The sequence below is a fragment of the Eubalaena glacialis genome, chromosome 7 (assembly GCF_028564815.1).
Source record: "Eubalaena glacialis isolate mEubGla1 chromosome 7, mEubGla1.1.hap2.+ XY, whole genome shotgun sequence".
Lineage (NCBI taxonomy): Eukaryota > Metazoa > Chordata > Mammalia > Artiodactyla > Balaenidae > Eubalaena > Eubalaena glacialis.
The window spans coordinates 60,194,036-60,295,234 of record NC_083722.1 but is presented as its reverse complement, the minus strand read 5'-3'; the positions used below and the strand labels follow the sequence as shown (position 1 = coordinate 60,295,234).

The 101,199-nt window shown below is 43.9% G+C and overlaps 1 protein-coding gene across 1 annotated transcript; it reads right to left on the bottom strand.

The window, feature by feature from the left end:
• Positions 1–9,772: 9,772 nt before the first annotated feature.
• Positions 9,773–100,082, bottom strand: CMTM8 (CKLF like MARVEL transmembrane domain containing 8). The gene is made up of 4 exons (XM_061195225.1): positions 99,555–100,082; positions 15,507–15,680; positions 11,617–11,733; positions 9,773–10,172 (listed from the first exon to the last, which is right to left on the bottom strand). Exons 1-4 carry the CDS (start codon positions 99,699–99,701, stop codon positions 10,089–10,091), a joined length of 522 nt encoding a protein of 173 aa, XP_061051208.1. The 5' UTR covers positions 99,702–100,082; the 3' UTR covers positions 9,773–10,088.
• Positions 100,083–101,199: the final 1,117 nt, after the last annotated feature.

Genomic DNA, 101,199 nt, shown 5'->3' with positions numbered 1-101,199 from the left:
ACCAGGGAAGCCCCCGGGTTACTTTTAAAATGAGCAAGCAGGACTACAGAAATGAAATGTTATCAGTGTCCTCTCTGAGCAGAGTGTCCCTGTGGCCACACTTGATATATCTCCAAATGTTTTGAAATAACACAAAAAATCTACCTCATGACATCATTGGATGCCAGTGCTGTCCTGTCATCAGAAGACTGTCAATGTGGCAAAGTCTTGATAATTCTAGAATGTCGAGATACTCATGCAATCTCTGTTTTGACAAGTCTCCCAGGTGATTCTGATGACCACTCAAGTTGAGCACCATCATTGCCAAAGCTGAGGCATTTCAGGAATCGTAATACCATGTTCTCTACTTGTGTGTACATTTGAAAGTCCTCATGACCAAAAATAATTGCCTCTAATATCTGTTTTCTGTTTAGATAATAGTCACAGTGCCTTCCATTTCGTTCTCTATAAAACAAAGATAATTGCATCTCGGGGCTGCTGTGACAATGTGATAGCCGTGCAGTTGCTCTGTGACAGCTCCAGATGCATGTCGTTTTCCATACAGATTTACATCATCACTTTTGTACTTTTCCAAGGCTTCGGACCCCATCATGGAGATGACAGGGGGTCTTTGTTGAAGTGAAGGCTTCAGGGAAGCAGAAAAACCCAGCAGTGGATAATTTCCCCTCCTTCCAGGGGCCTTCATCCAATTCTCCAGCAATCTTCTAAATCAGTGATTTTCAATGTATGGTCCCCAGACCAGCAGCACCAGCATCACCCCGGAACTGGTGAGAAATGCAAATTCTTAGCCCCACACCCCCCATCCGCCCCAGACCTGCTGAATCAGAACCTCTTGGGGTGAGGCTCAGCAATCTGTGTTTTGGCAAGGTCGGCCCTCCACCTCCCACGTGATTCAGATACATGCCGGAGTTTGAGAACCACTGGCGTTTCCGGAGTCCACTGGAGCTGAGACTTGGCTGGGTTTCTCGGACTGCCGTTGGCCCACGTGCCACCCAGCTTAGATCAGAAATAATCACTAGTGGTGGCCACTCTGTGTTAATCACTTTATCACAATCACTTAAAAGCCCGAGCGAGAGGCTTGGCAGCACAAGAGCTGCGTGCTGGTCGGGAGTGCAAGAAGAGGCTCCACAGACCAGACCTGCGGCCAAGTACACAGAGGTGTCTACACGGGGTGATGACTTCTTGGTGGGAAGGGCTGCCCCCTGGGGAGGAAGGGCTTTGGTGGGTGCAGGGCTGGGTGCACTCAAAAGAGGGGGCCCACCCACCTTTGCCATCTTGTCTTGCCACCTCTCCAGCCACATCTAGCAGCTTCCACTCCTTTGGACCCCATGCTCAAGCCTGAATGAACGTCACTCACTCTGCTATATCATGCCTCTGAGTGTTTGTCTGAACTCCCTTCTCCACCCACTGACGGCTGGTTAACAGCTCTTTATCCTTCAGTGTGTGGATGAGATGGCCCCTCCTCCTCCAGGAAGCCTTCCCTGACTTCCCACCACTTCCCAGTAAGGGTAAGGTGACCCTGGTGGGCTCCCATCATTTGATTAGGAAGTTGCATGGTGATACTGTCAAGTCATCTTTGGAAAATACCACCTGCCATGACTCCTATGAGGATTAGATAAATTAAGGCCTGGAAAGTCCTCAGCAAAGTGCCTGGCACATAGCAAGTCCTCAACAGTGTGCAGGCTCTTCTGGGCCTTTATCCTGACATCCATGGCACCAATCACAATGCCTGGAACACAACGGTGCATCTTTATTACTTTTCAATTTGATAGTGGAAGAACCATTTATTTATGCTTAATTGCCATGAAGCCCAAGAATAATCGTTACTATCAGATGTGACTAACAGGTCACATCAATTTCACTGGTCTATTAAATTAAAACTAAGTCTGAACATGAATGCTCACTCTGCATTATTTGTTGTGCATAAGGAATAATCTTCTACTTGAAAATGGGGGGAAACCTATCTGGAGATTCAAGAAAAGGGTAGCGTGGAAAAAGCACTGGATTCAGAGTTCGAAGACCTGGCTGGGAATCCAGGTGCCTCGGAGCAGGAATCTCCAGATCTGCAAAGCAGGGGGCGGCGCTGCTTACTCACAGGGCTGCTGTGAGGAGTGAATGAGATTACACGTGTTCAGGCATTCGGTACACGTTAGTGGACCCTGAAATAGGCTGGGACGGAGGATGGCTGTGTCTGGCAGGTTGGGGCACTGGCAGACGGGCAAACAGCATTCTGAGCCAGGACCTAGCAAAAAACAAGCAAGCAAACAACAAAGCAAAGACCTCTGGGCTGCCCTTGGTTCAGATCTACCCTTTTTGTTCATAAACCTTGACCAGCTTACGTGCCTTATACCATGTCCCTCCGATACCCCCAAGAAACGGCTGTAAACAACTGAGGGACACGAAACATTGCTAACGCTTGCTGCCCGGCTCAGAATGTTTGTACTTGGTTCCTGCCTACACTTGAGAATTTGGCGCTGACTCACACAGGTGGTCCCCGAATTACCCCCACCCCCGCCCAATGTGTCTCTGGAAAGCCCACCCTATGGTGGATGTCACGTTGCAGACTGATGTCTGGCAGTGGTTGATGAGAGCGTGGTGACATTGGATGGGTCAGCAGTGAAGCTGGCCTTGGACAATTTTCTCTCATTTTCTGATAATTTCCTGTGTGTTGCCATGACTTCTCAAGTAGACTGTAGGTAGGCTCCCTGTAGACCATCTGCTTTGTGAATGTTCTCCACTGGCTGTGACTTGCTATGCTTTGGGGCTGTACATTTGAAGAGTGGGGCAATGGAGGACCCCTAACTCCTTTAGCAGTGGGACAGTCTGCATAAAGGTCCTGGTTTTATTTGCTTGACCTTTGGAATGAGGAGATGGGACTTTGGTTGCTGGTCTGCCCACAAGTGGTTATCTGGACCTCAGTGTTCCTATTTGTGAAATAGGCTGATAGCGCTCATTTTTGAGGTTCAAACAGAAATGAATCTGAAAATGTTAAGAAAGGTAACAAAGCAACATACAAATGTAAGGAATAATTAGCTTTTTGTGCTAACGTTTTCTATCAGCATCAGTATTCCTATGAAGTTATCAGGACAGGGGAGGGAAGGAAGGGGAGAGGGAGGAGAGGAGAGGAGGCTCTTTTTCCTTCTTCATCCATGAACTCTTTCATAAATGAAATAAATGATGACCAAAGATGACTACACTTCCCTTCAAAAGGAGACCAAGGAATGGGCATAGTCCCCTGAATGGTTTTTATGCAATTGCTCTGGTCACCTGCCCACCTTTATAAGAGAACTTGAAGATGTTAATTTTTCCACAAATAATAAGGATCTTTTTTTTTTTTTTTGACCTGCTGAAGCCACTGCCTTCTCTTGTCTTTTATTTAAAAATATTTATTTCCTGATGATGAAGGTATTTCCTGCTCATTGTAGAAAATTGGGGGAAATTCAGAAAAAACAAAGAAAATTGAAATCACCCCATGATCCCACCACCCTTTAGTTTGGTTTGCTCTGCCTTTTGTAAACTCCAAGTTATACCACAAACATTTCCTGTTAAAAATTACTCACAAAGGGTTTTTAGTGGCAGCATTGATTTTTTGTGTGTGTACAATTTATTTTTCTCCATTATATATTTTTAGGAAGACAGCAGTTTAACAACTGATCTTTGTTTTAATAACCAATCTAGCAACCACAGTTCAAGCACGGCTTGAAAAATGTGTTAAAAATACAAAGTTAAATCATTAATGATGGTGTTAACCAATTCTGACTCTGAATAAACTTAGGTTGCAGTGCATTCATTTCTAAAGTCTCATTCAATGGATTTAATTAATTATTGAATAATTCTCCTCCTGTTAGGGTTTTAGGCTAATTTAGTTCTTTTTCCCCCCTATTATACATAAGACCAGGATTAGCATCTTTGTGCATGAATCTTAGACTCCTAAGAGAAACATCCCCAAGTTCAGGGAATGGATAATTTTTAAGGCTCTTCATATGTACAGTGAAATAGATTTCTGGAAATGTACCACTTCATCCCTACAGCCTATGTAGTTTTCACCTGGTTCCTTTCCTCACAGTACAGATGTTCTCCATCCACTAGGCTGGAGGAGCTGGAAGTTCAATGATGTCATCACAAAGAAGTTTCTTTCCTCCTCCATCTCTCTTCCAGTCACCTTCATCCCGCGACTGGCTTCTCCTTGTGGTCGCAAGGTATTTGCCAACAACTTCCTGCCTACGCATTTCCTCAGAACTCCTTTCCCAGAACTCCCCAGCAAGCCTGGTCACATGCCCCTGCCTGAACCAGTCGCTGTGGCTGAGGTGGGACTGGCTTAGGCCATTCCTAGAGCACAGTGGAGCTGGCTTTCCCCGAAGTTGCTGGGGTGTAAGTGGGTGGTATGGATGTGCAATAAAAACTAGGGTAGTCGGATAACAAGAGGCGGGGAGAAGGGATGCTGAGGCAGCAACAAGGTCGGCTACATCCTGGATGAGTTATTCCGAATATTCTGGAAAAAAGTCTGCCATTGACACACAAGTTTTCTCAAAACACACCTTCCAAATGGAATGTCTCTTCAACTTTCTTGCCACTCACCTTCCTAAGTTTCTGAAAAATCATCACCTCTAGGTTGCCAAGCACTTTCCCCCAAAACTGATCCTCTTAGACACCGAACACCTAAGTTTACTAAGTTTACTTGTAGCAACACATACTCTAATCTTCCCCATTATCCTAGGTCATCAGCACTGGAACAGGTACCTCACCTTCCTTTACAGCTGTCTGCTTACAACTGGCAGCAAGAACGTAGCCAGAACATTTATGTAAGGCCAAGTTAGGAAATACTTCTCAGGTTGCCCTTTTTCAGTGGAAGTGTGCACACGTCTGCCCCAGGCTTCGATGGGCTTTCCTCGGAAATATGGCGGGTCTGGTCCCAGACCACCACGATAATGCGAGTCACAAAAATTTTTTGGTTTCCCGGCGCATATAAAAGTTCTGTTTACACTATACTGTAGTCTATGAAGTGTGCAGTAGCATTATGTCTAAAAAACAATGTACATACTTGATTTAAAAATATTTTACTGCTAAAAAATGCTAACCATCACCTGAGCCTTCAGGAGTCCTAATCTTTTTGCTGGTGGAGGGTCTTGCCTGGATGTTGATGGCTGCTGATCAGGCGGTTGCTGAAGGTCAGGGCGTCTGTGGCAGTTTCTTAAAATAGGACAAACAGTGAAGTCTGCTTCATCAATTGACTCTGCCTTTCACAAATGACTTCTCTGCAGCCTGCAGTGCTGTTTGATAGCATCTGACCCAGAGATCTTTCCAAACTGGAGTCAATCCTCTCAAACCCTGCCACTGTTTTATCAACTAAGTTTATGGAACAGTCTGAACCCTCGGTTGTCATTTCAACAATCTTCACAGCATCTTCACCAGGAGCAGATTCCATCTCAAGAAACCACTGTCTTTGCTCATCCATAAGAAGCAAACTCTCTTCTGTTCAAGTTTTATCAGGAGATGCAGCAATTCAGTCCCATCTTCAGGCTCCACATTTAATTCTAGTTCTCTTGCTATTTCCACCTCATCTGCACTGACTTCCTCCACTAAAGTCTGAGGGCTGGAATCAACTTCTTCCAAACTCCTGTCAATGTTGATATTTTTTACCTCTTCTCATAAATCAAGAATGTTCTTAATGGTATCTAGAACAGTCAATCCTTTCCAGAAGATTTTCAATTGACTTTGCCCAGATCCATCAGAGTAATCACTACCTATGGCAGTCAAAGTCTTATGAAAAATGTTATTTCTTAAATAATAAGCTGAAATGACTCCTTTATCCATGGGCTGCAGAATGGATGTCGTGTTAGCAGGCATGACAACATTATCTCATTGTACATCTCCATCAGCATTCTTGGGTGATCTGGTGCCTTGTCAATGAGCAGTAATATTTGGAAAGGAATCTTTTTCTGGGCAGTAAGTCTCAACAGTGGGCTTAAAACAGTCAGTAAACCATGTTGTCAACAGATGTGCTGTCATCCAGGCTTTGCTGTTCCACTTACAGAGCACAGGCAGGGTGGACTTAGCCTAACCCTTAAGGTCCCTAGGATTTTCAGAATGGTAAATGAGCACTAGATTCAACTTAAAATCACCAGCTGCATTAGCCCCTAACAACAGAGTCAGCCTGTCCCTTGAAGCTTTGAAGCCAGGCACTGACTCCTCCTCTCTAGCTATGAAAGTCCTAGATGGCACCTTTTTCCAGTAGAAGCCTGTTTTGTCTACACTGAAAATCTGTTTTTTAGTGTAGCCACCTTCATGAATTATCTAATCTTCTGCACAACTTGCTGCAGCTTCTACATCAGCACTTGCTGCTTCACCTCGCACTTTTATGTTAAGGAGATGGCTTTTTTCTTTAAACCTCATGAACCAACCTCTGCTAGCTTTAAACTTCTCTTCTGCACCTTCCTCATCTCCCTTAGCCATCACAGAATTGAGGAGATTTAGGACCTGGCTCTAGGTTAGGCTTTTTTTTTTTTTTTTGGCTTAAGGGAATGTTGAGGCTGGTTTGATCTTCTTTTTATCCAGACCCCTAAAACTTTCTACATATCAGCAGTGAGTCTGTTTTGCTTTCTTATCATTCGTGTATTCGCTGAAGGAGCACTTTTAATTTCCTCCAAGAACTTTTCCTTTGCATTCACAGCTTGGCTGTTTGGCACAAGAGGCCGAGCTTTCAGCCTGTCTGGGCTTTTGACATGCCTTCTTCACTAAGTTTAATCATTTCTAGCTTTTGATTTAAACTGAGAGACATGTGAGTCTTCCTTTCACTTGAACACTTAGAGGTCACTGTAGGGTTATTAACTGGCCTAATTTCAATATTGTTGTGTCTCAGGGAATAGGGAGGCCTGAGGAGAGGGAGAGAGACGGGGAATGGCTGGTCAGTGGAGCAGTCAGAACACACACATTTACTGATTAAGTTTGTCATCTTATATGGGCATGGCTTGTGGTGCCCCCAAACAATGAGCAATAGTAACATCAAAGATCACTGATCGCGGATCACCATAAGAAACATGAGAAAGTTTGAAATATTGGGAGAATTACCAAAATGTGACACAGAGGTATGACACGAGGAAATGCTGCTGGAAAAATGGCACCGATAGACTTGCTCCGCATAGGGTTGCCAGAAACCTTCAATTTGTATAAAACACAGTATCTGTGAAGTGCAGTAAGGTGAAGTGCAAGAAAACGAGGTCTGCCTGTATGCATGGATTGTTTTTTTCTGCGAAAAATCTCTCTTTTCAATTTAATAATTGTCTAGGGAACAGAAATACAGACTTTTAAATTGATTTTCTACCCAGGGCTGCATCTTCAGTTAGTGATTTTAAATGTCTGTCCTCTACGCAGAGATATTTTATGTATTTAAAATCTTTTGTGTGCTGATACCCTGAAGGGATTTTCCCATGAAGGGAGCAATTTTAAAATGTACAAAAGCAACTGACACTGAACATTCTTGTCTCTAGATTTTCTTATAGTTTTAAAATATTGGCTAAATATTTACCTTTTGGGGCTATGAGTTGGAAATAGCAATGGAGAGAGATTAAATGCCTAAAGCATTTCATTGATTTGCCATGAGTGCGGAAATACATCAAATTAAAACCCACCCGGCTCTATCAAAGAGAATGTGATGGTTCTGGAAGGGCTGAGAGGTGAATGCAGACAGCGAGCACAGACAGCAGAGTGTAAGCACACTCTATACTATCCCTGTAACAACATTTTTCAACCCCAGAAACCTATTCTTCTTGCTATGCTGGCTGTGTTGCATGTGGCTTTGCTTTTGTTTTTTTCTTCTTTCTCGAGAGAAAAATTAAACCCAGTTCAAAACTTATAGCTTTAGCTGAATAATAGAGAATCATTTTGTTGTCTAAAATCCCACACTTAAAAATTATTCATGAACAAAGTCTCTCAGCATTCAAAAGAAGAAATAATTTCCTTTCAGCCAAAAATAAATGTTTTTTGGTTTTTTGGGGTGAACTTTTAAGGCAACACAAAGGGTCATGCTCTTGAAAAGCCACATATAAAGACATGACAGCAAGTCCCCTCCGCATGGATGCAAATGAATCATTGATCTCTTGAAATAGATCTCTTTGGCGCTACCGGTTCAGGAAAGGCCTACAGCTGGTTGTGGTCTATTTGGAAGACATTTCAAAGTGGCTTATGAAACCTTTTACTCCGCAAGTTACTTCCTATGTATGTGTCCGTGATTATAGAAATCACACTCTCACACACACACATATGCACACAAACATAAAAGCAGGCTTCTTTCTTTATGACTGTTTCCAGAAACAGAGACCTCTTAGGTTACAGTTTTTCTGCCTCTTATGGAGACTTGATTGCAATATAAAGTACTTTAAAAATCTACCAGGTAATGAAAGAGAATGTAAAAAAGAATATATGTGTGTATATATATATATATATATATATATATATATATATATATATATATAACTAAATCACTTTGCTGTACACCTGAAACTAACACAACATTGTAAATCAACTATATTTCAATTAAAAAAAAAATCCACCAGGTACATGCAAGGTGAACATGCTTCTGGGAGTGTGAGAGGGAGAGATGGACAGAGAAGCAGCACACACAAACCCTGACTAGTTATTTCAGCTCTTCTTGCAAAATCAGTGAGTCGGAGGCTGTCCGGGTGATGACTGGGAACGCAGCTCCAGAAAGATTGCAGACCCGGTCACCTGCAGGTCTGCATCACTGAAGCTGAAGCTTCATGGCTACATGCGGGACCCAAAGAGGCCTCTCGTGTTCCCCACGCCCACCCACTCCCACCCTCCACCCCACCTCTCCCTCTTGGTGTCCCCTCCCCCCTACCTTTTTGGACACACAACCCAAGAACATTCTTCATTGTTCCTTTCAAAGGTCTGGGGTGGGTGTCATTAGACACTGAAGAAATCCCAATTCTCCTTTATAGGGGGAAACAGAGCTTGGCTAAGGAATTAGATGAACAGGAAAACCAATGCAAACAACACACAACAGAAGGAAAACAGCACTGCCACACGAGCAGAAGAGAGGAGGCCACAGGGCCATGTCCACAGAGTGCACGGCTGAACCCTCTCCCTACCATCAACTATACTAACGTTTCTGTGGTTTTTTGTTTTGCAGTTTGAAAAATCACCCAAGATACACTGCCATTCCAGCAAGAACCACCTTGCCTAAAAACACTTCCTCTAAGTGCACATCTGCCTCCAGAACGGGGTTCTTCCCACTGTCTCATAATATCTAATAACAATGTTACAAAATATTAGGGCTTGGAGATTTGGAGCCTTTTGGTCCGATATGTTCCACCAAATATGGTACCTGTGTCTCTGTGGTCAGCAAGATGGTTTTTAAGGTACATGCAAGTATTTATCCTTTTAATGGTTATGAGCTTATTTTAATCTGTATTAGAAAAAAATACCACCAGCACATCAGCCACTGTGCTCAGAGCACCACTTAAGGCGAGCTCATTACTAAGTTTTAAGGCTAGTGTCTCATTAGATGCTTTCTGGGCCAACCGGTTGGCATGTGAGACTCATGCCGCCGGCGATCCCCAGACTTGGGGAGATGGGTCTCTCCGACCACGCTGGCCTGGGGGCTGTGGACAGTGTCTCCTGGCAATACCACCCCTGGCAACACCATAAGGATGAAGAATTCCCCCCAGCCCCCAGCCTCAGGCTTCAGCAATAGGTCTCCTTTCTTGAGTCAGACGTCACAGTACCCTGGATTGTGAAACATTTAATGAAAAAAGAATCTGGCATTTTTAAAAGTTAGGTTTACAAACTTGATGCATTCTTAATATTAGCAATTTATCTATTTCTAATACATTGCCTAAGAAAATAAGGTCTATCAAGACATCAACAAGACATCAAAGATTCATTATAAGCTACAGCACTTTGCAAATAAGTATCCAGTTTAATTATAACAAACCACTGTGAGCAAATTTAACTAAGTATATAAAAACATTAGTTAAATACAATTCTCTGGAAATATACATTATACCTACAGCTGTTTTTACAGTGAGAGTCTTCCTTTTTTTTTCCCTTTTAATTCTCAAAATGGCGAATCACTGTACGGTCCTGGATCTCCAAGCTATAAAACTGAAATATGTGTTTCCAGCATAGCAGATGGTGACCAGGAAGGCGAAGAACTGGAGAAAACAAAGCATAATAGAAAGGGGGTTTAGGGCACATCCTAATTAGCAAAAGTTATCATTTCACCTCTACTGAATAATGCACTTATGGCATCCCTTGACTCCAAGCTTTCTCAACTAAACCTGCTTTATTGGTTCAATTACCTTCCTTCTGAAACAATTTCAGGCTAGGCTGTTTTTCTTTTTTGAAACCTATCTGGAAAGCCTGTAGTCTTACTCCAATAAGCCCACGGTGTTCACGTGGGGATGAAAATGGCGGTGTGCATCTGAGAAAAGCCCGTGTATTTCTAATTTAGTATCGGTGATTTTAGACCAAGGCTTAACCTCAGATTGTCACAGGCTCAGTTTACACAAACAAGCTGAGTGGGTGGAAGGAAGCCAGGGGCCCCCATGGGGTGTGAGTGCAGAGCCGGGAAAACGCCGGGCCCTCTCCTGGGGCAACCACAGCCCAGTTCCACCTGATTCTTCATTTTTTTAAAAATTTTATTGACGTCCAGTTGATTTACAATGTTGTGCTAATTTCTGCTGTATAGCAAAGTGACTCAGTTATACATATATATACGTTCCTTTTCATGTTCTTTTCCATGATGGTTTATCGCAGGATATTGAATATAGTTCCCAGTGCTATACAGTAGGACCTTGTTGTTTATCCATCCTATACATACTAGTTTGCATCTGCCCAGCTGACTCGTGCTGTGTGCTAACTTGAGCCCTGTGACTTTTAATCTCACGTGGACCCACGCTCTTTACCCTTAAATAGAGATTTTGAAATATAGGTCAAGAATACGATGAACACCCATGGATCACCCACCAGCTTTAACATCATACTGCCGGTCTTCCTGTCTAACTGCCCGCCTCCCGCCCCCATCACTTCTACTGCGGATGAAATATTATAAGGCCCATCTCAGAGAAACTTTTAAAATTAGTTTTTTAAATTTGAAAAATACACACTTATGGTTTAAAAATGCAAGCAGTACAGAAGCACATAAATTAAAAAGTAGAAGCCCCTCATCCCACACTCCTCATGGCCCATCACAGTCCCTGGAAGGAACCTCTGCTGGTGTCTATCTTCCCAGGGATCCTTAGAGCATAAACAAACATTTCTACTTCAACACACAGAATCCTAGTGTGCTCATTTTCTGCCTCTCTCTCCCACGGACACTGTAGGCAGAATTATTCTTAGAATCCCTCAAACGTTTTTTCTCCCTCAAACATTTATTTTGTTCTAGCATTTGGCTTTCACTCGAGCGGACTCTTTCAGCCTCTTTGTGCTCCAGGCCAATGGGAGGCCCCATGATGCTCAAACCAGGAAGTTCATTGCCAAGGTGTCCCTCCCGCAGGTGATGCTTTTCCCTGCAGGTTAACTTTGTCCTCCTCGCCCAGATCCTCAGCCGGCCTTGGGGAGGGAGGAGGAGACCGTGGGGATGAAGTGCTCACTCACCGACGAGGCTGCCCAGCTGTTGAAGTTGTGACTGTCCCTCTCCGGGGAGACAGAAGACGCATCCACAATAGCGGCTGAGAGGTATAAGACGAAGGCACTGCCATTAAAGCACAGACCCTGGGAGACAGAGGCGCAGAGTGTTTAGGGAGCCTGGGAAGGTCTGGGCACACCTGGACCTCAGAAGCGGCCAGAGGCACACCCCGGCTGTGGCAAGGGGCCCACTTGGACTCGTGAGGGGGGCAGGGGACAAGGGCGATGAGAAGGCAGCTCCTCGGCGCCTTGGGGGTACTCGGTGCACGCTGCTTCCTCGCTTACCAACGCTTTGAGGGGTTGCAAAGGGGCTCCTCAGTTGGAGCAGCAAAATATCCCAACCAGAAGGCAGACGCGTCTGACGTTTAGCATCTGCCAGCAGCGAGTAAAATTTTCAAAATTTCGCTGTAAACATCTTAAAACTGGGGGAGTTTACACAGAAACCCAGATTTCTGGATTCTCTTAGGAAAGGGGAAAAAAAAACAACAGAAGATCTAACGATCCTGGGAACACATTTCCAGCTTATTTCTCTGTGAAGAATATCCTGCGGTTGTTTAAGTCAGTGCATCTGGGTGGCAAGGATTCAACAGGGTTTACGCTCACTTGCATGACTTTCTGGTCTCTTCACACGTGTGAGTGTGGAACCCCAACGTGGAGGGGTCTCCTGACTGCTGGCCAGGGTTCTAATCGTTACTCAGGCAGAGGAGCACCCGGAGCAGGATGACATCAGAAAAAACTGCTGGATGGAAGTCGAGAGACATGGGCCCAATTGTGCGTGAACCCGTGCAAAGTCAGGAGGCTCCAAACCTCAGTTTCCTTAGCTATAAAATGGGGACACACCTCACGATGATAAATTCTGAAAATGCAAATCAGAGCATTTTCAAACCAGGGAGTTTCAGAAGGGAGCAGTGTTAAACAAGAAAAAAAAAAAAGTAACATTAAAGGCGACATTTTAAGTTCTTAATGTAATAAATCAATGAAGGAGGCTTAGGCTTGGAGGAGAGACAGACTAATAGATGCTCTAGGCCAGAGGTCAGCAAAATAAGAACCCCGACCAGCAGTCAGGAGACTAAGACTTTGAGTCCCTTCAGAACTGTCACAAAATAGCTAAAAATATGGAAGTGGCTTTGGCACTGGCTAATAAAGAGCGGCTGGAGAGTTCTGAGGCACATGCTAGAAACATGGATGTTTAAGGAGATTCTGGTGAGGTCTCAGATGGAAATGAGGAATATATGTTATCAGAAACTGGAGGAAAGGTGATCCTTGCTATAAAGTGGCAAAGAACTTGTCTGAAAGGTGTTCTGGTGTTTTGTGGAAGGGAGAACTTCAAGCAATGACATCGAACATTTAGCTGAGGAAATTTTTTTAGCAAAGTGCCGAAGGAGTGGCCTGGTTCCCCCGACAGCTTGGAGGAAAATGCAAAAGGAGAGAGATGAATTGAAGAAGAAATCATTAAGCAAAAAAGAACCAGAACCGGGACTTCCCTGGCAGTCCAGTGGTTAAGACTCCGCACTTCCAATGCAGGGGGTGCGGGTTCGATTCCTGCTCAGGGAACTAAGATACCCCATGCCGCACAGCGCAGCCAAAAAAACAAAAAAACAAAACAAAAAAGAAGGTTTTGACAAATTCTCAGCTCAGCCATATTGCGAAAAATGAGAAAGCTCTTTCAGAAGAGAACACTCAGGGTGTGGCCGAACAGCCTTTTGATAAAGAGATTACAGGTACAAACCACAGATCTAATCGACCATTTTAGCAGAAGCCAGGAATAGGTAAGGGATTATACCAGTAGAAACATTACCAGTTTGAACTGAAGGGGATGCAGATGGGCCAAAATGAAGGAGGGCTGTGGAACTTCTTGGATTCTATGGGACAGAACCATAGAACTATTTGACTGCAAAATAGCTTTATCTTTCACGAAAAGAATGAATCACCCGAAGGTGATTCAGAGATCATCAGGGCTGCCACTCCCATCGAGGGCCCAGTGGGCAGGCTGGTTCCTCCTCAGTTTCAAAGGGTGGGATTTCTGTGAGTCAGGATATTCCTACCCAGTGCCCCAGGGGCAGGGCCACCCTGCAGAGACACCAGGGTGACAATGCTATCCCAATGCACCGGGAAGGCAGAGCATTGAACCAAAAAAAGGATTGTTCTGGAGCCTTAAGATCAGATGGAATTTGCCTTGTAACTTTTGGGCTTGCTGGGGACCTGTCACCCCTTCCTTCTTTCCTATTTCTCCCTTTTGAAATGGGAATGTCTATCTGTACCTGTCTCACCGCTGTATTTTGGAAGCACTCAATTTGTCTGGTTTCACAGGTTCATAGCTGGAGAGGAATTTTGCCTCGGGATGAACTGTACCTCAAGCCCCACCCATATCTGACATAGATGGTATTTAAAGGAGACTTTGGATCAAGACTTTAGTTGATGCTGGAATGAGTTTGGGGGATGTTGAGATGGAACGAATGTATTTGCATGTGAGATGGTCATGATTAGGGGGCAGAATTTTTTTTAATATATTATTATTTTTATTGATATTAGTATTTTTTCATAAATTTATTCATTTTTATTTACTTATTATTTTTGACTGTGTTGGGTCTTCGTTGCTGCACGCAGGCTTTCTCTAGTTGAGGCTAGTGGGGGCTACTCTTCATTGCGGTGCGCAGGCTTCTCATTGCAGTGGCTTCTCTTGTTGCGGAGCATAGGCTCTAGAGCACGTGGGCTTCAGTAGATGCGGCACGTGGGCTCAGTAGTTGTGGCTCGTGGGCTCTAGAGCGCAGGCTCAGTAGTTGTGGCGCACGGGCTTAGTTGCTCCGTGGCAGGTGGGATCTTCCCGGACCAGGGCTCGAACCAGTGTCCCCAGCATTGACAGGTGGATTCTTAACCACTGCGCCACCAGGGAGGCCCAGGGCAGAATATTATGGACTGAATGTGTCCCCCCAAATTCATATGTTGAAGCCCTAACCCTCAACGTGATAGTATTTGGATACGGGGCCTTTGAGGTAATTAGGGTTAGAGGAGCTCATGAGAGTGGGGTCCCCCTGAGAGGGTTAGCACCCTTCTAAGAAGAGACAAAAGGGAGCTCACATCCTCTCTTTCTCTCTCTGCCATGTGAGGACACAGCAAGATCAGCAGGCACCTGCAAGCCAGGAGGAGAGCTTGCACCAGAAACCAACTATACTGACACCTGATCTTAGACTTCTAGCCTCTAGAACTGCGAGAAATTTCTGTCATTGAAGCTTCCTGTCTAGGGTATTCTGTTTTGGCACCCAAGCAGACAAAGATAGGTTCTGTAATCTACACATTTTCTTATCTATTCCCCCTGCCCTGCCCCCAGGCTGTGTCTCCCTTTGTAATCATGCATCCAGCATGGAGTCAGGACAAGAATCCAGGCACTCTTGACTACTCCTGCTCCCCAGTGTGAGGTCACCTAGTTGTTCTAACAGTGACTTTCATTTTTCATTCTAACTCTTCACCTTTCAACATCAAAGAACTCTGGTACACAAAGGGTTAAAGCCACGGCCCCAGGATGGGTTTGGAGGACAGAAGATCTGCAGAGGCTATGCCTTGACACACCTGTTCCTAGATGACACTGTTTATAGGGAACTAATAAAACAAGAGTGTATGCAGAGAACAGAGCTTCTCTTGATTCAGTCTTCTGAGGACCGGTTTGCTACTTTGCCTAAAAGGAATTCCTGGACCTTCCAACAATGCTGTTTCACACTCAGGTGTAAAACACCTGTGCTGGGTTCTCCCTGGCTTTGCCCTCTGCTTTGTTGGCAGAGACAATCCTGAATTGTCTGGAGAAGGACTAAATTCCGTCCTACCTAATGGGCAGTGAACAGGAAGAACACCCATGGTTTCCTTACCACTGTGGTCCAGGGCACCTGGGGAATCCTGGTGTAGGTCATCGTTATGTAGATGATGAGGAAGAAGACGGTGAGGACCCAGTAAAACACAGCTACAAACATGACCCAGCCAAACGCAGGGACCCGGAAGTACTCAGTTCCAGCGATCAGTGTCCATACCAGCAGTCCCAGAACCTGTGAAACAGGACAGGCCATGGAAAAGAAAAGGGAGGTGGAAGAGAAAATGGAGAAGGAGGAGGAAGTGGGGACAGAGAAAAAAGTAATTATACAAAGTGTCAATCACAATTTTTACTCATATATATGGGTACATGTACCAAATGTGATCTGGCCGCAAGCTCACATTCTTGCAAATGCCAGGAAGGTAAAATGAATGAACAGAACAGGCAGGGCAGAGACCAGGACAAACAAGAAACCCATGCCTTGTTTCTGGGGGAAGTCTCTGCCCAGCTCCGGCCAGTTGTGGCCTGGTTTTCTCCATCCTTCTCCCACCCCCACCCCCAGGAGAACACAGAAACTCAAGTTTGTACATGATGACCTCAATTTTTAAATGTCAGCACTAATAAAGAGGGGCAAAACAACACACATCTGTGGCTGGAATCTGCTCCCAATACCTGTCAAGGGAACAAGACATAAGTTATGCATTTATTCCAGCAACAGTCACCCGACTTCACTGCTGCTACAGAGCAAGACCAGCCCGAAGCCCCACCACATCACCACTGAGTGAAGGAAGGATGCTGGTCTACGCTGTGTGAGTCTCTGGTCCTCAAGGAGGGAGGCCACGGCGAGGTGTGCCTTCCAGGGCCCAGGAGGACTTTATTCCTAACTCATAGGAAGGCAAGTTGGCATCTAAACCCTATTCCCAGGAGACAGCATCAGGCATGTGGGACGGACTCTGGCAGCAGATCTGGCTGCTGTGTAACTTGGGGAAAGCGATTTCCTTCCTGTCTCAGCTCTCTCCATGGGACGTGGGACAAGACATGAAAGTGACTCTGATCACAAAGCTGGTCATTCGGCGTTGACACCTGAGCACCTGCCCTGAGCACATGCCACAGGCCAGGCTTCCTGCTCCGCGGGCCCCGAGGGTAGAGCAGGGCAGAAACCAAACAGACCTGCTCATGCACGACTTAGAGTCTCATGGGGGGAAATATCTGAATAGTTACAGTTGGGAAAATGCTCTGAAGGAAATAAAGGGTGTGACAAGGGTCTGTGACAGGTGCTGTGACCTTTTTGGCAGGAACAACAAATGTCAGAGGGGGCTGTGCTGAGGAAGAGCCTGAAGACCCTCTGGGAGCTAGTAAGACGGGCAAAAGACACCGTCCCAGGCAGAGAGCACGGCATGGGCAGAGGGCTGCAGGGGAAGGGCCTTCTAGAACCTGTAGGAGAGTGGAGGACGTTAGGACATGGGTACAAGATGTTAGAGGGCTTGGGGAGGGTCAGATTACGTGGGCCCAGGACACCTAAGGATTTTGTACTTTATCCTAAGAGCTACAGGAGGATTCTGAGCAAGACAATGATAAGATCGGGTTAAGTTTTTGCAAGATCACTCTGACTGCATGGTGAGAACAGGCAAGCAGAGTGGGGGTAGGGGTAGGGAAACAGTTCGGAGACTGCTGTAATAATCCAAGTGGAAGAAGATGATGAGCCCAAGACCAAGATGCTGGTGAATACTGGGAAGTGAGTGATTCAAGGCAAATTTCAGAAGGAGACAGGACCTTCACAGATTTGATAGATCAGATTAGGATAAAGTGGAATTACCCCCAGGTTTCTGGAAAGACTCCCCAGTGGATTAGGGTGTCACTTGCTCAGCTGGAAAGATGAAACAGGAACAGGTTAAAGGGCTGACCTGGGCTCAGTTTACAACCAATCCAGTCTAGGGGAGCCAGAGACCTCAGGATGGGGTTAGAAGTGGACAGTCCAGGGGGAAGAGTTCAGGCCCCTCTTTAGGAAAGAAGACTTCCTGTTAGGATCACTTAGCCCTCAGACAGGCTTCCAGGGGACCTTTTAAACTGTTCACTGAGACAAGCCCACCTCCCTGGCGAGGTCTGGACGTCTGTGCTGGGGAGCAGGGAACAGACTCTAAGTGCTGCTGCTTCCCCTCCCTAGAGCTGAAAGTTGATGTTCTTTTATCTGCTTGATGTCGTATATGAATTCCGAAGAAACATTTAATGGAGATGTATTTTTGTGTTTACATCTGTGGCAACGGAATTTATTGAACGTGAAGAAGCACAAAACAGGATAAAATCCCAGAAAGTGCCGAGCCTCAACACCCATGGGGTTTTGGTCCGGAATTCATCACAACTGACAGGTCATCTACACACACAGGTGTGCTATTCCGCTGGATCAGTAAGACAGTTAACACACCTCATCACACTCATGCCTCAGCATGGCAGGGTCTGAAACAACAACAAGGGCTTCTTGATTCAAACTGAAGGGGTCAGAAGGGCCCTCTGTTGATTCACACAGGAAACAACCACAGGAAGAGGCACTGCAACGTGGCAGCTGTCTCTCCAGGAGTGTGCAAGAGTTTAAGAGTTGCCAGCGTAAGCTTGTGCCAGCTAAACAGGCTCGGCTAACAGCTCTTGGCTCTGAACGTGAAAATGGTTTTCATTATTAAAGCAAGTGGAGTCCACTATCCAGAGACGCTCTGTCTAATGTGCTAGCGGCGGTCATCTTTTACAGAGATAATATCGCTAACTGAGCTGTCTCTCAAAACACAGGAATCCTTGACCCAAGATCTCACCAGCAAACACAGAAAAAGAACTGTCAAGAAAAGAATTACTCTACCCAAGTGAATTTCCTAGGTAAGTGAAATATATCCAGAAGCACACTTTTTGTCTCTCACTATAACCAATACTGATGAAAAGCACTCTACAAAAATAGCTCCGTGTGTGTGTGTGTGTGTGTGTGTGTGTGTAACTAGATCTTTATTTGTTTAGACTACAAAAGTACTGTTTGTTTTTTCACTGATAAACATTATTTTAAGCCAACCCTTTTTTTTGAATGGTAAATCTAAGACTTAAAAAGGTTTAAGAAAGTGATAAGTGCAGATAAAAATAAGCACAGCAGTATAAAAACTATATATAAAACACACAAAGGGGCTTCCCTGGTGGCGCAGTGGTTGAGAATCTGCCTGCCGATGCAGGGGACACGGGTTCGAGCCCTGGTCTGGGAAGATCCCACATGCCGCGGAGCAGCTGGGCCCGTGAGCCACAGTTACTGAGCCTGCGTGTCTGGAGCCTGTGCTCCGCAACAAGAGAGGCCGTGATGTCTAGAGGCCCGCGCACCGCGATGAAGAGTGGCCCCCGCTTGCCACAACTAGAGAAAGCCCTCGCACAAAAACAAAGACCCAACACAGCCATAAATAAATAAATAAAAATTTAAAAAAATAAAATAAAATAAAACACACAAAGAAGTCACAAACACCAGTTGTAAATTCTCGAGAAACCAATATAAAAATTTTACATCCAGCCTTCCTAACTTCTTTTGCTTGCATTTATAACTACCACCTGCAAATCCTTTTCCTTCTCCTTTAAAAATACGGATCACTCAGTATATGGTGCCTATAACTTGTTTCTTTCAGTCAGCCATGCCACCGAGGACCTCTTTCCAGATCTATGTCGATTTTAACAGCTGCCCAGTTTTCCATAATTCATGTAACCAGTTCCCTATGGAGAAAAATTTAAGTTGTCTCCTTTATGTTTGTATAAAAAATACCCAGGGAACATTCTTATATAATGTATACCTCTGCAAACCTGAATTCCAGGATAGATTTCTAGAAGTGGAATTTCTAGAATATTTTAAGCTTTAGAGGTACTCTCAAATTACTCATCAAAAACTTGTGCTGGGGCTTCCCTGGTGGCGCAGTGGTTGAGAATCTGCCTGCCAATGCAGGGGACACGGGTTCGTGCCCTGGTCTGGGAAGATCCCACATGCCGCGGAGCAACTGGGCCCGTGAGCCGCAATTGCTGAGCCTGCGCGTCTGGAGCCTGTGCTCCGCAACAAGAGAGGCCGCGATAGTGAGAGGCCCGCGCACCGCGATGAAGAGTGGCCCCCGCTTGCCACAACTAGAGAAAGCCCTCGCACAGAAACGAAGACCCAACACAGCCATATATAAATAAAAATAAAAATAAAAATTATAAAAAGAAAAACAAAAAACAAACAAAAAAAACTTGTGCTGATTCATCCTCTCATCTGAGTATGCCTGCTCTTCCCTTCCAACCTCATTAAATGCCCAGGTTTTAAATGATTAAAAACCTGACTAAAAAACAAAAGAGATCTCATGTTTTGCCCTTCACTGCTTGACTGAAGTACAGCACAGAGAAAAGTGTACAAATCCTAAGTGAACAGCTCAATGAATTTTCACAAACTGGACCAACTTGTGTCACCAGCATCCACTCAAGAAAGAGAACACGTCTAGCACCGCTGCGGCGGAGGGGGGGCTCCATCACGCCTAGTTACTCCTTCCCTCCTCCGAGGGTCCCAACTCCCCTGGTTTCTGTCATCCTGTTTTGGAACTTCACAGAGATGGAATCCTATCGTCCATGCTCTCATGTTTGATTTCTCTTACTCAACATTGTGAGTTTCATCCACGACACTGAACGTCATTTGTTCACTCTCTCAGCTGCCCAGCGATGGTTCTCAAACGTCAGAATCAACTGAAGGGCTTGTTAACCTACAGGTGGATGGGCTTCCCCCCAGAGTTTGTGATTAGTAGTAGGTCTAGGAAGGGATCTGAGAATCTGCATTTCTAAGTTCCCAGGGGATGCTGCTGGTTCAGGGACCACACACTAAGAACAGATGTGCTGTATCCTTCTTGTTTATTTTAGTTTGCATTTTCCTGATCAGTCGTGAGGATGGAAGAGCATCTTTTCAAATGCTTATTAGCCACTTCTAGTTCTGATTTATTGATGTTTTAAAAAAATCACTTTCTTACTGATCTGTAGAAATCTTTACATAACAGGGATGGTAACAAACTACATATGTGGCAATATTTTCCCATCCAGCTTTTTAAAATTCAGTCTTTAGTCACATGGGAGTTTAAAATTTTTACACAGTTAACTGGTAGCTCTTTGAGCCTTCTTCTATTCCTATGTGCTTAGGAAGGGCTTCCTCAGCAAAGATTATAAAAATATTCTCCTACATTTTCTGATAGTTTTGTGTGTATACTTAAATCTTTAAACAAACTAGTATTGAATTCTATATACAGGGTGAAGAAAGTCCAACTTTATTTTTTTTCTAGCAGATGGTCAGGTGATCTGTTATCACTTACTGGTGACTTCTCACATTTTGGGTCAGTTTCTGGAATCTTTATTCCACTCATCTGTGTTGACTGCTGTGCCAGCACCAATTCCTGTAGCTTCAGCATGTATTTTAGGCTTTTGGGTAAAGATGTCAAAATGGACACATGAATCTAACTTTGTTCCTTCCCCAAACCCTTCTAAAATTATCATCAGAATGAGATGAATAGGAAAGGAGACAAAAGTGACACATTTTTGGAAGGGGCTCCCTTGAGTACCCAGCATAATGGATGAAAACAGACCCAACCGAGGTTCAGCAATCTCAGAACCTCAGGTGCAAAGAGAAGATGTTTTGAACAATCAAAGAACCACCAAGGATCAGAAAACAGAAAGGCTTTTAACCTTTTCCAGAAGCAGACAGAATGTTAGAAAATAATGGCAAATGCTTTCAAATTGGAAAGTGGTTTCTAACCCAGAAATTACCCAGGAAAATAATCAATGAAGAGCAAGAGGCAAACTTGTTTTGTTTCAGATATGCAACATCTAAAAAAAAATCCACCTTCCACACCTTCTCTCTCAGTAATCTACTGAAGGATATGACCCAACAAAATGAGGGTATAAACTCTAAAAGAGGAACTATTGAGTAAACCAACAGAACTCTGTGGGAGAAAGGTGAGGGTAATCCCCAGAAGGAGGGGAAATCCAGGCATGACAAACGCCCCAGGCACAGAAGGTAACCAGGTCAGATCAGAGCCAAGTGACTCAAAAGACAGGGACTTCCCTGGTGGTCCAGTGGTTAAGACTTCACACTCCCAATGCAGCGGCCCCGGTTCCATCCCTGGTCAGGGAAGATCCCCCATGTCGCAACTAAAAGATCCTGCGTGCCGCAACTAAGACCCAGCACAGCCAAATAAATAAATAAATATTTTAAAAAAACAAAAACAAAAGACAGGCATGGTGAAGGCCATCACCACCGTGCCTTTGTCACTTTACCTTCTTCTTAACCTGGTGAGTCTATTAGGGAATCTGCTCCACCCCAAGTGAGGGAGGAAGCCAAGAAAGAGGAAGATAACGGATCCAGGAAACTAGAAAGTCAGCCCAACAGAAAGGTAAAGGGAATTCCAAGGCGAAGGGAGATCCCCAGGAGAAATGCATCCAAGATAAGAATGAGAACTCTGATTATCTGATGGGAATGGCTTGTGGGAAACTTTACTGAAAGGCTATTAGAAAAATGCGAGGTGGGGCTTCCCTGGTGGCGCAGTGGTTGAGAGTCTGCCTGCCAATGCAGGGGACGCAGGTTCGAGCCCTGGTCTGGGATCCCACATGCCGCAGAGCAACTGGGCCCGTGAGCCACAACTACTGAGCCTGCGCGTCTGGATCCTGTGCTCCGCAACAAGAGAGGCCACGATAGTGAGAGGCCCGCGCACCGCGATGAAGAGTGGCCCCCGCTTGCCGCAACTAGAGAAAGCCCTTGCACAGAAACGAAGACCCAACACAGCTAAAAATAATAAAATAAATAAATAAATAATTTAAAAATTTAAAGGAATTCCTTAAAAAAAAAAAAAAGAAAAATGCGAGGTGAATTAGCTACAAAGAAAAGTGACCAAATTCTTAAAAAATATGTACGTTATTAACGTCACTAAATACCAAAAGAAACTATTAGCAGCTGTTTGTAGTTAAGTGTTCACTGTAACACTTGACTCTAATATTTACACAGAGATAATAAATATTGAATATTGACCTGAACAAATGATAACAAGGAGAGGAAAGCAATAGGGATGATGCAATGGACTGAATATTTCAATTACCTGCCTTGTGGAATGAGATTGACTGCCCCACCCACCCCACTTCCTGAATGGTACCAGATATCTGTGTTTTTTCTATGAAGAAAGTTTTTTAAAACTGAAAACCTTCAACATCTTGACCTCTTGAGACTGTCAGTGAGCTGATTCCAACAGCCCTGCTGGACCCTCCGCATGCACATGCCCCCCACGCAGCTTCCTTATTCTAGGGTCCTGTGGACCAATGAAACAGATGCCTTAGATTTTTAAAAATCACACTGAAAGACACACTGCGTTTGTCTGTGAGTTCTCTCCTGCCTCTGAAGCCTCTGAACTTTGTGACAGCTGTTCTGCTGCTCAGAGGAGTTTAAAGGGTCTCATTTATTCAAATGTACACTGAGCATCTCTTATGAGCCAGGGCTTTTTCGAGGCACTACGGGTTGGCTGATTTCTTTCTGACTTTAGCCTGGAACCGGGATGGGCACCATCTGTCCTTCAGCCTTGAAAACAGACAGGTGACTTCTGACAATAAACTAGGCTACCCTGGGAGCAACGCATCAGCTGTTTCCGGCTGGCTTTGCCCCGGGGAGCTGTGTTGATCCAGCTGTGAGCTCAGCACACCTCCAAGATATCTCAATGGGCTTTAGATCATTGACCATATTAATTCCTTGCAATAAAGTGGTGTTAGAAACTGGCTACTGTAGACTTACTCTTATGTGTCCTGCAAGGAGAGAACCAAAGAATATGACCATGCCAGGCTGTCTCCTCCTGCCATGTTTAATACTACACACACGTGACAACATTCAATCATTCAAAAACCTCACTGAGGGCTTCCCTGGTGGCACAGTGGTTAAGAATCCTCCTGCCAACTCAGGGGACAAGAGGTTCAAGCCCTAGTCCAGGAAGATACCACATGCCGCGGAGCAACTAAGCCCGTGCGCCACAACTACTGAGACTGCGTTCTAGAGCCCGCAAGCCACAACTACTGAGCCCGTGTGCCACAACTACTGAAGCCCGCGCACCTAGAGCCCGTGCTCTGCAACAAGAGAAACCACCGCAATGAGAGGCCTGCGCACCACAACGAAGAGTAGCCCCCGCTCGCTGCAACTAAAAAGAAAGCCCACGCGCAGCAACGAAGACCCAATGCAGCCAAAAATAAATAAATAATTTATTTTTTTAAAAAACTCACTGAGTGTGCACTGGAGGTGCAATGATGTGGGAAAACAGCCATGGTCTCTGACTCTGGAAAAGGTCGGTCAATGGATATTCGACTATGAACTGTGGTTAAGTCCTATGAAAGGAAACTAGGCTGATACAAGAATGTAAAGCACAAGGACCCAACCACATCTGGATGGCCAGAGGCAGTTTAAGATTAAGTAGGTGAATGGGAGTTAGCCAGGCAACATTTGGGTGATGGAGGGAAAGCCAAGACTCTGAGATCTCAAAGACATCTCATCTGATGACGTGAGTCTCCCACAGGCTCCGACTCAATACACAAAGGTCAGATGGAAGTTCAGTTCCAGAGGAGACTGACCCATGGCTTGGCATCGGATGTCAGTCTCCAGGCAGCACCTTTTCTCAAAGTCAAGACTCATTCCATAGTGGTTTGAGGGCCAAAGAATGTGAATGCTGGAAGAGAAGTTCAGGAGATGTTTGGGATCAACAAGCTTAGAGCTAGTTAGTGGTCAGAGCAGAACCAAACGTCTAGTCTGATGTTATTTTAATTTGTAGCATCGGGTCTTGATGTCTTCTTCCCCTTCTCCACTTCCCCGTTCTCTGGCTGGGGTGATGCTAGCACTCGTGGTTATGTCAGACTGAGAAGCAGAGCTGGCTCAGTGGGGAAATCAGGTACTCCAGATTCAGCCTGTCCTTGGCCAAGTTACCAACCTGAGCCTGTTTCCTTATCTGTAAAATGGGGATACAGAAACTTTCCTCATAGGGTTGTTGGAAGACAAAGTGAGTTAATATATGCACAGCAGTGCTTGGGATCAGCTGGGTGCTGGGTCAGTTATTACTATTATGCTAGTATTATTAACAGGGTTGACAATGACTCTCAGGAGTCCGTCCCCTCCTCCTTTCCCAGGATCCTTTTCTCTATTGTTCAAGGTTTTTACACCTGTATGGAGCCAAGGAGTCTTACCTATGTCCAGCTCCCTGACATATGGACTGAACTTGAGGCCTCTCCTATAGGCAAGATGCCCAACAAGATGCCAGGCTAAGTGAACCAGGAGCATCTGACCCTTCAGCTCTGTCCTCTCTGCCTGTGTGGACACCCTCAATATCATGGTTACCATGTCCTCCGTTCCTATTTGGTTAAATGGTACAATGCCAAGGCCATCTGGCCTGGTAGAAAGATTCAATCTTTGAATTCTTACCAGCTGTGTGACTGGGCAAATAACATTTATCTCTTTAAACAATATTTTTTGAGCACTTACTATGTGCCCAGGCCCCAGGTAATAATAATAGCATATTATGTCCTAGAGAGTAAGGAAGAGCTTTACATGCCTCACCTCACTTTAACCCACACAGCTGCCCTCTGAATAACTTTCATCAGGACCGTTTTACAAATGGAGAAACAGACACTAACTATGTGTTACATAACTTAGTCCAGACTTTTAACTATGGTGCCACATAATATCAATAACATGCCCCAAATCAGTTAATTTCTCCATGCCTCAGTTTCTTCATCTGTACCCAGGGATAAAATGTATCTTCTAGAATTCACATGAGACAAGATGCTCTATAAATGATAACTACTATTGTGATTAATAATGGCAAAAACAGAGCGTTTGGCAGACCACAAACCTGCCCTGAGGGCCAGCCACATGCAAGGCTGAAGAGGCCAGCACCTGCTCTGTTTTCTTGCTGTGCTGGTTCAGAGCATCACCTAGAATGCCACCAGCCAATCCCTCCCAAGCGCAAGTCTCTGGGCAGAAATAAGCTCTGGTAAAATGAGCAGATGCCTTGATGCAAACCCATGCCTGGTTCTGCAAAAGAAAATTCCCCAGAGCTGCCCACTGATGCTAGGCCACCAGGCAGTGCTCGAGCTCATCGTTACAAAGCCTATTATCTGCTGGCCTCTCCCGTGGCACCTTGGTTCATTTAAAATAGAGACAAATAGAAAGAAAACAGGGATGGCTGCAAATCCTATCTGCTCTGATGCTTCAGAGAGTTGTTGGTTTTTTTTTTTTTTAATTTTTTAAAAATTAATTTATTAATTTATTTATTTTTAGCTGTGTTGGGTCTTCGTTTCTGTGCGAGGACTTTCTCTAGTTGCAGCGAGCGGGGGCCACTCTTCATCGCGGTGCGCGGGCCTCTCACTATCGCGGCCTCTCTTGTTGCAGAGCACAGGCTCCAAACGCGCAGGCTCAGTAGTTGTGGCTCATGGGCCCAGTTGCTCCGCGGCATGTGGGATCTTCCCAGACCAGGGCTCGAACCCGTGTCCCCTGCATTGGCAGGCAGATTCTCAACCAGTGCGCCACGAGGGAAGCCCGAGAGTTGCTGTTTTTAACTCAGTGAAGACCAAGAAATCCTGGGAGAAAGCTGATATATTGCAGAGGCTGACATCAGAGCCATCTCAGGTCAGCAATCACGCCGTGAGCACCTGCTACAAGCCAGACACAGTGCTGGGTGCTCAGGGTCCAAAGGTGAGCAGGGCACGAGTCCCCACCCCTGAGGACTCTACCACCTCGTGTGAGAGATGAACACGATCCAGCTCCTTCTTTTTCATAGGGGTTGACAACTGTGGGCCATGGTCACCCGCAGCCCTCTGCCTGTTATGTACAATCCACAAACACGGCCAATGCCCATCCATTTAAGCGTTATCTAAGGCTGTTTTCATGCTACAACAGCAGAGTGCATGGCCTTTGGCTGCAAAGCCTAAAGTATCTACTATCTGGACCTTTACAGAAAAAATTTAGCCAATCCTGTTAACTGTCACACTTACTCTTTGCATCAGGAAATATACACACGTGCACATATAGTTGTTATATTTTTGTTTCCTGCATTGTTTCAAATAAACCAGATTATTAATACATTGAGCCAGAGGAGATGATAGGGAAAAAGCGTGCACCCTTTCCCTGCACCATCGAGGAACTGTATCATACTCAAGATGACAGCTCCCTACACCTGCTGAATGCTTTCGAGTCACCTCCACGCCGCTTCCAGATCAGCAGTGCTTCTGTTCAGCAAGCATGGCGAACTTTTCCATTTACCCACTAGAGGGTGACCAAACACTGCTTATGAAAGATTTAGGAGCTACGGTCCCTCTTCGGTGGGACGAGATCAGAGTTTACCATCTGTCTGGATAAGTTCCTACACTTGAAGCACATTCCACAGAGGTGGCAGGATGTGGAAGAATAAACTCGGTCTGGGACCCACCCATTAGACCCAGACGTTGCCTGGAAACAGATCTGACAAGAAATGTACTCGGCTGGCTTGTGATAAGGATTAATTAATACAAAGACTTGGAAGGGCAAATTTAATCCATGCGCCCCGACTAAGCTTTATTGAAGTATGCTTAATACCTGCTGCTTTCTTCAACAAGAAACTGTGCCTCTTCGGGCCTCTGCTTCCCAATCTGGGAAATGGGGAAGAAAGAGTTAGGAAAGCAGTTTTCAAATGGGAGTGGGGGGACCAGCACCTGGGAGATGCATATGTGAACCACCCTGGGGTATTTCAAACCACTTTCTTCTTGGTCGTCTTCCCACTCTCACACACCATGAGGGTGGGTGTCTCCCTCTGGCCCTGCTTGACAGCTCCCCAAGTACCATTATAGGAGACCCTTGGGTGCTGCAGAGCAGAACAAAGCTTGAGGCCTACGTGATGCTAGTAGTTTGTGACTTAACCTTACTCTTGCTTGGAACTTTAGTGTGACATCTATGATCAATTAAAGGCCTGCTCTGAGGGAAACCACAGAACCTCAATAGTCCCAGCAGGCAACAGAATGGAAATCTGCATACGGGGCTGGTTTTCAAATATATTTACAAATTCTTTGACACACCTCTTGAATACAGGCTCCTCTCAAATGTTTCTGTTGAACGGAGTATGGCAGAAATGATGCTATGTGATTTGGGAGGCTAGGTCATAAAAAGGATCCAGCTTCTCCTGGTCTCTGGGGAAGTTGGCAGCCACGTTGTGAGGACACTCAAGCAGTCTTGTGGGGAGGCCCACACAGAGAGAGGCAGAGCCGTCCCACCAACTTGCCAGCCAGGCGAGGGACTGCCTTGGTGAAGTGGATCTCCAGGCTCAGTCAAGCCTTAACTGACTGCAGCCCCAGAAGACACCTGACTGAGCCCCAGGAAAATGCCTGACCCAGAACTGCCCAGTTAAGTTGATCTTGAATTCCTGATCCACAGACACTGCGAGTGATAATACATATTTACTGCTGTTTAAAACTGTTACGCTTGGGGGTAATCTGTTACGCAGTAATAGATGACTAATACACGAAGTTCATCCAATGTGGGCTTGTGTCCAAGAGGCAGAGTGGTAGGGAGGGAGGACCGAAGACCTAAGTTCGTCACTAACTTTCTGGCCCCTCTAAGCCTCAGTCTGTGCCTCCATGAGATGGGCATGGCACCATCTAGGTTGCTGCAGGGTCTGAAGGTGTTTTGTGACCTGCAAAGAGCTACATAAACAGCAGTGATCACTGGTCTCATGCTTTTCTCCTCTAGGAGACATGATGCAATGCTTAGCAGAGCTGGCATCTTGGCAGTAAGGGTCCTAGAGTATTCAGCCAGTGAAATAAAGTGGGGTCTATTCCTGTAGTTAGAAATATGGGGCTCAGGGCATTAAGGATGTGCTAGAGGACACGCTGGCACACTTTTCCTGTGAAGGGCCACATGGTAAATATTTCGGGCTTTCTGGGCCATATGGTCTCCATCACAACTATGCAATTCTGCCACTGTGGCATGAAAGCAGCCACAGACAATATGCAAAAGGATGGGAGTAACCGTGTTCCACGAAAACTAGTTACAAAAACAGGTGGCAGGCTGGACTGGCTGGCAGGCTATCATCTGCCAACCTCTGCCCTCGAGCCTTGCTTCTCCAAGTGTGTGGTCCCCAGAGCAAGTCACACCTCCCAGGAGCTTGTTAGAAATGCAGGCTCTGGGACTTCCCTGATGGCCCAGAGGCTTAGACTCTGCGCTCCCAATGCAGGGGGCCCGGGCTCGATCCCTGGTCAGGGAACTAGATCCCACATGCCGCAACTAAGAGTTCGCATGCTGCAACTAAAGATCCCGCATGTCGCAACTAAGACCCAGCGCAGCCAAACAAATATTTTTAAAAAGAAGAAGGAGAAATGCAGATTCTCAGGCCACCCAGCACTGAATCAGCATCCCTGGCGGAGGGGTCCAGCCACGTGTTCTGAAAGCCTCCAGCAGCTCAGCTCTGAGAAGGCCTGCCTGCCTTCCCTCCTTTCCCCCGAGCCCCATACACCAGGGGCTTATGAGGGATCTTGGGTGACAATGACCTGATCAAAGATCTCAGGCCTCACAAAGGACACACATCACCTCAATATTCTCCATGAATCAGTGAACAACACTGGATTCATGGTCCTGGGTCACCAGTAAGCAAAGGAGCAGTCAGTCCTGGTCAAAGAGCTTAGAGTCTTCAAGAAAACAGAACAAACTGTGTGGTAGCAGCACTCACAGGGTGAAGGGATTGGGTTCAGTGACACCCAAAGGCCTCCTCAGTCCCTGAGGCTGAGGGAGCCCTTTGTGGTCAGACGCCGGCACGGCTCCCGGCGCTGCTTGCTTCTTTCAGCAAAGTTCTTTGAATGCTGGTTTCCTTCCGTTTTGGTGAAGCGCTGGGGTATAAAAGGCAAAGGGCGGAAGGAAAAGGGATACCTTTTAAGGAACAGAAGAGAGATGAAAGGTTTATAGGGAAGAAGCAATAGGAAGGAGGAGAAGAAAGGAATTATGGGAAGTGGGGATCACTACAAAGCAGCACCTTCCTCTCTGACCTGGGGGGACCCTCCATCCCACCACGATGATAACTGTCTTGCCTCTCATCAGCATCAGTGTCTGCCTATGGTATTGCCAGTTACATCACTCATCTCATTCAGCCACACACAGCCGTGTGGTGTAGAGGATCATGATCCCCAGTGTAAGGTCAGGTCCAAATCCACAGTCTACAAAGCCGGGTCTGAGGACTCCTTTCTGCTATGGAACCTCCCAGCACCGCCCACAGGAGCACAGCTCTGCTTGAGGTCAAGGAAGCATCTCACACGAACGAGCCTTCCTGTGTGCTGACTCTACTGCATCGCAGGTCCCCTGTGGGCATGTCCCCTCAGGGGTGGAGCTCCACCTCTGTCCTCCGCCCTTGAGGCACCAGGAGAAGGAGGAGATCAGACAAAGCAGTTCAGACACTGTAAACAGTACAGTATCAGAAGTCACACGGCTGCTCTTTAATGTCAACCTTAAAAGCACTGTAATAAAAACCAAGCAAGGAGGATTATGAACTGCTTTCCTCCACCAAAGATGCCGAGCGCTCGACCCACAGCTGCGGTGTGAAAAGCCAAACCCTCACATTGAGGAAGCCAGATCAATGTGCTGGACGTGGGGGGCTCTGCAGGTCTCTTGTCCAGGCTCCTGTTCTCTGCAGTCTGTTCTTCCCTCGGTCCACGCACCCTTTGGGTGTCTAACTGACTCTGAGTGCAGGAAATAAGGTTGTGCTTCCTCTTTAGCCGAGGGCTCGGATCCCTCAGCAGTCAGGTCTTGCTTCCACGGAGCTGGAAAGGCCCCGGCGACGTGCTCCCCTGATGGTCCAGCAGTTAAGAATCTGTCTTGCAGGGACTTCCCTGGTGGCGCAGTGGTTGAGAATCCGCCTGCTAATGCAGGGGACATGGGTTCGAGCCCTGGCCCAGGAAGATCCCACATCCCGCAGAGCAACTAAGCCTGTGCGCCACAACTACGGAGCCTGCGCTCTAGAGCCCGCGAGCCACAACTACTGAGCCCTCGTGCCACAACTGCTGAAGCCCATGTGCCTAGAGCCCGTGCTCCGCAACAAGAGAAGCCACCGCAATGAGAAGCCTGTGCACCACAATGAAGAGTAGCCCCCACTCGCCGCAACTAAAGAAAGCCCGTGCACAGCAATGAAGACCCAACACAGCCATAAATAAATAAATAAATAAATAAATAAATAAATAAAATAAACGTATGTATGTATGTTCCCTTAAAAAAAAGAATGGGCCTCGGGCCTGGAACACAGCATTACCAAGCGATAAAGAACCCAGCGATAAAGATAAAGAGTATCTTTCCCTGTTTCAAGTGCAATAGAGTGTTCCTTTGTTCTGCTTTAGTATGTACACAATGGCCCTCAGGCATGTCCCCAGCTTTCACACTCCACAGGGGAAGCATTGGGGCCTTTCTGCTGTGGCTTAAGAAGGGTGCTCACAGGCCAACTGCCCTGTGTTGGCCACCAGGGGCACTGCCTAGTGAGGAGGGACTGATGTCTACTATTGAAACTGATGTCTCTTCTCCACGTAGGTAAAGCGATGTCCCATCCAGTTGTGTTTTTCTTGGTAACTCCAATTCCAAGGTGCAGTGGCAGAAGTGTTTGAAGTGCTGCCTGAGATTGGTGATCAGTACAAGACGTTCTGCTCCCTTGGGATTGAAAACTAGTGATGGTACTCAGCTTGACATCTGTCTTTATGTCATTTCCATACTGTTTTGATTACTGCAACTTTATAATACGTTTTTGAAATCAGGAAGTGTGAGGCCTCTAGCTTTACTTTTCTTTCTCAAGATTTTTTGGATGTTCATGATCCTTTGAAATTCTGTTATGAATTTTAAAAATTTTCTGTGCTTTGGTGCTGGGAAAACTGGACAGCTACATGTAAAAAAACGAAATTAGAACACTCCCTAACACCATACACAAAAATAAACTCAAAATGGATTAAAGACCTAAATGTAAGGCCAGACACTATAAAACTCTTAGAGAAAAACATAGGCAGAACACGCTATGACATAAATCACAGCAAGATCCTTTTAGACCCACCTCCTAGGGAAATGGAAATAAAAACAAAAATAAACAAATGGGACCTAATGAAACTTAAAAGCTTTTGCACAGCAAAGGAAACCATAAACAAGACCAAAAGACAACCCTCAGAATGAGAGAAAACATTTGCAAATGAAGCAACTGACAAAGGATTAATCTCCAAAATTTACAAGCAGCTCATGCAGCTCAGTATCAAAAAAACAAACAACCCAATCCAAAAACGGGCAGAAGACCTAAACAGACATTTCTCCAAAGAAGATATACAGATTGCCAACAAACACATGAAAGAATGCTCAACATCATTAATCATTAGAGAAATGCAAATCAAAACTACAATAAGGTATCACCTCACACCAGTCAGAATGGCCGTCATCAAAACATCTACAAACAATAAATGCTGGAGAGGGTGTGGAGAAAAGGGAACCCTTTTGCACTGTTGGTGGGAATGTAAATTGATATAGCCACTATGGAGAACAGTATGGAGGTTCCTTAAAATACTAAAAATAGAACTACCATATGACCCATCAATCCCACTACTGGGCATATACCTTGAGAAAACCATAATTCAAAAATACACATGCACCCCAATGTTCATTGCAGCTCTATTTACAATAGCCAGGACATGGAAGCAACCTAAGTGTCCATCGACAGATGAATGGATAAAGAAGATGTGGCACATATATACAATGGAATATTACTCAGCCATAAAAAGAAACGAAATTGAGTTATTTGTAGTGACGTGGATGGACCTAGAGTCTGTCATACAGAGTGAAGTAAGTCAGAAAGAGAAAATCAAATACCGTATGCTAACACATATATATGGAATCTAAAAAAAAAAAAAAAAGGTTCTGGAGAACCTAGGGGCAGAACAGGAATAAAGACGCAGACGTAGAGAATGGACTTGAGGGAAGGGTAAGCTGGGACGAAGTGAGAGTGGCATGAACTTATATATACTACCAAATGTAAAATAGATAGCTAGTGGGAAGCAGCCGCATAGCACAGGGAGATCAGCTCGGTGCTCTGAGACCACCTAGAGGGGTGGGATAGGGTGGAGGTGAGGGAGGGAGACATAAGAGGGAGGAGATATGGGGATATACGTATATGTATAGCTGATTCACTTTGTTATAAAGCAGAAACTAATACACCATTTTAAAGCAGTTATACTCCAATAAAGATGTTACTAAAAAATTTATTTTTCTGTGCTTTTACAAAAAATGCCATTGGAATTTTGATAGGATTGCGTTGAATCTGTAGACTGCTCTGTGTAGTACGGACATTTTAACAACACGAAGTCTTCCAATCCACAAACACAGATGTCTTTCCATTTATTTGTCTTCTTTAATTTCTTTCAGAAGTGCTTTGTAGTTTTCACTGTACAAGTCTTTTGCCTCCTTGATTAAGTTTATTCCAAAGTATTTTATTCTTTTTGATGCTATTGTAAATGGGATTGTTTCTTAAATTTCCTTTTTGGATTATTCACTGCCAGTGTATAGAAATGCAACTAATTTTGTGTGTGGATTTTGTATCCTGCAACTTTGTTAAATTCATTACTTGTTCTAACAGGTGTTTTGTTTGGTGAAATATTTAGGGTTTTCTATATACAAGATCATATCATCTGGGAAGAGAGCGAATTTTACTTCTTCATTTCCTATCTGCATGACTTTTACTTCTTTTTCTTGCCTACTTAATTTGGTTAGGACTTCCAGTACTATGTTGAAAGAAGTGGTGAGAGTGGACATCCTTGCCTTTTTCCTCATCTCAGAGGGAAAGCTTTCAGTTTTTCACCATTGAGTACATTGTTAACTATGGGCTTTCATATATAGCCTTAGTTATGTTGAGTTTGTTCCTAGTTTGTTGAGCATTTTTATCTTGAAAGGGTGTAGAATTTTGTCACATGCTTTTTCTGCATCAATTGAAAGGATCATGCAGCTTTTGTCCTTCATTGTGTTAATGTGGTGTGTTATACATTAACCTTCATATGGTGAACCATCCTTGCATTCCAGTAATAAATTCCACCTGATCATGATGTATAATCTTTTTAATGTGTTGTTGAATTGGGTTTCTTAGTATTTTGTTGAGGATTTTTTCATCTACATTCATTAGGGATATTGGTCTGCAGGTTTCTTATAGTATCTTTGTCTCATTTTGGTATCAGGGTAATGCTCACCTCATAGAATAAGTCTGGTAGTGTTCCCTCCTCTTCAATTTCTGGGAAGTCTGAGAGGACTGGTGTTAATTCTCCTTTAATGTTTGGTAGAATTCTCCAGTGAAGCCATCTTGTCCTTGGTTCTTCTTTTTTGGGAGGTTTTTGATTACTGATTTAATCTCTAAGTTATAGGTCTGTTCAAGTTTTTAATTTCTTCACAATTCAGTCTTAGAAGATTATATGTTCCTAGAAATTTATCTGTTTCTTCTGGATTGCCCAATCTGTTGATGTATAATTGTTTGCAATAGTCTCTTGTGAGCATTTTTATTTCTGTGGCATCAGTTGTAATGTTTCCTCTTTCATTTCTTATTTTGTTTCAGTCTTTTTTCTCTTTTCTTAGGTAGCCTACCTAAGGATTTGTCAATTTTGTTGATCTTTTCAAAAAACCAATTAAGTGTTTCTTTCTTGATGGTGAGGATCACATACCTCTATAGCACACATATAGGTATACATTCATGGGTTTTAATATTCACTGATTGAAGGTTCACCTATTACCGCAACAGAAAAGAATCCACGGAGAAGGAGGCCAATTTGCCATATTACTGAAGACTGTCCAGGCAGTTTCCGTTATCAGTATATTCTACACTTCAGTCTTTTTGACTGGTCATATAAAAAATGAAATTTCTCTCTACATTAAGGACAAGGAGAGGCTGCAGCACAGCTTATACAATTTGGTAGTTTGGAATGGACCCTTCCAGTTGCCTTCCAAAAACCCCTCATGTGCTGAATCTGATATTTTGTAATTAAGAAAAATGCAATGGGATTATTTTGGCAATTTTGTTTGGGAGTCTCAAATTCAAACTTCACTCTAGCTTTTTTCCTAAAAGATGTTATCAAGTTGCTGTAAATCAAAATTCATTTTAAAAGCCTTAGAGAAGCGCCATTCACAAGAGGATGCATAAAATCCTGTTTGGGAGCATAATTACCTTCTAACTCCATGTAAACTTGAGTTTTCCTAGACTGCATCTATTTATAGCACATCTGTGTGAAACTCCATTTTTTCCTCCTTCCACCAGCTGAATGAGGGGCACTAATATTACCGTACACCAGGACAACCAAAGAGACGGGCTTGCACGAGGCCAGTGCATGCAAGAAAAAAGACACAGCTCTTTCCCTTGAAGAATGCTCAGTGTGGCCAGGGAGATGAAACAAACAGAAAACAACACTGCAGCACAGCCCAGGGTAAGGGCCTAGGAAGTGCAATCACGTCAAGAAATGCTGAGAGGTTCATTCAGGAGGAGCAAAAAATGACTCTGGGTGCTCGGAGAGGACTAACAGCCTCAGGAAGGCCAGGACGGCAGGCAGTGGTGAGGCGGGGGCTTGGCACCCACCTGCTTTAAGGATGTGGGCAAAGACAGAGGGTTGGCAGCGAGAGACGCGGAAGTACAGAGGGGTTGGGGCCACACTGTGGAGAGCTCAGGACGGCAGGTTAAGGAGTTCAGATTTTATTCACCAGGAGGGCATGATAGGACCAGAGGCACTTTTGGAAACAGATATTTCTGGCATCAGCATTTCTGAGTTGGCACACCTTCAAAATCTCCTTTGGCAATGGCTGCATGGGGTGAACCAGTCATATAATCGAGCGTGGCTCGTCATCGGGAGGATCTGTTTCAACATAATGTTGCCTGGACGGCCAGCAGGTCGGGAGAGTGCCGGGGCCCCTGCCGGGCTGGCCTCTGCACCACCTGGCTGCGTCTGCTTCATCTTAGGACCAGACCTGCGATTCTGAGGGAAGGTTCTAAGCCAGCTGTCCTGAGCCGGCTTATTTCACGGCTCCCATTAAGTATCTGCATCCTAGGTGATGCCATCACCTACCACTGCTCCTGGGAGGGTAATGTCCCTCCACTCAGTGGGTTCAGATGCTCAACGTGGCATTTTACAGTCAGCCACTGGCCCCTTGGGACTTCCTTTGTGACTGTCCAGGAATACTGTACATGCGACTAATCTCGGGGAGGACGTGGCACTTTGCCACATTCCTTCTTCCACCAGCTGAATGAGGGGCACTAAGGTTACCGTACACCAGGACAACTAAAGAGATGGGCTTGCACGAGGCCAGCGCATGCAAGAAAAAAGACAGAGCTCTTTCCCTTGAAGAATGCTCAGTGTGGCCAGGGAGGTGAAACAAACAGAAAACAACACTGCAGCACAGCTGTATATGGGAAGCCACATTATCTTAGCATCAATTTTATCCAAAGATTTGGGGGTAAGTTAGGGGAAAAGTGCTATCACAGATAAATAACTAAATATCTACTATAGACTGAAAGTTTGTGTCCCCTCCAAATTCATACGCTGAAACCTAACCCCAATGTTATGGTATTTGGAGGTGGGGCCTTTGGCAGATGATTAGGTCATGACGGTGGAGCTTGCACGAGGCCAGTGCATGAATGGGGTTAGGCCCCTTCTAAAAAAGTCATCAGGAAGCTCCCTCTTCCCTTCTGCCATGCGAGGACACAGTGAGAAATCAGCCATTTATGAACTAGGAAATAGGCTCTCACCAGACACCAAATCTGCCAGCACCTTGATCTTGGACCTCCCGCCTCCAGAACTGTGAGAGAGAAATCTCTGAGGTTTACAAGCCACCCAGTCTATGATATTCTGTTACAGCAGCCGAACGGACTAAGACAGTACCTTTTCATTGAAAATCAAAACCAGAAACATTGCAGAGGAGAAGGCTCACAGGAAGTTTAAAAATAAAATATAACACTCCAAAAAAAAAAAAAAATCTACCTGGGCAGCATCAAGCCTCACTCTCAGATCCCTGAGTTCACTCTCAGAGGTTGGGGAGATTTTTGGTTGCAAAACTTGATAAGCCCAGGCTTATAGAAACAAGACTTGTTAGTTTGGATACTTACTGTCACATTTTCCTTCCACTGAGTGTCTAAAAATGACAAGTCCCCTCCCCTCCCCTCCCCTGGGAGAAGCTAATTATCCGTGGCTCAGCTTGGACTTTTCTCTGAAGAACAGGCGACCATGGAGGTTTTTTTAAGGCTGCCAATAACAATGCATCTCTATTACTGGAACTTCTTCCCTGCAGCTGAGTTACACCTAGAAACCCCTTAGTTTATGTCACAATTTAAATAGGCAGGCGATGCTCCACCGGGCATGGTCACAAACCAGTGCTCCCATTAAAACTGGAATAAGATGCTGCTGCCAACAGAGCTGAAATTTTAAACAGTTCACCAAGCTCCTTCCTGGGCAAGATGATGTGAGAGACTCCAGCCTCCTTTTCCCTTAGACGAGCTTAACAGTAATAATTCCCTAAATGAGGAAAAAAGGTCCACCTGCTACTTCCTGCGCTCTCGCAGAGAGGCCTGGCAGAGCTTCACATAAGAGGACACACAGGCCAATAAACCTGAGATGATTACACTAAATTGGCAGCAGCCCACTGGAGGCAGAACATTTTAACAAATAGGCATTTATAATATTTATAACAAGTCCATGTTGTCTTTGGAAAGGAGAGCCCAGAGAACATCTTTCACAGGGGATAACTAGAAGGCATTTGTGGATGGAAGAAGGTTTCCACTACTCATGAGGTAGGGCTCCTAGACGGGAGAAATGTTTTCACGTTACAAGCAAACAGCTTCACGACCAGGCCCCCGACACCACACTTTACTGTTCTTAAGTAAATGGTCCAATAGATCGTGTTGCAAGCCACCAGTGAAAAGTCTCATCATTGTGAACACACAGAAATGAAGGGAAGGGTCCTGATGGAAAAATAAAGCCCAGCCAACTCAGTTGTAGAAACGTGGGGCTGGCATCCAAGTCAAAGTTCACCAGAAATACCCCCAATTCACTTGGCCAGTTTCAAAGCCATTCATTGCCGCATCTACCCAAATGTGTTGGCGACTAGCAGAACTGATCAGCCTTGGGCTGGGTCTGCATCATTTTACACGGGGGAAAAAAAAAAAAGAAACAACTAGCATTCCTTGAGTCCATATTATGGGCTAGGGGATTCCTAAGTATCACCACCTATCAAGGCAACAACTTGACAATGTTGGTAATTTTGTCCACATTTTAAAATGCAGAAACAGAAGTGAGGATGGCAATTTGCCCAAAGCCAGCAGCAGGTGTAGGATCTGCACCTGATTCTAGAGGCTGTGGTCACTTGTAAGATCTTGGGCCGCCTCTTTGGAGTTATGCTCAAAAAGCCAGAAAGGCATGTAGCAGGTCAGACTCCTTGGATGACAGACACTGCTCTGTGACAAAGCCTCAGAGCTCTTGGGAGTCTCTTGGATACTAGGAAAAGCTTGTGATGACTCGGCCTCTGGTTCAGGAGATACGGGGAACCATTTATGTGGGAGGATTATTACGGGTAGAGACTACAGAGCTACATTATGGGTGAAAGTTACCAAGTTTGAGAGTCAAAGTCTGGCCCTGCTGGTGTCAATTTAAAAACACACTTTTTATACATAGAGCTTGTGTGTGTAAACTACTTAAGACGAAGATGGAGAGTCAGGGGAAGAAGCGGAAATGGCTGTTTTACCGCTGATGCTCGCTCCCAGAAACCCATGAATGCATCTCGAGGAAGCGAACTGGGGACAGGAAGCCTGGCAGGTGAGTGGCAAGTGGAAAGCTACCAGGGCAGGTCCACAACATCCACCCCGCAGTCCCGTCTCTGCCCCCACCCCTGCCGGCCTCGGGGGCTGAGCAGCTGTCAGAGTGCAGTCGGGAGGACCAAACCGCCTGCATCTGCTCCAGCATCCTCAGGCTGTTTGACAACCACTATGCTGGACCTCACTGCTGCCCTGCTTATGGGAAAGGTCAGGCCCCAGGGCTGGCACCTGGGCCAGAGTTTATGGTGAGAGCTCATGCGGTTCTCCAGGAGGTCCAACCCCACCCGCCCCTAAAACACCCACTCTGCAGAAACAGGAACCAAGATCGACCAAGATGCCGTGGGGAAGGCAAGAAGCTCCCTCTGCTGTCTCCGCCTCTGGATTTCTCTGTAACCCAGCCATGAAGAAGAAAAAAGCCAGCCATTTTGCCAGTGTCAGTGCTCTGGCCACTCAGGGAGAGATGACAGCAACTCGTCTCAAGTGTAACTTCCTGGGGAGGGACTTCCTTTGTGGTCCAGTGGGTAAGACTCCCCGCTCCCAATGCAGGGGGCCAGGGTTCGATCCCTGGTCAGGGAACTAGATCCCTCATGCATGCCACAAGTAAGAGTTTGCATGCTACAGTGAAGATCCCACGCGCCGCAACTAAGACCCGGCGTAACCAAAATAAATAAATATTTTTTAAAAAAAAACTTCCCGGGGTGGGGGTTCGCTGGTGGCGCAGTGGTTGAGAATCCGCCTGCCAAGGCAGGGGACACGGGTTCGAGCCCTGGTCTGGGAAGATCCCACATGCCGCAAAGCAACTAGGCCTGTGAGCCACAACTACTGAGCCTGCGCGTCTGGAGCCTGTGCTCCGCAACAAGAGAGGCCACAATAGTGAGAGGCCCGCGCACCGCGATGAAGAGTGACCCCTGCTTGCCGCAACTAGAGAAAGCCCTCGTCCAGAAACGAAGACCCAACGCAGCCAAACATAAAAATAAATAAATAAATAAATAAAATTTTTTAAAAAAAGAAAAAACTTCCCGGGGACACCACTGATGGGCTGACTTGGGTCAGCTGCCCATCCCCAGACCACCCAACTGTAGCCATGGCTGGGTGTGGGGGGAGGTGGCTGCCACCATTGCCTCTTCCACTGCCACCATTCGTAGAGAGAAGGAAATTCCTAGAAACCCTGTAAGCAAAGAACTCAACAGGCGTCTGGGACCAGGACAGCATTAAAAGTGGCCCAGCAAGCAAGCTACCTGAGTTACCAATCCACGAGGACATTAAAACCCTCATGGATAAAATATTAAACTTGGTGTCATGCAAAATGTAAATTAGCTTCATGCCAGCTTCTCAATGACTTTAAATGCTCCTAATAAGTTATAAACCCACCACTAAAGAACACTTAAAAGATGACCAAAAATAATGACCTACCTGATAAAACTCCAAGGGAAAAAAAAAAAGAAAAAGCCATCTGATTAATACAGACCTAACATGCCGTGCAGAATAATCTGGATTGAACTGCCTGCTAACTTGGGTTCTGTAGTTTAGCTCTGGGACCTGTGGTTTTTCCTCTCAAACACACATAGGGCTAAAGTTCCAAGTACCACGGATATAGGCCTGTTCCCGGACTCCCATGGGAAGGGAATTCATCACTGAGCACTGAAGTCAGCAAACTTTTTCTGTAAAGGGCCAGAGAGTAAATATTTTAGGCTTTGCAGGACAGACAGTTGCAGTAGCTCATCTCCATGGCTGAGGCCTGGGAGCAGCTGATATGCAAACAAATAGGCATGGGTGTGTTTGAACAAAGATTCCTGAAAACTGGCAGCAGCACAGATTTGGCCCCCAGGCTGTAGTCTGCCAACTCCTGATCTAGCAGATTACAGACACAATTTCCCTGCACCTCAAAAGCGGTTTGGGATACTACGGTGGGGCTCCCCTACCTGTGAGGCACGCTGCCCCTCACCAGAACATCTCCCTGAAGATGTCAGGACAGGATGTGCCTCTCCCTCTTGTGTGCCAGGAGGGAGGCCCGAGGAGTCAGTCCACACACACGAACGCACACGCATGCCCACAGGCACACTTTCACCAACTGTGTGGTCCTCCCCCCTCCCCATACAATTTTCTATTTTCAGCAGATTGTCAAGTGAACGAGCTGGTGCAAGACCCAAGCCTCACTTAGGTCCCCAATGCTGTTTAAATAGCGCCCCCTTTCCCTGGGAAGCATGCTGGCACAGCTTTTACACCAGCAGGAAAATACACCTCTGACTTGGGTGTTGCTTTTATTTATATTTATTTTTTTAATTTTTTGGCCTCACCACTTGGCTTTCGGGATCTTAGTTTCCCGACCAGGGATTGAACCCAGGCCCCCAGCAGGGGAAATGCAGAGTCCTAACCACTGGACCGCCAGGGAATCCCCTTGGATGTTGTATTTAAACCCTGTCTCCTTGTGGGTCGTATAAATAAAACGGCTGGTCCTTAGCCGATACCAGCACTGATTTCTCAAGACCAAAGTAACTGCCGACATAGGAAAACTCCAGAAAAGGAAAGTCACCGACTATTGCCCAAGAAGTACAACAATGCTTTAAAATAAGTTTGGGTGGGTCTTGGGTAAAGAAGACAGGAAGCCATTAGCTGCTAAAGGAACCACTGTCCTAACCCCGAATGAAGGACGGGAAGTAAAATAAGATCACAGGGTCAAATAAAGTCACTTCTGTTTTCCAGTGATTTTGCGGGGAGAGAAACTAAGTTTATGTGGAGTTTCAGAGATGAAAGGAAACCACATCTCCTTCCTCCGTCATCTCACCTACCACATCCCAAGTCCAGGACAAAAAGCAAAAACAGATGCCAAGGAAGAGGTTCAGGTACATCTCGAGGCATTGTAAATTAATCCAATGCTATTTAATAACAGCTTTATTGAGATGTAATTTACACACCATAAACCCCACCCATTTAAAGTGTACAATGCAATGCATTTTAGTGTATTCACAGAACTGTACACCTGTCACCATCATTTTCGAACATTTTCATCACCCTAAAGAAACCCCTTCCCCATCAGCAATCCCTCCCCCTTTCCTCCCACCATCACCACCCCCAGCCCTGAGCAAGCACTGATCTACTGTCTCTACACGTCTGCCTATTTTGGACATTTCATGTAAATGGAATCATGCGATACCCAGCCCTTCTGTCTGGCTTCCTTGTTGCAGCATGTATTTTTTTCAATGGCTGAATAACATTCCATTGTATGCCACACCACATGGCGTTTGTCTGTTTATCAGCTGATGGAAATTTGGGTTCTTTCCACTTTTTGGCTTTTATGATTCACTATCATAATGTTCGTGTGGACATACATTTTCATTTCTCCGAAGTCTGATTTGATTTCAGATGTACGAGGGAAACTGACTAAGGATCTGAGGGAGTGGCACCGTTTGGGGTCAGTTTAGGTTTTCAACAACAGACGCACAGATCTCGGGTGAGAAGCAGAAGTTTCTCGGGGCGCTCCCTCTCCGACACTGCTGCTCCAGTGGAGCACGCCTGCAGGAGGACGTCCACAGGGACCTCAACTTTCAAGTTCACTCTGCACATTACTGATTGCAGCTCCCAAAGCCTTTTATGTCAAGTATCCCAACGTGAACTGACAAACCACTATTTCCACCAAGGGTTGTTTTTTTCGAGGATGGTTTTGACAGCTCTGCCATGCCTCCCTTCTCAGCAGAGCTAGTTTGCACCAATATATGAATATTTTGTGGCGTTTTCCCCTTCTTAGCTCATCAGAGCAAGTGTTAAATGGAACAGTGGAACCACTGATGCAGGCGACAGCATTGTTAACTATGTGTTCACAGGATGGAAGTCAGTAGACTGTCCAACTGAGAAGAACAAACTTCACACATAGAAAATGCTGGAAGTAGCTCTCTGGAGAGCACCTAAAAAGCAAGGTGAAGTGATGAATGAAGTGGTAAAACCTTTTAAAGTACAGACTGAGAATTAACATTTCAAAAAAACCCCCAGCATGGTCAATTTCCAAGTGAGACAGTATCGTGATGCCAAGACACATAGTAATCAAATTGGCAAAAATTAAAGACAAAGAAAAATTATTGAAAGCAGCAAAGGAAAAACGAAAAATAACATACAAGGGAACTCCCATAAGGTTAACAGCTGATTTCTCAGCAGAAACTCTACAAGCCAGAAGGGAGTGGCATGATATACTTAAAGTGATGAAAGGGAAGAACCTACAACCAAGATTACTCTACCCAGCAAGTATCTCATTCAGATTCGATGGAGATCAAAAGCTTTACAGACAAGCACAAGCTAAGAGAATTCAGCATCACCAAACCAGCTCTACAACAAATGCTAACTTCTCTAAGTGGGAAACGCAAGAGAAGAAAAGGACCTACAAAAACAAACCCAAAACAATGAAGAAAATGGTCATGGGAACATACATATTGATAATTACCTTAAACGTGAATGGGTTAAATGCTCCAACCAAAAGACACAGGCTTGCTGAATGGATACAAAAACAAGACCCATATACATGCTGTCTACAAGAGACCCACTTCAGACCTAGGGACACATACAGACTGAAAGTGAGGGGATGGAAAAAGATATTCCATGCAAATGGAAATCAAAAGAAAGCTGGAGTAGCTATACTCATAGCAGATAAAATAGACTTTAAAATAAAGAATGTTACAAGAGACAAGGAAGGACACTACATAATGATCAGGGGATCAATCCAAGAAGAAGATAGAACAATTATAAATATATATGCACCCAACATAGGAGCACCTCAATACATAAGGCAACTGCTAACACCTGTAAAAGAGGAAATCGACAGTAACACAATAATACTGGGGGACTTTAACACCTCACTTACACCAATGGACAGATCATCCAAACAGAAAATTAATAAGGAAACACCAGCTTTAAATGACACAACAGACCAGATAGATTTAATTGATATTTATAGGACATTCCATCCAAAAACAGCAGATTACACTTTCTTCTTAAGTGCGCACAGAACACTCTCCAGGATAGATCACATCTTGGGTCACAAATCAAGTCTCAGTAAATTTAAGAAAATTGAAATCATATCAAGCATCTTTTCTGACCACAATGTTATGAGGTTAGAAATCAATTACAAGGAAAAAAACGTAAAAAACACAAACACATGGAGGCTAAACAATACGTTACTAAATAACCAAGAGATCACTGAAGAAATCAAACAGGAAATCAAAAAATACCTAGAGACAAATGACAGTGAAAACACGACGATCCAAAACCTATGGGATGCAGCAAAAGCAGTTCTAAGAGGAAAGTTTATAGCGATACAAGCCTACCTCAAAAACAAGAAAAATCTCAAATGAACAGTCTAACCTTACACCTAAAGGAACTAGAGAAAGAAGAACAAACAAAACCCAAAGTTAGCAGAAGGAAAGAAATCATAAAGATCAGAGCAGAAATAAATGAAAGAGAAACAATAAAACAATAGCAAAGATCAATAAAACTAAAAGCTGGTTCTTTGAGGAGATAAACAAAACTGATAAACCATTAGCCAGACGCATCAAGAAAAAGAGGGAGAGGACTCAAATCAATAAAATTAGAAATGAAAAAGGAGAAATTACAACAGACACTGCAGAAATACAAAGCATCCTAAGAGACTGCTACAAGCAACTCTATGCCAATAAAATGGACAACCTGGAAGAAATGGACAAATTCTTAGAGAGGTATAACCTTCCAAGACTGAACCAGGAAGAAACAGAAAATATGAACAGACTGATCACAAGTAATGAAATTGAAACTGTGATTGAAAATCTTCCAACAAACAAAAGTCCAGGACCAGATGGCTTCACAGGTGAATTCTATCAAACATTTAGAGAAGAGCTAACACCCATCCTTCTCAAACTCTTCCAAAAATTTCAGAGGAAGGAACACTCCCAAACTCATTCTATGAGGCCACCATCACCCTGATACCAAAACCAGACAAAGATACTACAAAAAAAGAAAATTACAGACCAATATCACTCATGAATATAGATGCAAAAATCCTCAACAAAATACTAGCAAACAGAATCCAACAGCACATTAAAAGGATCATACACCATGATCAAGTGGCATTTATCCCAGGGATGCAAGGATTCTTCAGTATATGCAAATCAATCAATGTGATACACCATATTAACAAATTGAAGAATAGAAACCATATGATCATCTCAATAGATGCAGAAAAAGCTTTTGACAAAATTCAACACCCATTTATGATAAAAACTCTCCAGAAAGTGGGCATAGAGGGAACCTACCTCAACATAGTAAAGGCCATATACGACAAACCCACAGCAAACATCATTCTCAATGGTGAAAAACTGAAAGCATTTCCTCTAAGATCAGGAACAAGGCAAGGATGTCCACTCTCACCACTGTTATTCAACATAGTGTTGGAAGTCGTAGCCACGGCAATCAGAGAAGAAAAAGAAATAAAAGGAATCCAAATTGGAAAAGAAGTAAAACTGTCACTGTTTGCAGATGACATGATACTATACATAGAAAATCCTAAAGATGTCAGCAGAAAACTACTAGAGCTAATCAATGAATCTGCTAAAGTTGCAGGATACAAAATTAATGCACAGAAATCTCTTACATTCCTATACACTAATGATGAAAAATCTGAAAGAGAAATTAAGGAAACACTCCCATTTACCACTGCAACAAAAAGAATAAAATACCTAGGAATAAACCTACCTAGGGAGACAAAAGACCTGTATGCAGAAAACTGTAAGACACTGATGAAAGAAATTAAAGATACCAACAGATGGAGAGAAATACCATGTTCTTGGATTGGAAGAATCAACATTGTGAAAATGACTATACTACCCAAAGCAATCTACAGATTCAGTGCAATCCCTATCAAATTACCAATGGCATTTTTTACAGAACTAGAACAAAAAATCTTAAAATTTGTATGCAGCCACAAAAGACCCCGAATAACCAAAGCAGTCTTGAGCGAAAAAAATGGAGCTGGAGGAATCAGACTCCCTGACTTCAGACTATACTACAAAGCTACAGTAATCAAGACAATATGGTACTGGCACAAAAACAGAAATATAGATCAATTGAACAAGATAGAAAGCCCAGAGATAAACCCACGCACCTATGGTCAACTAATCTATGACAAAGGAGGCAAGGATATACAATGGAGAAAAGACAGTCTCTTCAATAAGTGGTGCTGGGAAAACTGGACAGCTACATGTAAAAGAATAAAATTAGAACACTCCCTAACACCATACACAAAAAAAACCTCAAAATGGATTAGAGACCTAAATGTAAGACCAGACACTATAAAACGCTTAGAGGAAAACATAGGAAGAACACTCTTTGACATAAATCACAGCAAGATCTTTTTTGATCCACCTCCTAGAGTAATGGAAATAAAAACAAAAATAAACAAATGGGACCTAATGAAACTTCAAAGCTTTTGCACAGCAAAGGAAACCATAAACAAGACGAAAAGACAACCCTCAGAATGGGAGAAAATATTTGCAAATGAATCAGTAGACAAAGGATTAATCTCCAAAATATATAAACAGCTCATGCAGCTCGATATTAAAAAAACAAACAACCCAATCCAAAAATGGGCAGAAGACCTAAATAGACATTTCTCCAAAGAAGACATACAGATGGCCAAGAAACACATGAAAAGCTGCTCAACATCACTAATTATTAGAGAAATGCAAATCAAAACTACAATGAGGTAGCACCTCACACCAGTTAGAATGGACATCATCAGAAAATCTACAAACAACAAATGCTGGAGAGGGTGTGGAGAAAAGGGAACCCTCTTGCACTGTTGGTGGGAATGTAAATTGATACAGCCACTATGGAGAACAGTATGGAGGTTCCTTAAAAAACTAAAAATAGAATTACCATATGACCCAGCAATCCCACTACTGGGCATATACCCAGAGAAAACCATAATTCAAAAAGACACATGAACCCCAATGTTCATTGCAACACTATTTACAATAGCCAGGTCATGGAAGCAACCTAAATGCCCATCGACAGACGAATGGATAAAGAAGATGTGGTACATATATACAATGGAATATTACTCAGCCATAAAAAGGAACAAAATTGGGTCATTTGTAGAGACGTGGATGGATCTAGAGACTGTCATACAGAGTGAAGTAAGTCAGAAAGAGAAAAACAAATATCATATATTAACGCATATATGTGGAACCTAGAAAAATGGTACAGATGAACCGGTTTGCAGGGCAGAAACTGAGACACAGATGTAGAGAACAAACGTATGGACACCAAGGGGGTAAAGCCGCGGGGGGGTGGGGGTGGTGGTGTGATGAATTGGGCGATTGGGATTGACATGTATACACTGATGAGTGTAAAACTGATGACTAATAAGAACCTGCTGTATAAAAAAAATAAATAAATAAATAACAAGGGAAAAAAATGACTGAAGCTGGGCGGTGGGTAGATGGGAGTTTATTACCCTCAGTTTGAAATTTCCCACATAAAATTAAAATAAAACTACACATTCCCGAGACCTAAACACAGAGAGAAATTCCCAGGGTCTCAGCACTGTTTGGCAACAGTTTGCTGTCACCTTTATCAAAAGTGGAAGGTTGTGGTGGAAATTCCTTCCGATTATTTTAATTCGTCAAACAGGTAATACACTGACATGGCTCGGAAATGGAAAAGTATAAAGAGTCAGACAGCGAGGTGTCTCCAGGTCACCGGATCCCTCTTGGGTCTCTCCTACCACAGCTTCCCCTGCTCCCTCCCTCCACCCAGAGGCAAACGTTGTTATTAGTTTCTTGCGCATCTTTCCGAAATTACACTTAACTCTCCCCCTCCGCCTCTCCTTGCTGTCCTGACTTAATATGTTTTGGAGCTCTTTTCCAAGAACTTAGAAAGCATCCTTACATCTCATTAAACTGCTACATAATGTTCCCGAGTGTAGAGTCTCTGCTAGTTCCGTATTGGTGGACATTTGGGTTTGTTTCCGGTCTCCTGCTCTGCAAACAGTGCTGCAAAGGCTCACCTTGTACAAATACCATTTTGTATGCGTTCAGGTTCGCTGTGGGGTAGATTTATACAGCAGTGTAACTCCTGAGTCAAAGAGTACCTGTGCCTGTCCTTACAATACCTGCTGTTAAACTGCCCTTCATAAAGCTTAGACTTCCATTTACTTTTATTTACTTTCCCACCAACAGTATGTGAATTTCAAAATAAAACCCAGACAAAGTTCCGAGCATCTCTTTCCTCCTTCCCTTTAGCATTGTCTTTCCTCCGACATGAATGCTTGTTTTCCTACTAAATGTCATTTCAATTGAGATGGACCAGGTCAAACGTGAAGAGTTTACTTTAAAGAAGTAATCACAATTTTCCATGCTTACTGTTTATAATCTATGATTTAAGTCCTTACATAAAAAATAAGCTAACATTTACTGAGCAGCCCCTAAGAGCCAGGCGGTGCTTCGAGCCCTTTCCGTGGACCCACACACTTAGACCCTGTACAGTTTTGAGGTCAATTCTATCACCAGTCTCAGTTCAGATGAGGAGAGAAGCCCAGACTGAGTGACCATCCCAGGTCACACAGCTTGGGAGTGACAGGTGATGTTAGGGGTCCCCCACCTCTCCCTCCACCACTCTGATGGTTAGAAAAACTTACAAATTCAGATTCCAGGCCACTTCCCAATATCCAGGTCTCTAACAGTAACATGTAAGTCTGGTGTTCCGTTTTCAAACAGTGGCTTGTCCTGCATTTTTAGGAATAAATTATACACAAAAGCATTTTCTTATCAGAGGAAAATGTCCACCATATTGGCAAACAGACTTCCAAATCTGGGCTCACAACCAGTCGGATGTGAGCTGAGCGTGGAGCCCTGAAATATTTATAAATGGAAAATGTTTGACATTAAAAAAAAAACCCCACAGCAGTCCATATATTCTATGACTTAGGGGGAAAAAAAAAAAAGCGCGCGCGAGAGAGAATTGGGACTTCCCTGGTGGCGCAGTGGTTAAGAATCCACCTGCCAATGCAGGGGACACGGGTTCGAGCCCTGGTCCGGGAAGATCCCACATGCTGTGGAGCAACGAAGCCCGTGCTCCACAACTACTGAGCCCGCACTCTGGAGCCCACGAGCCACAACTACTGAAGCCCGTGCGCCTAGAGCCCGTGCTCTGCAACAAGACAAGCCACTGCAATGAGAAGCCCGTGCACCGCAACAAAGAGTAGCCCCCGCTTGCCGCAACTAGAGAAAGCCCGCAAGCAGCAATGAAGACCAAATGCAGCCAAATAAATAAATAAAAAAGAATTGAACTTAGGGGACTTCCCTGGTGGCACAGCGGATAAGCCTCCACACTCCCAATGCAGGGGGCCCGGGTTCTGCAGACGGGAAAACCAAGGCACAGAGAGGTTAAGTAACACCGAGGTCGTGAACAAAGACAGAGCTCAATCTCCTTGTGTCCTGTATCAGTGTCCTTCCCACTGTCCCACGCAACACTCCGAGGCTCTGGAGAAGGACCTGGGCAGTGGAGGTGCCCAGGTGTGTGCTAAGGGGCATTCCTGCAAATCGTCTGTTTTCTTCCGAGCACATACACACACAGAGATGGGCAGGGAACTTTATACATTTGTTTCTCCCCATATAGAAAACTCAACAGATTACTCTGTGGCTTGCTTGTTTTTTTCTTCACATCACTAAGGTCCCTAACAGTCTGTAGACAAGAACCTGCTTCTGTGTTGTCTGATGCTGCTGAGAGCAGGACCGTTTAGCCTGAAGGCATCCTCCTACCCAGGCCAAATTAGAGACAAGCGGTGGGTGGAGTCTGAGGGAGCCATGGCTCCTCTTCTATTTTTCTGAAAAGGAAGCTTATGTCTCTTCCATCCTGAAGTAGTAACATTAGGAATAATAATAATAGTAATAATACTAATATTAATAATAGTACTACTACTAATAATAAAGGAAGAAAAATCTGCTTCTCTCCATCTCCCTTTTTTCTCTTTTCTTTCTGAATTGTGCTCCTAACGGGAATGGCCTTAACTTGCACCTCGGTTTCTTCTTTTTTTTTTTTAAATTTATTTGTTTATTTATTTATCTATTTATTTTTAGCTGCTTTGGGTCTTCGTTGCTGCGTGTGGGCTTTCTCTAGTTGCGGTAAGCGGGGGCTACTCTTCGTTGTGGTGCGCGGGCTTCTCATTGCGGTGGCTTCTCTTGTTGCAGAGCACGGGCTCTAGGCGCACGGGCTTCAGTAGTTGTGGCACGAGGGCTTCAGTAGTTGTGGCTTGCGGGCTCTAGAAGCGCAGGCTCAGTAGTTGTGGCGCACAGGCTTAGTTGCTCCGCGGCATGTGGGATCTTCCCGGACCAGGGCTCGAACCCGTGTCCCCGCATTGGCAGGCGGATTCTTAACCACCGCGCCACCAGGGAAGCCCCTCGGTTTCTTCTTAAAGCAGTATCCTCTTGTCTTCTAAGAGCTTACACTCTGCCAGATTCTTCTGCTGTGCTTTACTTTCCTTTGCACATTCCCTGAACGTGGTCCTCCAGGGCCTTCTCCGCTTGTCCTCTTGCCCTACACTGGTGGTCCCCAGACCAGGAGCAGCATCACCCGGAAGCTCCACTCCAGACCTACTGAGTCAGAAACCCTGCGGGGGGATCAGCGAGTTGAGATTTAGCCATCTTCCTGGTGATCCTAAGGTTTGAGAACCGCTGCCCCCGACAATTCCAGCCCACAGTCACCTCCCCTCATCGTGTGTGCCCAGATCCTCACCTTTAACCTCAACTTCTTTCCAGCTGCACATCCACACATGCAGGTGTGCTAACACTGACCCCAAGGACTTCTTCTCTCCCCCAGGGGTCCCTTCTTCCCATACCCCAATGCCACATCCCCACCTGCCCGGACGAGCCACCAAGACACCGCAGACTCCTGCTGTTCCCTCACCTTCCCCATCCAATCGGCTACCAGGCCAGGTCAATTCTACCTCTTCTCTCCATTTCTAGGGCCTTACGTCTGGTCCTCATCACATCTCAGCTGGCCTAACCTGGGTGCTTCCAAAGAGTTGGCGGCAGTGTGGGACTACAAGAACACTGGGCACGGCTGGTCTGAGTGAGGCCTACAGCAAGTGTCTTGAAGAATGTCTGCATGTAGTCAAACTAAGTGTAGGTATATGCTATGCCTCGGCAATCTTATTCCTGGGACTGTGTCCCCCATATTCTCACATAGGTCCACGGTGACATATACAAGGATGGTTATCACAGCATCCAGGGTTGGAAGCAACTTGGCCAAGCATCCCGGGGAGACAGGATAGGTAAAAGGTGATGGACGCACACTCTGGTTGACTAATCGCATTGATGGCCCCAATTAACCTATTACCATGCCCTTTGCAATGCGACTTTTCCGCTCCTTCCTTCAAGAGGTAGAGTATTTCCCCACACTTTGAATATGGGTTGAACTTGCGACTTGTTTTAGCCTACAGAATATGATGGCAATGAGTGTGTGTAAGTTCCAAGTCTAGGCCTTGTGCATTTCCCTCTCTTGGACTCCTGTCCTGCCACCACGTGACCAAGCTTGGGCTAGCCTCACGGAGGATGATCACAATATACCAAAGACCTCTGAAATTACCCAGCCCCCAGCAGACCCCAGATGAATGAGTGATACCAGCTGAGATGAGCAGGGCCAGGCACACATCAGCCAAACCACTCAACCAATCACTCAGACTCAGGAAAACTGAACGACTGTTGTTTCAAGTCACTAAGTTTGTGGTGGTTTGTCGCTAAGCATAACTAACTGATAACACACTCCAAGGAGTACTATGCAGCAACTAGAAGCAACAGAACAGATGGGTGTGTAGCAAAATGAATTGATTCTAACGGCACAGAGCTAACTGGAAAAAAAGGTGAGTGAGATGATTTATGCAAATGCAATTGTGTTAAGATATCCACACAAGTCAATAAAACGCATTTTATGGAAAAAAAGAAAACATGCAAAATCAAAGATTTACATTTAAACCCTAAGTATGGTTGCCATGGTGTAGAGGAAAAGGAGGATAAAGGGGAAACAATAAGAGGCCTCGCAGAGGTCAATGCTAATGTATGAACAGAAGAGTGATTTCGTAACCCTCCACGCTGACTCATCTTGTAAACTCCAGCTCAGAGGAAGCGCCTGTTCTCAGCCTAAGGCACCAGTTCCTCTCCAACAGCTAAGGTGGCCTGTAAACTAAGAACGTGCATTTCCCAGAGTTTGGTGATTGTCTACTGGTCTGTTTTCCTAATGAGATGATCAGCTTTGAGCGCAGTGTCTTAATTTTCTTGCAACACCCAGTGCCTCATATACTGCAAACATTTGTTGATAACAGAACTCTTTTATCCTGTAAAAAGGAGCTTTTCCACCTTGGTACTACTGACATTTTGGACCTGATATTTCTTTGTTGTTGGTAGTATGTATGTGTGGTGGAGGACGGTGTCCTGTTTACTGTAGGATATTTTAGCAGCATCCCTGCCTCTACTTAGTAGATGCCAATAGCACCCTCCGGGTTGTGACAATCAAAAATGTCTCCAGGGACTTCCATGGTGGTCCAGTGGTTAAGACTCCACGCTCCCAATGCAGGGGGCACAGGTTCGATCCCTGGTTGGGGAACTAAGATCCCTCAAACCATGAGGTGCAGCCAAAAAAAAAAAAAACAAAAGAAAGTCTCCAGATTTTGTCATACGTTCCTTATGGGTCAAAACCACTCCCTGGTTGAGGACCACTGACATAAAGGATTGGGCTACATGATGCTACGATTCTGAGATGGCACTTTACAAACAGTGAACATGTTTGAAACAAATGATGTCTAAGATGACTAAATTATACCACACTCTACAGAATACTTCTCTAGGAGGATTCAGATTGCCAACATTTTTCCTTCTTAGATGGTTCTCATCCAGTAGCCCAAAACTAGTGTCTTCGCTCACTACCCTAAGGGGAGAGATGAAATATTCAATACAAAATCCACTTGAGTTTTCAAGTCCATGCAGAAATATTTCTAAGTTTTTAGTCAAACCTTTTCTTTTCTTTTTAATTAAAGTATAGTTGATTTACAGTATCATGTTAGTTTTAGGTGTACAGCACACTGATTCAGTTATACGTATTTTTTTCAGATTCTTTTCCCTTATAGGTTATTACAAAATATTGAGTATAGTTCCCTGTGCTATACAGTAGATCCTTGTTGGTTATCCATTTTACAGTCAAACTTTTTATTCACAAAGTTTAAATGTCCCTTTAAGCCAGCGGTAGATGCTGCAGATTTTTCTCATGACACTGCAGAGGCTGTTTATCTAGCCAGCGCTGCTGAAGCGGACATCCCTGTTCTGTCCTATTAACTAAACATGAAAACCGACGCGTAACCACGCTCACATAATTCTGCCTCATTTGTCTTGTGTGCGCCACCAGGGCAAACACCAGGCATTTCAATAACCTCACCCAGACCTTCAGTAATCACTGCAGGCTACTGGCTCCAGACAAATATTTGCCTTGCAGGTCTCTCTATGGGGAGACGGAGCTCAACTAAGCTTCTTTTGTTCATATAGACTGAGTGAAACAATCTGGAAACTACAGAGCACTCACATCATTCATTTCTTGCAATTATACAAATAAAGGAGCAACAGGGATGGTTCTACAAAGATCTGACTGGACGCCCTTCCTTTTACTTCTCCCCTTGCAGCCTCCAACAACAAATCAAACGGGGCTAAGAAGAACATCAGTGGGTGAAAGTCTATTGGGGAGGAGTACACTCCCATAGTCTCAAAAGAGGCCCCCACAGACTTATGACAAGAGCGCCCCATTTTACAAGATCTGGCAGATACCCCTGTAACCCGGAGACCACACTCAGCAATGTTGCTGTGGAAACAAGCCATGATCATGTGCCTCCTGATGTGACCTGGTCAGAAACATACAGCACCACCTACCTTGTATTCTTGCCCACACTGTTTAACCTGAACCTCATCATGAGGAAACAGACAAACCAGGCTGTGGAACATTCCAGAAGAAAATGGCCTGGACTCCTAAAATGTCAGTGTCCTAAGACAACAAAAGGCTGAGGACGTTCCTAGATTAAAAGTGACTAAAGAGACATGGCCACCAAATGCAATTTGTGATCCTGATTGAATCCTTGAACAGAAAAGGTGGAGGGAGGGCTTCCCTGGTGGTGCAGTGGTTGAGAATCTGCCTGCCAATGCAGGGGACACGGGTTTGAGCCCTGGTCTGGGAAGATCCCACATGCTGCAGAGCAACTAGGCCCGTGAGCCACAACTACTGAGCCTGGGCGTCTGGAGCCTGTGCTCTGCAACAAGAGAGGCCGCAACAATGAAAGGCCCGCGCAACGCGATGAAGAGTGGCCCCCGCTCGCCGCAACTAGAGAAAGCCCTCGCACAGAAAAGAAGACCCAACACAGCCAAAAAAATAAATAAATAAATAAATAAACAAATGTTCCTTTCGGTAAAAAGTTTAAAAAAAAAAAAGAAAGAAAAGGTGGAGGGAAAGGACATTATAGGGACATACTGGGACATTAAAGAACATTTTGGGGATGTGAATATGGTCTGCATTAACTATAAAGTATTGAACTGATGCTAAATTCCTTCAGTGTGATAAAGGGATTGCAATTATAGAAAAGAGTATCTTTGTTCTTGGGAGATACACTGGAGTATTTCGGGACTGTCATATCTGCAACTTCAGGGTGACTGAACAAAAAATAAAATACACAAACAGAAACTAACACAACATTGTAAAGCAATTATACTCCAATAAAGATGTCTTTTTAAAAAAAACACACACACACAAGGAGATATAGCAAGTGTGGCAAAATGTTAAATGGGAAATTTAAATGAAGTTGTTTAGGGACTTCCCTGGTGGCCGCAGTGGTTAAGAATCCGCCTGCCAATGCAGCGGACACGGGTTCGATCCCTGGTCCGGAAAGATACCACATGCCACGGAGCAACTAAGCCCGTGCGCCACAGCTACTGAGCCTGCACTCTAGAGCCCCGCGAGCCACAACTACTGAGCACGCGTGCCACAACTACAGCGCGCCTAGAGCCTGTGCTCCTCAACAAGAGAAGCCACCACAACGAGAAGCACACGCACCGCAATAAAGAGTAGCCCCTGCTCACCGCAACTAGAGACAGCCCGCGCGCAGCAACGAAAACCCAATGCAGAAATAAATAAATAAATAAATAAATAGAATGATCTGAAATCAGTAGTACTGATGCATCAGAGTTCTCAAAAATCCTAGAAATTTCTCATGGATACAATAATGGGCTTCAAGACTGTGAATCCCAAGCAAAGATTAAAGTAATCTTTGTAACATGTCAACAAACTGAATATAGAGAAATCTTGCCAGGAAAGGCCTCCACTTCCCAGCAAGCAGTGACTCTCAGCAACTTAGAATAAGACAACAAAGATTCTCTTCAAAAAACCTTACTTATTTACAACCCAAATTTATTTACTTTGGACTCTGAGACTTGTACAGTTTGGACAGTCAGTAGAGAGTTCATGTAATGGTGACCAAGAACAATCTGCTGAGAAAAGGAGGAGGCTGCCCAGTTGGGCACATGGTTGTTTGTAAGGGTTGGGGGTTAGAGAGAGAAAATTAATAGTTTTTTTGTTTGGTCACGCCGCTGCACACGGGATGAAGGATCTTAGTTCCCCAACCAGGGATCGAACCCGTGCCCCCTGCAATGGAAGCGCAGAGTCTTAACCTCTGGACCACCAGGGAAGTCCCTACTTTAAATTGTTTAATAGGGCCGCTTGGATATTAAGACCAGGTCCTTCTTCAAAGATGACAAGTTTCTGCACCAAATGCCCTGGTTCCTTTGTTCAAACTTAGCAAGTCAATCTCTGTCTGGGATCTCAAAAGACCCTGAAGCTACAGGCAAAACTTGGTGTGTGTGTGCACACATTTATGAGGAAAGGAAGCTTAGATTTCCCTGGTTCTCCACAGACCCCTGACCTCCGCAAAAGGTTAAGGGCCAACGCCTTCTGAGATCTGCTATAATCCCTTCTCTGGGCTTGAAATACCCAGGGAGCTTTAAGCACCCCACAAGTGTACTTTTTAATTCAAAAGAGCCTCTGATTCCTTATTTTCTGTTTCCATCTCTCTCCCCAAGGTTCTGGCTTGTCAGGATGCCAACCTGCTTTTTTGAAGCTTTGTTTCATCTTTTCCTCCCTTGGCCCAGGAAATCTTTGCTCTCAGACTTAAAAACTGACTTTGAACAGAGAAGTGGCCCTAAGGTATAGGGAACAGAAAGATCCTGTTAAAGGCACTTGGCACCATAAACTGAATAGCAAACAAAGGCACACAATTCCACTTTGTACTTTTCCACCATTATTTGTTCCAAGTAGAGAATTAACTTGAAAGTGGTTATCTTTATCTTTTATATGTTATTTTATTATATATGATTATTTTATGCTTTATATAAGAAGTCTAAAGTAGAAGTCTAGATTCTAAATACAGACTATGCTATTCTTTTTTTTTAATTGATTTTTTAAATTGAAGTATAGTTAATTTACAATGTTGTGTTAGTTTCAAGTGTTCAGCGCAAAGTGATTCATTTTATATATGTGTGTGTGTGTATATATATATATATACACACACACACATATATATATTCTTTTTCAGATTCTTTTCCATTATACATTATTACAAGATACTGAGTATAGTTCCCTGTGCTATACAGTAGGTCCTTGTCGTTTAGAGTATGTTATTCTTTTTATTTTTATTTATTTATTTATTTTTAATTTTAATTTTAATTTTTATTTATTTATTTATTTATGGCTGTGTTGGGTCTTCGTTTCTGTGCGAGGGCTTTCTCTAGTTGCGGCAAGCGGGGGCCACTCTTCATCGCGGTGCGCGGGCCTTTCACTGTCGCGGCCTCTCTTGTTGCGGAGCACAGGCTCCAGAGGCCCAGGCTCAGTAGTTGTGGCTCACGGGCCCAGTTGCTCTGCGGCATGTGGGATCTTCCCAGACCAGGGCTCGAACCCGTGTCCCCTGCACTGGCAGGCAGATTCTCAACCACTGCGCCACCAGGGAAGCCCTGTTATTCTTATTTAGGAAAAAACAATTAGAAATTAGTGACTACTCTTAATTCCACAAAAGGAATGAGTCTATTTTTGTTACAAAATTTTCAGCACCAGAAGGAATATTAATGACTAGAGAGTCCCAGCTTTCCATTTTACATATGATATGCAAAAACAAAAGTACCCTGACTTATCCAATGTCACGCAGCTAGCTGGCTACAAACTCAAAACTCAGAACCTCTAAAGCCAGTCCAATGTTCTCTGGAATACCACCCGGCTTCTCCACATTAATGCCTTCTGAAAAAAATATTTTTCCTCCTTCTTTGTTTTAAGACTATCAATAATAAGAACCTCTGGCCGGAGCCAAAAAGCATTCTTGGAAAACTGTGTGAGCTGTCAGGAATCTCCAGTACAATGTCACCACTGTGCCTGGAGAAGCAATGCTACAGCTCCCCTGAGCCCAAGTGGGCACAAGAGATCCCCCCCCAGCTGTGTCTCCCCTCTGCCCCTCTTCACCCACCTCCACCCTACCTTGACCATTTCCTGCACTCAACTGGCAGGTTGGAAGATAAGGCATAAATCTTTTACTCTTATATTGAATGATTTATTGAATTGCCTTGTTCTTAGTTTTAAACAGAAATGAACAGAAATTTCTACATTGTTAATTAAAAGGTACCATGGTGCTTTTTATCCATGTGGCTGTCAAAGTACACTTTCTGAAAAGTTAAACACTTGCCTCTCATGTAAATATAGAGGAGACATGCCAAAGATTTAACTTATTGATGAAGGAATCAGTAGGATGACAAAGCTGGCTCAAAGGAGGGCACAAAAACCTAAGTGGAGGAAAAAAATCTATGGAAAAAACAAACTCTGGAATAGACTAGAAATTCTGATACAAAACTAGTTAGGAAATTCCCTGGCTGTCCAGTGGTTAGGACTCGGTGCTTTCACTACTGAGGTCCCAGTTTCGATCCCTGGTCAGGGAACTAACATCCCACAAGTCGCGTGGCGTGGCCAAACAAAACAAAACAAAACAAAAAACCCAAAAACTAATTAATGTCCTACAGGGCATAAAGCTGTAGCCTTGATGGGCCCTTCCTACCTGGGAGAAATCATTCACATCTTAATTGGACAAAAATCATTTGCAACTTATTAATATCAGCCTGTTTTCATAGGGCTTGTGAGTGAAAAATGATTTTTACATTTTCAAATGATTGAAAAAAATCAAAAGAAAAATATTTTATGACACATGGAAATTATATGAAATTCAAATATCAACACTCATAAATAAAGGTTTATTGGAACACAGTTGAATGCATTTATTTATGCATTGTTTATGGCTGTGTTCACAATACAACGAGTTCAGTAGTTACCACAGAGACCAAACGGCGTGCAAAGCCTAAACTATTTACTATGTGGCACTTTACAGAAAAAAAATTGCTGACTTCTGCCCTAGAACATCAGATGATCTTCAGGAGGCTTGTTAGACAACATTCTAGTAGGATACGGAAAGGGCACTCGGTCATCTCTTTGCCGTATTTTTAAGTTCTGGATAAATTTTTCTTAAATCTTTCCACCAGTTTTTGATGTTTCTCCCCTTGAGTTAATGACTCCTGTAGAAGAAAAACCTATGTCTAGTGTAGGAACAGCCAAGCTAGATAGAATCCTGGCATTCTTATGGTTAAACCGAAGTACTCCAACGTGTTTACAAAATACAGGGTAACCTAAGCCAACGTTTTCATTGATTTAAACCAATGCTCCCTTTTGAACACATCTCCAAAAGGAGGAGTAGAAGGAAGAGACACTTACATTTGAAAATGGTGCCGCAACATCCTCTGACCTCGGGCTGTTTGTCTAGGACCTTGGACTGTTCTCCGTGGAAATACACCAGACTCTTTGAAGAATGAACCCAACCACGATGGTTTTAAACTAGCCATGTGATGAGGGGCTGGTTGATAGGGGAGAGCAAATGAAATATAAAATCAGGATTGTTTTCATTTTATAAGCAAAGCTGGATGTAAGGAAAAATTCCCGCTAAGGTTTCTCTGGAAAGAGACCAAGAATTCTGAAAAAAAATTTTAAGGAAAGATTTCAAAAAGCAATGAGTCACATGCCAATTGCATGTCTCATATTTTAGATCTTCCAATACTCAAAGTTTTTAGTTAGGAGATTATTGAGAGTGTGTGGGGATTCTATGAACAAGGAACACCGCCAATGACCATGAAATGTGCAGGGGAACTCAAACCAGGCCTCTTTGCCTTCGCCCTGGGGTTCCTTGACATCTCTGACTTCTCCCTGGCTATTCTCATCCAGGGCTCCCTCTTAAACAAACACTCCAAGTCCTTAAATTAGTACCCAAACTATTCCCCCAAATTCTTCCCACATACAGATCTTCTTTTCCTATTTTAAACTGCCAAAGCCCCCTGAGTTTAAGAACTTTATTTTCTTTAACTACCACAAGCTGGTAATGAAGTGTTCCTCCAGATAAGGCCGGTGAACAATAGAAATTATCTTTCACCACCATTTTGTGCAAGACGCTGTAACAACACCACTGGGACTTCAGGCAGACAAAGCAACCTGGAGCATCCACCCCAGCAGCGACAGGGCTGAGACCAGCTATGGGGTTGTCTGGGTGAGGCAACCATTTATTCCACAAGGGGAGTTTGAGTCACAAATGTTGCTTCATAGAAGAATAGCCTGGTTCAAAGTTCAAGTTCAGACTGTGTCCATTCAAGGCAAGGAAATGGTGTGATCCCTCTTCAAAAGTAGAGGGCAATTTCCCTAAAATCATCTTTTTACACTAACACATAATACGGGGATTGATTCTTTGTCCAGTGGCTAGAACACCAATCTCCCAGAAAAACAACCATCTTTTGAGAGCAAACACATAGGGAATGAGCTGAAAAGGTAATCTCCTGAGGCTTATTAAAATGATAAAAACGTGGACATTAGGTGGGCTGCTCTGCTGCCCTGTACTGGTGGGGGTGGCCAAGGATCAACAACACACAAAGGCACACACGCAAACGTGGGCAAACACACACCCCTCCTGTGTCTCTGTGGTCGAACGAGGCACTGCTCTTCCCAAGAAAAACCTGGGTGAGCAAGGCGGAGGTTGCAACCCATGGAATCTCAAATCCAGTAGGAACATCTGAAGCAACACAGCACATTATGCAACCCTACGGGCACCATTCCCATGGAATAACGTCGACAGAGCCCTCAGAGTGAAGCAACACTGCAGCCCCAGCAGGTCATTTAATAAATGCTCCAGAAGAACAAGTGATCTCCCCAGGGTCATCGGGCCAGTAATGGGGCCAGAAGCAGAACACGTGGCTTGTCTCAAGGGAGTGGCAAAGGGAAACCAGATTCCTACAAAGGAAAACAGGTTCCAACTGGGCCAGGTTGAATAAAGACACACAAGAACAAGCATCCACAGTCTGTCCTATGCTTCAACTGTCTCAGAGGAGATGGCGTTTGGAAGCCTCAAAGGACAGTGAAAATTTTGAAAGTGAGGAGGAAGCGCATTCTTGGTGGAGGAACGGCAAGAGCAAAGACCCAGAAATGGACAAGTGCAGGACACTTGCCACTCGGGAAAGCAGATGAGGCTGCATTTCACTGAGCGCCTTGTTCAACATGAATAAGGTTATTAAAATAGATGTTGGGACTTCCCTGGCGGTCCAGTGGTTAACACTCCGAGCTTCCACTGCAGGGGGCACGGGTTCCATCCCTGGTCGGGGAACTAAGATCCCACGTGCTATGCGGCGCAGCCAAAAAAATAGAAAATTAAAAAAAAAATTTGTTAAATAGATGTAATGCTGGCTGATGAGGAAACACATGGCATTGCTCACCTACAGAGCCAGCAAGAATCCGAAGTTTCTACAACACCGATGGTGTGGCAGTGGGGACACAGCTGACAGGACTGCCAAAGGGCACGGCCCTCATGGAGGGGAAAGCTGGCAAGAGCCACCAAAATGAGAGGTGTTTATCCTTGATCCAGGGGCCCCACTTCTGGGGACCTATCCCACAGATACACCTGCACAAGGGGACCATGGCCATGAATAAGCAGCTGACCAGCAGCAGCCTACAAGCCAGGGCCCAACAAGAGGGGACTCGCTGACTCCATCACGGTGCTGCCGCCAAGCATGCGAGCAGCTGCCCAGGTGTGCGGACCCGGGGAGTGGCTGGGATGTCTGTACACAGAAAAGTAAAAATAGGCAGACAGACAGAAAGACAGGCAGACAGATATCGTAGGAAGAGGAGCTGTGTATAGAGCTTGTTAAGGTAAAAAGAGGTGGGAAATAAAGATACTTGCTTGTATTTGCCTGAAGAAGCAGTTCTCAACTTTGAAACAGTTTTGCCCCCGGAGGCATTTGATGATGTCTGGAGACATTTTTGATTGTCATGAGGCAGGTGGGTGCTTCTGGCACCTAGTGCATATGCACAGGACAGCGCCCTGCCCCCCAACAAAGAACTACCCAGCCCCAGACGTCAACAGTGCTGAGGCTGAGGAACCCCAGCCTAAAGAAATGCCAGAAGGATAAATAAGAAGCCTAAGGCTGTCCTGTGTAAGAGGCGGGGTTAATGACAGGGGTGGGGGGCAATATTTCTGTGCACAGCTTTTCATAATTTTGCCTTTTGAACCATGTAGACATATTACCTAGTATATGCCTGTTTGGAAACTAAGTGCAATTAAGAAAACAGAAACACAAAGTCGTGATGTGTGTGAAACAAGAGAGGCTCCACACTGGGACTCGGGGGCCCAGCTCTGCCACACCCCAGTCTCCAGGCCCAGCCTCCTCATCTCTGAAACGAGGCACCTCTGTAAGAGGAGCTCCACGTCCCTTGGGAATCTCCTCCAATTCCAAGCTGCCCTGTACCACAAGGAGGTCACAACCCAAGGTGATGTGGGTCGAATGAGGGGACAGACATTTCTCCCACACGCAAACTCAAACTCAGGAATGCTCAGATTTTTTTTCTGAATATTTTCTCCAATAATTGCCTTGAAAAACATGAAACATTCTCTGTTTCCAGAGCATGTTGTTAAAAATCAAGCCACGAGGTAAGCCTGGACAGAAGAAAATGAGAGCTACAGATCATGGGAGGGATTTAAGGAGATATAATCTCACCTAATTCATAGCCTATGTTCAATTACCAAGTCATACAGGCTGGGAAAATAACTCCCACTAGCCATCCACAGAGTGGCGGCAAAGGTCACCTCCTCCTCTAAAAAATAAATTCACACGGGACGAACTAGGTGTAAGGGGGCAGGATGTAGGGCCCAGGACTTGTGCCCAGGTCACTGGCTTAACTCACCACAAACCAGGCGGGTGCCGGGTACCTCAGACCTTTAGGTGGGAAAAGGAAAATTCAAGAAATAAGGTTTCCAGATTCCTTCATTTCCTGGATCCAACTGTGACCATCCCAGTGAGGCCACCACTCATCCCTGCATGACAGCTTGGTAGAAGGGGATGCGGGCTGAACTGGCGTCCGCCCTGTTTCACTTCCAGCTACGTGGCTTTCGATAAGTCACTTAACTTTTCTCCATTTCTTCATCTGATTAAGTGAAACGCCTAAAGACTTGTCAACAGTTGACCTACAACAAATATGCTTCTCCACCCAAACTCATCTTTGCCTCTCATCTCCCATGAGATTGCCAGCGGAGAAAGAAAAATAAAATCTACATCATATTCCAGCCCTACTCAGCCTGTTTTAGTATTTCTCAATCTTGAATAGTACATGGGCCTCTTTGAAGTGAACATAATTCTTACAACAACCCTCAGTGATGGCTAAGTCATGTAACGTCAGTATGAATGAGAACTAAACGTACATCCTTTCTTTCTTCTTTTTGGCCACACCTCGCAGCTTGTAAGATTTTAGTTCCCCAACCAGGGACTGAACCCGGGCCCCAGCAGTGAGAGCACGGAGTCCTAACCACTGGACTGCCAGGGAATTCCCAAACACACATCTTTTACTTATAGGTTCCTCCACACTGATAAACCAAACCAAACTTGCAATTAAATAGAACACAAAACCATAAATCCAATAAACTTCTAATCAACAACACGAGTTATTTTTCAGTAGCAAGATTTTATGAAACCAGACACTCTTTGCAACTGAGATACGGTACTGAAAGCAGTGTGTCAGTTGTTTTATGTTTACTAGCCATGTCATATCCTGTGTGGAAATACAATTCTCCAGTCACTTTACTCCAGCTGCTGCAAGCCCCTTCATGAAATGTGGCATTACTTGGCCTCACTTGGTCTAACCAGACCCCTATATAATCAGTCTGTTTGTTCTTTTGTCATTAGCCCATGATGGATGACTACAGCTCAGCATCAAGGTGATGCAAACACAAACACAAGTGTCTGCCCTGAAGATGCCTGGCAACCCTTGGGCAAACTCAGAATGTCCAGAATTTGCTTGTAACACTACAGTTACTCAAAATTTTTTTAATTTCTGAAAACACAAACACTGACTCCAGCCTAAGAAACACTGCCATATTAGATCACATCTAAACTCCATAATCTAGCACCAAAGTACTCGAAATTTGGCCCCAGACTATCTTGCTTCACATAGGAACACATTTTAGAAGCAGCTTAAGTTACACATACCTTACACTTACCCACACAAAGGTTTTGTGATTTGGACTGTAATTATTTTGAATGAATTTATTTGGGAAAGAGTTGACATCTGTACAATATTGATGCTTCCCATCCATGAACACGGTATAGCTTTTCATTTTTTTAGATGTTCATCTTTCATAGTTCTGCTCTATAAAGGTCATATATAGTAAGTTTTAAAAATTATATTTGCAAACTGTTTATTGCTTGCGTACAGAAATGGAATTGACTTGGCCATCTCCATACAGCTGGAGGATACATGAAATAATGAGGATTTTTATACAAAGACTAATTTTCTAAAGTATTTATTCAGATTCTATCAATCTAATCAACCTTTAAAAGCCTCCCAAGAGGCATTTATATATTCTACTAAACTTATATCACACTAAATCCAATGTTCTAATTTAAATGTATTCTGATTTGGTAGAATAACTGTAGTTCCTGTCATACACAATGACAAAATATAAAACTTTACTAGCACCCAATAAATCTAACACTAAAATTTATTTGAACACTAAGAAAATAATTCACCTAGTAATAGTTTAATAGTATTAGCAACTGAAGTATTTCGTGATTTTAAGAGTAAAAGTAATGATCACATTGGCCCCCAACCTGGTTAAGAACAAAATATCTGGGAGGTTTAAGTAAAACTTTGAAAAAAAAAATTCATGACTATGTGTTATGTTAATTCTGATAAAGATAAAATATTGAAGAAAAACTTCAAATTGAGAGAACTGAGCAGCTGTGTGTGTGTGTGTGTGTGTGTGTGTGTGTGTGTCTAAGAAAATGGTGGCAATCTTACTGTATTCCTTTCCAGCTGGGAACTCCCTTACCTCATCTGGGTTCAAATATCACAGAAGGTACCCAATAAAAACGGCAGTTATGCACAAGGGCTTAATTTCTAAAATATGCAAACAGCTCATACAACTCAACGACAAAAAAAACAAACAACCCAATCAAAAAATGGGCAGAACAACACAGCCATAAATAAATAAATAAATAAATTTTTTAAAAAAACAAACAAACAAACAAAAAATGGGCAGAAGACCTAAACAGACATTTCTTCAAAGAAGAAAAACAGATGGCCAATAGGCACATGAAAAGATGTTCAACATCGTTAATTATTGGAGAAATGCAAATCAAAACTACAATGAGGTACCGCCTCACACTGGTCAGAATGGCCATCATTAAAAAGTCTACAAATAACAAATGCTGGAGAGGGTATGGAGAAAAGGGAACCCTCTTATGTTGTTGGTGGGAATGTAAATTGGTGCAGCCACTATGGAAAACAGTATGGAGGTTCCTCAGAAAACTAAAAATAGGATTATCATATGATCCAGCAATCCCACTCCTGGGCATATACCCTGAGAAAACCATAATTCAAAAAGACACATGCACCCCAATGTTCACTGCAGCACTATTTACAATAGCCAGGTCATGGAAGCAACCTAAATGTCCATCAACAGAAGAGTGGATAAAGAAGATGTGGTACATATATACAATGGAATAGTACTCAGCCATAAAAAGTAATGAAATAATGCCATTTGTAGCAACGTGGATAGAACTAGAGATTATGACACTAAATGAAGAAAGTCAGACAAAGACAAATATCATGGTATCACTTTCTAAAAATCTATACAAATGAACTAATTTACAAAACAGAAACAGACTTACAGACTTAGAAAACTTATGGTTACTAAAGGGGAAAGGTGGGGGGGGATAAATTAGGAGGTTGAGATTAATATATACACACTAATATACATAAAATAGATAAACAAGAAGGTTGGGACTTCCCTGGTGGTGCAGTGGTTAAGAACCCGCCTGCAAATGCAGGTGACACGGGTTCGAGCCCTGGTCTGGGAAGACCCCATATGCCGCGGAGCAACTAAGCCCGTGTGCCACAACTACTGAGCCTGTGCTCTAGAGCCCGCAAGCCACAACTACTGAGCCCACGTGCCACAACTACTGAAGCCCACATGCCTAGAGCCTGTGCTCTGCAACAAGAGAAGCCACTGCAATGAGAAGCCCGCGCACCGCATCAAAGAGTAGCCCCTGCTCGCTGCAACCAGAGAAAGCCCGTGCGCAGCAACGAAGACTAACACAGCCAAAAAATAAAAATAAATAAAATTAAAAAAAAAAAAAAGAAATTCAAGTTTCAATGTCTGCAAATAAAATTGCACTAGAGCACAGGCAGGCTCACTCAGCTACAGGCTGCCCATGGCTGCCTCACTACAGTGCAGAGCCGCATGGCCTGCAAAGCCCCGAACATTTTCTCTGGCTCTCTATGGAAAGTGTGCCAAGCCCTGAGTCGAGTGTTTGCTCTCGGGCAGGCCCTGAGTTCCACCCACATTACAGACATTTAATTCTCCCAATGCCCGAAGGAGGTGGCATTGTTCTCCTTGTCAGAAAACCAGAACAGCCTCAACCTCAAAGTCACCTGCGCTACCTTCATTCAAACATTTGAGTACAAAAAACAGGTGCCAGGCACTGTGCTAAGCAGGGGGGAATTTAGCAGTGAACAAAACGGATATAGCTTCTGCTTTCAAGGACTTTATATTCCCAAGGGGAGAAAGGCAAAGAGCAGTATGTAGTTATCAGTCGGGATAAGGGATACGGAAAAGTCACCGATCAGCACAGGGTAGTGTGGGGCGGAAGCCAGTTCTGTTGCCAGTCCCTGCTTTAAAAAACAAAACAAAAAAAACCCCAAAAAACAAACTTTTATTTTAAATTATAGACTCATAAAACAGTACAGAAAGGTCTTGGGTACCCATCACCCAGCTTCTCCCAATAGTGGCATCTTACGTAACTGCAGTACTTTATTAAAACCAGGACACTGATACATTAAGACAAGCACAATACACTTAACTAGTCTACAGAAATTATGTGGATTTCATCCATTTTTGCAAATACTTTTTTGGGGTATACGCTTATGTATAATTCTGTGCAAGGTCCCTGCTTTTTACTACTATATTACCTAACTTCCAACCGAACCGCCTCCAGCATGTACCCACTGCTGCCCCGGAAACAGTAACATTTAGGGGCTGCTCTCCATGTGCCCTGAGGGTCCTAAGCTTCCTTCTTGGGTCAGGTCAGATGTGCCTAGACTGCATCGCTGGAGACTCTGAAACGCTCCCTCATTCAATTGCCCTGCGATGCCAGGCCTGCAACTTCCCTCTACAAGGAAAGGCCACATGGACCCTGCGTCTGAAGTTTCTCCCAAGCTTCTCTGAGGACAAGATCCAGGACACCACTCAACATTCCTGATATAACTGCCCACGTAAGAGAACACTCAAAAAGAGCCAGGAAGGGGGGCAGGGATAAATTAGGAGTTTGGGATTAACATATACACACTAGTATATATAAAGTAGATAACCAACAAGAACCTATTGTACAGCACAGGGAGCTATGTTCAATGTTTTGTAATAACTCATAAGGGGAAAGAATCTGAAAAAAAGAATATATATATGTATAACTGAATCACTGTGCTGTATACCTGAAACTAACACGACATTGTGACTCAAGTATACTTCAATTAAAAAAAAAAAAGAAAATTCACACACACACACACGAAAAACAAAACAGGGACTTTCCTGGTGGCGCAGTGGTTAAGAATCCGCCTGCCAATGCAGGGGACATGGGTTCAAGCCCTGGTCTGGGAAGATCCCACATGTCGCGGAGCAACTAAGCCCGTGTGCCACAACTACTGAGCCTGTGCTCTAGAGCCCGTGAGCCACAACTACTGAGCCTGCGTGCCACAACTACTGAGCCTGCATTCTAGAGCCCACGCGCCACAACTACTGAAGCCCGCGTGCCTAGAGCCCGTGCTCTGCAACGAGAAGTCACCGCAATGAGTAGCCCACACACCGCAACGAAGAGTAGCCCCCGCTCGCCACAACTAGAGAAAGCCTGCGCGTAGCAACAAAGACCCAATGCAGCCAAAAATAAATAAATAAATAAATTAATTAATAAAATAAAAAGAGGGAAACAAAACAAAATGAGCCAGGAAGAAAACCAAGCAACCAAACAAACTCTCCCTCAAACAATTGACTGGCTTCTTCTGTTCCAGTAAGGAGAACTGTAATGCCATTCATTTACTCAATAAAATATTTATCAAGTTCCTCCTGCCTTCCAGGTACCAGAGTACCAAGATGAATAGGCACAGTTCACGGCCTCTGTGAGCTGGGATCTTGGCCAGAGGTGGAGGCAGACACGAATCATCTAGAATGTCTACTCTAAGTCCTAAATACACTTTTTTCGATGATGCTATAGAATCAGTTACTTAGATTTTTCAATAAAAAACACAACATGATGACTAAAAAGAATAAAAAATTATGAGTGACAAAGCAGAGTGCGGCAGTCGTGGGGGGCAGCGCACCTCCCCAGTTCCTGGTCGGTGGGCAGCAGAGAGCGCGGGGCGCAGGTGACCCCCCCCCCCGTAGTGGGCCCCTCCTACCCGGCACCACCACGGTGCTCACTCACCTGCTTCCTCCTGCTCTCCCGGGCTAGAGTTTTTCCCATTTTCTTTTGTTAAATTTAAGTGTATATTTGCATGGGGGTTTATATATACTCGTAAAGCTACTTCAAATCCTTTTTAGAAACAAGTGGGCTACAAATAAAATACCCAGTGGATAATTATAAACGGAGTTTCAGAAAAGACACTGAAGGCATTCTGAATATACAGAGTATCATTTTCTGGCCAGAAACTAACAGTGCGTTGGAGTCTCTGCGTGGATTGCCTCATTTCTTTGTTATTCGTCCTCAAAGGCTCTCTGTACCCCAGTTCTCAAATGGGGGTATGTGCACGTGTGTGAAATGTACTGAAGATGTTTCCGGTGTCAAGATCAATCCTGGGAGCCAGAGGCAGTAAACATCCTATCATGGCGGAAGAGTCCCAAGCAATGGTCAACATTAGCCACATAGGATGAGCTCAAGAGATTGTGGTTCAGTCCAAAAAGAAGAAATTCAAGTGGGCTTTCCCTTGTTACAGTCAATTAGCCAAGTTCTGCTCCATGACATGTAGCTGTCACGGATAAAATGACAGAGATTGTCCCACGTGGGAAAAGAGCAAAGAACAATACAGTAAGAAGGGAATAGCAGCTCCTAGATGACCACGTGCTTTCCCACGACTTGGGCTAAGGCCCATTTCTCAACCTTTTTTCATGATTGTCCCTCATTCCCAAGGAACCTTTGTAAACATTTTTTCCCTAACGTCCTCCAATTCTCCCCTCCATGAAACATGTTTTTCTTTTAACAAACATTTATTTAGTGCCTATGATGTGTAAGGAGATATTTCAAGCCCTGGGGGTATAGCAGTGAGCAATATAAACAGTCCCTACTCTCACATCGCTCTCATTCTAGTGGGAGTATCAGCCCCACAAAAGTACGTATGTCAGATTGTCAGATGGTGATACATGTTATGGAGAAAAATAAGGCAGGTACAAGGAAGCCGAGTAGCTGGAGAGGCTGACCCAGGAGCGGAGCGGGACATGGGGTCTTGTAGGCTGAACAGATTTTGGCTCTTACTCCAAATGAAATGGACGGGGCATAACATGACACATCTTAGCAGGCTCTCCCTGGCTGCTTTGCTGTAAACAGACTGGGGCTGGGGTGACAGAAGCAAGGGGATCAGTTAAGAGGCAACTGTAAAAATAAGACAAGAAAGGATGCTGGTTTGGTTGAGGGTGGTAATACTGGAGGTGGGGAGAACTGATAACATTCTGGGTAGATTTTAACTTTCTTTTGTAGTATAACCAAATCACCATCATCCCAGCTAAAAAAATTAACAGTAATTATTTAATACCAATACTCAGTCAATATTCAAATATCCCTGATTATCTCATAATTGTTTTAACCACTGGCTTGTTTAATCAATAACCAAATAAGGTCCCTATAATGTAACTCACAGACATTTATCTCTTAAGTCTCTCTTAATCTATAAGGTTTCTCTCCCATTACTCACTTTATTTTTTCTTTAAAATGTGTTTTTTGAAGAAATTGGGTAATTTGTCCTATAAACACAGTCTGGATTTTGCTAATTGCATTCTTTTTTTTTAATTAATTAATTTATTTGTTTATTTTGGGCTGCATTGGGTCTTCATTGCTGCGCACGAGCTTTCTCTAGTTGTGGCGAGCGGGGGCTACTCTTCATTGCAGTGCACAAGTTTCTCATTGCGGTGGCTTCTCTTGTTGTGGAGCACGGGCTCTAGGCACGCGGGCTTCAGTAGTTGTGGCTCGCGGGCTCTAGAGCACAGGCTCAGTAGTTGCGGTGGACGGGCTTATTTGCTCCACGGCATGTGGGATCTTCCCGGACCAGGGATCGAACCCGTGTCCCCTGCATTGGTAGGCAGATTCTTAACCACTGTGCCACCAGGGAAGCCCCCACTAACTGCATTCTTGTGAGTTCTTTTAACATGTTTCTCTGACCCCCATATTTCCCGAAAATTGGTACTTAGCATTGAGTTGCCAATGAAACATACAAGAAGAGACGGTAAGTTGGCCTATACAAATCTGGGATTCAGGGAAGATTCAGGGGAGAGGTCCAAGCTGGAGATAGAAACTGGGAATCATAGGGACTTCCCTGGCGGTACAGTGGTTAAGAATCTGCACTTCCACTGCAGGGGGCATGGGGTTCGATCCCTGGTCAGGGAACTAAGATCCTGCATGCCGCGTGGTGCGGCCAAAAAAGAAAAAAGAAAGTGGGAGTCACAGACATTGAGAGAGAGTGTTTAAAGCATGATTCTGGAGATCGATAAGTGCAGACAGACAAGAAAAATGTTGTAAGGCCTGAGTCCCCACACTCCCATGTTTAGAGTTGGGGAGATGAGGAGGTACCAGGAAAGAAGATGAGGAGCACATCCAAGGAGATAAAAGAGAATGAACTTAGGACAATAACCCCAAATCCAAGAAAGGAAGGTATTTAAAGAAAAAAGGAGTGGTCAACTGTGTCAATGTATTACACAGCTTCAGTAAGATGAGGACTGAAAGTTTACTGTTGGGTTTGGCAAAGTGGATGCCACTGGTGACCAGAGCTGGCTGGGTGGGGTAGTGACAGGCTGACTGCAGTGGGTTCAAGAGTGAATGGGATGAGAAAAGTACAGGCCAAGATCCCTGATGAACACAGATGCAAAAAATCCTCAATAAAATATTAGCAAACCAAATTCAAAAATACACGAAAGGGATCATACACCATGATCTAGTAGGATTCATTTCAGGGATGCAAGGATGGTTTAACATCTGCAAATCAATCAACGTGATATACCACATTATAACAAAGGATAAAAATCATCTCAGTAGATGCAGAAAAAGAATTTGACAAAATTCAACATCCATTTATGATAACTCTCAATAAAGCTCTTTGACATCAGTCTTAGCAATATCTTTTTGGATATGTCTCCTCAGGCAAGGACAACAAAAGCAAAAATACAAAAAAAACAGGGGGGTCTAAACTGAACTAAAAAGCTTTTGCACAGCACAGGAAACCACCAACAAAATGGAAAGGCAATCTACTGAATGGGAGAAGGTATTTACAAATGATGTATCCAGTAAGGGGTTGATACCCAAAATATACAAAGAACTCATACAACTGAACATCAAAAAAACAAACAACCAATTTAAAAAATGAGCTAAGACCTGAATAGACATTTTTGCAAAGAGGACATATGGAATACCAATAGGTACATGAAAAGATGCTCACATCACTAATCATCAGGGAAATGCAAATCAAAACCACAATGAGATATCACCTCACACCTGTCAGAGTGGCCAGCATCAAAAAGACAAGAAATAACAAGTGTTGGCCAGGATATGGAGAAAAAGGAACCCTTGTGCACTGTTGGTGGGAATGTAAACTGGTGCAGCTACTGTGGAAAACAGTATGGAGGTTCCCCAAAAAATTAAAAATAGAGTTACCACATGGTCCAGCATTCAAATTCTGGGTATTTAAGCAAAGAAAAATAAAAACACTAATTAGAAAAGATATCTGTACCCCTACGTTCATTGCAGCATTATTTACAATAGCCAACATATAGGGACTTCACTGGTGGCGCAGTGGTTAAGAATCCGCCTGCCAATGCAGAGGACATGGGTTTGATCCCTGGCCCGGGAAGATCCCACATGCCGCGGAGCAACTACTGAGCCTGCACTCTGGAGCCCGCGCACCACAACTACTGAGCCTGCATGTCACAACTACTCAAGCCTGCGCGCCTAGAGCCCGTGCTCTGCAACAAGAGAAGCCACTGCAATAAGAAGCCTGTGCACTGCAATGAAGAGTAGCCCCCACTCTCTGCAACTAGAGAAAGTCCGTGAGCAGCAACAAAGACCCAACATAGCCATAAATAAATAAATTTTTTAAAAAAATAGCCAACATATGCAAGCAACCTAAGTGTCCATCAACAGATGAATGGATAAAGAAAATGTGGTGTCTATATACATATATACACACATATACAGTGAAGTATTAGCCATACAAAGAATGAAATCTTGGGAGTTCCCTAGTGGCCTAGTGGTTAGGATTCGGCGCTTTCACTGCCATGGCCCAGGTTCAACCCCTGGTCTGGGAACTGAGATCCCACAAGCCGGGCAGCATGGCAATAAATTAAATTGAATTTAAAATAAAATAAAATAGGGCTTCCCTGGTGACACAGTGGTTAAGAATCTGCCTGCCAATGCAGGGGACACGGGTTTGAGCCCTGGTCCAGGAAGATCCCACATGCCGTGTAGCAACTAAGCCTGTGAGCCACAACTACTGAGCCTGTGCTCTAGAGCCCGCGAGCCACAACTACTGAGCCCACATGCCACAACTACTGAAGCCTGTGCACCTGGAGCCCGGGATCCACAACAACAGAAGCCACCGCAATGAGAAGCCCGCGCACTGCAACAAAGAGTAGCCCTTACTCGCCACAAGTAAAGAAAGCCCGCATGCAGCAACGAAGACCCAATGCGGTCAAGAATAAATAATAAAATAAAATAAATAAATTTATAAAAAATAAAATAAATAAAATAAAATAATGAAATCTTGCCCTTTGTGACAATATGGATGGATCTAGATGGCATTATGCTAAGTGAAATAAGTCGGACAGAGAAATACAAATGCCATATGATTTCACTCATATGTGGAATAACAAACAAAACAAATGAACGTACAAAACAAAACAGAAAAAGACTCACAGATACAGAGAACAAACTGGTGGTTGCCAGAGGTGATGGGCAAAATAGGCAAAGGGGATTAAGAAGTATAAACTTCCAGTTATAAAATAAATAAGTCACAAGGATGTAATGTACAACATAGGGAATACAGTCAATAATAATGTAATAACTTTGTATGGTGACAGATGGTTACTAGACTTATGGTGGTGATCACTATGCATACACCTGAAGCTAATATAATACTGCGTATCAATTATAATTCAGTTTTTAAAAAGAGCAAATGGAATGAGAGGAATCAGGAAATAAAGACAAGTCTTTCAAGAAGTTTTGCTGCAGAGAGTTCCCTGGTGGTCTAGTGGTTAGTATTCAGCGCTGTCACTGCTGTGGCCCGGGTTCGATCCCTGGTCGGGGAACTGAGATCCGCAAGAAAGTTTTACTGCAAAGAGAAACAGAGAAAACGGTGGTAACTGGAGGCGTATATGATCTTGAAGAAATTTGCTGTTGTTTTCGAGAGGGGTCCCATGAGAGCACAGTCTCCTCATGCAATTGTTTTTTAATTAATTGATTAATTAATTAATTATTTTTGGCTGTGTTGGGTCTTCGTTTCTGTGCGAGGGCTTTCTCTAGTTGCAGCAAGCGGGGGCCAGTCTTCATCGCGGTGCGCGGGCCTCTCACTATCATGGCCTCTTTTGTTACGGAGCACAGGCTCCAGACGCGCAGGCTCAGTAGTTGTGGCTCACGGGCCTAGTTGCTCCGCGGCATGTGGGATCTTCCCAGACCAGGGCTCGAACCCGTGTCCCCTGCATTAGCAGGCAGATTCTCAACCACTGCGCCACCAGGGAAGCCCTCCTCATGCAATTTTAATACCACAGACAAATCACTCACAGACATAGAAAACAAACTTATGGTAAGCAAAGGGGAAAAGGGGGGCAGGGAGAAATTAGGAGTTTGGGACTAACATATACACATATGTATATACTATACACAAAACAGATAACCAACAAGGACCTACTGTACAGCACAGGGGACCATATTTAATATCTTATAATAATCTATAATGGAAAAGAATCTAATATATAGGTATGTGTGTGTATATATATACACACACACACGTATACGAATCACGTTACTGCATACCTGAAACTAACACGATACCGCAAATTAACTATATTTAATTTTTAAAAAACTGTAAATTTACTAAAATACAATGAACTGTACACTTAAAAACAGGTGAATTTTATGGTATGTAAATTATACCTAAATAAAACTATTTTTAAAAATACCACAGATAAACCATACATCTATTTGTGTACTATACATATATATGCACTTACACATGAAAAGAGTAGGATTTTTTTTTTGTTCCCCCCCACTGGGAACCAGTTTTCGCTCCCTTGCAGATAATGTTGCCTCCGTTGGGAATGCATGTGCTAAAGTAACCAAAATGTTCCAAGAGAAGAATCCAGCTACCTGACTCCTCCTACTTCCATTAATGTAAAATGAGTTCTTTGCTAGCCAAGGAAAGTGTTTTCAGGTATAGCCACCAGATGTATTCCAGGGAAAGCAGCGCTTATAGCTACATGTGTACTTCTACACAAAATCCTCCCATGGCGGGGCTACTAGATAATTCCATATTCTGACGGTCATACATAAAGGCATCAAACCTCAGTTTTCCCCAAACAAAGACAGGAGTTGCAGGGTCATTCACTCTCCAAACAGTTGGGTCCAGTGAACTAAGCACCCACCACTTGGAGTCAGAAAGACCTGGTTTGAATCCCACTTCTGCTACTTCCTGGTTTGATCTCAGATCACCATAACTTCTTTTAGCCTCATCTGTGAAATGGGATAAGGGTAGTTCCAGATATAGTGGGCTCATGCTTTTGCCTGTTTTCTCTCTCCTTGGAGATCTACCTTTTCTGCAATGTAATTTGAGAGGGGATGACTCCATCCTCTGGTACCAGAAGTAGACAGATGACCCAGGTGTGGCCAGTGTGTTCTATCTCCTTGTCCATACTGACTGGACCAGGAATGGCCATACGACTTAAGGTAGGCCAATGCGAGACCTCCTCCAGCACTTGGTTACCACTATGAAGAAAAAGATTCATGTTCTTTTTTTTTTCCTGGAATCAGTAACTATAAAAATAATACTGAACTGTGGGTGGCATCTTTGTCATCATGTAGAGAAAGCTTTCCGGAGAACAAAGTCTACACAGAAAAAAGCATGGCCAAGAGATGGAGAAAGACTGAGTTCTGCTATCATTTGTGCTCCTGGTTCCAGCCATACCTGAAGCTAGACCCATACCTCCATTTCTCAGATACATGAACCAGTAAGTGCTTCTCCTTTCTGCTGTTGTTCAAGTCGGTTTGGGTCAAGTTTCCATCATCTACAACTAGAAAGGCCACGATTAACAAGCTATTTCATTGTGGTACATTAAAAATGTTTATACAAGTTCTACAAAGTGTCTTTCTCTGAGTAAACACTCAATAAATGGTACTGATCATTACCCTGTTATGCACCAGGTGCTTTGCCAGGCATCGAGGATATAAAGGTAAGTAACAGGTATCGTGTAGAATTAGCAGTTTGTGTATTAGGATGGGACAAAGCAGAGAGAACTCAACTTGGGAAAGGAAGAAGGGGCTGAGTTATCCTGAGAAGGAGTTTGCCAGGCCTGAAAGGGAGGGAAGGGAATTCTAAACAGAGGTAACGGAAGTATAAAAGCCTGAAGGTGTGTTGAAAGAGATGATCTGGGTACAGCTGAGCAAGCAACCTCAAATGTCTACTGGGACCAAGCAGGTAACATAAATGAGTGAAACCTGTGAGGTATAAGGCAATGAATAGCTATGACTCTTGGGCTCAGTTGTGAGCAATCTGGACGGGGTGGAGGGCTGCATCAAGGTGAACACAGGGCCTGCAGTGGCATAAAACAGGACCCACTCTCACCTTCTCTCTTTATGAAGAAATGGGTTTTAGTTATTCACATGGCCATAGAGACAGAAACCACATTTCTCCAGCCTTAGCTGCAGCCAGATGTGGCTAAACCAACAGGACATGCCAACAGAGAAGAAATGACACATGCAACTTCCAGGTTGGGTCTTGAAGGGGTGCAGCCTCCACTTTGCCCTCCTACTGGCGCCTGGTGCAGACATGACGGTGGGAAACAAAGTAGGATCTGGGACCATAGATGAACCCACTGATCAGGGCAGAGAGAAAACAAGACAGAAGCAGCTGGATCCCTGGCACCTTGAAGCCGTCCTATCTGCTCTGGGAAACTAGCCTTTTGGCTGCTGAATGCAAGAAAAACACATTCCTGCCTGGTTTAAGCTCCATATCTTGGTCTTTGTCACAACAGTCAAACATGCATTTAACCGGTACTCTTACAGGTAGAGGCCAGCCACCTTTTGGTTCCAGAGGATGACTGCCATGAGGGACTGTAGGCCCCAGGTTGTGCCTTGATCCAATTTTCCAAGAGAACAGGGAAATCTAGATTTTCTTTTCTTTCTTTTCTCTCTCTCTCTCTCTCTCTCTCGCCATGCTGCTGTGCGGCAGGTGGGATCTTAGTGCCCAACCAGGGATCAAACCCGTGCCCCCTGCAGTGGAAGCACAGAGTCCTAGCCACTGGATCACCAGGGAAGTCCTGGGAAATCTAAATTTTCTTAAAATATCTGATTTTTACATATTGGCAATGAATTCTGATTTTCAACAATATACAGGCCAGGCTCATTTCTGTTCCACGGGCTTCTCTGAAACAAAGACTTGTCATTAGAACAAATAACAATTTAGGGTGACAACAGTGACAAGACATTCAGAGTCCTGAATGTTTGGGCCACACGAGAGAGTTCCTACAAGCTCTCATCACTCAGTACAGGCCTCAGGGCAACTCCACCCTCAGAGCACCAGCTGTCCAAGCCCCATAGCAGCAGCAGCCATGGGGTCTGACCTGCCTGCAGCCCACCATGCAGGGCCTCCCTGGATACCAGCGGGCTCTGCCAGCATGAACGCTTCCCTTTCTTTCTCTCCCTTCCCCCTTCTTTTCAAGATTAAAGAATTTCTCATGAGACAGGGATGGACAGCAGTGTCTGGAGATGTTACGCATTTGTGCAAAAAAAATAGGTGGTGAGAAAGGCATCCCTCAGTTTCCTATGGAAGGGCTGGGAGCCTCACCGAACAGGTTCACGCAGACAGACAGCTCCCTGGAGAAGGAGTGGGAGGTGGCAGAAGACCTAGAAGGTATGATATCCACTGCTCATCCAACACCTGAGTGGCATCGGCGCCGGGCAGGGCCCCAAGTGATCCTTCTAAAAAGTAATCTCCTGGTTACACAACTTCAGTTGAGCCCTCCTTCTGCCCAGGAATGCAGGGGGATCAAACACACAAAGGTCCACGGTTAACCAGAGGCAACTCCTCTCACTGCCCAGAGGCGATGACACCCATCAAGGTGCTCAGACAGGTGCAGACCACGTGACATCCTCGCGAGCCGATGTAACGACAGGAGAAACACAAGGGCATTACTGTTGCTCAAGGAGCACAATGAACAAAACAAAACCAATCACGTTATAGAAGAAGTAGTTCCTATTTATAGTGCCATCTGCCCTCTAGGGAGCTGGTTCCTAGCTTGCGGCAGAACCCTTGTTCTGTGGCACCCTCACCGGATTAAGATGCATAACAGAGGCAGACGGATTTGGAGGCGAGGAGGGCAAGTAAGCCAGGAGGGAAAGGTGACACAACAACACTAGAATGGAGGCAGAGGTCAGTTTGCACTGGCCAAGCTCCAGCCCCCATCATTGGTCAGTGCCCAAAACTAACCCAGCACTTGGGCAGGTGGGCTTCTTATGGAGACGGGAGACAGGCAACAACGAAGGGCAGGGGAGGTGGGGGAGGAGGCAGGAAGAACAAGAGAACACTGGCAGGAGGCCTTTAGGCTCCGCCTACAGGGATACTGAGGTTCTGAGCCATTTCACCAATACCCTTGGCAATGGTAGAGGGGGAAAATCCGTCTTTCAATTTAGAGCCATATGCAGTCTCTCCTTTGGGTTGGGTCTGGGTCTATGAAGACTATGATGGGCATAGTAGATAGGAAAAAGGTAAAGAATTTCTAGAAACGTAAGAGAACTGAAATTAAAGTTTGAGTATATGAATTAAACTAAAGAAAGAATTATTAAAATGGAAGATATAGCAATAACATTGATACATATGTATATCAGAACACAGAGTTGGAAATTATCAATTTAAAAGACATGGCAGGGAATTCCCTGGTGGTCCAGGGTTAGGACTCGACACTCACTGCCGAGGGCCTGAGTTCAATCCCTGGTCGGGGAACTAAAATCCCACAAGCCTCGCAGTGTGGCCAGAAAAAATAAAAAAATAAATAAAAGACATGGTAGATACAGTCTGAGGATCTAACACATATTTAGTTAGAGTTTCAGAAGGAGATGAAATAAAATGAGAAAGGTAATACTTTCAGCATTTCAAGAGATAATGGCTGAGGGTTTTCCAATATTGTTGAAAGATCAATCACTGGATTCAAGAATCCCAATTAAACCCAAGGATATATAAAAAGAAATCCTCAGCTTGACCTATTATAATGAGATTGCTGTACATACAAAGACAATTTTAAAAGCAAAAGCAGTTCAATTAAAAAGCAATGATGGGGGGGCTTCCCTGGTGGCGCAGTGGTTGAGAATCTGCCTGCCAGTGCAGGGGACACGGGTTCGAGCCCTGGTCTGGGAAGATCCCACATGCCGTGGAGCAACTAGGCCCATGAGCCACAACTACTGAGCCTGCACGTCTGGAGCCTGTGCTCCTCAACAAGAGAGGCCGCGACAGTGAGAGGCCCGCGCACCACAATGAAGAGTGGCCCCTGCTTGCCGCAACTAGAGAAAGCCCTCACACAGAAACGAAGACCCAACACAGCCAAAAATAAATAAATAAATAAATAAATTTTAAAAAGAAAAAAAAAATCAACAAGATGCTTCTAAAATTTATATGGAGGGAATTCCCTGGTGGTCCAGTGGTTAGGACTCCACGCTTTCACCGCCGAGGGCGCGGGTTCAGTCCCTGGTCAGGGAGTTAAGATTCCTCAAGCCTCACAGCACAGCCTGAGTAAATAAATAAATAGTAAAAAAAAAAAAAAAAAAAAAAAAAAAAAAGCAATGATGGGGACTTCCCTGGTGGCGCAGTGGTTAAGAATCCGCCAGCCAATGCAGGGAACACAGGTTCGAGCCCTGGTCCGGGAAGATCCCACATGCCACAGAGCAACTAAGTGCGTGAGCCACAGCTACTGAGCCTGCGCTCTAGAGCCCACGAGCCACAACTACTGAGCCCACGTGCCACAACTACTGAAGCCCGTGTGCCTAGATCCCGTGCTCCGCAACAAAAGAAGCCACCGCAATGAGAAGCTTGCGCACCACAACAAAGAGTAGCCCCTGCTCGCCGCAACTAGAGAAAAGCCCACACGCAGCAACGAAGACCCAACGCAGCTAAATAAATAAATTCATTTTTTTAAAAAAAAAGGAATGATGAATTACGCTTTGACTGCCAACTCTGACAGTAACCATGGAAACCAACAAGACAAAAGAACAATACCTTCAATGAACTGAGACAAAAATGACCGTCAGTTTGGAATTTGGCCTAATCATCTTTCAAGAATGAGGAAGAAAAAGATTTTCAGAAAAACAAAAACAGATGGGAGGTCTGAGATGGAAGAAGGAACAGTGAGCAAAGATGTCAGGGAACCATGTGGGTTGTGGATAAAACTAAATTGTTGATTGTATACAACAAGTATCATGCCTATCTTGTAGGTAGAAAAGAGGACAGAACTAAATGGCTAGACCATATTTTAAATTGTGAGGGACGTCATCTGAGTTAGAGTTCCAAGGTCTCTGTTTCTGTGTAAGAGCAAGGGAAAAATACGGATTCATTTCAAACTGGATGACAGACTAACCCTGCTTGTTACGATAGGTAGAGAATCTACCTAACTAACAGACAGAGCATAACTTCCAAACAAATAGGAGAAAGGAAAAAAAAAGAGAAACACAAAAAAGAGAATTTAATCCGTCTAAAACATGGCAGTCCAGGCAGCCATCAACACAGAAGAGGCAGGTGACGGTACATTGATATAATGGACTACAAGTTGGAAAGCGAGTGAATACACATGTAGCAACGTGGAGGACGCCGAGTGATGAATGCAAGTAGCAAGTCGTAGAAGAAAATATCACGTGATCCCATATTCTGTTAACAGTCAAAATAAGTCAAGGCTAAAGAATGGCCAGACCATGAACTTTACAGAACACAAAGCCAGGACAGTGGGTTACCTCTGGGGAAGTGGGCAGGGCACACCAGGGGCCTCTAAGATAAGGTCAGGTTCTATTTCTTAAACTGAGTGGATAGCATATGATTACTTGTTTTATTATTCTTTAAATTATATATGGGTTTAGTGATGTATGTTATTTCACACAAAAAAGTTTGAAGGAATCTTAATTCTGGGGGCATGATAAAGTCTGCAGAGGACACACCTCCCCACTTCTCAATTATATGTCAGCCATGAAAAGACTGTGGCTCCACCTTTTTTAAGTGCCTCGGGAGCTGGGAAATGCGAGTGCCAACTCCCACCCGAGCTTCGTTCCACAGCTGGCAGCTAAGCCAGCCTGATCTTAACGAGTGGCCTAGTTAACCTGAGCTCTGGTCTTGCACCTGTCGCTAAATCAACCTAATCACATAAAGGGAAGTTAAAAAATCCAACATTCGCCTCCCAGGGCAGTGTGAACATCAGCTCATGATTTGAAATGTGAATGAAAAGGAAAACCGCTCAAGATTCATGTCACAGTTAAAGGAACCTTAGCCATGACTTCCAAACTATAAGCTAGGAGAATATTAAATACAGCTATTATAGATCTTCTCAAACATCCATCTCTAAAGAAACTTCTGGGCCTGTGAAATCCAAAGAAAGGCAGAGCCTCAAAGCACACAGACTTTCTTCCCCCTAAAGTAAACCTAAAGCTGAAGGAAGACTGGCTGACAAATCTTCCATACTTTCTCCCCTCGACGGCCGCATGCGGTGTCCGGCAACACAGTGGCTTTGTGCCTCCAAGAATCTTATTCAAGAATGTTCCTTCGAGTCTGTTCAAAGTTTAGTGCTTCAGGTAAAGTGTTTCTTTTTCTAAAGTGATCTTTGATGCCTGCCAATCCATGACTGATATAGATTTCTTGTTGTATCCTTTAAAAACCTCAATTCAAAGATTTTTGTCCTGCCTCAAGTCCTTTCTGGAAACAAGGCAGGTTATAAATCAACGATAAACATGTCTTTCTCCTCTGAATTATTTTTCCCCCAGAAAGTGGCACTTCTGATAATTAGATATGGGATAGATGAAGGAAAGGGGGAGGCAAGATAAGAAGCAAGGTCAATGCCTTGCGTGTTTTCCAAAACACCGCATTAAACTCAGACCTTTGGAAAACGGACCCGCCCCGTGGCTTTTTAGACCTTCTCTGAGTAAAGTCTACACAGGAACACAAATAGATGAAATCTTTCCACTGCACCTACAAACCTGGCATCACTCATAATTGTGGCTAGATCACTCTCCTGATCTTTCACAGTCTAAATGAACTAATCGTGTTGAAAGTTAAAATAAGCAGGTCTTTGTTCTCAATGTAACTTTTAAGCTTTCTTTAGTTAAAATTCTAATCCTAACCCTAACCCCACTACACACCACAGAGGCTAAATTCTATATTCATGCTCATTGCTGGGTGCATGAGAACTCACAAGAAACTAAGATTTGGCCACTCATTCCAAACGCAGCCCCGTTCAAGGAGGATTAATCTACAGTCTGGACCTACTGAGGGAAGAAATGAACCTACATTTACCCAAGAAATAAACTAATATTTCCCTCTGAGACAGGGCTTACGTATATTTTAGCTCACTTCATCTGCTAACCTGTGAAGTCATCATCACCCTTCTCATTATTATAAATGGAAGTTCAAGAAATCTTAGGTTGGTCATGCAAGGTCACAGAGCTAGAAATCAAACGCACATCTAGAGGGAATTCTCTGGCGGAATTGACAGGTTCAATCCCTGGTTGGGGAACAAAGATTCCGCAAGCCGCATGCCCAAAAAAAGAAAAAAAGGAAAAGAAAATGCACATCTAAATGGAAAAAGGGCAAGTCCTTAGAATGTTCTAGAAATGTGACAAATCACAGGAGGTCTTCCACCTCCAACACAGTGACCCTGGTAGAATCCAATGAAGGTGGCTGTAGCAAGCACTGCACGTGGAGCCACTCAGCTCCACTCCCCTCCCCTCGCAGCGTTGCTTACTCTCACGAGAGGCTGGAAAGCCAGACCCCCGCAGCTCAGGTCCCACCCATGATGGAGCTCTGGCAGACACATCCATGCTGGATTTAGAAGCCAAAGACCACATCGTGGGGCCAAAAGACATGCTTCAGCAGCTTCTGTATTCCCACTGGCAGACTCAGCCGAGGCAGCGTTTGTTTTTTTGTGGCAGCCGTAACTGAAATCCCAGTGTCCCATCCCTAGCTTCAGAATGTTGACAGATAAGTCAGGGGGCACGTGGGGCTGTGTGTCACAATGGAGTTCCAAGATCCAGCAGCAATGAGGAGATCCTGCTTCCTTGCCTTCCTAGGATAGGCCAGTTCTGTGGTGGTATACTGGGAGGTGTTGCTGGAAGCTCAGCCTAGAGCCTGCTCCCCCAGCTCTACCAAAAATTTTGGAAGCCATCTAGTGATTTATAATAAGCCTCCTGATGCTCCCACTAGCTAAACTGGATGTTGTCATCTGCAACTGAACCTTGACTGAGACAGTGGATACAGTACTTTCCCATAGAAGGGAGATTCCACTGGGCTGGTTACCATGAATCTCACGGGTAGGTATGGAAGAGGGAGAAGCAACCAATGGAACTGTTTCACCTTGCACCCCACAAAGGTGTGGTTGACTCATTCACATATAATTTGAGAACTGTTTCCTCAGATCATGGCTCAACTAGAAATGGGAATGAAAGAAGGGATTCCCCAAAACCTGGGGCTGGCTTCATATCAAGTGAGATAATAAACATGGAAATTCATTTACTTTTAAATGAAAATGAATGGTAAAATGCTCATCTAAGGAAAAGTACTACCACCTTCCTGGGAATAACTCTAGCCATAAATCTTAGCAAAAAAAGGAAACAAATTGTATTCTGCATGTGTTAAATTTCAGATTTAAGTCCTTGAGATGAATAAAAGACCAAAGGCCAGCAAGGAATAAATGCCTCTTGAGTTTCTGCTCAAATTTGAAAATTTGAGGATTTTTTAAAAACTATCCTTCAATATCATCCTAAGCATATTTTTCTTTTCATGTCTTACATCCTATCATTGATCATTCCTTTAAATAAAAATAGAAAGGTGCTATACCACTATATTCTAAATGCTAGACAAAGGTTCTGGAACACAATAACTATTCAACACATATTTGATGACTGAATAAATAAGATACGCATTATTAATTTACACTGTAAAACTCACAGCATTATAGACTGGAAAAGACCTTGAAGAGCTTAAGAATCAATAAGAAGATGCAACAGAAGACAAGGGAACAGCTGAGGAGTGTTCTTCTTAGGAACTATAAAGTAGTGTAAATCCCTTTTCCAAAAATTAATCTATGTATTATATAATAACCCAATCAAAAGCCAAGATAATTTGACAGAGGAGAGGGACACAGCAGTGAATGACTTTTTTAAAAATTCTAAAATTTATGGCTGGGGTGGTTTACGTTATCAGATGTTAAAACGTATCCTAGAATGACAGATTTTAAAACTTGGGAACAAAGACTGGAATAGACTAGAAAGTACAGAATTGAGCCCAAGTCGATTCAAGAACCAAATAAATGAAATAAAGAGAGCAACCCAGATTAGTGAATGAAAAACAGATTTATAGGTTATCATTATATCATGTTGGGACGACCGAGAAGATATCTAAAAGCAAAGTTAGAGCCCAACTTTCTACCTTCAGCTAAAATAAATAAGGTTAAACATTAAAAAGTACTATAAGAAAAACACAGGTTAAAAATTAATGTATAATTAATTATATTTAGTTTTGTTAGAGAAGTAGAATTTTCTAATGAACCAGACATAAGGAAAAAACATGACTGATAAATTTAAAGATAAGCTTTATATTGTGTAAATAAAGTCAAGGCGTGAAAAGCTAGAAAAAATATTTGCAACACAGAAAGAAGGTCAATACTCTTTATATACATAAAAAATGCCTTTACATGAATAACAAAATAGCAGAACTTCTCTCTCAAGGCAGCTGACTAGACCTGTATGTTTATCTCTCCATCCTTCCCAAATTCCACTGAAATGACCAAAAACAAAAAACACCACACACATGCAAATAATTTTAAAATACACAGTAGTGCTGAGAAGCTGGAAAGAGCAACAGCAACAACCTATAGCCATGAGGGATTCCTGGGAGACATGTGGGAACAAACTAAGGATAAGCAATGGGGTTTCCAGTCTTCAGCCCTGGAGATGAAAACAGAGGACCATCAAAAAGGGGAATTTCTAAGCAGACGCTCAGAAAAATTCAAAGATTAAAGGTAACAGCAGAAGTGGGCAAAGGAATGAGCCAAGGATAATCCGATAAGGACTAAATTTAAAGACTTAGAGAGCTGTCAAGTTAATCATTCTCTCCATATCCCCTCTAGCAGTTACTTCTGGAAACAGTCTCCAAGATAAAGCTTCAAGACTTCCAGATGCTTCAACAAGCTATTTGCACACCTCATAACAAAGCCCAAGCAGCCACACTGCCCCCAATGCCCCTTCTACCCCATTAATAATTCCTTTCCTCTGAGAAAAAGACACTAGATGTAGGTCATGTGGTGAAAACCTGCATTCGCTGCTGGGGGCACAGGGATTCTCACTTAGGCTGAGCAAACAGTCTCCAACCATCTCATCTACAATTACAAATCGACTATCATGAATCACCAAATGATTGAGGAAAACAGCCGTATAGAAGCAACAGACTCAACAAGCAGAAGTGGTCTCTTTGTAAACTAAGAAAAGTTTAAATACGATTGACCTCTGAACAACACAGGGGTTAGGAGCACCTCTGACCCTCTGAGGTTGAAAATCCGAGTATAACTTATAGTCAGCCAACCTCGGATCATGTGATACTGCAGTATTTGCTATTGAAAATAACCCACCTGTAAATGGAACCAGGCAATTCAAACCTGTGTTGTTCAAGGGTCAACTGTATACCCGAGTCTTAAAGTGATTCAATAAAAAAGCAATCAGACTACAAAGTAAAAGAATGACAAAATGTTGGAAATTAAAACTATCAAAGCCAAAATAAAAATTCAGCAGTTGGGCTGAAGAGCAGAACATACTCAACTGAAAACCACCTGAATTTGGGCTGGAAGTGTTATTGTCCTGGAACTCTGCAAAAGAACAAAGAAACGGAAAGTATAAAAGAAAAGTTAGGAGATACTGAAGACAGTTTAATCTCTTCTGGAACTTCTATTGAATGAAGGTTATTTTTTGAAAGAGAAAACAGAAAAAAAACAGATGCAGGAAATACAAGGAATTTCCCTGCACTGAAGACAGATTTGAATATTAGTTATAAAGGGCCCAACAAGTACTGGGAAAGATGAATTTTAAAATGCCCTTCTGGATTCATAGTGGTAAAGCATATGATCTCTAAAGAAGGGGAGAAAATTCCAAAAGCTTTCAGGGAGATTTTTTTTTTTAATTTGGTTACTTAAAAGGAAATTTAAAAAAAAAAAAAAAGGAAGTGAGAACCTGATTCCCCCAGAAGAGTGGGTTTGAAGCCTAGTAAAACAAGCCTTTGACTTAAATACTATAAAGCTCACAGTTTACTGCAACTGATGCAAAGGACATGTTCTCAGCAGGGAACATCTGGCTAGAGCTGTCCTGAGAGAGGGGTTTCAAGGTCTTCCTGATTTCTCCCAGGCTGGAATGAGGGCGTTCAGCCTGCCCAGGCACAGATCCCACCAGGACTCAGGCAACTCCAGGTGGAGGCTTAACAATCTTTTACTCCCAACCACATCAACCTGATGCTACAGTATAATTACCTCATATGGTTGCGAAACTGCCTTTCATGAGCCATTTCACCCTGATATAGTAACAACATTCCACCTACAATTTCTTGCTACACCATCAACACCAGCTTTCTACATTCTCATAGGTAATTTAATGTGCAAGGCATCATTCATGCAAGGTTGTACTGCAACTGAATCTGTGGGAATGGCAATCACGAGACCAAGGGGGGTGGGGGGCACTGAAGCTTACAGGCCTGTCCAGGGACTACCAGACGATCAGGTCTCTTATTAACACCACCAGATGCTAGAAGACAATGAAGCAACATCTTCAAAGAATTAATGAAAAGAAATTTTAAGACCTACAATTTTATACCAACCAAATTATTCAAGTATAAAGGTAAAAGAAAGATGTTATTAGATGTGCAAGGATTCAAAAAATTCAACACCTTCAAACCCTTGCTAAAAGAATTACTCAAGGAGGTACTTCAAAAGTGAAAAATAAACCAAGAAAGCAAATAACACAAAAAAGAGCATGAAAAAAATTAAACCTGTAGTCATCAAAATAGTTGTTTGGTAATATGGGTGGAAAGTTTCAGACAACTAGCAACTAATTATTCCTAAGAAATCATTTTTTCAAAAGGTAGCCCAGGGATTGTAAAATGGTGCATTCACTTTGGAAACCAGTCTGGCAGTTCCTCGTACAGTTAAATATAAAGTTATCACACAATCCAGCAATTCCACTCCTAGGAATACATCCAAGAGAAATGAAAATATATGTCTACATAAAAACTTGTACATAAGCCTTCCCTGGTGGCGCAGTGGATAAGAATTTGCCTGCCAGTGCAGGGGACACAGGTTCGATCCCTGGTCCAGGAAGATCCCACATGCCACGGAGCAACTAAGCCCGTGCGCCACATCTACTGAGCCTGTGCGCCTAGAGCCTGTGCTCCGCAACAAGAGAAGCCACCGCAATGAGAAGCCCGTGCGCCGCAACGAAGAGTAGCCCCTGCTCGCCACAACTAGAGAAAGCCCGCGTGCAGCCACGAGGACCCAACACAGCCAAAAATAAATAAAATAAAAATTTTGGGCTTCCCTGGTGGCGCAGTGGTTGAGAATCTGCCTGCCAATGCAGGGGACACGGGTTCGAGCCCTGGTCTGGGAGGATCCCACAAGCCGCGGAGCAACTAGGCCCGTGAGCCACAACTACTGAGTCTGCGCATCTGGAGCCTGTGCTCCACAACAAGAGAGGCCGCGACGGTGAGAGGCCCGCGCACCGCGATGAAGAGTGGCCCCCACTCGCCGCAACTAGAGAAAGCCCTCGCACAGAAACGAAGACCCAACACACCCAAAAATAAATAAATAAATAAATAAATTTATTAAAAAAAAAAAAAAAAAACTTGTACATAAATGTTCTTAGCAGCATTACCAATAGCTAAAAGGTGAAAACAACCCAAATGTCCATGAACTCATGAATGGATAGATAAAATGTAGCCACACAATGAAATAATATTTGGCAATAAAAAGAAATGAAGTACTGATTCATGCTTCAACATGTATGAACCTTGAAAATATTAGGCTAAGTGAAAGAAGACAGTCACAAAAGATCACATATTGTGGGATTCCATTTATATGAGATGTCCAAAATAGGCAAATTTTATAGAGACAGAATGTAGAATTAGTGATAGCATAGGGAGAGTTGTGGGGAAATGGAGAATGACTGCTAATGGGTATGGGGTTTCTTTCTGGGACGATGAAAATATTCTAAAATTGATTATGGTGATGGTTGCACAACTCTGTGAATATTCCAAAAGCCACTGAGTTGTACACTTTAAGTGGGTAAACTGTATGGTACATGAATTATATCTCAATAAAGGTTATTAAAAAAAACAAAAAATTGTCTAGCACAAAGTGCATGGTGAGGAATAGGTAAGTGTTATCTCTTGAATGGAATGTGGTTACACATCTTAATTCTGTGGGTAGTTAGAAAAATATGTATAAATATTCTGGGTAGATTTTTAAAAGTAACTTCAAACAAAATAGAAATGGAATTTATAACTTTCAATCACTAGAGGAAAAAATAAGGAAAACCAAGAATTCTAAATAAGTTATCACAATAAATATGAATGTGTTAAAAATTTCCATATTGAAAGACAAATTCTCACTCGGTATAGAACTAAAATCTAGTTATATGATCAATACAGAAGATATAACCAGATGACAAAAAGGAAGAAAATTAAAGGTAGGGTTTCCTTTGAGGAGATAAAAATGTTCCAGAACTAGATAGACGTGATCACACAACATTGTGAATGTACTAAATGCCATTCAATTGTTCATTTTAAAATAGTTAATTTTATAGACATACCTCATTTCATTGCACTTTGATTTAATGCACTTCAAAGATACTGTGTTTTTTACAAATTGAAGGCTTGGGGCAACCCTGCATCAAACAAGTCTTATTGGCACCATTTTTCTAATAGCATTTGCTCACTTTGTGTCTCTGTCACATTTGTTAATTCTCGCAATATTTCAAACTTTTTCATTATGTTAAGGAGGGTTTTTTGTTTGTTTTTTAAATTAATTAATTAATTTTACTTTTTTGGCTGCGTTGGGTCTTTGTTGCTGCGCGAGGGCTTTTTTCTAGTTGTGGTGAGCAGGGGATACTCTTCGTTGTGGTGCGTGGACTTCTCATTGTGGTGGCTTCTCTTGTTGCAGAGCATGGGCTCTAGGTACGCCGGCTTCAGTAGTTGCAGCACGTGGGCTCAGTAGTTGTGGCGGGCTCTAGAGCACAGGCTCAGTTGTTGTGGCACATGGGCTTAGTTGCTCCATGGCATGTGGGATCTTCCCGGACCAGGGCTCGAACCCGTGTCTCCTGCATTGGCAGGCAGATTCTTAATCACTGCACCACCAGGGAAGTCCCAATCTTTTTCATTATTATTACATTTGTTATGGTGATCTGTGATCAGTGATCTCTGATGATACTATTGTAATTGTTTTGGGGCGCCATGAACCCAGTCCATGTAAGACGGTGAACTTAATCGATTGCTGAAATGACAACAGAGGACTTAGAATATTACATAAACTTAGTTGATAAAGCAGTGGTGGGGTTTGTGAGGATTGACTCCAATTTTGAAAGAAGTTCTACTGTGGGTCAAAATGCTATCACACAGCACTGCATGCTATAGAGAAATCATTCATGAAAGGAAGAGTCAATTGATGAGGCAAACTTCACTGCTGTCTTGTTTTAAGAAACTGCCGCAGCCTCCCCAACCTTCAGCAGCCACCGCCCTGATCAGTCAGCAGCATCAACATCCAGGCAAGACCCTCCACCAGCAAAAAGATTAGGACTTACTGAAGGCTCAGGTGATGGTTAACATTTTTTAGCAACAAAGTATTTTTAGTTAAGGTATGTACATTTGTTTTTTGAGATGTAATGCTATTATACACATAATAGCTTACAGTATAGTGTAAACATAACTTTTATATGCACTTGGAAACCCAAGAATTCATGTGAGTAGCTTTATTTTGATATTTGCTTTATTGTGGTGGTCTGGAACCACAATATCTCTGAGGTATGTTATGTGAATCTCACTTCAATTAAAAAGGGACAAGAACATATCAGATAAATGCTAGCCAAAAAAAGCTGGGGTGGGTGGCAGTATTAAAATCAGACAAAATAGAACACAGCAAAGTGATCTACAAGGCTGGTCTTATATATGAACATAGACACAAAACCCTCAGATATGATACTAACAAATCAAATCCAAGAGTTAAAAAAAAGTCTTAAAATCCACTAGTTTATTAAAAGAATACCTTATAGCTAAATAGAGATTATCCTAGGAGTACAACAATGATTCAACATCGGATTTCCTAATACAATTCACTCCATTAGCAAATAGAAAGAAACAAAAACCTGTATGATCACCTAATAAAAAGGTACCCCCCCCAGCCAAATCCTATCTCCCCAATTCAACAACCATTCCTGATTAAAATAGTTACACAGTTAAACCTACCTTCCTTAATTCAATAAAGAATATCTACCAGAACCTACAGTAAAACCTGTATTATCATTAAAGCATTAGAAACACCGCAGTTAAAGTTATGAGCCCGCCAAGGATACCCATCTCATCCCAATCATTCAACATTACACTGGCAGTCCTAACCTATGTAATAATGAAAAAAAAAGTATAAATGTAAAAAGGAAAAGAAAACCATCGTTGTTTCACAGATATTACTATAATTTACTTATAAAATAATAAAACTATTAGAACTAATTACTCAAATAAAATGGCTACACACAAGAGTAAAACAAGATAATCAACAGCTTTCTTACAAACCACAAATAGTCAAAAATTGCCAAATCCAATTCATTTTTTTATAAATCCTATTTATCAAATATACTAAGAAGTACATAAAACTCATCTGGAAAAAACTTACGACTTCAAGAGCATCAAATGCCCTTAAATAAATACAGAGATACAATATTCCTAGGTGATAAGATTCAATATCATAAGGACAGCTCTTCAAATTAATTTATAAATTTAATGCAATCTCAATCAAAGTTGTAGTGGAATGTAAGGAACATTGATTTTAAAAATCACCTCTAAGCGTTAGTGTAAGTACACAAGCACAGCAAGAAAGAAAAATTTGTATGATTTACCCTACTGAATATTAAAATGCATGATAAAGCTATATAGTCAATTTGGAAATGACTCAGAAATAGAACAGGGTCAAGAAATAGTTACACATATGTGGGAATATAATATGATTAATGGTGAAACAACTAGCTATGCATTTGGGGGAAAAAAGTGAGATTACATTCTTATCCACACAGAAAGAACTTACAGCTTTAGATGGCAAATTTTTTTAAAAATTATTTTTTTAATTTATGTATTTATTGTATAATTTGTATTTATCAATAAATAAATACACCCCGTGCAGCGTGCGGGATCTCAGTTCCCCGACCAGGGATTGAACCCAGGCCATGGCAGTGAAAGCACTGAATCCTAACCACTGGAGCACCAGAGAACTCCCACTGGTAAATATTTTTAGCATTTAAAGAAACTATATTTTCTTCAAATATTTGTATAATCCTGGGGATAAGGAAGCCATATTTCAGCAAACTAAACCCCGCAAGGCTAAATAAAGGTAACACTCTAGATTTCATGCAAATTAGAAACTTATTTTGATGAAAAATGTCATGAATGATACTAATAACAAATGACAAAAGAAAATTAATACCCATAATACACAGGAAACATAAATCAACAAAAAGCGATATGGAAAAATATCAAGATATTATTAAATGAAAAATAAATTGCAGAATATGTAATACACTCATTCGTGTGTATTTGTTTTATACTACGTGTGTATTTTCAAGTGTACAGAACAAGTGTACAGAAAAATGTGAATGGTAGGGACTTCCCTGGCAGTCCAGTGGTTAGGACTCCGTGCTTCCACTGCAGGGGGCCCAGATTCTATCCCTGGTCAGGGAACTAAGATCCCGCACATCGCAGGGCGCGGCCAAAAAAAGAAAAAGAAAGAAATGTGGAGTGAAGGAGGTAGGTTAGCGGAGACCAGAGACATTCAGTTTTCACTCCATATATACATGATTTTAAATTTATTTGTACAATGAACACACTGCTTTAAGCTTCTGTAATTACATTAATGTTTAAATATATTCTCATTATAAAAAATTTAAACCATACAAAAGATAAGGAGTTAAAAAGCAAACCTCCCTATTCAAACACATCCCCCAAACCATTCTTATTTCCCTCCTGGGAGGTAATTTTCATTAACATCTTTGCTCCCTTTTATATCTCTAAAACATTTTTGAAAGAAAGAAAGAGCCCCGGGATTTCCCTGGTGGTCCAGTAGTTAGGACTCCACGCTTTCACTGCCAAGGGGCCAGGTTCAATCCCTGGTCAGAAAACTATGATCCCAGAAGCCAGGCAGCCGGACCAAAAAAAAAAAAAAAAAAAAAGAGCCCAATTTTTTTAAATGGGTGAAGGAAAAAAAAAAAAACAGGTAGTTACTAAAAGAAAAAAAAATGGCTAATAAGCATATTTAAAATGTTCAATTTTAATAATCACAGGAACACAAATAAAAACCATTTGCTTTCTGTGTGAAGTCAGACAAAGACAAATATATGATATCACTTATATGTGGAATCTAAAAAAATGGTACAAATGAACTTATTTACAAAACAGAAACAGAGTCACAGATGTAGAAAACAAACTTATGGTTGGGGCGGGGTATAAATTGGGAGTTTGGGATTGACATATACACACTACTATATATAAAATAGGTAACTAATAAGGACCTACTGTATAGCACAGCCAACTCCACTCAATACTCTCTAATGACCTATATGGGAAAAGAATCTAAAAAAGAGTGGAGGGCTTCCCTGGTGGCGCAGTGGTTGAGAGTCTGCCTGCCAATGCGGGGGGCGCGGGTTCGGGCCCTGGTCTGGGAGGATCCCGCATGCCGCGGAGCGACTGGGCCCGTGAGCCACAACTGCTGAGCCTGCGCTTCTGGAGCCTGTGCTCCGCAGCAGGAGAGGCCACGATAGTGAGAGGCCCTCACACCGTGATGAAGAGTGGCCCCCGCTTGCCCCAACTAGAGAAAGCCCTCGCAAAAAAAAAAAAAAAAAGAGTGGAGATATGCATAACTGATTCACTTTGTTGTACACCTGAAATTAACACAACATTGTAAATCAACTCTACTCCAATAAAATTTTTTTTTAAGTTTGCTTTTTTTCACATGTGCAGGGCTCCCCTGAATATTAGCTGATGGTCTGCCTGGTGGGTGTCTATGCCAAGTCAGTTTTTATTAATCTGAACATCTCCCACCCCAAGAAAACGAGCAAATATTAAAAGTTTGAGCATTTGCAGAAACAAACCCTGTCAAACACCGAAACACCACTGGAGGGAATGCAAATCAGTTTAAACCTTTCTGTACAACTTGGCAGTAATATCAAAAGGCTTGAAAACACATAAGCCAACCCCACCCCATCCCCTACACACACACACACACACACACACACACACACACACACAAAACTATTAGAACTAATAAATGAGGTCAGCAAAGTTGTAAGATACAAGGTCAAGGATACAGAACTCAGTTGGATTTCTATGATCTAGCAATGAACAATTTGAAAATGAAATTAAGAAAATAATTCCATCTTCAATAGCATCAAAAAGAATAAAATACTTAGGAATAAATTAACAAAAGAAATGCAAGACATGTATGCAGAAGACTATAAAACATTCATAAAAAAATTAGAGAAGATCTAAATAAATGGAAAGACATCCCATGTTCATGAATTGGAAAACAATTTTTTTAAGGCGGCAATACTCCCCAAATTGATCTACAGGTTGAACACAATCCATATTAAAATCCCAGTTGCCGGGGCTTCCCTGGTGGCGCAGTGGTTAAGAATCTGCCTGCCAATGCAGGGGACACGGGTTTGAGCTCTGGTCCGGGAAGATCCCACATGCCACGGAGCAACTAAGCCCGTGCGCCACAGCTACTGAGCCTGCGCTCTAGAGCCCGTGAGCCACAACTACTGAGCCTGCGTGCCACAACTACTGAAGCCCACGTGCCTAGAGTCCACGCTCCACAACAAGAGAAGCCACCGCAATGAGAAGCCTACGCACCTCAACGAAGAGTAGCCCCCACTCACCACAACTAGAGAAAGCCTGCACGCAGCAACGAAGACCCAATGCAGCCAAAAATAAATAAATTTATATATAAAAAAAGAAAAATTTGTTTAAAAAAAAAAAAAATCCCAGCTGCCCTTTCTGCAGAAATTGGCAACGTGACACTAAAATTCAAGGAAGGGCTTGTATTTGGAAATACAAACCAAAACCACTATGAGATACCACTTCATACCTTGTAGGATGATTAGAATCAAAAAGAAAATAAATCTTGGTGAGGATGTGGAGAAATTGGAACACTCATATTGCTGTTGGGATTGTAAATTAGTGCAGCCACTTTGGAAGCAGTCTAGCAGTGCCTCGAAATATTAAACAAAGAGTTACCATATGATCCAGCCATCCCTTCCCAGGTAAATGCCCAAGAGAACTGAAAACTATGTCCACAGAAAAACTTGTACATGAAGGTTCACAGTAGCATATTCATAATAGTCAAAATTTGGAAACAACCCAAATGTCCATCAACTGACGAATGGATAAACAAAATGTTATATATATATAATACAATGAAATATTATTTGGCAACTAAAGGAATGAAGTACTGAAACATACTACAGCCTGGATGACCCTTGAAAACATTATGCTAAGTAAAAGAAGCCAGACAGAAAGGGCCACATATTATAGGATTCCATTTACAAAGAAATGACCAGGATAGACAAATCCATAGAGGTAGAAAGTAGATTAGTGGTTACCAAGGGCTGAGGCCAGGGGAGACCAAGGAGTGACTGGTAACAGGTACAGGTTTCTTTCTGCAGTGACAAAAATGTTCTAAAATCAGTAGTGAAAGCTGTACAAATGTGAATATCCTAAAAATCCCTAAATTGTACACTTTTATAAGATCAACTTTTTGTGAATGATATCTCAATAAAGCTGCTTTTTAAACACGGCTATGCCCAAACTCATAGAACTCTACACTAAAAAGGGTAAATTTTACTGTATACCTCTATAAATTTGACTTTAAAGAAGATTCATATACCCTGTTACTCAATTCTAAGTACTCATCTGTAGAAAACATTAAAGACCATCCAGAAAGATGTAGCTTAAAGAATGTTTGTTACAACATTGTTACAGAAAAGAAAGAAACCTAAACTGAGTAGCAGGAACCTGGATACTTATGGAATACTAGATGGTCTTTAAGAATGCCAGGAGAGCGCTTCCTTGGTGGCGCAGTGGTTAAGAATCCGCCTGCCAATACAGGGGACACGGGTTGTAGCCCTGGTCCAGGAAGATCCCACATGCCGCGGAGCAACTAAGTCCGTGAGCTACAACTACTGAGCCCGCATGCCACAACTACTGAAGCCCGTGCGCCTACAACCCATGCTCCACAAGAGAAGCCCGCGCACCGCAACGAAGAGCAGCCCCTACTTGCCGCAACTAGAAGAAAACCCACGGCGCAGCAACGAAGACCCAATCAGCCAAAAATAAATAAATTTAAAAAAAAAAAAAAAAGAATGCCAGAAGAAATTAATCACTGATGGGGAAAGGTAACTTATCAGGTCTCCCCAGAAACTGGCACATTTAGATTGGGTAATCTGAGCAGAGTTTAATAAAGGTCTTATTTAGAAAGCAGGGTGCAGGAAGACCACAAGCCATAGCGCAGTGCCTGGCAAGAGGAAGCGGCTGGGAGTGACCAGTCAGCAGAGCCAGGGAAAACAGCCGAGTGCAGAGGGCTGCCAGACAGCCCGCCCAGAACGGAGGGACACAGCCAGGCTGCTGAGCCCCAGCAGGGAGCCCCAGCAGGGAGGAACCTGCTCCCCTCCCACCTTACAGCTTCCTGCGGGTGCCGGGAGGACATCGGAATCCAGTGGGACATCAGAGGGGACCCTGGACACGATCCGTGCAAGTCAGCCTGCAGGGTGGAGAGCCGGGTGGAGAGTGCATCCAAGTGACAAATGGAAGATGTCCAGCACAGATGGTCACAGCAGTAAACAAGGAGTAGTTTACAAGTGACTACATTTTTAAAAAACTACAGATAAGTAACATACAACCACTTAAGAAACTCTGGAATGGTTTACTCCAAGGAGTAAACAGTGGTTCACCCAGAGTTCCTCAACGGTGGTGCTGTTGTCAGCTGGCAAAGCAATTCTTCATGGTTGGGTACTGTCCCAGGCACTTTAGGACATTAGCCTCCCTGGCCCCCAGGGCACTAAACACCAATAGAAACCTCAGGCATTACAATAACCAAAAATTTCTGAAAAGCCTCCCCACTCCCAGACATGGGTTGGTACCATGCCTGATAGTAACCACCGTGGGGGTGAGAATTAAAGGGTTTTTTTTTTCTTACTTGCATTTTTATAATTTTTCTACCAAGACTAGGTATTGTTTTTGTGAAGTAGAAAAAATACGTTCACTATTCTTTAAAAAGAACTCAACAGAATAGAATAATTTAGATTCCAGCTCTCGGGAAACCCTATTTTGTCCTTCCCCTAAGTTTGCTCATGACAGTAAGTAAATGAAAGGCGATCTGACATTATTACACGGATGACATAACTCATTTTGAAGTCACCAATAACAGGAAGGGTGAGATTAACTCATCTTCTGACAAATCACTTTTATTCTTCATATACTCATAACTGTTATGAGATCACAGCATCCTATGAGTCACAGGTCAAGTACTAGATTGCTTCCAGTTTGTTATAAAACTTTAAAAGGAAGGAAACCATTACAATTTGGTTTCTACACGGTGTTTCATTGGCACAGCCTAGAGTATTTTAGCAGGTTGAGCTATTACCACTCACCCCTGTGAGAAAGCCAGGGCAAGGGATTTTGACAACAGATTTGGGGAAACATTGTGTTTTGTTCTCTATTACTTCCCCCAGGCTCAAGCGGGGAGTCAGGTTCTTAGTAATTCTTTGTCTCAGTATTTTATATTTTCAAGGCAGAAAGTAGCATTCTTCTGGGGGCGGGTCTAACTTAATCTCAGGGCTGGAAGTGTAATAGTTTGAAACCGCCCTGCCCCCATCCTGGGATAAAGAAGTAGTGGTACCATTTTTCACTAAGTTCAAGAAACCATCCATTGTAAGCTGCATCCTGACCCAGATATTAAAACATGAACAAAAAACAATCTTGGATCAATAAAACATAGTATACCATTTAGGGTGATCCTTAACATTTTTAATTTTAAAAGTTCTTCTAATGTAAAAAAATATTTTTAGTTTAATAGGCTCACATTACTGATGACAGTTTAAATTAATACAACTTTGGGGAAAGATAACTTCAGGATATGTATCAAAACAGAATATGTACATTTGTGTACCCTTTGACACATCAATATATACTTTAAGGAACTTTCCCTCAAGAAAGTCAACTGGAGGGTTTCCCTGGTGGCGCAGTGGTTAAGAATCCACCTGCCAATGCAGGGGACACGGGTTTGAGCCCTGGTCCGGGAAGATCCCACATGCCGCGGAGCAGCTAAGCCCATGCGCCACAACTACTGAGCCCGTGTGCCACAACTACTGAAGCCCTCATGCCTAGAGCCCGTGCTCCGCAACAAGAGAAGCCACCGCAATGAGAAGCCCACGCACCCCAATGAAGAGTGGCAACCGCTCGCCGCAGCTAGAGAAAGCCTGTGCGCAGCAACGAAGACCCAATGCAGCCAAAAATAAATAAATGAATAAATAAAATTAATTAATTAAAAAAAAGAAAAGAAAGTCACTGGAAAAGTGTGGAAAGAGAGGGAAAAACAGGAAGATTGCTACACCACTGGCTATACTAGTAAAACCTAGAACATGTTAGTTTTAAAACAGAAAGCTGAGGAAATCAAATATAGTACTTCTATATGACAGAAAACTGTAATAATGCAAGAGATCCAAGACCCTGAAAAATGTTCATGGTAAGTAAACACAGCAGTTAACAAATCCATGAGAAAAATTATAATACATGCGTAGGGGAAAAAAAGTATAAAAGGAATTTCAGAAAAAAAACTAAGAAAATGGAAAGATAAAAAATCAAATTTTTAAAAATCTCCTTAAACATCCATGAGATTTCCTGATTGAGAGAACACACCAGGTCCTTAGTATTATGGAAGAAAACGGACTCATATGAAGGCACATCATTATGATGTTACAGATCTCTGGGGAGAAAGAAGATTCTACAAGCTTCCAGAAATGGGGGGGGGAAATCAAGAATTGGAATTTTTTTTAAAGAATTATAAGAGCTAGAAGATAATAGAGGAATACTTTCAAAATTCTGAGGGAAAACAATTTCCAATCTACCATTCTTTACCTAGTCAACCTATTAATTATGTGTAACAGTGGAATCAAGACATTTTGAAAGATACAAATCTCGATTTACACATGCATCCTTTCTCAGGAGACTACCAGAGGCTGTGTGTTCCCCCAGCGGCAGTGAGTCAAGACAGAGAAGGACACAGGTCATGGGAAGGAGGGGGTCCAACCCAGGAGACAGAGGAAGAGAATCTCCAGAGTGACACGCAGGAGATCCCAGGCCATCAGCTGTGGCCAGGTGAGCAGGCTGGGTGGGAGGAGGTCAGTAGCTCCCAGAGAGGATTGGTCAGAAGGATGACCCTGACTGAGTACCAGCTGTCTCTCAGTTTCCTGAGAGGGGATTCAAACAACTAAGGTAAAGTTAGTGTCTAAATATCTAGAGAACTAAAAAACGGAAACAGAATTACAGACTCCAGGGAAAACAAGAAATTGGGCAGAAAAGGAAAAGCACTCACAGACCACTCAGTGGCTCCTCTGTGAACAGTGTTCCCAGTATCCTAAGGTAGCACTGGTTAGTGATGTAACCCAAAGACAGGAAAGGTGTATGTATAATGGGGGTGGGGAAGAAGTGGTCCAAGAGAGCTAAAGCCTCATCTTTCAGAGTGGGAAGCCACTGAATAACATCTACAATTGGCAGGCGGGGGCGGGGGGGGGGGCACGGCTGGAATCAAGAACCAGCATTATAAACACATTATTTAGAGCTCTAAGAGATGTGAACGTGGGTACCTCTGCTATAGCGATGGTGGGGAAAACTTACATTTCCACCCGTAGAACTATGACTCTTTAAAACTTGTGCATGTATAGACGTGTCAAAAATAAAAACCCAACTCTAGTAGTAATAAGGACAACTTTTCTTACATATTTTTCCATGTTTTTCAAAAAACGTATTGAAATCGAAAAGTATACATGCCAACATATCAACAGTGGTTATTTCTAGTAACGGGATTGTGGACCATTTACATTTTTTCTTTCACTTTCCAACTTTCGGAAAAAGTATGTAACATGGAGTTTATTGACCATAAATCAGAAAACAAGAGGTGTTTTACTTTAAGCCTGGTCCACATCCACCCCAGGGCAGAAGCCCCATCTCTGTCATTTTAGCTTCTGCTCGTTCTGCTGGAGCAGGGGAGCCTGCCAACTCCTTCATTCACACAGCAAATATTTGTTGAATTCCTATAAGCCAGGCCCTGCACAGTGATTCCAATACCCCAGCTTTTTATTGGATCTCCTGAAGGCCTCTATGCCAGCTGGGGGAACCAGCTGGGGGAACCAGCTGGGGCATGGGCTAAGCCAACACTTCAAACTCCTCGTGCACTGGATCCACCTGGGATTGATTCAGTTGGTCTGGGTTGGGCTCTGAGACCCTGAAGGAGCAAGCAAGCTAGCTGATGTGCACAGGTTTTGCTGAAGGTTTCTCAGAGGAACCACTGGGGTCCTCAGTCACTTTGGCACCATCATGGCCCCATATAGGCTAGATTTCAATCCCACAAATGTTTAAGTGAAAGTATACGAGATACAGCAAAAGGGGCGCTGCTTAGACAGCTAGAAGGGATGCCCCTTGGCAGTGAAGAGCAGGACCCTGGAGTCAGGCAGGCCTGGGTTTGAATCCCACCTCCACCACCCCCAGGTGCGACCTACTTCCTATCTCTAAGCCTCAGTCTCTTCACATGCAAAATGAGATAATAATTAAAGCTACCTTCACAGGATAGGGTTGTTGTGCGGTACATGAGAGCACGAAGGCATCTAAAGCGCTTGACGAGACCCTGGCACAGGATGAAGACAATAAATGGTGGCCACCACTAGCTGTTAACACGGCCGGCGTCCTTTCTCAGCCACGAAGGGACCTAAGGGGCGATCACTTGACCTCTCAGCCTCCATGTCTTCCTATGGAGAGGAGAAGGCACATTGCCCGGCCTCCTTCCCCGGAACGTTCTGAGTCTTAAACCAGGATGTGCACAGCACCAAACAGGAGACCCTTTGGTCTTCAAAGAGCACCAGACAGGAGACCCTCAGATTTTATTCAGTAAACGTCTCCTGATTCACCTCGATTTTACTACCAGGTAGATAAATTAAGAAAAAGAAAAAGTCTGCTCCTCTCCTCTGATCTTCGTAAAGTTTTGCTTTTAGGGAAAAGGCCACCCAGGTAGAGGGCAGGTAAGGGAGGCACCAGGTGTCCCTGACGCTCATTAACACAAACTCAATGCCCACCAAGCATCCTGCTCCCAGAACACACCACGACCACAGAGAGGGCCCAGCAAGTCGAGTTTCTCTCCAACGGACCTCCCAAGGGTCACGACCCTCTCCCCCAAAAGAGCCCAAGGTGATGGGACCTCGTTCAGAAAGAGGGTCTCTGAGTTTGGCACCTGGGGATGAAGAAGAGGCTGAGCAAAAAGGATTCCTTCGAAGCCCTCCCGAACATGCGAACAAGCTCCCAGGCGAGGAGCACGGCGCGGGGCCCACCTGCGCCCCTGCCCCCGGCCCCGCCCGCCCGGAGGCACTCACGATCTCCGCCACGATGAGGAGTCCGGGCAGGGTGCGGAGGAACTCGCGGTCGTAGGCGAAGCTGCTGCTGGTGGTGGAGAAGTTCTCCGCAAAGGAGCTGGCGGTGGTGGTGACGGTGTGCGAGCGGGCGCGCTGCGGCTCCTCCATCGTCGCGCCCCGGCCGGGCCGGCCCCGCCTCGGGGACCCCCGGCGCGTCGGGGCTGGCCGCGCGGCCCTGAGCCCGGGGACACCGGCGTGGGGGGAGGGGAGCGCGGCGGCGCGGGGACCAGGGTGCGCGGGGGGCACCCGCCGGGATCCGTCCGGCCGCAGTGCGTGTCCGGCGAGTGCGCGGCCGCCCCTGCTCCTAGGCGCCCGGGCTCTCGGCCTGCGCGGGGGCCCCGGAGCAGGAGACCGGGCGAGGGGAGGCCGCCAGCAGCCAAGGGAGGCGGCGGAGGCCGGGCGGAGGGGAGGGGGCGTGGAGAGGGGCGGGCGCGCGGCTGGCGGGGAGAGACCGCCCCGCGGAGGCGCCGCGGAGCGGCGGCCGCTTCACCTGTTGCGGGGCTCGCAGCCGGGAGGGCGCGCTGGCGCGCGCGGGGCGGCGGGCTGCACGGGGAGTTGAGGGAGGGAGGGAGGGCTTGGGGAGTCGGGGGAGGGAGGGCGGGGGTCGCGGCCGCTCCGCCAGGCCCCGCCTCCCGGGGGCGGGCCGCCGTTAACCTGTCTCCTTCCACCTGGCGGCGGCCAGCCCTGGGTCCGTGGACCCCGGGGAGAGCCAGGCCTCCGGGCCCTGCGGCTCCCGGAATGGAGGGGGGTGGGGAGGGGCCATGACTCCAGGGGCGAAAGAGCGGCTGGAATTACGATCCGGCCGGACCTTAGACCCGAGATCGATGCGAGGCCGCCGGGACGGTCCAACCAGAGCTTCTCCCCCTGCCTCCGCTTCCGCTGCCGAAGCCCGGCGTGATTTCTTGCCCCTCCTGCCAGGAACAATTTGAGGAACCAACTTTTTCGCCGGGTTTGGAAGGCGAGATGCTTCCTGGCGCTCGCAGTGGCTCGATCGCCGGGATCCGTGGAGCCTCCGGGCCGGCGCCTGGCCCGGAGATGAGAGCGGGGAGATATTTGGGATCCCTGGTCATGATGAATCAGTGTCCCATCACCCTCGGGAGGAAATGTTGGAGGAAAGCTTGAACGGTGTGTGTTGTGCAAACTGAAGTTTCTGACTAACGGGCTGTACTTTCCTGGGGTGCGGGAGAGGATGAGGGAGACCCACACAGTGAGGCAGCTTGTTAGAGGGTCACGGTGACCCGAGCTCCAACACCGGCACTTGCATTTCTCAGCTGTGTGACCAGGAGCAAGGGCCTCCACCTCTCTGTGCCTCAGTGGTGCCATCTGTAAAATGCGTAGATGGCCATCTTGCCAACAAAAGCATCTTCGTGGCGCTCTCCTGTATTGTGAAAGGATGGCAAGAAACGTTCTATTTTATTCAGAAACCCCCAAAAGGAAAGGAAATAATCCTTGTTCACAAATAAAGGGTTGCTCTGGGGTCACCGCAAAGCCATTCCCTCTTATGTGTCCCAAGACACGTTTAAAAAAGATCAGAAGGGACATTTTTTTCCACAGTGTCCTATCAGCTGAGCTGAGAAAGCAAAAACTATTGCATACAATCTAATAA

Coding starts and splice junctions, on each gene's coding strand:
- CMTM8 (XM_061195225.1), bottom strand. CDS start 99,701: ATGGAGGAGCCGCAGCGCGCCCGCTCGCACACCGTCACCACCACCGCC. Junction 15,681..99,554: donor TCCTCATCGTGGCGGAGATC/GTGAGTGCCTCC, acceptor CCTGTTTCACAG/GTTCTGGGACTGCTGGTATG. Junction 11,734..15,506: donor AGGTGCCCTGGACCACAGTG/GTAAGGAAACCA, acceptor TCTGTCTCCCAG/GGTCTGTGCTTTAATGGCAG.